We start from the raw sequence: 144,179 nt of genomic DNA on the forward strand, positions 1-144,179 counted from the left end.
TATTTCCACTTCTTTACCTTTCTCTGGTTTTAACATTTGCCTTTTCAGAAATTATGACATATAAGTGATGCTGTAAGTACTATCCTCTCCAGCAGCCATATTTAAGTACTGTAACACTTGAGAGTTGAGATGCTGAGGAGATGCTATTATTCCTGCCACCAAAGCTAAATTTTGTCTTTCAATGAAGAAAAATTGTGATTTCTATGCCTAGCCACACTCCTAAAAATGTATTAGTGCCATTAAATCCTTCCTTGCAAGTATGATCATGAAACCAGTATCTTAACCACACTCAAGATAATTCCGTAATTTAAAAAAAAAATTGTAAGACTCAGAAAATATTAGTAGTGTTTTACTTACAGGCTCAGTGACTTTCACATTCTCGGACAGAATCATAGATTTGCTTTGGCTCAGTCTATCATGGTGACTGTTGGCATTTTTGATCCTCATTTGAACAGCCCCCGTACTGTGGTGGGAAGGATTTGGCTTTTCAGAGGCCATATCAGTGGCTGTAGACCTCTCCATGGTTACTGGGTTGACCTGAAGAACATAAAATAAAAGTGTTAATCTAGGGACCCTTCATACAAACTGGTATTAATGCCAGTTATATGTCACTGTAGTCAGGAGAAGAAGCTGAGTTATCTTGCTGGCAAGATCTTGATCATCTTTGAACACGAGGATAACTATCAGCTGTGTCAGCCTGTAGTTTTATTATTGTCCTTATCACTCACTCATCCATACTGCCTTGGAAGAGTTAGTTTGTGTAGAAGATTATCCTTATCTCAAAAGCCATTCTCCTCTATGGTGTAATCTCCCCGCAAGCCCCTGTCATGTCCAGCTGGCAGCCACTACACTTTGTCTTTGGCCCTGCTCGCACTACACATTTTAAATCTTGCAAAGGAAAACAATGTGCTGTGAAGCCAATTAACATCTCTTACCTCCACAGTTCAATACATGCATGCTACAAGCGCATTACAGGACCATGCTGCAACCCTGCTAGTGTCCTAGATTCAAACCCAGATCTAATAAATTGTCCTTTAATTTTACCAACAACATGGATGGGATTTTCGTTTCTCAATTCATTTTTAGAATTCTGAAATGAGGAAATGGCTGAGCACATCAGCTCTTAAGCCCTTGGACGGACCAGGGGGAACTTGTACAGAATGCCCACCTTCTCTAGCGGTGCTGCAGTTAGATCTCCTGTCTTGGCCATAGTGGAAATCAACAAGCTGTTCCAGCTATTCAAATTCCCAAAACATATTCCACCAGCAAGATTTGCTTCATGTTTCCTTTACAAAGCATCAAGACAGCGATGTACAAAATATCAGGACTAAGTACACCACTCGCTCTATTTTTCTCCCCCTAGTTCATCCTGACACTACTGTACATAACTCATAGGTGAAGTAATATGGTAAGAGTCACAAGAAAATTTGCTATTTATATTGCTGTGTATGAGAAAATGCGGAAGGAAGAGATCTATATAAGCTGGAATTGCTGGTTTCCCTACTACAGAGCCAGGGAAATGGAAATCCATTTAAGTGAAATTACAATACAAACTATTGAAAATCAGCATTTTCCAAATGGGTTTAAAAAGCACAAGCTTTTCTAGCAACACCTCCCCAGCCTCTGAAGACTCTAAAAGATGAAATTCCCTGATTTCTAGACAGTCTGTTTCTATGAAGGCATCAGAGTAGAGGAAGATATAGTATGGGTGTGAAGGTGGGAGAGAGAGATAAGGAGTGCTACTGCATGTCTCTGGGCAGGACCACAGCTCTTGTGCTGGTGGAAGGACACAGCTCTCATAGCTTCACCCTCCCTGGCCCCAGTAAACCAATTCCTTACAGGAAACTGCCTTAGATATAGAGGTTGATAATGAGAGGGCATAGAATCATAGAATCTTAAGGTTGGAAGAGACCTCCAAGATCATCAAGTCCAACCGTCAACTTAACACCACCATGCCTACTAAACCATGTCCAGGTCATGCAGTCACAGAATGGCTGAGGTTGGAAGAGACCTCTGGAGGTCATTTAGTCCAACTCCCTTGCTCAAGAAGGACTACCTAGAGCTAGTTGCTTGTGACCATGTCCATAGAGCTTTTGAATATCTTCAGGGGGATTTAAACTCATACAGCCAGAGATATGGAAAAGCAAGTAAACAGGGCACTTCTGAAGAGAGAAATGAGAAGTGCTTTGAGATTAGCCATTACTCACTCAATGTTACATCCTGTGATAGAAACACTAACTTTAGTAAAAGCAACAGCAAAGCTTATACTCATTGGCTGTTTCCTGCACTGCATTAGTTACTCAAGGATTCCTACAGAAGTTGAACCCCAGAAAAAAGAGGACAAAAATATGGCTAAAGCAGTTTCCTGCTACTCTATGCATGTCTCTTTCTGCTTCGTATATGATGCTAGGGAAAACTCTTTGCTCAAATCTTTAGGAGACAGCACTGTGTGTTCTTCCTTTCTGAGACACTTCTCACCACCCTTCGGAGTAGTCACCACTCAAACCTATGTCACAGGGACACTCTGCCATTTTGGCAGTAATGTCTGCAGCAATGCTAAGTGGGAAAATACTTTTTTCCTCTTTCTAAACTTGGAGAATCAAACCATTTTGTATTTCATGTTGGTATTGGACCAAAATTGCTTCTCAACAGATTTTCAGTAGGCTCCAGGCTGGAGAGCTGATCAGACTTGAGAGACGAGAGCAACACTGGCTCTGTCACTGATCCAATGTTTGGCTGGAGCATTTCTCAGATTTTCTTCTGAAATCTCCCACCTATAAAACTCTGACATATCTCTTCTTGGGTGCATTGTGAGTTTTAATTAGGTAGTCTCTGCCTGATGTTGTCAGTACACGATGTGCTATAAAAAAGTTTAATAGTGTGACAAAATCATGCCCTGCGTCTCAAGTAGGAGAACAGTCAGTACACAACAAGTCTGCAAATACTTTTGAAATTTTTTTTCTAATCTCATTGAACATTAGTTATTTTTCACCAAAATTGGTACTACTTCACAAGTATTACAAGGAGACTTTCTGAAGCACCAAAATTACAGAAACCAACATAAAATAAAAGAAAAGAAAAAACCCAAACCATAACATTTCCTCTGTCTGATTTTTTTTGTCTTATAGCATGGTGAGATCTTGCAGAATATGAAGGAGATCTTGCAGAACATAAAGGGAAGGTACAAGTTACAAAGTTGTTTCCTTAGGATTTCCAGGTAGAAACCCCTTGCTGCCCAAACTCCATTAAGACTCCTGACAGAGCCATCAGCTCCGCGTGCCAGTAGATGGCACCCTGAATATGAGCTCCAGAAACGCAACGGTGTTGCATTCACTTTTGCAAGAATTTCGTGATATGTATGCTCTGCCCTCTTTTTTTTTTTTCTTTTCAACTTTTAAAAAATAACAGAGTGGAAACACAGTCAGGAAAGAGATAATATAGTAACAGGAAAGAGAAAAAGGATCCTATATGACTTTCTTATGATTTGGTGCTTCCAAACTGTTACTAGCAGCACCAGGGCCAAGTTTGGGTCAGTTTTGCAGGGGAATTCGTTTCACTTACTTTGGAAGGCAGAGCTGCCAAGCTCTGTGCAACTGCTTGTGAGGCACTCAGTGTTCATTATATAATTAGCTAATTTGCCTTTTGGCAAATAGTTAGCATCTGGATATAAATTTTAGTTTTGAAACCTCCTACGGTTGATTTGCTGGAGAAAGGTATTAAACCAAGACAGACTTTACCCCCCTCCCCTCCCTGTTGTTTATAGAGTTCCTGGAGCAAAGAAGGAGCACATAATTTTAAGGCATTTGCCTAAGAAAAGGGGGACTGGGTAACACCCTGAAAAACCCTCTTGGAAGTAGCTGTTTTGGGGCGCTGTGGAACAGAAATGGCAGACTGGATAAGAGTGGGGGAAAGTCAGGGAACAGTATGGGTGAAAGAAAAATCCATGAGGTTGGATGGATGATACAGGAAGAGGAAATTGATTCATAAGGTGGGGAAAAAAAAAAAAGGATTACATCGGATGTGAGACAAGAACAACATAAGAAGGACATGGACCTGTTGGAGTGAGTCCAGAGGAGGCCACGTAGATGATCAGAGGGCTGGAGCACCTCTCCTATGAGGACAGACTGAGAGAGTTGGGGCATGTTGGTGACATTTTACATATCTGGCAGATCAATGGTTAAGATCCTAAAACCCTGATTTCTAAATGTACAGTCAACTTTCAAACACGTAGTGTGGAAGTAATGAGTGTTACGGAGGTGAGAAACAGAAAGGTTATGGCAGATGCAAATCCATACACACAGTAAAGCCATCCCATTTCTGAGAATCAGGCCCAGACTAACACAGCAAATTGCAGAGATCAGATTTTGGGCTTCCTCATAAAGCACTGGGTCTTGGTAAAACTATTTTCAAGAATATTTTTAGTAACCTTCCTTTTAAAAACAGTTAAAACAGTATTTTCAGAAAAACTTTGTACTTGATAACAGTGAAAATATTTACATTAGTTCTAATTTTCCTTTGATGGAAAGAAAAAACCCAAACTTTTCTGGCCTGCCTTTTCAAAAAGAGAAAGGAGATGATAAAGGAAACAAAGTAACATTGTTAAATTTACAAAGGAAAACAAAGACAAACTTTCCTCTTTCTATTTATAATTTGCAAGAAAAAAAAAAAGGAGAAATAAACTTTTTAGCATTTTGCAAAAATTAAGAAATTGGATTGTTCATCTCACTGTCATTATTCTGTCTTTCTTAGCTTAATCATGGTTTCTGTCTCACAATGACAGTATTCATCCCTTGCAGCAGCTCATGAAGCTAGAAGAAGTTTCATATTGCATTTATCAGATTTTTAATTCATTTTGGCATGTTGCTTTGTCCAGAAGTTGATCATATAATGAGTGGACTGACTGGTATTACCTGAGAACTTTATTTCATGAGTTTTGCTGCAGTACCGGTGAAGTTAGTATATAGGTTTTCTACAAAGCAAAGCATTAGTTCTTCAAGAAATAAGAGCAGTATTTCTAAATTTTGGCTTGAGCTATGCCTATGTTTCCTAATGCTACATACTGTGACAGACAGAATCCAAATTTTAATTCATTAGTGACTGGTACTAAGTAGCAATTTTAGCAAGTACTTTTATCCAAGAAAGGAGAAAAAAGCTATCCATGATTAATATAATTTGTTGTATTTTTTCAAGATTATGAGATTTAAAACATTGTATATAATTTTCAGTATTTATCAAAATAAGCTTTTAATTTCCAACTTCACTCCTTATGGCTTATCTACCACTATCAAGCCAGAAGCACAATGAACATGAAAGTGCTCAACATAGTAACGTGAAAATACTGCAAAACTGAAGTGCATCTTGTTACATTCACTCATTCCATTCTCTTGCTGAAAGGTATACTGTACATGAAGAGGATCCATTGAAAACTAATGGAACAATATTACCAAAGAGTGAAAATCAACACTAGGTTTACCATTAAACAATACTTGTGAGCCTGAAAAACCACAAAAATAGAAGAGGAAGTCAGTTAACAAATGAAAAAAAAAACAAGCTAATGCCACACAAATGGTGAGTCAGAGCATTCTTGTAAAGGAGAAAACATACTGCTGTGTCTGTGAAAGAAGTGTTTTACATCAGCATACCTACGTAAATACTTCTACTACTGGGTTTTGCTTTTAGCCTTTGCTACGCTGTTTATCTCTGCTGAAGTACAGCTCAGGGGCATAAGTACTTAAGCACACAACTGATGGAAATAAAGGGGAACAGATGAAAAAAACCCTAGGTAAAGATAAGGGATAACAAGTAAGCTGCCACATAGCTTTTTTCAATTATTCTTATCTGCACTTTGCTCTGTCTTTATTTTTTATTCAACCATCCCCACCACGCTGCTCTCACAGCTAACACGTCACACAGCTGAGCCCGGGGCACGGACACAAACAGCAAAGGCTGCCGAGGGATACGGTGTCCTGGGCTTGTGCCCAGAAGAGACCTAAAGCCAGTTTATCTGAGTACTAGAAAAACAGAAGGATACATTGTAATGAAAATACAAAGCAGATGTAACATTCCTATGTCTTTTCCTTTGCAGAAAGATGTCATCCAGCCCAGGATAATTTCTACTTAGGAAAAAGCATTAATTAAAACCATCAGTCATATCTCTAGTCAAAGGAGGAGATCAGGAATGACACTACATCACTATTGTCAGAGTCCTTTCCAGTTTTATCCTTTTATATCAGAGAGGCAACAAAACAGAACTTCGTGCTGAGTTCAGTCTACAGTAACAGCCTAAATTCAACAGCACAGTTTCCCTTGTCAACCAAACTTGCAATCACATCAGCAGACATCAATGAGTTAGTTGATACATCCTAAATCCTACAGAAACCATGCTCATCAGTATTAATTACCATACCTCCTTTTAATTTCTTTACCTGTTGCTAGACCAGACTTTCAGTAGTGTCTCTCAGAACAGACACTGCACTGAGCAAGGATTAGGAAGGTCATCTTACCTTGTATTTCTGAAGGCTGTCTTTGTAATTACCCTTTTCTAGTCCAGTATTTGAGAACTTACTGCAAATAAAAGCAGAAATGGCACACAGAGTTCTTCAGGCAACTCAAATTTACACATGCATTTACCCCTGCCTCTCCTGTGGTCAAAGAGAAAAGTAAACAATTTTTTCTGGTTTTGTTTTTTTTTTTGTAGCAATATCTCACTGTCCGACACGTCTCTGTTACCACGTTTGGAATACACTGTTCAGGACATTATTCACAATCTTATTTATGCTCTGAGGCATATAATCCAGTCTCATGAAGGACGTATCCAAAGGCAAATTTCTTGACATAACTTGGCCCAAATCATAGCAAACTTCCTAGGTAGTAGCCCAATACAAGAAGTAAGACATTTTCAAGCATCATTGTTAAACAATTCCTAGGCTAAAAAAATCTTTAATCCTTGAGATTTTAACTTGATCCTTGATATGATGACTATTTAATCCTTTTTGATTTATTCTTCTATATTGAGAGAGGTTTATATTTCACAATAACACTTGGTTAATAACTACATAATTCTTGTGACTGAAATCTCATGTACCAGCTTAATATCGAGTAGGAACCAAGTGTGTTATAATTTAAAATAATTTATTCCTAGCTGTTGCAATACAGGACACGCAGTTCCAGACAGATCTTAAAGGCCTGATCCTAATCTCAGGTTTGCAGTGAACCCACTGAAGTTAACAGAGTTCAGCGAAGTAGAAGCAACACCAAGAACACCCAAGGAGGAAAGCCAACACACTTATTGCATTACGGAGCCAGGTATGGAAATACACTTTATAACAAACTGCAAGAGGGAAGGACACACACTTGCACCATTCTACAGCAGGAACCATGTTGTGTAATTTTGGGTCTAAGAACATACTGTTTTCATGACTGAGTTCCTAAGAATTAAAGTGTTAAAATGCAGTACTTAATTTCTTATTCCTGATAGTTACCACACGTATTGGGAATATGTGATTCTCTACTAACAGTACGTCACAGACCAGCATGGATACTGAGTCTACCTCGCACGATAACTGACAGAGTGTTAGTTTGATGCTTCAGCGTTCCTGCCCATTGAGTGCAGTGTTACAAATATGAGTGGCATATTGCTATGAAGATTGACTGTAGTTTTTCTCTATTTTTTCACCTAGTAACAGCACCTTTCATAATAAAAAAAAATGAAAAGGAGAAAATAAAATAATATCAGGCTGATGTTGAGTCCCACTTTCTAGCAGACAGCAGCAAAACATCTTAACCAAATACACACTTTCAGTAGAAATATTATTAATCTTTGCAAACTGTTGCTCTATTTCTCTCAAGGATTGGATGAAGAGAGACATGAAGACAGAAAGTTTGAATAGCAGTGCAATCAATGAGGATTTAAGCAGGGAGCTAAGGTCCTCCTTTGTGTCATTCTGAAATTTAGTAGATGATAGCTGAAAGCCCCAGGGTCTGTTCCCTGCTATACGCAGGCCTTTAGCAGGATCAGATGACAAAGAAAAACAGGGATCTGAAAAAGCTACTTATACATAGGGCAGAGGTATGTTGTCTTGGGAAATGCTTTCCTATCTGGACAGAAATAGACTGAGAATTAGAAAGAGGAGAGAATGGGAGACAGTTACTGTTCCAAAGTTGTGTACATACAATGACGAAGTCCTCACATCCATATTTAATGACTACAGATCCAACTCTAACCCTGTAATCCTCCATCAGTCACCTACTATCTGCAGGACTTCCCTGCGCAAATGGAAACAACAAAAACTCATGCTATGGGCTAAAAGAGCTTCTTCCCGTCAGCAAGTGACTGCATATGGTCGTGTCTTTTCTGGCATCACTTAGTTTCTTAATTATATTACATGTGAAGGTCTCAGAAAAGGTAACAGTTGTTTCAAAAGTTCGTCTGTCCCAATATATCATATGGGAGATAGCGTAATGGAGTCTATTTTCACCACTCCTACGTCAATTTAATATCTCAGTTTCAAGTGGAACTTGAAGCTAAAAGTATCCTTTGTGTACAGTTTGGCCTGCATATGTTCTGGGAAAAGTCGTCCATAGTAGAAATTCAGTTGAATATGTAAAAGAACATGCCTGGGAAAAAGAAAAAAAAAAAAATGCTGCTTCTAGGTCTTCCTGCTGGCAGTGTGTTTCATTTCTTTCTGGAGTGCATCTGATCCGCGACACCTGCCTCCGTTTTCCATGCTGTGCAAGCTAGACTACAATCCTTCAAATGATGAATATTGGTCATATATACACAGCATTAAAAAAGCAAACTATGAATATCATCCAATGTCTAACACCTCTAACGCATCCTACAACACTGAATAGCAGGATGAGTGTGGTTTAGTCATTAGACCAATGATAGCAAGTAGTTCCCAGCATCATAAATGTTCATAACAATTTAATTGATTTAACAGCAAATAAAATCTGAGAAGTGCTAAAGAGGCCCAGAGGAGTACTGCTTGGTTACTCCTGACCTGCACTCACCTATCAGGTAAGGAAAAGATCATTTCCTTGAACTTACTTCCTTTCTGCTGTACGTTTTTGTTTTGCAGATGAGTATGGCTTAGATTCCTGTCTTTCCAACCACCACAGGTAAGACGGACCGCCTCTAAACTTGTTTTACCCCTGTACATGATGCTCGTTGCATGGTAACATTTTCATTTAAAGCTGTCTAATTCTGAATAAGAAGAATCCAATGTTTTCTCTAGGAAGATCACATAAGAATCACAAATTTTCTCCGGTGCTTGAAAGAAATCTGTTCCTATAGCCTAAATGTTCAGAAAAGTGTTGTTACTTTTAGTGTTGCCAGATCCGATGTGATAAGATACTACGGAAAGGTTATTCTTGCAGTATTTACAGATACAAGCAGAAGCAGAAGTGACAGAAATTTCAAAGTAAGACTGTTTGAAATACTTCCAGCTCGATTTTGCAGAACTTCTCCTCACAGAGATTCAGATATTCATCCAAACTTTCCATGCTTACCTGAACTAGACATGTGGTGATGGTAATTTTGGAACAGCGGAAACTCTCTTGAGAAGTGGAAGAGTTAGTACCGTAAGACAAACTGATACATTAGAAAAATATTTTTAAATGCCTAAAAGGTTGCTGTAAATAGCCAAAGTAACAAACTTCCTATAAGTTCTAAATTTTGCAGGTTTGCTAGCAGACATTTAGGTTTCAATTTGACAGCGACTATATAAACAAGCTCTCACAAGGCCAGCTCGGGAAGTACGTTGCAGCACGTTTTTGACCTGCACGACATTTGCGTACATGCACGTGCTCCACTGGTTGATCCACAGTGGAGGAAGCACCTCATGTTCATCACTGAGTAAGACTATACAGAAGTTTAATCCCACTCTACCTCTAAATCCGTTATATGCGACTGAACTCTTGCAGCAGTGGTAAGTCATGCCTCAGCTTGCCTCTTGGTCCTTAGTTCCTGCAGCAGCAGCATCTGCTTCACTAGAAAAAAAAATACCATCTCAAACTCTGCTAAGCCCTTGGTAAAGCACTGGCAGTCGTTTTAGCCTCTTGGAGTATCTTAGAGTCCCTCAAATTAGTAGTTTAGATGCACATTTGCTATGTCTTAATCAGTTTTTCTGTTCCGTGCACCCATCATCCTACAGAAGGCTTCTCTGTCAAAGTGAGATACTGAGATTACTGAATAGGAAAGGCTTCAAAGCTTCTCAGACTTTAAAAACAAATTTGAAAATAAAGTAAACTTACAATAAAACTACTTCTTTCTGACAGTACCTGCCTCAATAGTGTCTACAACAAGAGGGTTGTCCCTTGTTCAGATAGCAAGACCCCCTCCCTCCCACTTCCCAGGATAATGTTTGATTCCCCATGCTGTGCACATGAAACAGTCCCTCCTACCCTCTCTCAATCTTCCTCCATACATATCTGCAGCAGTTTTTGTGCTGTGATCCTGCAGCTGCACCCTTACTTCTTCTCACTGCTCCCACTTCCCATCTGAGGGAGGAAAAAAAAAAATCTCCAGACACTTTTAATCTGCTCCCACACTCCATCTCCACTTTCCTTTGCAGAGCTCCCCGTGCCGCTCTTCTAGGAGACGCTGCTGTGAAAGGCAGCAGAAACAGCACCTACAACTTTAGGGGAAAACTTTTAAGCTACAGCAGGAACTAGAAGGGGAAATTCTTTGTGGCTTGCGTCGAGCAAGCCCCTCTTCTGCATTTCGTGGGGCCCCGATTTGCTTTCTTCACCAGCCGCCTCTGCCGTGGCCCAGAGCAGGAGGCAGCAGGCTCTTCAGCGCCAGGCAGCAAACCGGGCAGAAGACAAAGGCATTTCTTTTATGTGCCTGATCTCATATTGTGTAGCTAAGATGTCTGCTTTCAGAAAAGGGGAAGTACCAAGGGTATGGTGGTGTCGAAAATACAATTTCTTTGATTATGCAAGAAGCTTGAGCATAGGCTCTCTTAATTATATCTAAAATTTTTATTGCAAATGTACCTTGTTTTGTGAGGGACCAATAACTAAGACGATTCAATATGACTCCAGAAACCCTTTATGCAGGTTTTCTTCAGGCCAGGGGACCAGAGCCCACCTGCACCACCCGTCCCACCACAGGCATGCTGCTCTTGGCAGAAGTGACGGAGCCGGACCCACATGCAAACACCAACAGTCATAGTGAGAAGTGGCAGCCATTCATCTGCCCCCAACATTGTCAGGAGCAAAAATACTTAACAGGTATTGCATCTGCTGTTGGCTGTGGGTTTATTACCTAGCATGGTAATATGCGGAGCTGATGGACTCCTCAAATCCCTTGTTGGCTGAAATTGCTGCACTCAGCCCAGGTGAGCCCTTGCAGTCCTGCATACCTGAGTGAGAATGTCCTCCAGTGCACCAACATTATTCCCTAAACATCTGTATCTCGGTGCATGATACAAGTCTGATAAGAAATTTCTGCATTTAACGTTTTTCATTCTTTTATTTTATACAACTTTTACTCCACATTTTAATAAATTCCCTCTCTTCACTTATTCTCACTCTAGGAAAGACTTTATAAAAAGACCCAAACTTTAGGTGAACATTAAAACTAGAAAATAAGTTTTCCAATTAAAATCTCTTTGTAGCAGCTCTGAATGTCTCAGGTCTGTATGACTGCATACTATTCAATACAGAGCCAGGGCTAAACTGTCCGAAGGAAATTCAAGAATAGGTTGAAGAGATCAGTTTCTCCAAGCCTCTGCTTTTGCCAGGGCTTAGGATTAAAGAATGAGGAGAAACTAAGATGCTTTTTCTCAGGCTGTTTCCTTTGCCACTCCAAGAAGAGTGGATGGATTAATGACGCGGCCAAGTCCAAAAACCATCACAATAATTTGATTACTCATTATTACTGGTTACTATATTTTGGGGGGTTTTTTTTGCTAATAAAGTAAGAAAGCATGCAAGGTACTGCTTATCTTTCCAGATCAAGCCTCAGCCCTACTCAGCCCAAAGCACAAAAGGCAGCAACTGTCAGAGCAGGTTGGCCGGTTGGAAAGTCTGATGTAACACCTTCCTGGTGGAAAATGTTGATTCACTTGTAGCAAAGCCATTCACCAGGATTGTATTTTGTTTAGGAGAGCCCAGGGAGGCTTCTGTTGGTGTTTGCTGTGGATGTCCACAGTGTTATCATCAGTCTCTCCTGCAATGTGTGTAGGGGTTTAGCTCTGGCCAGCATCACCATGCGGTCATGCTGCCAGTGTTGGGTCCATTGCCCCATCGTGGACTGCCCAGTTCCTCCGAATCCACTGTCCTAAGCAGACACCTGGCCAGCCAGACAGCAGGTACCTCCTGAGCCACAGCTGCAGCAGAAACAACAGAAAAACTGAGAGCATCCTGACACCCAGCAGGTTGGTGACAGACCCAGCGGCCATGAAGGTGACACTTTTGGAGACAGAACTCCAGAGCTTCAACAACTTTCACAAAATAAATGTCATTTCCTCCTCACTCAGAAAACAAGAGGGTTTAGTAACATCCTGAGCAGCACACAAACAAGTACAGGTACTAAGCGCTGAGCCCTGTGCCTTGCCTAGGAGCAGCTTTGCTATCTGGCTCGAATAGGTGCTTTGGTATCTGATTCACCACCAAATACAGTGGTGGCTTTGCTCAGGGTGTGGCTGGGAAAGAAATAAGAAACAGAGAGGCAGCACATACTTAAGGCACGTCTCTCCAGCTCTCGGCCACATTCGCTTCTGTTTTTTCTTCCCCTCTCCTCTTATCATTTTGCAGTTGTACTGAAAACTGGTGGATGTCATGGAGAAGGACTCAGAAGTCACTTTAATTTCATTTGTTCAAGCACTGCACCTGTTTAATACATCAGGAACAGGCTTTGGAAGAAATATTCATGCAAAAACACAGTATAAACCCACAATAACTGGCTTAACTACAAGTGAATGATTTAATACCTGTCAATCTCAAATGGCAGGAAGTGTTATATTGTGTCTTAAATAACCTTAAACCACTAACTACAGCAATAGCAAACTTGCCTAGTTAACTTACTGAAGAAATGCTTCAGTAGGCATCTGTGCACTGTCTGAGTTAGTATTTTACTCCATAACTCACACATATCTCCAGAAGTTTAGAAGATAATTTGGAGAATACCAGTATCTGTTAAATAACCCTCTGATATCTTTCCTACTTAATTCCCAAAACAATTTTTTCTCATGCTAAGTAAGGCAAATGAAAATACAGAGAAATGAAAAGAAAAAGGCCAAAATTTTCAAGCCTGTATGAATTTTGGGTTCTCAGTTTCTGGCAAACAGGACTCACTTTTACATATGCCAGACCTTAATGCTTCCAGGTGACCTCAGCATGAGCCAATAATGCACTGAAGTTCTGCTCCAGCATGAGCCAGCTGCATCTGCAGACTGAGCTCTAGCATAAGTCAGATTTGCCCCATGGTCAGTTTGCAACATCTAAATGTCCACGCCCAGAAAAATAATGCCTGCTTTTCTTATTCAGACAGTCATCTTAATAAAAATCCAATAGCATGTATTTTATTCCTATTTCAGCCAGCCTCCAAGTTTGCACTCCAGTGTGTGTCAAGTTGTAATAAAGACGATGGGAGTACACAGACTCCATGATAAGAGGCGTAACTCTTAAAATGAAAATAGACCTCAATTGAGGAAGTCCCTGTGCAAATGAGGTGCTGGCAGTGTTTGTTTTGTGGTGAGTCTCCAAAACAACGTTTTTATAGTATTTTTCAAGGCAGGGAAGATGAACAGAGACATGTTGAGTGCATGAAGGCACAAACTTAGCACCCAGCACAGCAAAAGAGCAACCACCTCTGCTATTCAGATGTCCATAAGAGACTTGTCAGCAAAGCTAAGATTCATTGAGAACTCTGGTGGAAGCAGATCAATACATGAGAAGGTTTCAGAAGCAGGTAACATCAATGCCTCCTGACCTAGACCAAACCTGCATGTTCCCAAATGCACATCCAACAGGGAAGAGTGCCGTTGTGAACAAGCTGAAGGCAGCAGGGCCTTCATACTGCTTTGAGATTAAGAGGACATTACAAAAATTAGTTTGATGGTGACAAAAGCTGTCAGAAGTCACCACAGGATGGAAAAAAGGACAGTTTTCTGCAGGTTGTGCAGTCAGGTAAAGAAATCTACTGCTGTGCTCTAAACGGTGCTTGAATTATCATGGAAGATATACTGTCAAAAGCTGGGCCAAAGTTTTATCCCATCTATTGTCTTCAGGACTACTGCTATCAACAGATGAAAACAGGAGAACGATCACAGCATCTTTATATAGATGGTATCTACCAGTACCAGCTTCTGTCTTTGTAGCACTAAGAAATAGTTTGATGCATCCGTGTGGATGCATCCGTGTGGAAGTCTTCCTCAGGAGAAAAGTGAAACATAGAGACTTTAACTAAAGCTCAAGTGATGCTTTGTTTTGTCCTTAAAAGAGGTCAGCCAAAACAATAGCTACACGTAAATGATTAGGATACATTCTGTACAACTGCCATGTTTCAGGTGTCTACTTAAGAAAATACCTAAACACTATCTGACTTCCTCAACATCAAGAGCAGTTTTCAGAGCACGTAGGCTTTAACAACTCATTAAACAGTTAGAAACTCATGCTGTTTGAGCTGACACAGCACAGAGGTATCTAAAAAAAAAAAAAAAGTCAAGAATAATAGGCAAGTATCAGAATTACACATTGTGAGGCTCAAAAAATTCAGAAGATGCTGCTTATAACCCATTAAGCCCGATGTCCCTCAGTAGAAACAGGCCACAATACAGCAGTTCCCACTGCTAAAAGTCTGTGGGATTGCTTAGCAAATAACCAAGCTGAAGTCTCTGAGAGCATAGCAAAAGCCATCCTCACTACAGGACTAGAGATCACTGTGGGTGCTCCATCCCAGTTTCACAGGATTCTACTTTTTGGAGCCTGGCCTGAAGCTCGTCACTGCAAAGCAGTAATAACTTCTGGGGCCAGGAGTAGCTAGACAAATCCAAACCAGAGCTCTGAACATGTTTCTGTTAAGTTAGCACCACACTGGAGGTTGTGCCACCCAAACATCAGGAGAAGAACTGAAATATGCCTCTGTTACCATTTTAGCTTCTGGTTCCTGCCTCACTTCAGGTGGGGAGGAACATGCCGGAGACCATGGTCTGAAGCAGATCTCTCCTTTGTTACCCTGGCAATTCCAGCTGTAATGAAAGGGCTACCAAGAGGGTCACACACCCACGCTTGGTGAGAAAAAGATGGAGTATCTCTTCCAAGTTAGGGTATCTGTTGTATCAAAGCAAAGGAAGTTTCTACAACTACAACAAATGCTGCCAAAAAAGGCAAAGATTTTTTTTTTTGGTATCTCGATGTTAATGTACAGCAGGAGCTCTGAAATACAGAAAGTGCTTCTGCTGTTCACCCTATTTGGAAAAGAAAATGAACAAATGTATGTTACAGATGTAATTGGATTGAGAGGTAAAGTGAACAAGAGAGGCTGCTTTTAAATGAGTTTCCTTTGGACACAAAGAGGTAAGTTGCAGGAAAGGGAGAAAATAAAGAAAAAAAAATTCTGAGAATTCAAACTATGTTACTAAATCTCACAGCTCTCCGGAAAATGCATTTCAAATGACTCTAAGACGTTGCAGCAGAAACATAAAAACCACTACAAACACAGCCCAGGAAGAGAACATGTTCTTCTTATACAATTTCCCTGCCTGTGCTGATTTGTGTATGCAGGCGGGACAGGTTTTTTTCCTCCAAAAAGTACAGAAAATTCGAAATGTAATCTTACAACACTGCGCTAAAATCTGTCTCCAATTAGTATGCACAATCTGAAAATGAGCTTCAAGCCACATGTGATATCTTTCAACTCTGACCGATATTTACAAAAGAAAAACAAGTTGCTTCTTAAAATAAGGCTATCAGTTACAAACACAAGTACATGTCACAAAGTTTGCAGCAAACTACACGTTACCAGGAAAACGAATCTTCACCATACAACAAATCTTGCTAAGTCCAACTCTCCTTTACGTGGCCCATAATCAAAGCATTATACTCTGTTATTTGAACATCTTCCTAAGTTCCTGTTCCTTGTAAGTATCTGAAGGCCAGAAAGCAGCGTTTGCCCACTGACGGCTACGCAAAGCTCTCTTTTCTGATAGAAAGCTTTGAGTGAGATGGGGACTTAGGACACACAAGGTTTTTCTGGCCAACTCCGAAGCACAGGAGAAATTAGTCTGGATCTAAACAGCCTCATGCAGGAAAAGTGCTACCATGACATCTCCACTGAACAGCTTCATGAGAAACAGCATTCAGAGCATCCATAGACAAACCAGGGACAGTTTTTGTACAATGCCCTTTATGCCACCCTGTGTCCTATTCCTATGAGCACCACTGATGAATAAGAGAGCGGTAAGAAACTTCTGATACTGAGCAGAGCAAAAGATCCCTCTGTCGATTTCTTCAGTCTCTAGTGGTGCCGTATCAACGAGATACCTATCTTTACCACTCGCTAACTCTTAACAGTATCCACTGCTGCTAATCACCTCCCTCATGGTCACCAGCAGGGAAGCCAATCAATCAAACGGTGCTAAACTGCACCCAGCAAAGACAAATGCTGGGAAATGTGATCTAATCTCACTTCCCAGCCAGTGCTACCAGCCTTTTCTACCTTTTGGGGACAACTACTTAGTATTGGCAAGGATACAAGAAGTGATTAGTGTCCGTACCCTCTATGTTGTTGCCCATTGCTTTCAAATTCGCAAACGCCAATAGAGATAAAATAATTGTGTAACTTACAAAATCCGCACTGACCGCATACAAAATCAATGCAGTTATGATTATTGTAAAAACCTTTAGCAACAGATTTTCTAAACTGCGTTAAGACAAGTTTAGGGCTCCTTACCTACAGCCTCGCAGGTGTCGTCATCTCATCTCAAACTGCCATCAACTCAAACCAGTTTTAACTATTTCAAAAAAAAACGGAAAACATCCAGGTCACATGTCTATAGAGAGCATTTGAGTTAGTCTCCCCCAGCTCATAAAGACAGAAAGAAAGTAGGGAAAAAAAAGTAAAATAAAACCACTTCCTGCAATAGCAGAATCTAACCATCTCACCAGTGAATGACTCACGCCCAGGTTTAGTGCAAAACTCTTCCGGATTGGATAAAAAGTCAAGTTTTAAATTATAAAAGCAGCTCCTCTGTTAAAATTGCAACAAACAGGGAGGGTTGGTTTTTGCAGAAGGTAAACATGAGGTTTAAAAGGAAATACTGAAAGGAATTACGATTCTGAGCCTCAAGACAACTTCCCTTTTCTTACCTTCAATGAAACCCTTTGAGTACTGAAGTAAATAGCTTGCAACAAATCCGCTCTGCTATTTTGAAATGTAGCTTTAGTAAACGTGACACTTACCATCCTGTTACTTTAGATTTATAAAATAGCAAATTCTAGCCAATCAGAGAGTTTGATACTAAAAAAGAAGTTGCACTATTGCCTGGTGAAGGTCACCCAGATAAACACTTCTGTTTCTTTGATTTTCTGTTTTAGCACTTCTCCGTGAAGCAGCCCCTGGAGAAGCACAGGCACACCCAGCTGCTGCCCTGCTTCACTTCCTGCAGCGTTTCACACCGTAACAGTCCCTCTCAGGCAGGGGAAACCCAGAAAACCAGAAGATTCAGACACATATCTGTACCTTTACGGCTCCAGAAAAGCCCCTTTCTTGTGTATGCCTTCACCAATGTCTTCCCCTGCGACCTTTTTTTTTTCAGTCAGAATTGATGGTATCTTTCCGGTGTTTCTAGCTCAACTTACAAAATGAGGGCTCAGCTTCCTGGTGCAGCGGGTGTTCCCTTGCAGGGCAGAGTGGCCGTGCTGTGTGTGCAAGGACCGCCACGGTGCTGGTCGGGCTGCAGAGCCCTCTGTTGATGCTTTGGAAGAGTAGGGGCATTTTTCTTTCGGTTGTCAAAAACAGCCGCCATATGAGCTGAGAAAGTTAAGACCATCCTGAAGCTTAAGGATTTGTCCCAGCCTTGCAGTAAAATGAACCCTATTGACAGAGGTCAACAGCAGAGCTCCTCAAGAAGATGTGCAGATGTCCAACAAGCAATTCATTGGGTGCCCTACAGGAGGATCCTGCAGAACATCCCATCAAGAAAGGGCAGAGATAGTTAGGAAACAAGGGCTGGGCTGGAGGCTGGAGAGGAGCTTAGGAAGAACTGGAAAGAGATTATGACAAATTTTACGAGGCTGCAAAGAAAATGCTGATTTGCAGGCAGATAATTTCCTATTGCAGCAAAAAAAAAACAGATGCAAGGAAGTTCCTGTAGAGAACAGCTTTAGTACATCGTGCACTTTCTGAAGCAAGACCTTCAGGGACTTCAGGGGTGATTATGTCCCATCCCTGGAAACATTCCAGGCCAGGTTGGATGAGGCTCTGAGCAACTTGATCTGGTTGGAGATGTCCCTGCTCCTTGCAGGGGGGGTTGGACTGGATGGCCTTTAAAGGTCCCTTCCAATACTAATCATTCTATGGTTCTATGATTTAAGAAGAATGCCAGAAAGAAAATGGGGAACATAGTACTGCTGAAGGCATGGCAGGGTTGTTAGACTACAAAGTGACCCTTACATTGTTATTGATTTTGTAATAACTTCTACAACCCCCATTTAATGGCCAAATTATGCTGAAGGCCGTACAAAGCCAGAACCAAGACCATTCCTGTTCCCAAACACTTACTGTGTATGCCAAGTGGCAACACACACTTACAGACAGGAGAGGGAGTTGAACAACACAGCAGTTGGTCTTCATCATTCTAAACTGAAATACCATTTCTTTGTAGGCACTGCATTTTAGGGATACTTTTTGAAGATGGACTTTTGGAAAAAAAAAAAAGTAGATATTGAATATGAATGGTGATGAGTGGTTTTTCTCAGATGTGAGGAAGTGAAAAAGCAATGCCATACTTTTCTGTAAACTAACAACTGCTAGTGCTTAAAGAACCTACAGCAGCACTATTTAACTGCTAGCTCTTTTAAAAACAGTATATGTTTCAACTAATCTTGACATATGGAATAAATTTTAGAGAACCACTAATTGAAAAATCTATTGTCACCTTGTAGTTCTTAAGATTTTCCTCAACTTAGAAGCATTTTTACAACTACAAAATATTAGTGAAGAGTGTGGACAACAGAACTTCATCCCTAAAATGTAAAGAAACCATCAGCAAGCCTGTAAAATACTGTAGTGGAACTCGTCTATGTTACCTTGTTCAAACCTAGATTACTGGGGACATGACATTTTTCATGAAAATGTCTTTCATTGTACACCTAACATTTCAAGTCAAGTTGCATACTCTGTCTGATTTCCTTCGCATCCACTTGACAGTATGTCAGCAGTGACAGAATTCTATAAAAGGATGGCAGCTTTGCATACGGCTTAAACGTATGCAGCACAAGCTTCCTGTGTGATCTCTGGAAGGCTGAAAATACTTTAGATGTGCAAAAAAAAAAAAAAACATCTTAGCAAAATCTAAGACCTCGTTTAATCTAAGTAAAACTAAACAGGAAACAGAAACTGCACAGGCATCACCTGGAGCAGATTGCTGCTCAATAGATCGGTCTTTGCCCATTTGCTGTGCAAGTTAAAGATGGAGCATCGTTTCTGAAGCTCAGATTTCTTGTCCCTGTTTCAGTGACTCATGGCATCACTGCTTATGAGATATGTCATCAAGCTGGTGAAAATCCAGATTTCCACATCTCATATCTGAGAGCACTGAGCATTAAGGTTAAAACAGGAGTTTTAAAAATCACTATCATTTGAGGATGCTGAATGCCCAGCAGCTGTTAACCAACTCAGTTCCAATAAATTGAAAAAGTATCATAAGTTTCATCAGGTGCTTGAACAGCTATTCCAAGACTTGTTCTGAATCAGCAGTCTCCTGAGGGGGAAAGAAAACTTGACTTTTTGTCTTTAGTCCAGCTTTTACTCTCTGTTGGGATGACTGACAGGCAGCCCATAGCCTGGCTTGTAGAGCAGACACCCAGTGGCAAATCTAATTCAGTGGGTAAATCAAGCCGTAATAGACAACACAAACCTGGACGGCATGCAGGCACAAGCCTGGAAGAACAACTGTGCATGCAATGTCTGTTTCCAGAAGAAAATAATTGTTTATTAATGAATATGGATAAAGTTCCAAAATGATGCAATTCGCTAGGAAAAATCCAAGGAAAATAGCAGAGTATGTGATAATGAAGAAATAATGTATTATTTCCCACGTTCTTCACCAGAATTTTTAATATTTGTAGTAGGTTTTTAATTATTTAAATTAAAAAGGAGAATAAATAATTATGTCTGTATGGACAGTAATTCATATTCTTGCTCACAGCAATTATTTGCTTAGAGAGTTGATGTCCATTCAGTAGCCATTATTTTTTTGCCACAAGGGCTTTGAATATTTAATCCCAGTAAAAACATTTCTAGGAGCACATCCTTACATATCAAGAAGACCATGTGGTGGCCATATAACAGCTCTAATCATTTGTAGTCCAAGTCAACAGCAGTCTCCAACATTACCTGCTTGGGAAATAAATGCTTATTGTGTAGGAGCTTGTACGTAAATGTCAATGTAAATATACAGCAGTGGTTAAATTCACACAACCCTCTCAACCGTAGCATGCATTATAAACACTCTGGTATCATCTTCCAAAACCTTTTACTTTTTCCCTAAACAATCCCTTTTACTTACCGCAGTCTTAAAAGTGCAAAAGATATTTTTAAAGAATTGTCACAGGTGGTAGAAAACAGATCTTTAGAGATTCTCCAGCAGTGTAACGTTGGCTATATGGAAGGAACACATGCACTGTGACATGAGGTCTAAAACCCACAACATCCAAATTTTAGGAGACAAATGATCTTGCATTAACACATCTCCTATTAGCTGAGCTGCTAAAGTTTTGATAATAGATACACTTTAAGAAGCGGCAGAGAAGTTTAGGATAGAATTCTCTGGACATTTACTTCCTAATAAAGATCATTATGCCTTGTATTGAAGTTTTAATTTAGAAATATTAGCAACTAAGAAAATAACATATTTCTTTATTTTTACACTTACTATTTTTCAAGTCTACCTAATGTAATTTTTCCACTGTTAAAAAAAAAAAAAAAAAAGACACTGAAGTTAATGAAAAGTACTAGGTAAGAAAGTTCTGCGTAAATCCAGGCTGTTCCTTTTCTCTCTCTTTCCCAGGTGTCTTAGGGATCTTGACACTTACTTTAAAGGCCAGCCTTGCCAGGACTATTTTTATTAACTTAGCAAAGCCACTCCAACCCATTGTATAGCTATGCTGCACTAAAAAGGAGATGAAAACTCAGCATATGTTGATGCATTATGTAAAGACTTTCCTTGACAGGATTTAGTTACATGCAAGCTTTAAATGCAGTGTAAATGCATTTTCTGGAGTGTTAGGCCTCTGAGTGCTGAAAGTGCTACCATACCAAACTGCCAAAAAGGTGGTTTTACGTTACACGATAACGGACCTTAAAAAGACAAATGAGTCATGTGTTTTGGGTGACAATATCTCAATCCATGCACTCGTGATCCAGTCAGAGTTACAAAGTGGTGCTAGCAAAATCCTCTTCAAAGCATTTCTCTTCTCCCTGGTGTTCACCAGTGGCTTCAGGTGTGACCCAAACTCTCCATGCCAATAGCTTGTTGACTGGAGATGTTCCAAAAATTGTCAATGTTTTCACAGTATAAGAAGTATGAAGTGGCTGTGCGTGATATAAAACTGATATTGCAGCCAGTGTTGTTTCTACCTCTATTAAAAAATCTTCAACTACATGGTGAATAACAGCGAGGAGAGCACCAAGTCCTGTGAAATCCCATGATGAAGAAGAATACAGAAGAAAGCTGAGATGTTCTGGGATTTTCTTTTCTTTTCCTTCAGCCTTTGAGGAAGAAGAGGCTCATCTCTACACTATCAAATTCCACATTCACAATAAGATAAAACTAAGCATGCAGCAACACAAGGCATTCACAAAAATAATGCACCTCCGTCAAATCCAGTGGAAAGAAGAAATGATGAAGTCATTGCTCGTCTCTTCCCTATCCAACTTTTATCAGAGTGGTAGGTTCTACTCTTGCTCTGTTCCCTCCTGTGCTGCCACGGCAGGGTCAGTCAGAACGTGCCAGAAGAAATAAGTCAATAAAAGCAAGAGACAGTCAGATGCAGGAAGCAAAACTCCTCTGCACACAGATGATGGTCCTCTCTCATGTTCAGAATCTTTCAGGGGAGAATGTGCTGCCTGAAACAGACTGGGAAACAAAAGAGTGAATCAGTTTATCAAAGACTTGAAGCAGTTAGTAGAATTAAATAATTCAATATGTCTGTTTCAATCCCTTCCTATTATTTTATTTGCAAGTGTAATATAAGGATACTTGTAGTTTTTCTACATGGCTGTACTCCATTGCCTTTTTCCCCATCTCCCTCCTTCTGACAGGCAATTGCTATTGTACATTCTCACATGATCTGGGAGATGTTGGGAAATCTTACTGGTTATTGGTGAATGGCAGTATCCAGATTTGGAGAAGGAGGAAAAAAAAAAAAAAAGGAAGAAAAAAAAAAGACATGAACAACCAGCACAACTATTAGGCTGAGTATTAGATATGTTGTCTGCTTACACTTCTTGGAAGACTTCTTCACAGCAGCCACCTAGAGAAAATAAGAAGGTTTTTACTCAGACCACTCCAACATGTCGGCATGCATACATTTAATTTCAGCTTGTTTCAATTGGGCAAAAACCCAAATTGATAGCCCTCATTCTATAGCTTTTGAGATTGTTCCAGTTTTTCAGTTCCTTCTCATGTCTATAGTCTGTGGTCTCTGAAGTCATATACTTCCTTTTCCTTTGTTTCTCAAGACCACTCTGTCCTCCCTTTTCCTTTGGTTCATGCTTGTAATTTTGCTTTTATGAGCCTCTTTTTATTCTGTACCTGCCAAACTTAATAAGGACTGTCCCAAAGCAGGTACACAGTACTGTGATAGTCTGATGCTGTAGTTACTTATGTAAGTTATAAAAAAAAAAAACCAAAACCAAAAAACAAAACAAACAAACAAACAAAAAAAACCCAGGTGCTTAGTGCCATGGTTTACAACATATCCACTCTTGTCTGATGTTAGGGTGGTGGTGTGTTTAGCAAAATTATTACAATGCTGATTTCTCATGAGCCAGAATTATACTTTCTGAGCTGTGAAAAGCTTTCACTCGGATCCTTTTTTTTTTTAATTAGTCCGGACAAGCTCTGCAATAGGACAAAGTGTATTGTTAGTAGTTCAAAAGGCAAGTGGTATTCAGGGTCAGGGAATATTTTTTAGGTTTTTAGGAGTATTTTTGGTTTGACCCTTCTAGTTCTTCTGAGCAAAAAAAAAAAAACCAACAAAACATTAAACAGTAGGCCCGTTGGAAAAAAATTTCTTCATGAGACTATTCAGTCCTGGTTTCTTCTTCTCTTGGAACAGCATCTGCAAGACCAACTTGCACTCATTACTCATTTCTCCACAGAGTCAAGAGTTCTTTTCAATAACTTTTAACAGCGACAGGGCGATGGAGGCACCAGCTCTTCTGCCCTCATGCACAAGCTTGCAAGTCTAAAATAGGACCTTAAAGAGAAAAAAATTATAACTCCACAGTGTATGTCATTATGATATACTGAATGCAAAGCAGCTGTTCCTAACAGATTTGGCATATAACAAGGGTAATGTAGTTTTACACAAATCATTATGTTCATTATATTAAATTAATGGATTAAAATTAGTCAGTGATTTTTTTTAAGGCCATCTTACCCATAGATCCCCTTTATCCTTACATTCTAAGGTGTTTTTTTTCTTTATTCTTCAATATTCTGTGCAGAGGTGACGTAATTGACCAGATCACTGGGAGCATAAGCCCCTAAATTCATGGCTGTTGAGCATCTTCCAATATAAGCACCTGAAGGAAAGGTATTTAAGGGAAATAGAAAATTATATAATTTTTTTTCCCTGATCTTTTGAAGAGTAAATTATTTTTTTCCCATCCTCCAGGAACCGATTCTGGACTAATTTTTCCTACTAAGGGCTTTAAAGTCTAAAATTCATCAAACGTCTTTTCCTCAGAGACAATGTCATCCAAGTTCAAAGGATCTGTAGCCCTGCAAAACTGATGTCTTATTTCAGAGCTAATGCCTTTGTTTTCATTTAATGTTTGATTTCATAAAATTAAATCACTACTTACACTTTCTCTAAATGTGAAAAACATAGAAGACAGAACCAGATCTCTTGATTCTCTGAAGAAAAGCACACATACACACACATAGATGTACAGATGTATCCTATACATTCAATCGCTATGTTTTTCTGTCTAAGATTTTTTCAGGATAGATTTATTGTAGATTATGGGGTTTTTTTTCAGATGTTTTTTGAAGAACATTTGAACTGAAAATAGTAGTCTTTCAAGGCATTTGTTTTAATGAACATCATTCTAATTAAGAGCATGATCTTCACAACTAAATATAAAAAGGATTTTTTTTTTCAAGTGAAGTCTGGGTCTGATTACTGACGGAAGAACTTCAAGATCTTTTTTTTTTTGCTAAGCATTTCAATATTCATTCAGAAAAATGTCAAGATAACAGACTTTAGCATGTAATTTTGGTGATTCATACTTTTTCTGGTATTTTATAAGTTCAATTTTAGTATCCAGTTAAAGCAAGAAAGTTTGAATAAAATAAGAATAGTGATGAAAATGAAGCAGTCATATGCTGTGTCCATACTTCCACAGAATTTAGGATCCTCCAAAAATTCACCCATAGCATTATTCTTCATCCATATCTGATACAGAGCAATCATCTTTGATTTATTAGTTAAATTTGAGAAGTTGTGAGTGATTTCTTTCCAAAATTCAGTGTACTTCTCACTCTTGCTTTGGTCCAGGATGAGTTTACCTTATCTAACTCAAGTTCATTCAACAACAGATTAAATTTGGATGCTATAAAGAGGCTTATAAATTTGTTAAATTAATCTACCACTGAACTATGTTAAAACTGGAAGTCATAAACAATGATAATGAAGGTGATTTTCACTTCAGTTTAAGGGTCAAGTTCCACTATTTTTTAGGATGCCACTATACATGAATTATGCTGTTGTCTTAATAAGCTGTTTTTGCACAACTATATATTAAAGAGGATATGATCTAGGGAAGCAGGAAGCATAATCACCCCTTAGATTCTAGAAACCAAGTGTGAGGTCTCAAAATGCACTTCAGCATGACTTCATAATCAGTAAATCTGAAATACCTGACACCAGGATGGTGAACCGTAGAAAGCAAGTTGTGTCCTGAGGTTCCCTGCTGGGTGAAGGGGAGGTGAGGTACCCCAAAGGCAGGCCACCCCACCAGCGAATGGGACTAGGCTTCAGCAGGAGTTTCCACAACCCCTGCTCTGAGAAGAGTTACTCTAAATTCAGCAGTGAAAAATGTCTCTAAACTAAACGTCTCTAAACTCCTGCTAGCCTCGATGGCTCTGGCACACTAGGCAGCACACCTCTACAGGTTGAAGTTCATGCATTAACCTGCCCTTTCTCCCTCACCACAGCTCTATACAACTGCAGCTGTTGGTTAGCATTTATTTATAAAAATGGAAAATCATGGTCTTCCCTTATGCTGACAAAGGTGTAATATGCAGGGGGCATCCTCCCACCAGTGAGCTCTTCTCCACACATACTTTTCTACTAGTATAACTATCGTTGCTTTACTTACTGATGGGATTTATCCAGTTGGGGTGTGGTAGGGATGTTTTCTCAATATTTGCTGACTTGGCTGCTCAGGAGACCAAAATACATCTTTGGTCCTGGATCATCAAGGATCAACCCTTCAGGCTCCCATTCTAGTGAGTGTAACCTTTTCCAAGTTGGTGTGCTGAAGAACTTTCAAGATAGTCTATCGTAAAGAAATGTATGTTATTAACAACAGTATTTACCCCGCACTGATAGATTCTACATTTTATAGCTGGCAGTTCAAAATCACTTTTACATTCCCAGTACTACAGAAACTTAGCTGTGGAATCAGAAAAAATAACTCTTTCAGAAGCAATTAAGATAATTTAGAGACAGGTGAATCTGGATTTTCACTCACAGACAATTTCTCCAAAAGACCTTCACCATATTTTTCCCTGCAGGAAGTAGCAGTACAGGAAAGTCTAGGCGCATCCTTAAAAAGAGACGGCCACACGTTCGCAAGTTACCCACTTGCAAGGTGTTGTTCTTTCTAAGAAGGTAGGACTTGGCAGAATCAGTTGCATCTCTTGACTACACTGGTTTAAATTAGATATCACACACAAGAACATCCGAACAGTTTGCATAAAGTTTCAGCTAAGGCATTAAAACCATTTCTATGTCCTATCTGAAGGATGAATATTTATGAAAATTTCCTGTCACTTCCCAGGTGGAAATTCAAATAAAACACTTGTTAAAAAGAAACACAGTGTCAATATGCATGAGGTATGTCAGACATACCTCACTACTAAAATAGAAAATGTATTACAGATCTCTTTCTGTTGTGATTCATACATTACATTTTCATAGCTCCCAGTTCTTAATATCTTGTGTTCAAGTGTCAACGTGAACTTTGCAGGAGTCTGCTCCCAGTTAGCCTTGCAACAACCACCCAGCGCCATGCTCTCTCCCAGACAGTAAACTGGGTACTGGGAAAATATGCAAAGGAGCGAAGTTGGAAGTTGGACCCATGAGGCTCGATTTGCACTCTACTACAACAAAAGTACAGTAACGCCTATCCCACTAACAACAGTCTCTCCAGTAGCAAGGAACTTTCTCTGTGTTCCAATGGGTGAGACCATGAACTACGCTCCAATCTATATAGGTATCTACACAATCTATACTCCACTAGAAAGGGGGCATCGCAGAAGGCGTAATTCCTTTCAAGCTGCAGTGCTACCTCTAGTGCTCGGATGCTTTTTTTTCATTATGAATGTGCTTTGTTATAAAGAAAGAATTGGAAAAGTTTTCATATGTATCTTCGTATTTATGGCTGGCACTGTGACGGTAAGACTGCCATTTGCTTTTATCCCAAATGAAGGGTTTTCAGCATTACTCGCCCCCATGCTTATTTCAGAAGCCTGTCTAAATTTTGCCACACATAAGAGTCATTTTGAAAGTATTAAATAATGATTTTTCTATGACTCTCATACTTTGATGTAGCCTCCTAGGAGAAAGAACTATCCTGGACATACAAATTTCTCATATTTTAACAAGTTGACAATATCTTCAAAATTCTTCAATAAAATGTAAGTTTTATAAAAAAAAATACCTCTGCACTTGGCTCAGTTGATGAAAGGCCATGTCCCCTAGAAATTATAATGTAGCAACTTTTTGAACATATGCTTTAAATTCACAATTCGTTTCTTATTTTTAAAGCTATATTTTATCATTTGATTAATTGCTTAAAACTGTACACAAAGATAAAGGGAACTTTGAAATTCATACCTTGGAGTATTAACGCGTACTCAGGACTAGATGTAAATGTCAGGAAGAAAAAAGATCTAATGAACTCTTTATTGGTGAAATACTGTATTGTAGCTGCCTAGAATTTTAAATGGCTTGTAGCTAGCTCCAAAGCAAAATAACGGTAGAAGTTTACTTACAGCATGAACTCCCATTCAGCATTTCTAATGTCTTCTTCCAGTGTAGATGGAAGCCATTTGTTGTGCTAGAAGTTGCAGCTGCTTCATTTTGTTGAAGTTTAGTGGATCCTCTTAACACTAGCAAAAGCAAAATGTCCAGGAAAAAAAAAAAAAAAAAAAAAAAAGCAATGGCAAAAGTATTTTTCTGGCTAGAAAATTACACCGCCATAAGTTTCCTTTTCCCTGATGTCTTCTCTGCCATAATAATGGCTTCAGGATTTAAATCCTTTGCTGCTATTGTGACTTCAAAGCCTTAAAACTGCAATTGAATGAAGCAGTTCATCTGTCATTATTCAAATATGAAGCAATTATGATGAAATAAAGATAGAATTCCATTGAGAAATACTCCAATCAATTCTCCCTTATATTTAACTAGAAACATAAAACGATGCTTAGAAGAGTAAGTTTAGGTAATAAAAACTTGGAATATAAAAAGTATGAATTACTGATCTATAACTTATTCATTTCTGAATAAGCTTTCTAAATATATTTCACAAATATTGACAAAAGTTTAAGCTTACAATGCAAAATTGTCTCTCAACTCGTTGTAGAGAGTAACTAGCTTTTCAGAAACGTATTTTCATCAGCTTGAGTGCTCAGAAGTTCCAATGGGAACTGCTGAGATTTTTAAGGGTCTCTGAGCAGGTCAGCTCCCTCCGAAATATCTCGGATCATGACACATTAATTGCATCTGGAATAAGTGGGTTTTATAAGTCAGTATTTGAAGTAACGCACCTACCTCAGCCGTGTCTTCATTATATTTGCTGCTACTGCTTTAATGTCTACATATCCTGCAAGATGCGTCTGCGGATTTAGCCCTTAGATGATTATTTTCACCTTTCTGAACGCAATCAAGGGCCATTCATTCCCACCTGTACTCAGTTTTATTTGGGAACCTGACCATAATATAGAATAACATAGCTTAAAAAGCTAATTATTTTGTTGCATTATCTTCCATTCTTTCTTTTTCTAGACCTTAACATATCACAGGGACAGATTAGTTTGGGATTTTTTCTCCCTTTCTTTCTCTTTTCATCTTTCTCTTTTTGTCTACCCATGTATAATACTCTTCTGATAAAATGAAAACAAGCTTCTTTCTGCAGTAGTCAGACCAAGGGCTACCAAAGTTTTGTGTGTTAAGCTCTTCAAATGGCTCATGCCTTTCCCATTCTCAAGTCATGCATCCAACTCAGATAAGATAATAAGTATATGTCATACCTTTCTCTTCACTCATAGCATACTGTTCTTTTGGAGAACAGAACCATCCTTTTCTGCTTATGGAAAAAAAAAACCAAACAACTTTGCCTTCTCTCTAGTTTTCCCATGGCAAAATAGGGGAAAAAAATTGCACAAATGGACCCTGTAGTAATTTTCCTCTCATGTTTTCAACAGTTACAGTGAGTTTAAGAGATCTGTACAGTATTTAAACTGTATTGTGCTGAGAAAGATCACATTCAACCAGGGATCTACATATTGACATTTATCTTCCTTCATTTTACAGGCATTTTGTCACTCTACCTAGGTATCAACTTTCTGTCACCTACAAAAATCCTGTCTTGCAGTTTAATTTGAAAATTGTAATTCCTTCAGACAATCCAAAAACTAAATGTTATCACAGTTAGAAAGCAGTGGTACTTAATCCTGAATTTTAAATCAGAAATGTAACTAGCAAGAAGCATTCGGGGTATATACAATTAATTATTTCACACATAATTGTTCCTGATATTACTCTAACCATGATAACTTGGAGCATGTGAAAAAGCAGACTAATTTTTTTTTTTTTTTTTTTTTGCACAGAAGCTCTTTCACTTGATATTCTCTCACTAAATAATATGTAAAATACTGACACCTAATGTTAACTTTCAGTATTATTCATTTTGCAAAACTTTAACAAGTAGGAAAATACCACGTGAAACTGGTTCTACAAGTTTGTTCCAGTATAATGCAGTATAGCCTTCCCTCACTTTTTGGAAATAATTTTCTTAATTTATAAAGCAAGGAGCTTTTATGTTTATTTTCAGAGCTTATAGGTGAAAGAGAGAGTAATTTGGACAGGTTGAAATAAGGGAGTTTTGATTCACAGAATTTAATCAAATCCATGAAATGGAACACAAACAATTATTTATAAAGTCAGTATTTGTACCTGTAGCCTGAAGTGTTACTAAAAGACAAAATAGTAGTAAACATTTATTAATAATCTGGTATCTTTCAAAACCTGGACTGTGTAGATTCAGTAAGTACTTTACCTACCCTACTTGTTTCACTTTTCTCAGAGACACAAGGAATTGTTTTCACAGGTCATGAATTCAATGCAGATGCCAAACTGCAACGTCAAAATTCACCATCTATCTCCCTGTAGCTTCCAAGATAGCTTGTTCAAACCTAACGTCTAGGTGCTATTTAGAGATTTTGAGGTTCTTAACTCTACCTCTGTCTGTCGTACAAGCAAGGTTTAGCCAATATCAAAATAAGCTATATTATACTATCACCTAGTGTCATACCTGGATTTACATTAAGCTTGCCTGACTTTATAGGGAAGATATAAGTGATTGTTACCAGAGCTGTAAGCAGCACAAGTGCTTCCAAGGCACTGTCAATGAATAAAAACCCTTTTCAACACTGTGGACAGTCACAGTTTTATATTCAGAGCTTTTTTCATCAGCAGTTTCTTTACGGAAAATGGTCCTTTCCTAAGATCATGTCACTTGAGAGAAGAAAGTAGCCGTGCTGCAGATGCAAGTGTAAAAATAAAACCATAGCCACTGAAATACAGATACCTGGTCTGCAATGTAATTATACAAGTTCAGCTGAAAGCTGAATTAAAAAGTGATGACGTCAATGTAATCAAAACCTCTTGAGTGAGGCAGAGCTCTCCAACCGATTAAGACTCCTGTGCTATTCTTTACAACAATATTCTAGTTTAACAAGCCATTCTTACTCTTCACAGGTGTGAGAAATACCAACAAACAAATCCCTTATTTGGAGTTCTTTCAGCTTTTCCCTACACATTACAACCAATGAAGTAGGTATTGCTGCAGCAAGGATTTAATACTACTCATCTTTGGGAAATTTCAGAGCATAGGTAGACACTGTGAAGGTCTTTGAATTACTCTGTGCAGCAGGAGATGCTCAAAGAGTATGAAAATTTCAACCAGCAAAAATGCCCTTGAGCCAAACTGGAGTAAATCCTCACTTCTTCCCCCAAATACTTTCTTAGACTTGAAGCAGAGTAAAAATAAGTACTATGAAAAGTAACTTTCTAAGTGTTTCTTATAAAAAAAAAAACAGACACATTGAGTATTATTAGAGAGGATTGCTCAACCTGGAGAAGAGACGGCTGCAAGGAGACCTTAGAGTGGCCTTCCAGTACCTAAACAGGGCCTTCAGGAAAGATGGGGAGAAACTCTTTAGTGGGGCCTGTTGTGATAGGATGAGGGGTAATGGTTTTAAAACAGAAGGAGGTAGATTCAGACTGGACATAAGGAAGAATTTTTTTACACTGAGGGTGGTGGAACACTGGCACAGGTTGCCCAGAGAAGTGGTGGATGCCCCATCCCTGGAAACATTCAAGGCCAGGTTGGACAGGGCTCTGAGCAACCTGATCTGGTTGGAGATGTCCCTGCTTCTTTGGAGGGATTGGACTGGATGGTCTTTAAAGGTCCCTTCCAACCCTAATGATTCTATGATTCTATGAAAGTTTTAGTTGATTCTTGAAGAAGAGTACATGCTGAATAGCTACAGGTTTAAGATCTTAGTTGCCTTTTATGCCAAGGTGTTATTTACATCTTAAAACAACTCAAAGTGTTGGTTAAATGTAAACAGTTTTTCTTCTTTGTTTTAGCTGCCCAGTGCAAATCTCTGTAAAAATCTGGGCCACGTTGTAAGTTAACAATGAGATATTTTGCTGCTGCTTAAACAGTTCAGAGTTCATTTTTCCTAATCTGAAATAAGCCTTGTTAAACCTGCAATAAGCACTCCTACAGCCCTTCACACTGGCTTACCCAAATTTAAAATTGTTCTCAGCTTTCTCGAGCATATAATCTCCAAGATGACTACCTAGAAGGACAAAGAGTAAATGTTTTGTTCTAGCCAGCTGTATCACACCAAAGAAGGTATCTGCAATGTAAATTCATTCTTCAATTAAAGCGTTTATTAAACTAGAATTTGAAAATGCTGGGCCCTTTGAAAAATTCACTATGCAGCAGTTAACAGTTTTTAAACAACTAATTGTTCAACTTTTACTTTTCAACTATACCATGTTCTTTAAATAGAATTGGTAAATTAAAAATGTAAATTGGACTGTATCCTTTAACTGTTGGTGATTTGTCTAGTCTCTACTTTTTATTATGCATCATTTTTATAATAAAGAAGGGATTTTTTTTTCCTTTCCTCTTCTAGTTGATAGCAATTCTTCCATGCTTCTCAAAGCTAATGTAATAAAACCACATACAATGTTTAAGAAAAGTCCCATTAAAATATACAAAGCATACTAATTCATGAAGTCAAAGTCAAAGCAGAGTGGAAATATGAGCTTTAATAAAACTATGTCTGTTGTAAATAACTATTCAAGCACAGTCATTTTTTTGCAAATTGCATGCGATATAGCTCAGTCTACTCAAAGCAAAGAATCGCTCAGTGGGATAAATGCATCTTAGTCAGAAATAGATTAAAAGATACAGCTGAGCCATCAATAAGAACCAGATAGCGCAGTATTGTTTGCTGTTTGTTTTGAAGATGTAATTGCGGATCCCAGGATTTCAATAAATCTGTGCACATCATGGAAAGAATTGTAGAGAGGAACTGGGGCAATGCGGAGAGCATTTGGTTCTCGCATGTCACACTGCAAAACAGAAAGGGAACGCTTAGTAAATTCAGGTCACTTCATATTTATCTGTCACACTATGTTTTTAAATGTCATCCTTGTCTTCCAGGAAGAATGAGTGGACCAAGAAGGAGACACATGTGAAAACTTTGGGACCTCTAAGAAACTATTACGACGAGTATTATTGCAAAGAACATAGCAAGAAGAGTTAGTGTGTTGCCTAAAAAAGGATGCAAGACTCGGGGTGGCAGGACTCTAGCAGTACCATCGAAACCTGCTATGTATCTCCATAATTTACATTAGTGCCCATAGCAACCCATAGTTGAAGAGGCACATAGGTGGCAAAAAAGCTACCACAAAACCGAGACATGCCAGTATGACAGTGTCTTGTACTACAGGTACAAGTAACGTCACAGGGCTTGCAGTATTTTTCTTTTGAACATTTTGCTGAATAGAATAATCTCTCATATTTGAAGAATATTACTGCATCACAAAGACAAGCCAACAGGGTAGGGCCCCGTGCTCTCTTAAAAGCAGCAGTTCCTGGAATTCCCTGGCAGAACCAAAACAGCAGCACATTTAGCCCAGAAGAGTCGTCCTTTGGGGACACAGGTTACCAGTTGAAATAAAATTCATATAGCATTGATATAGCATTACGTTATCAGCGTCACCTCCCAGCACTTCTAAATCACCAGATGTATAGCCTTAAATTTATCTTTTTGAGCAGTGCCGGTAATGATGCCATTACATGGCACTACCGTTCAGTAGCCTCCTCCTGAGTGCTAAAACACATTTCTAAGGAAATTACACCTTTTTAATTTTTCCACCTCAATGCCTTGCAAAAAGTAAGGGTTTGGCCATTTGCAGATCAGGAAAGGGACTGGTGGAGGTTCAGAGCGCCTTGTCATCGTCACGCTGTAGGTGCACAAGTTGTGGCCTTGAGGATGGTGAGCGCCACCTGAGCACTGCTGACTGCCAGCACCTCGGGGTGACACAGACCTCCTCTTTGTGGTCTCTGGCCTCGTGCCTGGACCCACGGCAGGGGCCCTGGACGAGCACACTGAACGGGAAAGGCCTGTACAGGCAGTACATTACATTGGACAGCTCTGACATATTCATATTTGTGTTTTTCCAGGGTGTGCCTTCCACCATAACGCATCCATAAAGCAGGTCTAACCTTAGTATTGACTCCCTGCTGCTATATACAGAACCTTTAAAAATAAAAAAAAAATAGAAAAAGGACAGACTAACAAATAATTTAGAAAATAACTCTACTCATTAAACTTAAAAAATAACTCTACTTATTAGATTCAAGATGCTATGTAAGCAATTTTAATCACTCCCAGGATTCTTGGGCCGTATACAATACTATATTTGAATAAAAGCAAAAATGGTATAGGTACACAAAATGGTATAGTACAGGTTCACAAAAAAGTGCATGAGAAGATGAAGTTTGATTTACTCACAGCTACTCCTCTCTTCTCCAGCTCTTTAAACACAGATTTGATTGGAAGGGAAAAAGATAATGTGAGTTGGCATCCTCTTTCCTCAATCTGAGATGGCGTGATGATTTTTACAAAGGGCTTCTCTGGATTTGTTTTGTCCTCATTGTAGTAATGCTTTATCAGGTATTCCAAGTAACCAGTGAGTAGAATGGATTTCCTTCTCAATGCTTTCATTGTAGTTTGACTAAAAACCTACAATGATTTTAAGTCATTAGAATGATAATGCACTGCTATAGAAGAGAAAAAAGAAGTAAAGACTAAGACTATTTCTGAGCTTTTTAATAACTTAAATAATTTTGGTAATACAAAGGCCAAGCTCTGTCATTCTTTGCTAGGTAGCAGATTTCTCTGTACATATTATCATTGGAATCCAGTGGTAATATCAGATAGACATTATAGATAATGTCTTTAGATAATGAAAGACATTTCTGTCTACTGTTGAAGTTTTACACACATCCATATGTGCATAAATTAATTTGCGCACAAAACCAGTTTGCTGAGAGAGCATTCTTTTGCACATCTGAAGAGGATCCATACATTCTCTATACGTTCAACAGGGTTGCATGAAAATCACATACAAGTTTTTCCCTGTGTATACCTCGAGTAACAAAAGCCAAGGGTCAAGACTGAAACATCATGACTGATCTACAAACTCTTGCCTTTAAAAACACAAAATTTCTATTAATGTCTTGACTTTAACATTTTAAGCCCTGTACAGGCAGGGTTGCTGTCTCTGCTTATCTACAAGAACAAAAAAAATATTTGCTTGATTCTGATTTAATAGCTCTAACAGGTTGGCCAGAAAGGTGATTGATGCTCCATCCCTGGAAGAGTGTATAAAGAGTTAACTAAGATATCCTACTCAAAATATAACAAAGTCTAATTTCTGGCAACACCTGGAAATCGCTCTTTTGTAGACTATTCCAAGTATTACTCCATGTTGGTATCACAACCACTAGATGCTGCACAAAACCAAAAGCACCTACATGTTTTTTTTTTCTGTGAAACAAAACACAGCTGGCTGTAAGACAGACTTTCCATGGAGGCAGTGCAGTCACAGCAATGAACGTGACAGGGACCAGAGCCACCAGCAATCAGCACTTGTACAGGTCAACCAAAATCTAGAGGTGCTTCCCTCACCGCACAGGCAGGCAGGGCGTACACACGAGTATTCAGCCCGTTACTGGAGGTATGATGGAGACCTGTCTCCTGTTCCTCTGGGCTTTGCAGCCGTGTGAGGGATGGATCTCCTCAGGCTGCACGCAAAAAATCTGTTTGCTCAGGTTTTGTGCAAGGAATATTTGGCCTCCTGGGGGCGATTTTTGAAAAAGATCTTTTAAATGTGGCTGTAGAGCGCTCCCCTTTTTTCCATAAAAGGGAGCAGCTACCGCTATAACAGTCACTTTAAGCATTATTGAGGAATAACATGCATTAGCACTTGCAGTTTCCATTGTTTCCATTGGAAACGCTGCCTTCTGCTTAATGTGTCCCAGTGAAGGTGGCATGCAATTTCACTAGCCATCTCTTGCCAGACACGACAACTATTTTGTTTCCCACTGTATTACAGCAATTAGCACTGGGAAATCCTGGCTGTGCCAAAAGGTAATGCAAACACGGGAAGGGGAGGCAATGGAAACTGCTCAGCCCGCGTTGTTTGAGGCTCCCCGCAGCGGGCTAAACGACATCAACCCACGCAAACCCGAGCAGTGACAATCTGGGTCAGAGCAGAATAGCTTTCAGCTTATCTCGAAGGTCGCATAAAGTTTAAAAAAAAATATATTGGATGTTTAAGGGCTAACAAAATAAATTGTCAGGCAGAGCAAGAAGCATCACTGTGCCCTTTGCAGTCCTTCAGCATTGCATGTAAGCTGGAGAGAGCGCAACTGGCAATTTTTCTCACTTTGTTTGCTTAAAATACTGGTTTTTTCAGTAAATAAAGAAGGACATACAGTATATGGACATTGCTCTTTGTTCCAGCATCAGCTTTGCCATTACACTAGCATTAATGGAATGCCAGCAGAAAGAAATTTCTCCCGTTTATGCTGGTGGCAAAACCTTGCTAACCAAGGCTGGTTGGAAAAGCAGCTTAGGAAAAAAAAAATAATATAGTAGCATATGTAGCATATAGTAGGGAAATGTATGTAAAACCATCCTTTTCACCCACAAAGAGCTAGAGTTCTGCATTTCAGAGGTGAACCATCCATAAGAGAAATGCTGCTACATCTTGATATGAAACATAGTGTGATACAAGGTGTTTGGAGAATAGCTCGTGCCTTCAGACAGGGCTGAATTATGCTCTCTAAGGTGGACCGGAGGGCTTTCAGCACACGGGTCACACCTTCCTAGCAGGGAAGGGATTAGCTCTGTGTGGCAAGATGGCCCTTTCCACAGCCACCGTCTCAGCGATTCAGATACAGATAGGTCAGAGATGGTCTCTGCTCCTTTGGTCACCAGAAAACTTATGAAGAGATGAAAGCAAGAACAGTCTAGAACTCCATCGTGTTTGTGAATTCCCCTTTTAGGAAGCATTCACAGGCAGCTTCTGTCTTTTCTGTTTGTAATCAAAGGGACTACAGCAGATGACAGCTTCCCTGAGCTGCTGGTTCAATCTAGACGCCAGTACACCCACTGACCATATCCATTTTCTTTCATAAAGAAGCAAAATCTGTTTTGCTCAGGGAAATATACGTAGAAGCAACTCCAGATGCAACTTTTAAGAGTTACGTGGTTCCTCCGTAAGAAGACCTTGAACAGCACCCTTCATATGTGTCGCACTAAGGCTGAATATCTCTATGGGAAAAGCCACTGTTTGCGCTGAGCCCCTGAACATCAGGACAAACACAATGTTAGCGGTCAGGCTTGGAGGTACAAACCTCAAGCACACTGTATCCAGCAGCAAAGATTGTGAGAACAGTGAAGGGATGAGTATATTTACTAAAGGCCTTGATCCCTCAGGGTTGTGGGGTTATTTTTTTTGTTTTTCATTCCCCCTTCTCCCTTCACTCTTTAACTATTCTGCATTTTTTTTTTTTTTGCAAGGGAGACAGCAATAAGACACGTAACATTCATTTAACATTTTTATACTCTTAAATTCAGGCTCAAAGTAAAGCCATTACTTACCTCTAAACTAGCTTGCAGAGCACAGACCAGTAAAATTGGAGGATTTGATAACCGAAATCCATTAATTCCTTCACTTAGTTGCAGTACTAGAAAATGAATAACTTATATTAGTGTTTTTGATTTCTTCCTTTTAATGGATTGGACCTTATCTTGAAGTCCGTCCTCACGCAATAAGATATTTCGCTAATGCGGCCTGTAGGAATCGGTCATTAGAAGGAAACAGCAATCTATTCACAGCTAATACTTTTAACTTCGAGAGAAACCCGATTTTATCCAGCGGAAGACCTCATTAGTGGCTTCATGGGAACTAGAGAACTGCAATTAATTTGTTTAAATGGTGTGTGTTAAAACCACCTTTACACTTGAATCCCTTTTAACACTGGCACAAACCAGAGAAATTCCCAGTCAGCAGAGTCATGCTCGCGCGGCGCTGCCACGAGTAGGGACTCACGTTCCTTAAACCGACGAGACGCATGGGAGATGGCATATGCAGCTAAGTGTAGCTTCAGGCCATGTAGAGAAGCTGCGTAGACTTAAGGCTGTGAAATTTCACAAAAATCTATTTAATAAATCTATAAAGCCTCGCTGTAAGTTCTGTGTCACCATTTATATTTCATGCTCCAGCACCAGAGCAAGAGGATGCTGCGGAGGAAACGCTTTTCATGCACAGCAGACTGGCTAATTTCGTAATGATCGTTGCCCAACTTCTCCCCTCTAAACTGCCCATGGAAATGAATAAACAACATTTTTCTTCTTCTAACAGTGTTTCAAGGCAATTTGTGTCTCCTGCTGGCTTTCCATAGTGCCACTTTCTTGCATTTGGTCAGGAAACAAAGAGCAGACTGAGGCTATTAGAGAAGTGTTCTCCAGCCAAAGTTGCATCAATAGGCACTCTTCCACAGAAAATTAAAAATACATTAAAAACAAAACAAGCAATCAAATAAAAAAGCTCCTTTCTCCTCCTAATCCCTCAGGATATTCTCTCTGCCATACTGTAAAGTAGAGCTGGATAGTCTAGCTGTCAGATTTGGAAAGGAGGCCTCATTTCATATTGGGACAATAAGTATTTAGCTATTTCAGAGCAGGTTTAGTTTTGTGTTATAACCCACCCTTCACTAGTGCAAGAGATTGGGAGATCCTGAAACATTAGTGGTGTTTCATGACTTATGTCAGGTTGTCTTACCTTTATTTATGTAATTTCTCATGAATTCCAGTGAAACTAATCCTAAAGTAAGATATTACCCAAGTGACTGACAGCAGATCCTCGCTCCTCAGAGGCTTACGTATTTAATTCACTGAGATACTTTGAAACTTTCATCCATATTCTATATCTGCATTTTGAAGGTATTTCAGCAAAATATTTAGAAGCAGACAGTCAGATCCATATGCCCAGAGACCAAATTTATTCTCACGTTTAGTTTGCCAACTCTATTGCATTACATAGTTGGGACGAGTTTAGCTAAATGATAGGTAAGTGAGGACATGCAAAGTTCTATACTTTCTACTCAAATTACTATGAAAGTGAAGCCGATTATATGTAAATACATCAAATAAGGTAAAATTGAAAGTGTAGGAGTACATACCATTTTCCATGAGGAATCGTGTTTTGAAGTCATGACCCCACCAGCCGGTTAGCCTAAGATTTTAGTAAAGAAAGTAAATTAATAGCAATCTTGGTATAATATCTTTTAATTTAAATTTGAGAGTTAAGAAATATGTAAGTAAGATTAAGAATTATACACATTTCTAATAATACATTGTATTTCTAACAATGACATAAAAATGCAATAAATTATATAAATCGCTAGCACTGAAAACTTAATATTACTATTTGGGAATTTTGCTTTAACTAGTAACAATAAAATGTGCCACATCTTTCAATTAGCTATTGATTTCAGACAATATCCCTTTTGTCTGAATTCATTTCACAAAATGAAAAATATAATAGAAATATTTCCACTGTTTTGTTCCAAGGCATTAAATTCACCCTAAATTTAGTTTAATGAATATTGAAAGCTAAAAGATGTTGTAAAATCTGACTTAGTTTCACTAAGCAAATGAGTTGGTGATGAACAGCAGAGAACAAGACCTCAGAAGAAGAATTGTGTGGGCATTGCATTTTCCTTACTACAAGACAGCAGTGGGAATTCTGAGTAAACTTTTTTTTCCTCTTGAACTGAGTTTACTATTAAAAAAAAATTTCTTTAAAGTAAAAACCAAACCAGTTGAATACAAAAATCAAGTTTTTTAGATCATGTCCAAGGGAAAAAAAAATAAATAATTAAATATCAATTCCTTTGAAAATCATTTATCCAAGCTTTTAAATTAGAATGATATTACATTATTAACATTTTCATACTTGCTGAAAAATATACTCAAGGACCTAGCTGTAAACAGTTTTCCAAAGCAGCTGGAGGCACTGGATCACCTAGTGCCCAAAGCACTGCAGATAAAGTCAATATCACAAAATCAAGGAGTCTCTCCTCACCTCCCTTGGGTTCTGTACTTCTTAACTCAGTATATGAGTAATATTGGCAACTAATAACAGCAGTACTGCTTGAAATTTCCTATGTTTCAATGCTATGACAATAGTAGAAAGTCACCAGCTTAGAAGGTCAGGAAGGAGTTTGTGGTCTCCAGGACTGGACAAAACGGACACCATTTCTTCCACGGCTTTGCTCAGTTTTTTTTCTGTGCCAGGTAGCAGAGTTGTTAGAAGTGAAGCCTGGCAAATGTTTAGAATTTGTGACAGTAAAAAAAAATAAATAAAGAAATAAATCAATAAATATAAGTAAAACTCATGGTAGACCAGCCTTTCTGGAAGTAAAGAAGGACAAAGACAGACACTGTCCCTCTCTAAAGCAGGAGCACATCTTCACAATGTGTTTAAAAGAGCTTAGCTCTGCAGAATTAAGACCACGTTTGAGTTAAAGACTTGTTATATGAATACCATTACACCTCATAAAATAAAGTACTTTTTCTTTCTGTATAACAACATAGGTTTTATGTTTACTCCTGTGAAAGGCTCTGAGTTGCGTTCAAATACAATATATAGAGAAAAAGCATGCTTTTTTCTTTATTGCTGTGTGATGTTTTTATTATTCTAAGACCCATGAAAATCAATAGTGCAATATACATTCATTTCAAATGAGATATTACATTGCCAAAATGAATGTATCCCAAATAAAGTATAATGTATCTTCTGCCCAAATGACTGTTTCTGATGCTTTGAATGATAAAAAATGTTCCAGCTATTTAATATGAACTATATAATATACATAGAATGTTTTACCATAAACTTTGAATATTGTATGTTACTACAACATACTACTAATGTCAATGGCACACACGTTCCATGAACTACAAAAGTCTTAAACAGAACAAAAAAATCTATGAGAAATATAATATTTGGACTATTCCTCTGCAGCAAGGAGAAAACAATACTATGCTCTATTTGGACCACATGCTAAAGTAAAAGACAAAATAAACATGAACCAGAATATTGCCCAGATAAAGTCTGATCAAAAGCACTCTGGTTGCATTTTGAATTCTCAGAACTTGCTAACTCTGAAGCTGGCTTAAAGTCAAGACCTCTGCTGCAGTGCCACATTTGCAACTTGGAAGCTGAAATTTCAGAAGTTTTCCAAAATGACAGAATGAAGGATTTTTTTAAAGACAGTTTTAGCTATCTCACCCTTTCCTACCATAACTTTGACAATTTGTTTTTGCCTTTTTTTTCCTTTTCTTTTTTTTTTTTTTTTTTTCTTTTTGGCTGTTCTAGAACTTCAGAGGTGTCACTACAGGATGTGCACTTTGAGGCAGCTCTGGTCCTACTCTCTCATTGATCTAATGGTCCATATGGATGTCACATTATTTGACATTTAAGTTGACAGGCTTCAAAGCGTGGAAATTAACAAAATCTTTACAAATTAGCAATTTGCTGTTTACAATTTTCTGTGAAAATTTTGAAACGAAGGTTGCCACTGCTATGCCAAATTTCAACCTGTTATGGTGGGAAATAGCTAAGGTGTTAAACCCTAAACATAAGGCTTCATAAATGCTCGCTAAAAATAATAGGCAATAAAACTGCACATTAAGATACTGCTGTAAAATTTCTTTTTAAAGAGTCGTTACTCTGCATGCAAAATGAGTATTTTGAAATGCAGTCACCATTTAGACTATTCCTGCTTCAAAAACAAAGGCACCAAGATCTAAATTGATTTTTGAAATCCAAACCATAATCTTTGCGAAATACATAATGTGGAAGGATCTGAGCAGTCTTATATGATGCACTCGTGTTTAAAATCACCTTAGACTTGTTTTTAACTGGACCTTAAAATACAACATTTTAATTAGACAAAATCAATTTTGTGAAATGTTTTAAAAATCAGCGAGTTTGGGGAGAAAAGGGTCTAATTTTCCAAATGTTCCACCATAAGCCTCTGAGAATAATGTTTTACTGGTCGTTGTCCTTTACATGTAAATGTATCCAAACTGAGCACTTAATTTGTTTTAAGATAATTGTTTTAAGATAAATTGAAATGGTTACCCTGGCAATGGCCGGCTTGCTGTCTGTGCCCAGAGAGCATCCTCCCACCAGTCCCAGGTACCCGCAGCCTCCCAGGGCTGCTTGGTGATGATGCTCCTGGAGAACATCTACAGTTGACCTCTCTTCATCCAGCAGCAAAAGTGAACATGAAACCCACTGATCTCATGTGAAATAGAAGAGTCATTTAGTGCCAGATCAGCTGTGAGTTTTTCTGCAAGGTGTGCATGTTCTCACAAACCCTAAACATTTGCAGATTCCATAAGAAAACAACTTTTTAAATAGGTAACACATTGTTCTGTTTTATGCCTCAAATAAATTCAGTCCTCATGGTTTAATAATACCAAGACTTTCCCAGGGAATTCTGCAGCTTTTCAGTCTAGGCACAGAAGTAGCTTTTAAATGTGACACATAAAATTTAAAGCAAACTGTTACTAGCTCAGTTTCATGGAACAAGTAGGCATATAATGAAATATTGCTGAAAGGTTTTCAAATTCCTTATTTTTACCCCAAAATGTTCTCTTATTTTACAAATCAATGAACAAAGATTTGCTGGGTTGGAAAATGACTCCAGACAGGAACAGTATCTTCTCATTTAGTTATACTCTTTTTAAGTGCATTTACACCAGGGAGCAATCCCTTCAATAAGTATTTTTATTTAGCTCATTTTCCTCCCTCATATCTGTCTGCATTAGACTCGTTCGTTGTTCATAACTTGAGTAATCTCGTTTGTAGTTGTATTAATGATGCAAGAGTGCAGGATATAATGACCATGATGTATGTGCAGTGTAAACATCAAAGAACATCCAGTTAAAGAACACAGAAAAAAACCCCAAAAATTTCCTTTGACCTTTGCATCGAAGTTACAGATGATCATGCTATTCATTTATAATTTATAGCCTGAGGCAACATGGGTCTCATTTCCCTTCTTGGCAAGAAAAAAAAAAAAAAAAAAAGAACCTCTTGAGTTGTGATAGCAGGGAAATACCATTAATGTGGCCCAACTTTTATAATCCAGGGCAATGTACTGGAAGTACCCTGTCATTATATGGTGTGAGAAATAATTTCATATCCGTGAGAAAGCATGTTGAAAAGCTACAATAGCAATGCAGTGTGGAATTAGTAATACTTTACATTTACACTTGCCAGCTTCACTGGGCATGGAACAGTTTGTCCTCTCTCCACTATCAGGTCACAATGCTCTCTGGAATTTTCATATTCATTACTTATATTATGTCGATATTAGGAGCATATACCAGCAAAGCATGCTACGTTTATGAAACTGTGGATTAAACTTAATCACAAACTGTCACGCCTCACTTTATTTTTGTAAAAGATTTCTGGATGTTGGCAAAGATTTGTTTGTGTTTTCATGCTACTGTTCTAGCTCTCAGTAAGAAACAGCACAGAGTTAATGAGAATCTCCCTGCTCCCAAAGTTCGTTACACAAAACTGAGGCAGATATTATGCTATGCCTGCAAAAGCAACTTCATGCAGAAAAAGAAAGGAAAGGGCCAACAATAATCGTTAAGTTCATTTTCTTGCAGTCCATGGCAGAACTGGCTAGTTGAAGAGCACATCCATAGCACATCCAGTCCCTGTGCTTATTCCTCCTGACACCCTTAGGACCTACAACAGACAATCAAGAGGCACAGCACAGTGTGATACAAGTTTGGAGAACAGAGGTTAACTGTGTCTCCAATACCACTTCATTAGCAGGAAATGTGTTAAATAAACAACCCGTGAGGCCTTAGGAATTAGACTACAAAAGAGTACAGAAAGTCTTGAGGCTGGAGCCATCCTGAAGCTAGGAACCAACTGCATCTGACCTCAGTTATGGGAGATTTGACCATGTTTGATCATCGTACTGCTGCTCAGAACAACGTGATGGTACCATGCCACTGCTGCCACATCCAGAGTCCAGCTCTGTCCAGCTTTCATGTTTCAAAAGGCAAGTTAAAGAACAATAACGGTACAGCCAGCTCCCAAAGACCAAAGGTATTCCTTAACACGCCTTACATCCATCTACGAATCTCCAGCTCAACTGAAAGTTTAGTTCCAGATCTTGAAGTAGGTTCCACCAGTATCCTGCACTCCATGTAGCATAATACAGATGGAAAAAGTAGCCAGGACTCAGGTCCCAAGCAGAAGCATCTCCTAATGCTGCTGCACTCACACAAAAGTCAATCCCAGAAGGCAAACACATATAAACAGTCGTATCACCCTCTCAAAGTCACCTTACTCTCACCCAGATTTACAAACAGCTCTCCACAAACTCTCAGCACAGACATGATCCCCAGGCTCAACAGCTGGGGCACAGTCTGCATTCTACTCTACGTTAATTTGATTGCAGCTTTGTAATTGCAATTTTTTGATGTTTTGATTTCATTTTTATTGCATTAATTTTATTGCAAGTACATGAACATGATTGTGCTTCTTTGGATTCAATGCCAACATTCAGAATAAATGGCAAGAATGACAAGCCCCCCACAAAGAAAGCAGAAAAAAAACCCTCTGTTTATTGCTTTACATAAAAAATTTTTGGCTCATTGACTAGAGTTTGAGAAGGAGTTTCAATTTTCTTTGTTATCACAGACTGATCTTGGATGAGTCATTTAGTCTTTCCATGCCTCAAGCCCTCATGTCTAGAAACGCTGCCCAGTACTGCCCTGGCTCCCTGGTGAGTGGTGAGAATGTATTTGTTGAAATGTTTTCACATATTTAATAATGAGGACCATGTTAGAATAAATAAAAATATTTCCTTGGAGTATCTTATACTGGATTTTTTATAATATAGACAGAGAAAAGGGATTTGGAGGTAATGGCTGATGCCACTGGGGTTTTTTTCCCCTCCTTTCAGCCTTTCCCCAAATTATCTTGTCAGGCTCAAAAGTTGTTTCTAGTGTTAGGTTTTTGTTGAGCTCAGAGTTTAATATTTTTCTTGATCCATGTCACCTAACTGGCTCTTACATTAAGAAAAAAAAATAAATATATATGTATATATATGTTTATATTGCTTAACTCCACATGGTGTTTTACAGCTCTGCTGAACCAAAACTGAAGCCCAAGTGGATGGATAGTGTCATTTCTCTGCAACTCCATCCTCTCTGTACTGGGTACCACAGCAAGGTTCTGCTCAGACCCAGGGTTCCGCTGCTGACAGCTTGCTGGAAGGGAGAAAAATACTTCAAATAATATTCGGTGCGGTGGTAAGGGGTCTGTTTAATCAAAACAAAGAGTAATTGAAAAGTGACTCCCAGTTTCATCACCAAAATGTAGAATTTGAAGATTTTAACCCTCCTGTGTAGGTGAAATTCTTCATAAAGAAGAATGAAGCTGTCAGTTATGGAATGTACTTCATAGTATACATACACAGGCTAGGATTTGTATGGGGAATTAAGGGACTTAGCAGCTACCCCCTGTTAGTCCCTAGCAATATGTGGAAACCTAACTCTCAGTCTCCTTCAGGAAACCTTGTCAAGACTGCCAGAAGCTATACTCAAAGCCTTTTTTTTTTCCCCCATTTTCCTCCCGTATATCTATTTAGATATATAATATATATATATATATGATATATATAAATACATCATATTTAGGTATCCTTTATCCAAAAGATTGGACTTCTTTTATTATTCTATTCTGTGCAATGTCTATTGTTAATTTTAAGTAGGATCTGTTGTTAGAATTTTTAAAGCTTCTGAAGCCCAGGTAATTATTAGCTTCAGACTTCTGTAGTTTTGGACTTGCACATACTCTGATGCTTTCCTTACCCTTTTCAACTCATTACAAATGTTTCCTAATTATTAAGCATATGACACTTGTGAGCAATGCCATACATTATTAATGGACCAGTCTCTTAGAACTCAGTGGAAAAAAAAAAAAAATCAGAACTCCTTATGAAAAGTTGCTACTGGGAAAGTAGCAACTTTTTATATTTAATATCAATGAGGTTTTACTTTGTCAAAAGACCAAAGTAATACGATTGTATTAGAGGCTAATAGCATGACATTTTTCTTCTGTTAAGTAGCTTGCATTTTCAGTACCATCTAAAGGCAGACAATTTTTCTCCTCTATTTTGAGGCTTGTCTTGGTTTAAAAAATAGCTAAATTCACGTTTTGCCTAGCAGCAAATTTTAACAGCAAAGACTAAAATCCTGAAAAACAGTTTCATAATCTAAACAACAACACTTACTTAACTATGCAGCTGCGATGGGTGAAATAAAGAAAACTTTAGATTTGAGTAATCATCTTTTTCCCAAAAGTAGCTGGGCAGCTCTTGGCTCCCTCAGCTTTGCTGCTCTTCAAGGTGGAGAATTTAATGCAACTGTTGCCACAATTAGAGAGACTCTTGGGTGAAAAACCTAGTATGTTTGGGCAATCAAGTGCAAGGTGATTTACAGCTGATAGGTATTTGAAGATAGAGGGTACACACACTCTTCTTGAATTGATTTTTTCCTTGTTAGTCTTTTAGACCCAACACAAGTGGGAATACACCAATTTCAACATGTCCTTCCATATTATCCCTCCAGGTCAAAACAAAAGGAGATTGAGTTCACTTTTGTAACAGGAAACATGTTGTCATGATCAGGGCATGAGAAAGAGAAATGGCTGCAATGCTGCGAATCCAATCAAAGTCCCTCGGAGTCGCACAGAGCTCTCGGTCAAACCTCTAAGGTGCTTGTGATGAGGGATGATAATTTCATTCGCCATGATCAGGCAAAATAAAGGTATGATCAAGCGGCAGACAAAATTGGAGCTTAAATTAAATCCCGGTAAAAGATCTCAGAAAAAAACAACCCCTCTAAGGCTAATGAAGTTGAATTAAAAACTGTTAAATCAGCTTAGGAACAACTATTATCACAAAGTGCTCATATATCACTTCCACTAGCCAAATATCAAAGATATGAAAAGAGGGAATACAGCCAACAGTATGTTAGCACATTTAGTGAAGGGAAATCGAATCTTCTGCCTAACACCAGGAATTAAAAATCAAGCAGGGAGCCAATTTACTCATAGAGATATTAATAAAGTTCTCAGTGATTTTTATAAAGCATTGAATAGTTCCCAATTATATTATGGTGATAAAAAACCATATTACATCCTTTAAGAATTCAGTAATTTTTTTCTAGGCTGTTTCAAATAGATTAAATTAAACAAGAAGCAAAAGCAACAGTCCCTCCTAAAGTTACTTTTAAATGTGAATTCTGACTTAAAGGAGACTTGGATAGTTTTGATTACTATGATGCATATACTGAACTGCACAGTCTCATTAATCCCTTGGATGAATCTTTGAGGGGATGATATCTGGATCAATTTCTAAATAATACATGTATCTGACTGAACTATAACATAAAAAATTTAAGATCTGGGAAGTTGCACCTTCCTTGGGTCTTTGTTGTTTTTGAATACAGTAATCACAATATTAATGCAAGACCTTTATCATACTAGAATCCTTATTAGCTAAAATGTAAGAGTTACCACCTTTGCTTTTTGCCTGAAACAAGAAGCAATTCATATTAGATGAGATTTTTTTTTGTTACTGTCAGGGTCTAGAACTAATTGAATTCAAAGTTTTAAGTGTCAGCAGCATTGCCACAAAATCCAGTAGCTGTGTTACGAAACATTTACTAACGCTAAGTGACATCCAAGGAGAAAATAACTCAAACTGAGTTTGTTCAGCTGAAGCCTAAGACATGAAATCACTAAGGGAGAACAGAAATGGGCATCTTTCAGAGTTATTTTAAAGAGTTCCTCCTCAAAAAAAAAAAAAAGAAATTTGATCCATCATTAATGAACATGAGAGAAATGTGGCTAAGAGACCTTTGTTTATAAGGCAGTAGTTGCCCTAATTTTCAGTAGCACATAAATCACCAATATTTTGGGTTCTCAGACACAAGCTCCAACACTGGTCTCAAGAGCAAACAAGCTTTTCCCACTGCAGAAGCAGGTGAGAAGCCGTAAGAAGATGACACTCAAATTGTCTAATTCTTGTGTCACAAACGAACTGTAACTGCAGCAACGACTGCCAACACACACTGATCAAATCTCTCCACACTTCTTACGATGGGTTGCTAGAAAGTCAAGTCAGAAAACTGCCAAAAAAAAAAAAAAAAAAAAAAAGGAGTAGGATGCTGAAAAACTAGATTAGGTTAGGAAATTATTAGATTTTTGCTCAGTAAACTGTACATAGCTAAAGAAATTAATAAATATTTCTTCACTTTGACAAACTGTTTCTCATGCCATGGGACAGAAAGAACCTACCCGTTTCCCAAAACAGCTGGACTGGTGTGATTGAAGACATCATGCTATGTCACATCTACAGAGAAACTAGAAGGAAGGGGAAGAGAGAGGGATTCAGTGACCCTCCCAGCATCTCGCAGGAAACTGCTCTTCAGACACTTGAGTGAGCATCAATTTCTGTGTGGAGGCTCATAGCCCATATTGAAATTGTTGCTGTAGCTGCCCTATAGTTTTTCCATACAGTCAAAGGCAGCAAGAGATACCAGACAGCAAGCACTGCCAACAATTTCAACAGCAAATGAGGAGTAGCAACTGTAATAACAAGAACTTTCCATCATCAAACAGCTGTTGAAAAAAAATATGTCACAAATGGAAAGAATGGCTTAAAGCAAGTGGGCAAGAAGAAACAATGTATGTCAAGAAAATCTCTGAGAAGTTCCTGACAAAGATGTGTGGAGTTGGGAAAGAAGCAATGGTCTTGTTTTGCTGGACTTATGAAAGGAGCTGGGGTGGGAGCAAAAGATCTAACTTGCCCAGAGCAACGGTGAAGATAAAATAGATTTGACTAAGGGAGCCCAAGGAAAAAGAAAAATATGAAGTTGTATGCTCTGGTGAGACCATCTTCTCCTGGCTGAGTGCTGGAGAGATGAAGGTTTAGCCAGGAGAAAGAGGTGGTATGAGGACCAGAAACTCCATGAACAAGTGGAAAGAAACAAGCAAAAGTGCTAAAGCAAGGATAAAAATAAGACCTCCACACAATCCCCCTGGTGCACACACACAGAATACCAACTTTGTGAGAAATAATGAGGCTGAATTATTTCCTTAACCTGGGCAATGACCTTCCAATTACCTTTAAAAATGCTTATGCTTTGAATCAGGTGCCGGCTGTGATATGAATCACAATATGAGCTGTACTCATGATCCCAGAGCTGCAGCTAAAGCCAGAGAGGTATTCAGCCAGGACAGGGACACAAATAGCTCTGGGGGACGTGTCATGCAGGAGAGCCCATCTGAACCAGTAACTGCCAATTCCAGGAATATACTCCAGAGGACATTAATGGGGAAAAAAAAAGGTAACTGTATTAATGACACAAAAGCATAATGGCTACTGCTGGTACTTTCAGCTGAAAGCAATTTCGAGGCATACCATGATCTGAAGCACATTCAAGTAAGAAAGAATTAGAAACACATCCCCACTGTGGACTAATGAACTAACACAAAAGCATGAGCAAATATCGTTTTTAAAGGACATGTGTAGACCACAGCTTTAAATTAGAATCTTAGGAGGAAAGCTCCATAGTAAGCACCAAAAGTGGGAATACGAAGTAGAAAAAAGTGAAAAATGACCAATTACTGAAAGTGAGTCAATGTCTAGTAGAAAATCCCAAATGCAAAACTGCATTAGTACCAGCACATTTCTGCACAGAGGTAAGCGAGCTCTTAGTGGAAATGGCAGGAGATTTACTTGATGCTTTTTGTTGAAAATCAACATTTTTCTCCCTAAAAAAAAGTTCTGTGAGGTGGATATAGAAACATACAGATGAAGAGATAAGTGTAAGAGGGGAGGATAATGTCTCTCTTTATGACTCATGAAAAAGGCAAAGAATATTTTATTTCCATTTTGTTAGTGGTGGGTGATACCAGCTTGACTGCTGTATCTCTGGAAGTTCATTCAGCAGGAAGAAAACTAAGTCACTGCCTTCTCTTGTTGGGAAAAATCAAGACCCTTTCAAAACTATCTGTCTCAAAGTGGAGAACTGAGGCACAAAGAGCAGGCAACTAACAACACACGACCTTTGAAGTGGAGGAAAGAAAATCACAGCAGCCATACAGACTCTGAGGAGAGCCCCAGGATCTCTTCCTTGCTAGTTAATGGAGATGCAAGAGTTGCCCTCGGGTTATGTTCACCTTTCCATCAGGATAAACCTATTGGGTTCCTTTCACGTGTTGAAGCAGTTGTGTCCTATGCCATCTGATGAGAAAAAGCTAGAGGCAGTAAATGAGAAACCACATCCACAAGCAACCCAGCCACCTCCCTCTCCTTTTCAAGGCCAGGCACGGGAAAGGTCCATGGCAGAGCAGACAAAGTGGTGTATGTCTCATTAGCGTGGTTCAAAAGGAGAAATTTGCATCTGCTCAGATCTAACATGCAAACATGCTAGTTTAGTGAGTGACTACTGAAGAATTAATACCATTAAAAACTTTTTGCAAGAATTCGACCAGCCTCAGCCTTAAAATAAAAAGGCTGTGACAAGCATCATGCTTTAAATGACATTTCTTCATATTGTTGGTGGAGTTTTGGACAAAAGAAATAATAAGTTGTCAGGCAAAGACTTAAATATACATAAAATCTCCAAATCTGGATCCAAGACATCTGCAGATGTCTGCAGCCAAATGTATCTGTGCTATAAATACTATTTTGGAGAAGATATGACTCACAGAAGCTAAGTACTTTTGTTTACTTGTTTATCTCCACTTATCCCAGCATTTTGATGCCTTGATAATAGGCATGAAAAGCAGGAATCAGTCCAGCACTATGTTTTTAAAAGATACTACTGTATATATTTGAGAAATTTGACAGGAACCATGTCTCTGATTTTCCACATGCTCCATTTTAAGGTCTGAGTTTTCAAAATAAAGAGTAAGTGTCTAGGTAGCATGGGAGTACACACAGTGAATGAAAATAGCGCATTACTTTCACACTCGCTCTAACTCTCCTATAGGTGATGTACAGCACATTTACTTGTACATAGTCCCATGAGTTTACACGCAGCTCCTCTCTCAAAGACCTTAAAATCTAACCAGAGCAAAGATGACAAAACAAAGAGGAAGATCTTCAGGGAGGAAAGAATGAGAAGATTATTTATAATGAGAAAAGAATCAAGATTGCTTGAACATACAACTTAATTACGAGGGAGGATTTGAAGGAAGATAGAGAGAAAATGCTTGACAGAACAAGGAGACAATCATGGGAGCAACATAAAAGAATGTACAGAGCTGAAGAAATGAGAATGGGAATAGATGATTTGAGTGCACATTAACCTCTTTTTTTTTTTTTTTTTTTCCTCCCGGAGACGCACTCCGAAGTTAAAAAATGCTCTTGGATATTTGCCGTTCATTTGGTCGAATCCGAGAGCACACCCCTGCAGGCCCATCATGAGCCTAGATTGGCCTCATAAATCACTTGTCCCAAGACAATGCAATTAAGCCTAATTAGCCGATGCCTTTATTCCTAAACAGCCTCTTCCCAAGGGAGGTTTTAACTTTTGGTTTCTAAATTAGCTCAAGGAGCTAAATTGTTCTCATCTCCTTGGCAAAGAAACAGTTCATTTCTACCTTAGTACGGGATACTTTATGCACTCCGGGGGACATGTGTTGTGCTCCACAGATAGTTTATCCAGACATTATTCCACAATTTGAGTCCACTAGGACCAGTGACACACCCTTCTGCAAGCAGCAGTGCCTACACTTCCATCTGTGACCACGGACTTGCTGCATTCAACACAGCTCCCTGGAAGTCTCTACATTGCTTCTCCAGATCCTCTCCTTGGCCAGCCTCGGGTGCTCTGTTCCACTAAAACTTTCAGTTGTGTTGAGATAGGCAGAGCTGTAAGACTCCAAAGATCAGTGAGAATTGGACCATCTTGGTCTATTATTCTTAGAAGCATTTCAAAGAGTAGCTTTAGTTCATTCCAATACAGTAAATATAAAACAACCTTCCCAATCTTTTAATGGCTCTCCTCTGCTCCCAGCTCGCACTTCTCCAAAGCTACAATTTTTTTCTAGCGGTTTCACAGAACCTTCAGCTATTTAGTTTAGGAATTTTATGTGGCTTTAATTCAAAAAGGAATAATGTGGTATCTCCTCATAGATCGAGAAAATAACTAAAGAAAAGCTCAGCTGGAGCTACCAACCCTAGAAGGGATTGAGCAACCTCTTGTAAAACAAAGTTACTGGGCAGAGAGGGTTTGCACTGGAACAGGATAGGGACCCAAAGCACCTGGGAAAAGTGGAAAGGGAGAGATGTATGGAGCTGGAGTAACATATTTTTGTTTATCTCATGACAGGATGAAAATTCACATATGAAAAAGCTGTGCAGGTCTCTATAACAAAGTAGCAAGAAGCCATTTACGTTCTGGCATTTTCACGAGAATCAGGATGCCAAAATGGAAGGTGATCTAAGAGAAATGGTTGGTGTGTCATCTCTATGAAAAAATTGTCTGAAGATACCTTGTGTTTCTCAAAGCTAGTATGAAATATTTATCTTTTTGTTTCTTGTTCTTTGATAATTTTTTTCTCATACAGTAAAAGCTGACACGCTCTTTGGACATCAGCTGCTTCTTGCACATATAGCATTTCCTCACATCACACAAGCTTTTTATTTTTAAATGCTACCTGCTACTAGTCCATGCTAAAGTTAAGTCTTGATAAATCCTTTCATTTCAAACACTAAACTGTGTACAATTTTCATTTAATCCTCTGCCAAGGCTTATCTATTATTCTCCTGGCTGCTTTACATACATTTACTTCCCTTTCATCTTTTTAAATTGTGCCTTACTTTTTCTTACAGAGATTTGACTAGGACTTTTTTTCTCCTGTGTCAGGACTCTGAGTTTGTCCCCTTCCATCCCTTATGCCAGCTGACAGCAGAGCTGAACCTACTGCACATTTACAGCTACAGATACTCTGCTACAAGCATCTGACTTCCCCTTACCTTCTATCCCAGGTGCTCACAAACATTCACATTTTGTTACAGCTAACTTGCTTGGTAGATTTTAGTTGTCTTTCTTTTCATAAATGGAGAAATTGAGAAACAGGGGAAGGAAAAAGCCCTCCCCCAAAAAAAAAAACAAAAACCCAAACCAACAAATCTTCTCCAGAGTCCAAGAAGCTAGTCAAGCAGAATTTCACTATTAGTAAGTCACCTTGGTGCTCCCTGTGCCTTGGAAACCTCCTCTCCACAACATAACTGCATTTATGTGGAAACTCGGTGGCACACGATCAGCCTGCACTGACCAAATAGTGTCAGTAGTGTTTCATAGCTCTGCTCTGTCCAGGTCTTTTTTTTTTTATTTGAAACCTTCCCACAGAGAAATCACTCCGGCACAACTGGCCAAGAATATATTGCACTGTGATATATAGAGCAGGTACTAAAAAAGCTATTCAAGTATTAAAAGAAACTTCGAAGGAGGTGAGATCATGAGAGAACAGGGATATATTGGACCCATATATGTCAGATTGATTGAGTTTTACTGCTCTAGGAAGAGAGATAGAGGACTAGCAAAGGACTACCCAACATACTTGGGTCCAGGTGTTAATTAGGACAGTTACAACATGTAACTTTCAGACCCATGGCCCTCGCAGTGAATTAGAGAACCATCCCTAGCTAAGCCAGGAAGTGCGGAACGGTGTTTGCAGTGGCACAAAACAAGGGGACATAAGAGTCTGTATTTTCCGTATCCTCCATCTTCCAACTGTCAGACCTAAGGATCAGGCTTTGCTCTTGGGCACACATCCTTTTCGAAGTTGGTGAACTACCAATTTTTAAAACTCTTTTGGGAAGCTTACACATCCGTAAGGAAGAGAAGCGGGGTTGGTGTTGCCTTTTGCCTGCTGGATGTAACATGGTATTCCTGAGTAACTCCAGTTTGGGGTTGGGTAGGTTTGCAGGTAGGCTGCAACAACCTTGATCTGCAGACTCAAAGCAGAAAGAAGTTTCGGCATGGTCCTAGCTGCTGGTGGTGAGGCTATAAAATAAATTAATAACTTTTTCTGAAGTTGCATTTTAAAAGAAAGCGGCAGCACATAAGTGCTTTGTTATCCAGGGAGCAAGCGCTGGATGGAGCGGCACCCACGCGGAGCTGCTGGAGGGAAACTCAGTTTCTGAAACTGTGTGTAGCTACAACGCAAGCGCCTGCTTGCTTACACTGCCTCTTATTAGCAAGTTTAATTTTCATTAAGTACCCAAGTCCTTTTTGCCCCAGCCCTCAGTCAATAACAGGCAAAGGCACTTGGCAAACATTCTGCATCTGCCTCTCTGAATTGTGGTCAGAACATACATTTTTATATTAAAATACAATACATTATGTTGATATAAATCTAACTACTTGGTCAATAGCTTGCAGAAAATAGGAAGAATGAGACAAATTCCAATCTATCTAGGTGAGTAAAGTGACTTGCATAATATTGGCCATGAGTTATAAACAGTATTTCAGACAGTTTAACCATTGAAAGGATATCAGATGGATTGGAATTTAATTACCCACTTACGTGTGGGCTGAGATGCAAAGAAACAAAAGTGTTTGGTGCTTCTGATTTTGAATGAAGTTGTCTGGCCACTGGGTGTCATCCTTGTTTCAGATGACAGCCGAAGACTTTTTAGCTACAACATAAAACCTGCAACTTCCAGAGCAGTTAAATTCCACTCTATTTGATTGTACAACATACAGCAAATTGCTCTGCATTTAAATCAGCTATAAAATGGAATACTTTGACATAGACAAATTCTCCTTTGTCTCACTGCCTTATTTGGAGTCCTGAAATGGCTGGTTGATGTGGAAAAGAAAGAAAATTCATGCAACCCGGGCATATTAACTGCAAACCATTTGATGAGTGATTATCAAATCTCAGGAAATATGAAATAAGTATGATTAAATAATGCAACAGGTCTATGCAGGAAGGTTGGAATTATATCCTTAATTGGGCCCCAGCCTGAAAAAGCCTATTTCATATAGGTAATTGTATTTAAGACATTCAGTATCCAGATTCAGTACACAAGTTCATGACTATGCATGAAGAAGCTTGTTCGGGAAAAACTGATCTAAGCTTTTACCTACAACACTAAGCTAGTACCCTCACGGAAGTTTCAACATTTCAAAGAGGAAAAAAGGCTCAAAGTCCTTGAGATTTTATTCATTCTTCCTACTGCTATTCTGTGATTTCTAGGTGGCCCACATTTTTTCACCACTTTGCATCTTCCCAGCTCCCCACAACCAGGGTCCAGAGGTTTGGCCTTGAGAGCAACGTCTCAAAAACAACTTTCTAGAAGAAATACCCAGATATTCAGAATATTTTGCCTGTGTTCACATGTGAGGATCAAATCAGCTCACAACAGGTCATATGTCATCCTAATGAGTTTTCTGTTATGGGTGGCTGAGAAGAACTTATCAGCGTTATTTTGTTATCTCCAGGGAGTCTAGACAGTCTGAAACGAGCACATAGTGCAGCGAAGCTGCTTATTATAATATTATTTCTCTCTGAAAACTGATTTAGTTTGCCTTCTTCATGCTAAAATAAAAGTAAGTGCCAGCATTTTCTCCAAGCATTATAGCCAGAAAGAAATGTTTACATCTGTCAGTGCATTAGAAGTATTAATCCTACTGTTCTTAATATACATACATGGAGTAAAATCATATAGCATTTTAAATAACAGGTTTTTTTTTTTTTTTTTTAATGCAGCTAACCTCAGTTGATAGCACAGCTTTTCATGGATTATACAGTCTTTGAGAACGCAGATCTCCATGTAATGCTTCCTAGCTTTAGCAGTGGATATAATTTTAATGAAAATATGCCAGTATTAAACAGCTATTAGACACAGAGTTGAAATTGTCTTTGATTTTGTTCACCGACCAAAGACTTCAATGATTTTTTTAAAATCCATTTTTAAAGGAAGATGTTAAATATTCTCTTTACATTAAACAGTCTCATAGGCATGATTTAGGTTACTTGTTTTTAATATTATAAACATTCTCTTTTACGATTATATTTAGTTTAGAACTGGTAGTAGACTTCAAGGAGGAAATGGATTTAAGAGGTGAACATGTATATTAACAATTTCAAAATTTACTAAAAATTAACAAAAAACAGCCTGAGATAACAAAGTCAGATAACCAAATTATCTAAACTTTTACTATCCTTTTCATTGATGCAGTAAGTTGGTAACAAATATTAGCCCAATAAGGGTTTTTTTTAAGGAGGGAATTTCTTCTGCATCTGTACATATATACGTAGAGACACATGCCCATAGTATATGACTAGGAATCAATACCCTTTCTCAGCTTCAGATCTCAACTGAAAGGGAAGATATTTTCCCATTTAAACTTCAGAGCACCTTTTATTCAGATGTAGAAGTATACTTACGCTGGTTTAATACTCTGAGAATGCTTCTCATGAATATAGGCAGCAGCAAGGCCTCCTGCTCCAGAATTCAAATACTGCAAAGAATAAATCAACATGTACACATTGTGCTTACTGTCTGTAAAGTATAGCTTTCCTTCCCTTACTCTGCTCTATAAAACAGACCAATGTTAACAATTCTAGTGTTTTCTAACTGGAGTTCTTAGCATTTGTCTCAAAGTGCTGATATAAGTAAAAGCAGATAGACTTTTTCAGATTAGTTCTAAAAATATCTTTATTTCCTTAGATATGATATTTGAAGTCTAACAGACAAAAGGCTAGAAAATTGAAGTGCAGCTGAAACAGTCCCATGTCATATATACGTATATTGCAAAGTCAAACAATTACTCCGACTATATCTGTCGATTCTTAACCTCAAGAGAAGTTGAAGGAACTAAAGTATCTTGGTCTGTAATCTAAATTACTTAAGTTTAGACAAGAATATTCTCTTATTTAGGGACCACCTGAGAAAATCCTGTAGCTGCAAGACCTCTATGTGGGAAATATGAAAAGGGCCTCTGATACTGCGATCTCAGAGCAGAGTGTGCTTCAAAGCAGATGTTTAACCACCACTAGCAGCCACCTCACATCCACAAGACTTTGCAGGTCATTGCGACTATTATCTTTTGAAACTTCTCATTACAAAGCCACCACTAAAGTCAGTGTCCATTTCCTCATTGTGGCTGGTCCAAAGATTCAGCCAAGTCTTGATCAACAGTTCAGATGCAGCTCTTATTCATCTGACCTGTTTGCTGATCCATTGTATCAGTGATATCATGGAAAATAGACTCAAACAATGAATCTATCTTACCTTGTAGGAGCACCAGCAGGCAAAATCTACTCCCCAGTCATGCAAATGAAGCTCTACATTCCCAACAGCATGAGCCAGGTCAAATCCAACAAAACAACCCTGCAGGAAAGAGATAATTAATGTACTACTTATCAAGGTAATGATCACTTGTCCTGGTTCTGGCTAGGATAGAGTTAATATTCACCTGAGTTTTTCTCATGCAGTAAAGAGGAGTCACTTGAACTTAACGTTCAGAACAAATGCATGATTTCAAATTGTTGCATGGCATTACAAGCTCTAGGTGAAGACAAAATAGTAATGTACATAATGATGCCCATCACTCATGAACAACTACATTCCACTATGTACTTATATTTAAGGTCTCCCTGATATTTGAGCTACGAGGGTCTTGCTCTTTGGGAATCCGGATGGGTGAGAGGGCAGCCTAACCAACACATTGGTCGTTAGAACTTTTGTACTCATCTCTAAAAAGTTACAGAAGCATTCTGTCATTTCTCTGTGAAAAGTGTTATATTTGTCATAACCCCAATCTCTATGGCACACTGGGGAGGAAAAAAATAAATTTTAAAAAAGCATGTAAGGACCATGGACGTATAGATCAAAAAATAGCAGTTTTACACACAAAATAACCACTGGATGGCAGCATTTTTAAACTAAAAAGTTCTTCCAAGCTTTGCTATCTATTTAAGTGGAGAGAAATAAAACTGCCTTTTGTGCCTGGACTACAAATTAAATGCTATTTTGCATTTTGCTTTTAAAACACAAATAGCCTGCTTGCAATTGGCATGGTAGGAATAAGAGTGAGAGCACAGGCTTCAGAAAAATCAACGTCCAATAATAAAATAAAGGCTTTTTTTAAAGAATCTCTTGCTGTTTCTTGCACGAAGGGAGCCTTAGCTAAATTATTTAAATGGTACTTTGGTATATTTAATCTTCTGTATAAGCTAGATAACAATTTGAATGAAGCAGCATTTTAAGAAGATGCGACACACTAATTTTAATGGAGGCGTTAGTAAGTTATCAGCTTGAGAATTCACTCCAAAAGGATGGGAAGAAAGCTCATTGCCTTAGCATTTACAAGATCTGAACATTTACTCTTAAACAGAACCAAAGTTCCAGTAAATAGTCTAGCCTTCACACCCTTCATGGCTTGTCTTCACAGGAACACTCAGAAGGGAGTGAAGACAAATCAACTGAAATGGTGAAGATAATGCAGAGAAGCTGAAGCATGCTGCATACCCATGGGAATACACTCATTCAGAAATAAAATGGCCTTGGTTCGAAAAATAAGCTACAGCAAACTAAAGCCAATACCTCAAGGGGGACTACAAGGAAGATGGGGAGAAACTCTTCAGTAGGGCCTATTGTGACAAGACTAGGGGTAATGGTTTCAAAATAGAGGGAGGTAGATTTAGATTAGATATTAGGAAAAATTTGTTTACACTGAGGGTTGTAGAACACTGTCTCAGGTTGCCCGGAGAGGTGGTGGATGCCCCATCCCTGGAAACATTCAAGGCCAGATTGGATAGGGCTCTGAGCAACCTGATCTGGTTGGAGATGTCCCTGCTCCTTGCAGGGGGGTTGGACTGGATGGCCTGTAAAGGTCCCTTCCCACCCTAACCATTCTATGGTTCTATGATTCTAAATCTACTGTTGAACAAGAAGGCTTTCATAGGATTTTAAGGCATTAACTTCAAAACTTCAGTTGACTGGCTTGAAACATTTACAGGTATCCCTTCGTACATAGGTGCTGCACAAACTTTTTTGAAGAACTACTATGAGAGATTCATTGGTTACAGTGGAAACCAGGAATAACATGATAAGCTGAGAGTCTTAAACAAGGGTCTGGCAGTACATGACCAAAAATAAAACAAATAAACAAAACAGTAGTTCCTCATTAAAAAAAAAAACAACAAAACAAAACAAAATCCTGTAAGAAATGTAATTCTATGGTAAGTCTTGTGTAAAAAGCAGTTGTTCTTCTTTCCCTGTAGACAAGTGAAACTATATTTAAAAAAAAATGTTTAAGCACAAGAGGACAAGTTGTGAAAAGATAGTAGATGGCAGGTAGGACAAGACTCCTTAGGACACCAGCAGGTTGGATGCCCTCACAGTCACGGTAGTGTAACAAGGCTCCATAGCCATTTCTATATCTGTAACCTCAACATGTACAACCTTCCTTGGGCACTGACGTTGGCTGGAATTTATCAACTTGCACCCACACCTCGGGCTCATAGACTGCAAACAGGACAGCCACCAACATGCCACCCATGGGTCATCTTCCTGAGCTGCTTTAACTGCTTCCCAACAGTTTGAAAATGGTTGGTAAATCCCACTGTGCACTATTTAACTTACTAATGAGGCATAGCCCAAAAATCTGGGCTCAGCGCTGGCAGATTTCCTGCATCTTCTTGGGAACACCCACTCGTGCCATTTCGTTCAAGTTATCATCTGCAAGATGGGTGGCGCTGGTTTGCTCTCCCGGGGGAGGCGTCTGGCACTCCAGTTGCAAAAACAGCAAATGTTTAGTCACACAGATTGCATGGGAAAAAGTAAAACAAACTGAAACAGCTCTCCCCGCACAAGCCACGCAGAGCAAGGACTGCTTCCCCAGATGAGGGGGAAAAACAGAGCTCTCCATCTGCTCTGGGCAAAGAGGAGGACATGTGCTCTCCCTTGCCTCTTCCGTTTTATTCTAACATCTAAAAGTCATTTCTGCAAAGTGTCTGGGTAGCTGCTGATAACCAGCAGGTAACAACTCAGCATGGACCATGACATTTGGAGAGAGGGAGAGAAATGACAGCTTCACACCAGCAAACCTGGGACTTTTAGGAAGAGAGACAGGAAAAGAAATTAAGATGAAGGATCTTAAAGCTCTTCCTACTGGGACTCAAGAGATTAAAATACTTTACATACAGTACAGAGTCAGTGGAAAATACAATATAACTTACGAAAAGAAAATTGTATTTGAAAGCTAGTGTCCTAGAAGTCAGCCATTTCTTTGCTTCTAGATGAATAAAACAACTCAATCCCTTCCCCATCCTCTAGAGCAAGCCCAAAAGCATGAAACAAGGAAAACTGTTACATCCCCTTCAGCCTGCTGATGAGTCTCTTTCACAATATGTAGTAATTTTGATTTATCTGAGAGACCTAAGATGGAAAAATAGCCTGAGGTAATTTTTCAAGCTTAATTTAGTTAATTTAATATTTAATGACTTAATGAAGCAGTCTATGCGCAGAGCTTTCACTCTGGGAGGAATCTTAACATACGCAGAGAACTTAGGAAATTGGCTTAAAAAATGTAAAAGGAAATCAGTAACTTAATTCATAAATGATTGACCTCAAGAATCCTAGGACATTTTCCAGACCTCCTGAGCTCACAGCTCAAATCTCTAGCCAAGCCCCGATAGGATACAACACTGCAGGATTTTATTTCAATTGTACATTAAAAGAATTATTAAGACCATCTGTGTAGGACTTTCCTCTCTGCTATACAAGTGATTTTTTTTTTTTTTCCCCTCCTCTTCTCAAATGACATTTCCACCTTGTATTTTCCCCTTCTGACTTTCTTGTTTGTCAGCTCTTCCCAATCTGTTTTCTGTTCAGGAGCATGGGGTCATTCACCACCCTTCATCACCCGGAAGAAGAGCCTCGCATTTTTGCTATGAACATGACTTCTCAGGCTAATCCTCTTCTAACACACATTTTAAAGGACTTCCAGCTTTCCTGTGACAAAGTTATGTATAAGATAATCCTGATTTCATTAGGCCCAGAAGCTCTTGAAGGAGAGATGGTCTTGAAGGAGTCCACACATTTACGGTCCTGAAAGCTTGACAGCCTGGGGACAGGGGCTGGTTGGATGCCACTAAACAGAAATTAAGCCCATCTACATGAAATAGATACTAATAACTCCAGTTCAGCAGTTGTTTTCTTGTTCTCCTCTAACCCAATGGCAGCTCCTAACATCAGCTCTGACCTGAACTACGACACCTGGGAACACAGGAGAGGAGCCAATTGCTCTTGAAGATCCAACATTTCGGGGTTTTTTTCGGTAACCAGAAGCGCTGAGATTAATTGAAGCAGCAGGATACAGGACTACCTCTTACCAATATTAAGACAGCAAACTCTTCACGAATCACTGATTTCATAGCTGTTCAAGTAAATATTTGCCATATGCAGACATTTAAGTGTGGTGTAACGGTATCTTACATAGTGCTTTTGTGTAAACATATAAACATCACTTAACCCCCTGAGCAGAATCTGTAAGGACATTGAGCTAAGTGTATCTGACGGCAGGAAAATAAAAACAGGGCTGGCTCCTGCCTTTCAAGCCTTACGGATACTCAAGCTAATTCTGGCTAATTAATTATTTTTTTTTAAATACACTAATGAAATTTTAGGTCATGAATCTACCTGGATCCCAGTCCTACACATGCTCTAACCATGAAAAGGATAGTAATTTTTATTTTTTAATTTTTTTTTCCCCCTTTTGGAAAATTTTCGGAAGAAGAGATTCAATTCTACATGATGGCATTTCTAACAGGCATGTGGTAGAAACAGGGCATTGACATCTATCTGTGCCTGCTGGAGTACTGAGCTGCTGTCAGAAATTCTTCTCCTCTTCAGTAATGTGATGTACAGTCTCTGTAAAAGCATGCAGTGTTTTTGTGTATATCCACCATGCGGAAGCACACACACTCGAGTTAATATTATTATTTGCACTGCCTTACAGAGATTTTAAGCTCTCTCCACCAAGTCCTGGTTATCTCCTCAGATAATACAAATCTCAAATCCATTTTCACTCCGTATAATGAGCTATCAGTGACTATGTTTTCCCCAGAATATAGGTTGTCAGCCACTTTCGGGTAGTTTATAGCTTTCAGTAAAACTGCATCACTTCCACTCATCCAAGCATGCGTCCCACAGTCCAGAGAGCATCTTTAGAGAGGCAGTAAAGTGATAGGTTTTTCTCAGATTGTTCGTATTTACAGTAGAAAGGAAAGTTTCGTCTCTCAGACACCTTTCAGACACATCACAGAGCAGATTTCGGGGAAGCAGTACTGTAGGCACGTAGGCATTGGCAGCTGAACAAAAGCTTTGCCACCACCAGGAGCGAGAGTGAGCAGAGCAGCTGGTGGCATCACCCCACTCCTAACCCATCTTCCCTTTCAAATATTTCAGCAGAGCCTTTTCATTATTGGTGGTCAGCAAAGTACTGGAAGACTCTCGAGGAAGGCACCATGAAGGCATTGCTTTTGGAGCTACACAGAGCTAACACACAAACCCATTTCCTATTTCTTTCTTCTTTGGCTTTCTGCATCCATGTCAGAAGTCGTTCTTGTTTTGCACTGTGTTCAGGACCAGTTGTGTCACCAGGTGCTGCTCTGTAAGAACATTCCTCTTTTATATCCCACGGGCCCTGCACTAGGCTCTCACACCTGCTGTGCTCTCCCAGGGGAGACTTTACCATCACTTTCCAGCAGCATAACTTACTCCCTGACCTCCAGAATAATTTCCACTGCCAAATCCCCAGCAACAGGAGATGGATAGCCTGATCTGAGCCAGGGACCTTTCCAGAGAGTTAAAACATCAAATATAAATAGTTAGCTGGTTTGCCAAAATCCAGTGATACTAAGTTTATCCTTGAGTGGTTTAATCTTATATGAGATAAGGTACGTCCAGGAAAAGACTACCCCTACAGAAAGTCTGGTGACCTCATGTTGATAAGACTTAATTAAAAACTATTTTCTCCTGGATTTCTGAGGCAATTGAGATGGTTAAAGAAGTTTTACAGTTATGTCCACAGAGTACACTGCCGGCAAGCTTCTGCACTAAAATACAGTCCTCTTGCGACATCGATGTGCTCCATCTCATACTTGTTTTCAGAAAACTGATCGGCCAAGTTGGAACGCTGCGGGCTCCACGGGGAGCTCACCTCCGTGCTCACCGGGGGCCAAAACTGCCACAACGTGGCTGTAGGAAAGGAGGGAAATCGTGAAAGTCTGCCAAAAAAGCAGAAATCTAATGCAAACTAACTTTTAAAGAGAGATTAGAGCTGTGATTATCTCCTCCCCCTTCTCCACTGAACCTCTTTAAATTCTACCCTTCACAAAAAGCCCTGCAGAAGTTAATAGTCATGAATTATGTCTCCATATAGTTTAAGTCACACCTGCACGATTACTCTCTCAGGGCTATTTATTCACGCAGCGCACAGCCCCCAAAGGATCTGGGCACAGGATGCTTTTACTTTTTATCCGAGTCCCACAGGTTTCCACATGTGCTCTGTTTTGTTCCACAAAGAGTAGAAATTAAAAATTTTTCACAAGGAAAATGGATCTAAAATTGGTGTTACAATGATGGGTTTGGAGCGTTCCTACCTTTTTTTGGCCAGCCTTTGTTATTCTAGGGATGTCAAACAGCTGTCCTGTGTAGTACTGCAACCCACTGAACAGAACAACTGCAATAGAGTCCCCTTCCTTCTCAATTACAGCAAGGATATCTTCAATCCTCAAGGTCTCCTCCCCCTAAAACAAAGTTAAAGCACACATTTTACATCAACTCTGGCAGTAATGAAACTGTCATTTCTTATTTCATAATCTATATTTTACCGTGAGCTGTGCTGCTTGCATAAGGAGATCAAAAGCAAATCCTTAGCAGGGTAATGATATACAAAGGTAGTGCTATGAAGTAGCCTATAAGTAAGTTACCTCAAAAAAAAAAAAAAAAAAAAATCATTAGCAAACTTATCTTGAAGGTGCCAGTTATAAAAAGTCTATTCGCTTCGTATTCTAGCATGTTTCATACTCTTTAATATTTCAGACAGTTTTAATTTAGAGTAAAAACATCCTGGTGCAAACAGCGTATATGATTTGTATGTATCCCGCAGGAAGCTATTATAAACCTGCCATATTTATATTTCAAAAACAATAAGTCTCACATCATCAAAAGTAGAAAAATCCCCAAACCTAGAGTCATTAAATATTGAGGAATTTCAACTGGGGAAAAAAAAAAAAAACAAACCCACAAAAAACAACAACAACAAAAAAACCAAAACAACCTAAAAACCTCATTCTTTATTCTTTGTAGGAAAATGACTGCCCATTCCTCCTCCTGTCTTCCTAGCAGGGGATCATGTGAAACATACCACCACCTAGGGATCAATTAGGCAGTGAAAACCTAGAATTAAATTAGACTTGTTACTGAGAAGAGCTTGGGCAAGATTGTTGAATTGCGAGTAACTGTTATTATCTCAACAATCTCTGCAAATCCATCAAACGTCAGGCGTGGTCTCTCTATTCACAAGATGACTCAGATTTCAGAAGCAAAAGGTCACCACCGGTTTGTAGTTAGGTGGCAAAGTTCTTAATACGGCAAAAGTGAAGCAAGGCAGTCTTTCAAATTAATCTGACTTGCAGATTACTCAAGGCAGACCTTTCCCTTAGTCCGTGCTGATACAGACACAGTGTTGTTCATCTCATACCAATCTTTTGCCTTAGCATGTTAAAAGGACATTGGGGTTTCTCAGTTAGCTACTATATTTTGCAGTCGTCTCAGGATGCTGTCAATTTTTGCAAATAGGAAAAAGAAGGAAAAGTAACATATTTTTGTTCTTCAAGGAAAATCAAGTAGTTGAATCAGACAATTATAAAACGGGTTCTAAAAGCAAAAATTATACACAGAAGCAGAATACACAATTAATAAGTTTTACCTAAAAATATTAGTACAAATAGATTATAACTTCTGCAGGCAGACGCTAGAATATTTGAGAATATATGACTACTCTCATATGATATATTCTTCTGCCCTTCGCGACAGCAAGCAGGACTGACATATTTCTCACCAACCTCCCGAGGCTGCATCATGAGCATGCATTTCTCCACATCAAGTCCGTGAAATCGAAGTTGGGACTCAACAGCATACTGGAAGAGATTTCCATCCAGAGTGTGTTAGCACAACTATATTATAAAACAACTACCCACTGATTTTATCAATAATGGTTCTAGAGATGCATAAAAATATTCAAATAATAGCATAAAATAGTTTAAAATTACATGACAGGAACTGAAGTGATGGCAGTTGCATGAGTTATTACTGAAGTGCCATAGAAATTTAAGAAGATGGAATCCAAATGTACAAGTGTGCTTGGAACAAACGTGGGATTAATGTGAACATTACTTAGAATAAAGGCAATTTGAGGTTTATACATCTGTGCCGCCATCTTCATTACAAATATACCTGTTCGTAGCTTGACTCATTTTTATCACACCTTAGAGATCAAATTTGTTATCAATTTCCACGAGTTTACAGTGTTGATTATAAAGCAGCAGTGGGCCACAAACTCAAAGATTAATTTGCTCTAAGCTGTGATGCATGGGCTATTGTCTCCTATTTTATAGCAGACAAATTATGTTTGAACTAGTAATCCAAAGTACTAAGAACAAACATTTCCATCTCTGTCTGGGGATATATAAGTGTTAATGTTGTGAGTTTGTATTGATTTGGTTTCATAAAGTAAAACAGCAACAAGAATTAATAAAACATTTACAACTTCAGTTGATTTAGGCCAGTAGTTTGCTCAATGTCTTTTAAAAGACTAATAAATCAATGTACCCATTCAATCTTTTCTTCCTGTAACATTTTTTATTTGAACAAAAGGAATAAAGCTACAATCTGTAAAATATGCTGAGCTCAAAATCTTCTGACAGATTTTTTTATTGTAATGTTACTTGGACAAGATGAGCTAATAAATATTCAAATCAGGCTACTGATATTCTTTGGAAAAATATGATTAATAATACAAATATGGTGAAATATTAATTTCTTACATGGTCAGAGGGAAAAGCTTTGGCTTCTAGAAGAATTTTACAGCGTCTTGGAGTAGGCTTAAAGAAAGATAGCTGTTAAGAAAAAAAAAAAAGTCAAAATGTATCTAAGTAGATATGAGAGAGGTGCTCCCAGCATATAACTTAATAAAGACTGTTTTACTTTCATGCAGACTACAGAGAATCCCCCAGAAATTACAAATGTTTCTTTGTCCATGTAACATTCATCAAAGTAGGAAACTGTTACAATACAGTATTTCATTTATCCATAACAAAGGCCACAAAAAATCCAGCAATGAAAACTTGCACTTACAGGAATCAATGGCAAAGCTTTGACTGCAGCCAGCAAAGCTGGGATTTCACCTGGCTCCATCCCACAAGTAAAAAGTAGCAGCTGAAGAGTGCAAATGAATTGAATTTCCATTCCTGCCCTAAAACATTAGTTATTAAATCATCCTCTCCTCTGAAACAAGCCTGGCCAAAGGACCAAGCCTTCTGCAAAGACCTCATCTCAGCACCTTTGGGTGAATGGTCTTTCCTTCTCAGCTCCTTGCATGGAGGCAAGTTGGGCTTGCCATGATGCTGAGAGGATTGAGAGAAGACTTACAAGCCTTCATGTTCATGATAACAGAGGTTACAAAGAGCTCAGCACGGGCTGTGCACCCAAGCAGTTTGGCACAAGTGTGGCTGCATTGCACCTAATTGTCTTGTACTTAGCCCCATCCTTCCATGCTTCAGATTTCTCAATTTAAACAAGAGTCAGACATGTTACAGAGGAGCAGATCTGAGCGATACATCTTTTTGTGTGAACCACACAAAATGAAGCTTCACATCTTCATTCAATTGAACCAAATCTTTGGAAATACTAGAGAATCAGAGGCAGGCTGTATGTAACCACAGAGAGATCTGTGCATAAGGTAACCATATTTATGGCCACTATGTCATAGAAATCTAAAATCAGATGCTTTACCACTTTTTAGATATATATAAAACACCATAACTCAAAATACCGTCCCTTGTATGCAACCACATTTTTTAAGCTTGACTGAAATTACAGATCTGTCTTGTTCACAGTTCAGCTCTTGTTTCTTAAACTTCAAAATTTGGTTTGAAATTCCAATTTGAGAAGTTACTTGCAAATGTTTCTTAAATAGTAAGGTCTCCTCGGTGAGGAACGACATGCAGCACATGCGAGAACAGCTCAAACTTCCCCTACAGAGTCCTTGGAAATATTTCTCTGTCCAGATTTTCTGCTTAATATTGAGTGAAGCCAGATCACAGAATCATAGTTTGGGTTGAAAGGGACCTTTAGAGACCATTCTGTCCAACCCCTCTGCAAGGAACAGGGACATGTCCAACAAGATCAGGTTGCTCACAGCCTCATCCAACCTGGTCTTGAATGTTTCCAGGGATGGGGCATCCACCACCTCTCTGGGCAACCTGGGCCAGTGTTCCACCACCCTCAGCATAAAAAATTTCTTCCTTATGTCCAATCTGAATCTGCCTCCCTCTCTTTTAAAACCATTACCTCTCGTCCTATCACAACATGCCCTGCTAAAGAGTTTCTCCCCATCTTCCCTGTAAGTCCACCTTTAGGTACTGGAAGGCTGCTATCAGGTCTCCCCAGAGCCTTCTCTTCTCCAGGCTGAACAGCCCCAGCTCTCTCAGCCTGTCCTCATAAGAGAGGTGCTCCAGCCCTCTTATCTCCGTGGCCCTCCTCTGGACCCTTTCCAACAGTTCCATGTTCTTCTTCTGTTGGAGGCTCCAGAGGTGGACTCAGTACTGCAGGTGGGGTCTCACCAGAGAGGAGTAGAGGGGAAGAATCACCTCCCTCGACCTGCTGGCTACACTCCTCTTGATGTGGCTCAGGATGCAGTTACATCAGGTCTTGCACAAGCCAAAGCATCACTCAAGATACAACTTCCAAGGCTTAAGAAATGTTAGGCTATCATTCAGTGCTGTCTTTGTGAGGTTCTCAGAAAACACTTTGTTTACATTCACAAAGAAAAGGAAAAAATATTTATGAACACAACATCAAATAACTATTGCAAAGACATACCATCTGCAGGTGCAAGTTAACAGTTAGCCCATTCATTAGGGCTACTTCATGTCTTCGGGCCCCTGAAACAGTAATAATAAAAAAACTAGTTAGGAATTTTCTTTGCAATTTTATAGAAATCTAGTACAGTGTTGAGAAGGCAAAAGTATATTTTCAGTCAATGTCTCTAAAAACTGGAAAGTAAACAAACATTTGAGCCGTCATCACAGTAAAGGAAAAAAGATTTCTTGTCTGACTCACTACACCACACTGTCAGGGAAATATTTATTTTTTCAGGTCAGCCACAGAAAACAAAAAAAAAAAAACAATGAAGTATTTCTATTTCCCAGCAAAATACTGGTGGATTTATTATCATTAACACCTCAGACAAAAATCAGGTCAGACAACTATATATAAAGCAAGACTTGCAGGCCTATTTTTGGCATAAGTTTATATGTAAAACAAGTCAGAAAACATATTGAGACCACCATCTATTGTGAGTGATTACTGTAAAGTCAAGCTAAATCTCATCCCTAATAAAAAATATCTAGCAAAAGTGGACTATTTAATATAACAGACTATTATTAATGTAGCAACTTAGCAAAAAGAAGTCATACCCAAATTGCTCCAAGGAGGCTAATAACAGATGCCTTTTGACTACAGCTAATAACTGGCAGAGCTAGCAGAGTGACAACTAATTTTTATTACAAATTATTTAGTAATAAATTCTTGAATCCTTATCAACCACTGGTGAAAGGTTTTAGGCAGGACGAAGGACTGTGCGTTGGGCAGGGTGCCACTGAGATATGAAGAAAATCGATTCGTGTTTCTTTCCCTTTTGCTTGATGTCTGTTGTTGAGAAGCAGTAATTCACCCTTGACACAAGTCACTGCTTTGAGAGCCTTCTTCAGATGGAAGACAGGCTCGTGCACCTCACCCTAGTCATTGCCCCAGTGGTGGAGTTTGCCAAAGGTGGGAAGAGGTTGCAGACAAGGAAGGATGAAGACAAGTGTAAGCAGGCAGGTAAGGCAACAGCCACTCTTGAGATCAATAAAGAGGACAAGAAAATACGATGTTAGGTTAACAAAGGTAAGGGGAGCCACAAGAAATGGAGAGGCAAATTCTGGGTTTCTTCTGTCCCTGCCTTGGAGGGTACACAAGGTCCCAACCAACACGGGGTGAAGTAATCAAAAACACCAAGACACTCCCACCATATCCCATGGAGTCTAGGTTCATGGAGTTATTACCTTGCCAGCCTAGGAAAGAGACATAACCATGGGTTGTGCTCAATACAAGCAAATACATCCAAAGAACATGGAAATCTATAAATGAGAAGGGTTTATGAATAAATCCTTGTCAAGCAGGTCTCCGCTTTTGCCACCACAGGAAAAGCCAAGAACCATTCTGATTGAGGTATTCAAGGCCCTTTCTTTGTGTTCCTGAAACCTCCAAGTATTGGACAGAAATATCTGTCCATAGCTGTCAGTGACTCTGGAGGACCTGTCCAGGGGATGAGCCATGAAGAAAAAGAGGTAAGTTCCCTCCTTCAGACACCAGGAACATCATCAAGCTTCTGGGAACAAATATAAGTAGACCTAGTTTTTCAAAGGGAAAAAATAAGCTCTTTTCATCACTTAAACTCTTCTCCTTTGCTTTCTTTTCTTCCCTCTGATAGCACAGTATCTGCAGGCTCCATGCTGCTGGAAGAGGTCACCTTGTGGCTGTTCTATTGCAGATACAGAAGACAGCTAGAGAGAGTGATTGCAGCTCAAAACAGTATTATTTGCAGTCTTAATATTTCTATGGAACTCTTGAGGCTGAAAAAAAGGATAGCATCAAGAAACGGTATTATTCTTATTCCTCCCTCTGCTCCTTTCATGAAATCTGTGGCTTTCACAGCAAATTCTGCACCAGCAATCCCCTGCCTGCTGTACCGTTGCCATATAAAACAAATGGTTAATCTGTAGATCACTTTTAGCTGCATGCTAGCATCCCAAATTAAATATGACACTACATTTGTCATGTAAGTCTTGGTCTTCCGTAAATTATATATTTATTAAAAGCTTTCCATTATTGAATTTCATGCCCACAAAACAAACCTCATCCGTGTCATTGGAAAACTGTTATCCTTTATAACCTGCACTGTGTTTCAGAAAACAACCTCTCTATGATCCAATTAACCTATTACAATATTCAAAGACCCAGCACACAGGAGACAAAATTATGTTTGCTTTCCTTATTTCCTAACTTTATACCATATCTCCAAGACAGGCTAAAACCTGTATGTTCTGCTTGATGAATCTCCTCTTTAATAAAAGGAAGCAGCATTTGCAAAGTACAACTTCAGAGACAATTATGATTGCGTTAGGCAGACACTGCCATCCTTCTTCTCTTTGACTGCAGTGGGAGCCTGATCCTCGCCAGAGTAAGTAAAAAGCATTTTGTAAAATGAATGAAAAAAAGGCCAAGGGCCCCAATTCTGAAAACAGTTTGGTTATTTCAAATAATCCTTATCACTCAAAGTCACTCCAAATCTGCTCAGCATTCAGTCTTCCCTCAACAGAGACCTGCCCGAGCACATCGTGCAGCAGCAGCCATACAGTTAATCTTGTTCCATCAGAAGGTGATCCTGCCAAGGTTGTAATGTTTTAATAAAGCCTGGTAGGAGAAGCTGAGATTACCGTCACCGTGTTATGCCACTTGGCGTGAGCGTAGGAGAAAAAAAATAAAAAAGCTGTGGCCTCCATTGACCTTGACTCTGCATTTCACAATGTATTTACCACTGTAATTTTCATTGAACAAGAAAATATGGCTGCATTTAATAAACAAGGTGTTATAGCACTATAAACCATTAAACAGACAAAGATATTTTACAGTCTTTAGTCCATTCCTGAATAAATCTCTCCAATTATTTTTTTACTTACTACTGCTACTTAGAGTGAGAAATGACAATTCCTCCTCCATAACATATTAAATATTGAATAAAAAACAGGGTAAAATTCCGTTTATATTCTTACATTAAATTCACAAAAAAAAAAAAAAAAAAAAAAAGAAATTCAAAACTCACTCAGCTCATACTTACCCATTATTAAACCTTACTGGAAAACAGTACTTAACCATAAATATCACATTGGAAGAGAGCATTTTAATGTAGCATTTCTCCTGCATTTATTCTCTTAGCCTTTTCCCTATAATCTACCATTTTAAAAATCAGGTTTTATTATGATACATCCATTATTTGGGAAATATTAATCCATTTGCATTCTAAGAATTGCTCACCTAGATCCTTAAAAAAGCTATGAGGTTATTACAGAAATAAAACCCTGTTGGGGTGAATTTGACAGCCATATTTGAACCCAAACCACATTTTATAATTCAATTAAACAAAGTCCAAAAAAAATCCAAAGAACAAAATCCAAACTGATAATGTTGACATGCCCTTTGCTACTGAGGAAAATAACAGGACTATGAAATATTTCCCAACACAGAATTTAAAAAAAACAAAATAGATTAATGATAGGGTGACCTCAGTCATCTTTTTTTTTTATATATAGAAATTTTAAACATATATTTTAAAGTTTAACAAATTTATAATAAGTTCAGTGTAGTCTGGCCATTGTGATAAAAAAAACCATCAGTGTCATATAGAACTTGGAAAAGAAAAGAAAATAGGGAGACGAATAAGAAATTAGATGAAGTTTAAGCAAAGCTCTCATTCCCCTCTTCTAACACCCAGAATACTGTTAGTTAAACAAATATTATAATACACTCTCAGCTGGCAGCCTCTACAAGATAGATGGTTATGGGAAAAAAAAAAAAAAAAAAGTCGCAGCCTGACTCCCTACTTTCTGCAGTGACTCTTAACCTAAAGCTGAGGCTAAATCGATCCTGGCACTAGCAGGTGGTCAGTGCTCAGCCCACACCGACACCCTGCGGGGAGTTCACGGGGGCCCATGTTTTGCACACAGAGCAGAGGCAAACGTTCACAGAAGGCGATGTAGAGAAGGATGGTAATTTGCGTGCTTTGAGCTGCCCTTTGGGTGATCTTGGCTCTCTCCTGGTTCCGTGAAGAGCACTGATGGCCTACCTGTTACTTTACTAATTTAAGTGCCTGAAAGTAGGTAGTGTGACTACTCTTCCACTCTCATAAGATATAAGATAAATTTTCCACCCTTCAGGTAATTCAGTTCAAGGTTTCCAATTTAAAAGCCCTTACTATGCATTGGGCTAGTTGTGTGACAGGTCACATTTCCCCACCTGCCCACAGCTTCCCAGTGATGCCCTACCAGAATGAGAAAACATCTCCTTGCCAGGACAGATCAGTCAAGCTAGAGGAATCCCTAAATCAGCCGTGTTCAGCATTTCACCACCCTCCAACCCTTTTACTTTCTCACATTTTTATGTTCTATGATAGTTAACAGATGACTGTGCTGAGCTTGCCCCTGAACATAGTGAAAGCAAGAAAAGTAGTTTCTTAACCTCCTGAGCAATACCAAGTATTAAGGTAGCAACTTCCAAGATCAGAACAACCAATTTACATTTTGGTTTTTACTTCATTCTGCAGATCAAATCGCTCTGCATAGCCCAGTGATGCCTGGCGTAGTCACTCAGATATTTACATCGTCTTAGTCCCTGCATCATGGATAGACCAGCTATAACAATTTCTTATATTTGCTCTGCTCCAATAATAATATCCAGTATTTCAGCTGTTCGGAAACTACATGAAGAAGTCAGGAAGTGACCTTACTTATAAATATGTAAATAAACCTGTCATGAAACATTCCTTAAAGTCTCTGTTTCCAGTTGTTGAGACCCCATTTGCTTCTCTTGAAGGAGAAAAAACATAACTTTCTCATTGAGCACTTGTCTATAGCTGGAGGAGAAATTACGAGACAAAATCTACCGTACAGTAGATCAACTTAACCGTAATGTTTTTCCTTAGTGAAAGCACGAATGAACACATGATAATTCAGTTCAGACAGTCAGTATTGACAGTTGCCTTCAATAGTTAAATTGAAATACCAGCCAAATCTCACTAAAATCTACTAACCTAGCCTTGACAGTGGCTGTTGGGGAGGCTGGGGAGACTCTGCCAAGATCATTTCTCTTCCCTCTTCTGACAGCAACAACTCTGAAGGAAACCCCAGTGAAAGATTATTTCAGCAACTTCACGTAGGTTAGAGTAAGAGGTTTGCAGACTCAGACAACTGCTTTCATGGCTGGCAAACTCACCAGGAGAAGTCTCAGGGGCTCCTTCTCAGTCTTTAGAATAACTAGGTGCATTTGCTGCCAAGGTCCTGCAGCACTGCAGGCTCCTCAAAGGGTACTGCAGGGTAATGGGAACTGACAAATAGCAGGTCCTGCCCCAATTATCCGCTTCATTGACATAAGCAGTTCTCAAATATGAGGCTAGATTTAGTGGCAGAAAAAGGATAAAAAGCAGAAAATGTCTAGATAGAAATCATTTTTCAAAGGGGAAAGTTCATTGGTTTACTTCTAGGAGAGAGACTGAGAATCTGTAATGCCAAGTGCCCTCTAAAAGAGCTTCACGTGTTTGACCAAGTGGTTTATGATGCTCCAAGAAATCCTTTGACACAATTAGTTTCACGATATGCATATGCTCATATATTATCACATATATTAATCTCTTAATTCTCTTGCAGCCTTAAAATAAAGTGCCAGTCTGTGCACAGGGCAGTCAGAAAAACTACTTTAAAGCAAAAGAATGCAAGAAATTCTGGTTGCAGAGTTTAAGGAATTCCAGTCTTAAAAGAAACCAAACTTGTTTTCATTTCTAGAGAAATATTTTCCCTGCAGTCCACACCTACCAACTAGCTCGGTCATCAGGTCCAGGATGCACTCGTCTGCCAAAGCCCACGGGCGCTGACCATTAAAATGTCCATGAACACCTCTGAAAAGGAAGAGGCAAATGATGAAGACATACACTGTTTCCTTTGGATCAATCCTAAGAAACGTACCTGATTTGGAGATCCCACTTTTGGAGGAGTAGACTCACCTAAGCTGAGCACAACACTTTAATCGTGCCGTTCAAGCTCTTAGCAAATTCAATTCATTTGTTGGTTTCTGACAGGTTTTCCATTGCTTGAAAACTATTTTGGCCTCCAAAATTCTTCTAGAAATCCCGCAAAATTAGAGGACAGCTTTTTCACAAGCCCTCTGGAAGCGGCTGCATGGGTGCAGGGAGGCTCTGGGAGCAGCGTGCCGGGAAAGGGCACGGTGGTACCCAGTGCAGGATGGCATCCCGCTAACCCCGCTTGCGTCAACTGCGCAGAGAGCAGAGATCACCCTGCAGAGTTACTCCATCTGCATTTCTAGCTGAACATTGTAAGGCACAGAGGATGGCAGGCTCAAATACTGCCTTGCTCCCAGACAGAAATATTTCTTGTCAGAAACAATTTCTGTGCTCCTGGATCTCCTGTCTGAACTCACCCTTCTGCGTAAACCAGCAGATAGTTCACATATATGCACAGAAGCACCTGCCCAAACAGTGCTGCTTGCTGATTTTTATTGCTTCTCTTCTCCCTGCCAAATTTTTCTAGATCTAAGTGAATACAAAGCTTTTTGGTTTGACAGAGAGCATTTAAAAACTTTACTTTGCACACTGTTCCTCTTTACGGTGGATCATACGGGCACCTTAAACCCAAATGCATCACTACTCTGAAATGATGGATATGTACCTTCAGTTCTGGGTTAAGTGCTCTGAACTAACTTTTGCTTCCAATGTGACAGAGAAGCAAACTTCTGAGGTAGCCACCATGCATATATAAATAAATATTTTCAAAGTTTCTTAAACATGCAGGATGTAGCATACAGATTTAAATGCAAATGAAGGCAGATTGAGAAAAGTAATAATGGTGCTAATCCAGGGGAACATTGCTCTGGGCTTTCATCTCACACTGGATGATTTTCATATTTGCTGAGCACCACGGGGTACTTGCCGAGTCAGAAATGCCAGGCTGCATGTGGCTGAGGCAAACCAAGTATAAAGCTTTCAAAACAGGGATAAAGCTGGTAGGAAACTCAGCAGAGAGGGAAAAAAAAAAAAAAAAAAAACAACAACAAAAAAACCCCCACACATAAAAGTTGTGATGGAGGGAAAAAAAAAAAAAAAAGGAAAAAAAAAAGAATTAAGAAGCCTTTAAAGAAGAGCAGGCCCACAATGTTCACTCAAAATCACAAGAAGATGTCTGGGAGTTTACAACATGAGAAAGGAGGGCATATGAGACACTACTAATTAGTCCCCATCTTAAGGCTATTTAAAAGATTGGTTTTCCCCATCCACCTCCTACTTTCCCTTCTCAGGGAGAATTTTGTTCTGTCTCCCACAAAAACTACCTGGATGTTTTACAGTCGGACCCTTTCTGATTGACTTTGGTCTAATTCACGCCTCCTAGGGATATTTCCAAAAGAACCATGGTCCTAAAGGAAAGAGGATCTGCTGCATAAAGCACAACTTGTATTAACTATTTCAAGCCTCTTATCTTTATGTAATACCATTTCTTTTTGGACTAGTTTAGGTCAACAGCTGAAGGAGGGGCACACTCAACATCTCCAATAAAATATCTTCCCTATATTCAACAAGTCAAACTCTACGCAGATGACAAGGACGCCGCCGATCCCTAGTCTGGGTAAGGTTGCGGTAGATTAGCTGACCGCTTTTCTCCATTTTAGAATTGCTCTCTGATGAGACCTTGATAGCAGAAAGCGGACAGTGTGAAACAGCACTCATTTGCAGGAACATTTCATAGATGAGGAATAAAGGCAGTAGGTGGGTAGGGGAGAAAATGCAATAAGGAGCAGGATTAGTGCTAGAAGTTCCTCCCTTCTATCAGACCGTAACGCAGCTGCTTTCCCTGAAGACAGTGGAGTATGTTTCACAAACAGCAAGACATTTATTGCTAATTTCCCTTCTTATTCTTAACTGTAATATAGTGATCAAGAGACTTTGGGGTAATATAGACTGTTAATAAAAAATAAATAAATAAATAAATAAATAACCCACCACAAAGTTTTTCAGTGGCTTCCAGCCCAAGGGGATCTGTATTTCTGAAACAGCATAACAAACATAATAAGATAGGAAAAAGAAGCCCTAACTACCTGTGGGATTCTCTTTCATTACTTTCTCTGATTTTATAGCCATTAGTGTCCTTCTAATGAGAATTTACAGATGAAAGCTCTCTCTACCAGCACACAAGACCAACAAAATTTCAGAATAGATTTCTACATTATCATGAAAACAAATACAAGATTTTGGGCATAAGAATATTTTATTTTGAGTTGAAAACATGGAAATTTAGTATATTGAAAGAGGGGAGAGCTAGCATTAATTATTATTCATATTATTATTATTACAGCACAGCTTACAGCTTGCCTCCCGCTTGATGGCCAATATAAATGCCAAGAGATAAAAATTATTGCAGCTAAAATGGTAGTTAAAGGCATATTCTTGGACCTTTTTTTTATTTTAATCACATGAAACTCAGTAGCCTTTGCTGATGGCACAATACATCCTATTACACTTAGGTTGTAAAATTCTATGCTCTGCCTCAGAGAATTTATATCTCTGTATATTACGCCACCCCTCTCTCAGCTCTGGTAGGCACTCGGGGTAATAATCTTTAAGGACACAACTGCAGTGGTTCTGACATTCCCCTCAGACACAAAGAGCCTAAGTCTCGTTTTGCTTCCACTGCACCCTAGGTAGCAAGAGAGATTTAAATCGAGGCACCAAAATTAATGAATGCAAAATGTGGCCAACCAAATCATAAAGCATCACACAAACAGAACTATTTCTTAAACTACTGTGAGAGCTTCTCATTGCGCAAATTAATTTTTAGTTGGTTACCATTTTATTTTCAATTTGGCAAGAAATCGCAATGCCACATTTTATTCGCTGAGGTCTGGTTGATTTAAAGCTCGCTAGGGAAGTTGGAAACACATTTTCTGATATGATCCCAGGGTTGCAAAGGAGGTAACAAAAAGGATTTAAATTAATTGCCAGCTTCAGGAATCTTCTGCACTCATCCAAATCTTGTTCAAGTGGAAATTTCCTTCTTGCTTCTTTGCCAAAAATGATGCAAGGTATTTAATGAGCCAATACAGACTCTTAAGTTTGACGATGGTTTCAAGCAAAGAAATAGCCAAAAGAAAGGAAGACATATCCAAAGAAAGAGAACTGTAAGCAGCAGTAGATCGAAGGAAAAGCTAAAAAACCCAAGGCATTAAACCAGGCATTTACAGCTCTAACATACAACCTGCTGAAAGGCACAAAGCAGAGATGACTCCTGCCGAACGGCAGAAGTGGGTCTGTCAAACAGAACATGACCAAGCCCTGCCAAGTCGCACTCCTGCTTGCAGGACTGTTACATCTTGCAGGATTAGTTCAGCACATAGAACCAAGGAGACCTTTTCACTCACTGAAAAGAGTCTTTGGCTACCACAGGTGCTATATTATAAAGCTTTCCGCAGACTTGGATTTTTTTGGTAGACAGTATTCATGTCAAAAGCACGTTGTCAGACTGCTTCAAACACTTAGAAGTATATATACGTATTTAGTTTCTAGCCTCAATTTATTAATTCCTAGCTTATATTTACTGTGCCAGCATGTTATTTCACATAAGTGGCTCCTTTTTTCCCTGATGTTTACCCCTTGATACAGTCACAGAGAACAATATTTTTTCCTCTCAGTCTTCATTTTGCTCAACTAAACAACTCTAATCCTCAAGACCTCCATTCAGCAGGTTCTCCACTCCCCAGTCACCCTACCAGCCCCGCACAAGAGCATAACAACCGGCTACGGCAGGCTCCCTTCTGTTTTAATAGTTCCTCTTTAATGAGTTAAGCAGACTTGAGAGACATTGCCCGCTGCAGCGAGTATGTGTGCATGCAATAATGATTCTATAAAATACATTAGTTGTTTAAACAGTTGTGGTGGGAGAAAGGGAAAACAAGACACTGCAAAGCACCTATTGGCCTTCATCCAACCAAATAAGTCACCTCAACCTTGGTCTTTTAGATTCAAAAAACTGAATTATTGGCTACTCAAGGCTAAGCACAGAAGAGACATCCCTTTTCATCCCTTTTTGCCCCTCATTCAATAAATCTTGGATTTAGTGGAAATCAAAAGAGAAAGAAAGATGAAGTCTAAAAGGCTCTTTTTTTTTTTTTTTAATCCATACTAAAAATGCCAGTGGCTTGAATTTGTAGTCTTTATATATTAGTATAAAAAAAAAAAAAAAAAAAAGAAAGAGGACTAAGGGAAGTGGAAAAAAAGAATACAAAAACAGAACGGGTATGTGGGAGTCAGATGTAAGAGCAGAAAGCTATAACTCACCATTTAAAGGTGGGGTTTAAAAAAAGGGACAGTGACACACTATAACAGGGAACATAACAAGAAAGAATTGCATGAAAAAGCCTCTTTCTCTCCAGGCCTTACTCTAATAAGTTGCCAACACCACACAAAGCTAAAGCTACGAGCTTCCCTACCCTTGACAACAGCTACTGGGTAATCTTCCTTTTCACTCCTGCCATCAGCTATAAACAGTGAAAATCATTTAAACAGACAAGTATAGAGATGAGTCCCAAGACACAACAAACAGAAAATGCAATAAACCAATTTATAAGAGAGTCAGAATCTATGTCATTGCTGACTTGAAGGATGTACCCAATTTGCATGTCATTTCTTAGGTTCTCGCTACTTATTTATTTAAGACACAGCCACCAAATTCCACACTGCCAACACACAAGCCATTGAACAGGCTTCAGCTGGTAACAGCTGCTACTACGTTAGACTGGATTTTGCTAAGCTGTCTTCAGTGACTAGAATAAAAGCACCTATTCCTCTGGAGCCCCAGGCACCCTACCCCACCCATCAGGTTCTTGAAGCATACATTGCTCTTCTCAAGTTTAGCTTGACCTTACCTTGACTCTTTCACTTGCCTTAGGGTTCTGGGTTTTTTCTGGGTTTAGTTTGGATTTGGTTTTTGGTTTTTTTGGGGGACTATGGGCTTTTTTTTTGGTTTGGTTTTTTTTTGGTTTTGTTTTGTTTTTTTAACTTTCTGATTTATTTTTGGCAAGGTGTTTGGGGCCAAGCTGTACTTTCGCCAAACAGCCTTTCTAGATTTGCTCCCTCTTAAAATCATGCTCAGCCATATTTCCCCCTTAGATACAGCTACTGAAGGCACTTTTCATCTTCTGGAGAAACATGCTGCCTATCCTTTTCTTTGGGGTTTTTACAATCATAAAAAAAAAAAAATCCTTCACTGTAGCAAAGACAAATACAAAAATGGAAGTGAACCACTGAAAAGGTACAGCCAAAGAGCTGAAATATGTTTCTGCTCCCAGCGCATCACTCTAACAGATAAGAGTGCTATCTGACTTTTACCTTTTGAAAGAGCTCAGCTGTTTCCCTGATAAAGTATGATTATCATATAGAAATGGACAGGGTTGCAATTTTTTCAAATGACTGGAGAAACTGCAGTGCTGTGCTGAATGAATAACCAGGAGGAGTGAGTGCTTCTTAAGGTTCACATTCATTCCCAACCTTATTCCCACTTATAAGAATACAAATAATAAATAGGAATCAGCAAACCGTTTTTATTAACCCACAGCATTCACATACTAGCAAGTGGAACGGCAGCTACAGGGTTTTCACATCCACATTGTGAAGCCTCCATCTAGACTGTTTCTACTGAAACAAAGCCGTCCAGTTTGCAGAATTATTTCCTCTTCTGCCTCCCCATATCTCCTCTGCTCTCTCACCATGAAATTACAGCTGTTCCCCTCACTTGCCGCACCCTTCAGAAGTGTTCATCTCTCTCAGCTCACTCACTCACGTGGATGTTATTTTCCTCTCCTGCCTTCAGCAACCTGGTTTCCCTTATTCATCCCTGCTCCAGCTGCTCAGGGAGGTGCTGGACACCTCAAAGCACAGATTCCCCATGGAAACAAAATATAATAAATTTTTTAAAAATCTTTTTTTCCACTATATATCTGAAAGTTTCCCATTGGCTGTGATGACAATGCCCCTTTCCTGCAATGCTACAGCATGTCCCTCTTTTGTCCTCCTGTCTCTCCCACATCAGCTCCAATCAGCAGAGCTCACTGTGATCCACCCTCAGCTGAGATGCTCTTGAGAAGACAGGAACGCTTCTTTCTAAATAAAATGAACTTGTCAGGCAGAGACCTGGTTCAAGAGGAGCCAAAAGGCAGCAGCACAACCTGCGCTCGATGCTATTTCAAGGGGAACCGGCCCTCGCAAGGCCTGTGGGCTGAATCACAGGCAGTTAGAAACACTAATTGAAAAATCGCAGGGTCTGCAACTGATTCATGCTTACCAGCATGAGTTTGTGCGTCTTGTGTATAAACATGCAGAGCAATCGGATGGGGATGGTTAAACCGTGCGGGTCCTCCAGATGGGCCAAAGCAAGCACAGGTTATCACAGCTGGAGGTTTCTCTGCCTGTTTTACTGCTCATACCTTTAAAGGAGATATAAATAGTGCTAGGGAAACACTGAACATGTTTTACTCGGGGGCTGTAGTGGTTTTAACACACTGTTATTCAAGTATTTCCAAGGCAAATCCCAAAATAAAACAAATGCTCATCTGAAGCATGAGTTAGTATCTCGCATACCCAGTGGTGTACTCACGTTCGAGCCCACTTGTCCAGTTCTTCATCCAAGTACATTTTAACTTTTCTTGGCTGGAGCCCGAGAGAATTCCCAGCAAAGTACAGGCAGCTCTCCTCTCCGTTCACCAGGCTCAGATCAGCTGCGGGAGGGACACCACAGAAAAAAACACACTCGTGGGGTACACACAGGATGGACACCACACATGTGTGCACACACACATGTGCCACCACCCAGAGCTCTACCTGCTCTGGACATCCCTGGGACACGGTGGTCCCCACGTACAACTGGAGGTGCCACATCCTGACCGTCTTCCCAGGACACCATGCAAGTGACCTTGTAAAGGGGTCTAACGAGGAAAACAGTGGAGTAATCCACAAGCATTTATTCCTCTTTCCCTCCTGCAATGTTAGGCTGAGTCTATCTATACCTTCTCTGGAGTTAGTGTGAGTTCAGGCAGCATTAAATCCCCAGGTCTCCAGGGCTGCACGGGAAGAAGGCACTGGTACCAATTTTGTCAGATCTCTAACCAATGGTGAGTGAATAGGGAGCATTTTCCTCACCAGGCTATCCACTTTTTTCCATTATCAATATATTCCTACTCCAAATTATGGAACTACTTGAATCGTGCATTTAATAAAAGTTAAGACTAGATAAAGCTGTGTCTTTCACGTAAGTTCTTCCTGCATGATTAAATCTCTATTTAGGAAAATGTAGTCTTTGCACAAAATATTTTAAGGCAGTCTCAAAAGTTCTTGTCTTGTCAGCATATATTGTGGGCTGCACTTCACGTCATCATCATCATCTGAGGAGGAAATCTATGTTGACAAATCCTTTCAATGATTAGGAGAAAAGCAAGGCGGTAGAAATTTATAAATAATTGCTTTAGTGAGGTTCTGAACAATCTAATTATCCCGTGCCATCATCTATCAATCCAAACATTGCCTTTTCCTATTATTTCTCATGTTAGAGATTATTGGAGGGACGAGTGATGGTGACCTTCTAGAAGCAGTAAGGAATTTGCATTCACCTGTACATATACTTACAACGCCCCAAAAGCGAACATTACACATATTTCATAAATACAGTTGATATACCTCAGAAAAAATATCAAATGAATGAATGTATTAAGATACATGCTAGAAACAAATGATAAGAGTGCATTTCTGTCTGTGGAAATTTTATGTTAGGGCTGTAGAAAAATAGATTAGATGCCTGGAAAAGGTCTCAAACTGCCTTTTGCACTAACAAGTACAAACTTCATTGAACTTCACCAGAAACACATTTTTCAAAAGTATAGACAACTTGGGTAATTTCTTAATTAAAGTCTTAGAAGCCTTTAAAAAGCATAAGTCAGAGAGCAATTTCAGCCTAATCTGTTCTACAGATACTAAGTCTGTTTTTCATCTCTATTCTAATATGAATGAAAACAGAGAGGCATAAATATTATCCATGCTCCTAGATTGGTTCTATTAACAGTTCTTTTCCTATCAAGAAACACAATACTGTCTTACTGGGAACAGAGAGAAGGATCTTTGCTCAAGAATTTGGAGCTCTAAATCTCACTAATACTCTTCATGCTCCAGTAAAGCATTCAAACAGGTAAGGAATCACAAACAAGTTTGCTTTTCCTGCACCTCAGTCCTCTCTAAACAAAAATGCCTCTTGGGTCACTGTTGGAGAACAACGGCATTACCTCTTCAACAAGATATATTTGTCTACTTTTACATCTGTTACTTTGGATTTTTTTTTTAATATAGAGTTATAGAATCATTAGGGTTGGAAAGGCCCTTTAACAGCAATCTAGTTCAACCCTCTTTCAAGAAGCAGGGACATCTCCAACCAGATCAGGTTGCTCAGAACCTCATCCAGCCTGGCCTTGAACGTTTCCAGGTATGGGGCATCCACCACCTCTCCGAGCAACCTGTTGCAGTGTTCTACTGCCCTCATTGTAATTTTTTTTTTCCCTAATGTCTCATCTAATCTACCTCCCTCTATTTTAAAACCATTACCTCTTGTCCTGTCACAAAAGGCCCTGCTAAAGAGTTTCTCCCCATCTTTCCTGTAGGCCCCCTTACTTACTGGAAAGCCTCTATAAGGTCTCCCTGGAGCCTTCTCTTCTCCAGGCTGAACAGCCCCAACTCTCTCAGCCTGTCCTCATAGGAGAGGTGCTCCAGCTTTGTGGCCCTCCTCTGGACCCTCTCCAACTTCTTATGTTGGGGGCTCCAGAGCTGGACACAGGTGAGATATCATGAGAGCAGAGCAGAGGGGCAGAATCACCTCCCTCAATCTGCTGGCCACAGTCCTCTTGATGCAGCCCAGGATGCGGTTGGCTTTCTGGGCTGCAAGAGGGCATTGCCTGCTCATGTTGAGCTTCTCATCCACCAGCACTCCCAAGTCTTTCTCCTCAGGGCTACTCTCAATCCATTCTCTGCCCAGTCTATATTTGTGCCTGGAATTGCCACGACCCAGGTGCAGGACCTTGCACTTGGCCTGGCTGAACTTCATGAGGTTGGCACGGGCTCACCTCTCCAGCCTGTCAAGGTCCCTCTGGATGGCATCCCTCTCCTCCAGCGTTTCGATGGCACCACACAGCTTGGTGTTGTCAGCAAACTTGCTGCGGGTGCACTCTATCCCACTGTCCAAGTCACCAGCAAAGATGTTAAACATGGCCAGGCCCAACACAGACGCCTAAGGATCACCACTCGTGACCAGTCTCCACTTGGACATTGAGCCACTGACCACCACCCTTTGAGTGCAGCCATCCAGTCAATTCCTTATCCACGAGTGGTCCATCAATCAGACCCATGTCTCTCCAGTTTACAGAGAAGGATGTCATGCAGGACAGCGTCAAATGCCTTGCACAAGTCCAGGTATATTTTATCAGCTTTGCATTGAGCTGTACTCTTCTCCTATTCACAAAAAGCTGCTTGATTCCACCTCTCTGACAGAACTAAAAGACTCTTTTTGGACCACTGCTACTTCCCAAACTAGGCTTGTTTTTTGAAGCATCTTTGCCATTTCACGGCTTCTCCTGACCAGTGCACCATTGTGCTCCAGCATTTTCTCAACCACTGTGATACTCCTGACAGTAATGCTTTTGTTTTCTTAAGACTAGCGCTTGTCTTTCCCCAAATTACTCTACTAATTTCTCACAGTGTTGGCCCTTTTTATTTCTGGAGGATCTGTGGTTCACATGTAATATATATCAAAATATTAAAATAGGAAATAAGCACAATTGATTAAATAAAGGCTGGTGAAAAACAAACAGGAGATAATTTTTGAACTGTGTCCTTAGTCCTTAGAGTAGCCTGAATAAAAAAAATAAAATAAAAAACCCATGAACAATAATTTACATTAAGATTAATTAGATACGTTATAAATTACTCACACATACTCAGATTCGTGCAAACTAGTCAGAATTAATAACGTACATTATTTTGCATACTAAATCTACCCATTTGTCTACATTAAAGACGTGTTTCTATACCTTTTAAACCTCAAAGAAAAAGCAGGTTTATTTTCAGAAATACTCAGTCCAAAAAAAAAAAAAAAAAAAAGGGAAAAATACAATGTCTTTATTAACCAGAAAGGAAAGGCTACATCTGTTTATAAGATCACCTCTTTCACACCTTCCTATACTCCCCTCACAAGCCCTCCAAACAAAGAGCCAGATTTATATGATTAACCACTACCTTTAAGCATCTCTTCATGGAAATATAGCTCAACGCTTTCACTCTGCGACATCTTTCTATTCCCAAGAAACCCAAATGATGCTCTATTCCTTTACAAGATGACAAAGAACAAGCCATAGTCTTAATCAGATTGGTGATTTGGCACCCAGCTGCCAACCGCAATCCAGCCATTCCTACCTCCCCTCAGCGCACGAAAAAGCATTAAAGAGACTTTGTTGTCAGCTTGGAGAAGAGCAAGGAGATCCAAACACTTCTTTAAATCTTCCGCTGTCATCTTTTCCTATTTGCTTACCTGAGCCTCATCCCTCATGCTTCAACATAAAAACGCAAAGATTTGCCAGGGAATTAGTCTGCTAGCGGTTTCCACTTGATCGATATAACAAACAAACAGCTGTGACAGTTTACAAGTTGATAACGAAATTAAGCTATTATAATGACTTTCTAAATGTTTTTTATGTGCGTCATCTTACAGTTGTCTCCTATGGATGTTCTCATCTGCTTCTTTTAAGGCTTCATTTTAAAACCTCATTGTAATGTTTTATGTAAATATATAAAGAATATTTGATGGCTAATATCTGTAATGACATTTATCTTCAGAAGCATGTTATCTAGGATCCGCTCCTATACTCAGATAAATGTCAAGGGAGAGCTGCCTCTATCATATAGACACACAATGTAGATATATATATATTTACACCCCTGCTGTTTTTCAGCAGCGAATCTGTTCCTGATGAAAGCTGAAAAAAAATGGAAAAGAGAGACAGGGGAAAAAGAGGAGGGGAAAACCCCTCAATTTGGGAACAGACGAATGATGGGTTCTCTGTGCTGTTCAACTGGTACTACTTTGCAGGCTGCTTAGCTTCACTAAAACATATATATATACACACACACACATAGTGTCAGCACTAAACATTATAGTAATTCAGAAAAATACACGTTAGCAGACTTTGGACTAAATACTATGGTAATTGAAAACCAAAAAATAGTGGAAGCTGGAAGGGAAGCAACAAAAAGTGTCACAGGGGTATTGAAACCTCTACGTACTTCTCAGAAGAAAGATTCTTCAATCTGAAGCTGCTCAGCCACTGAACAGTGACTTTTCGTATTCTTGAGAGATATTGGACACACTGGAGTTGAAGACATGGCTGCAGCTCGGGTTCAGCTGGATTGCAATGGGATACCTATATTAATGGCAGGAGTGTAATGCCCACACGAGCTGCCTTCCAGCATCTTCTCAGCTTCGGAGGAATGCTTCACATCTCCTGTGTCTACAGCGTGCTGGAGGTTCTGCACTAGCAGCACGGTGACAGCTAAAGTGGCTTTGAGTACAGAACAGTCATACCCAAACAAACAGATGGGGTGTAGGAAACTGTCTTAAGCGACCAGGGGGGAAAAAAAAAAAAAAAAAAAAAAAAAAGAAGAAAACGACTTCTTGGCAGACAGGCTGAGAACACCTCCTCCGTGCGGAGGAAGCACGCAGTTTAAATATTTGTAAAGTGTCCAGTTCTGCTCTGAATAATATAAATAGCAAAACTCAAGGATTTATATGTGAGGAAAGATAAGCCAATACCATCACTACGCAGAGAACTAAGATTTATCATCCCCATGTCCTAAGGACACAAGCATACTACATTCCTAACATTCATCATTGCTAGGCAAAAAGATACTGAAGACAACTACCGTTTCAAAAGATGTCCAGAAATTCAGACAATTGATACCATTTCCTATCACAGGTCTTTACTGGACATAATTTGGTGAATGTATCCGTAATGTCTCATATGCCATCAGTACTGCACTTTTCAGAAAAAAAAACAACATCTGCAGAAAGTTGAATCTGCATTTACTAGAAAATGAAAACATTTTGCAAGGAATTTCTAGGACGTATTTTCCTTTAATTTTCAATAGATGCTTTCTGCCTGGGCAGAAAAGGAGGAGAATGACTATGCCTACATATGTTCATCATCTAAGGAAGTAACATACTAATTTCTTCAGCTTCCACTGTGCTATGACCAGGACCTGCAGAGCAGGCACAGTTTTGCTCCCCATGTATTTGAGATGAGAGCTGAAAATAAACCCAGATAGGACTTGTGACGCAGGAGAAGAGCCCAGGACCATGCTGCCTCTATAGCTGGGTGCTTCCACCAGGTTTCCCAACATTATTTTGGCCAGACACAGCAGCAGTGGTTGGTATAATAATTTTTGGTTGGTTGGTTGGTTATTTTGGGTTTTTTTTGGTTTTTTTTTTTGGTTTTTTTTTTTTTTTCTTAAAAAAAAAGGACATTTTGTAGTTTCCCTGATTTGGGACTGCTAACCCAAAGCAAATATTTCCTTCTCAGCCTGCCAGCCCTTGCGCATACCCCTCCTGCCTCCTTGCCTGCACATCAGGTCCTCTCTCACTACATCACCCACAGGTACCCCTGCTCCCAGGCCCAGGCATGCCACAGGCTCCTCAAAACAACCAAAAGACCAGGAATGAATCAGAAAAATATTAAGAACCGTTTTGCATGGCTACTTTGAAGCCATGTACAGATACCTATTTATAGGCAATTCATGAGGAAAGTAGGAAAGATCTTCAAATAAAAGGTTTCATTATGAACTATTTGCTCAGATCAATTATTTCTGCTAAGGCATAGCCTTCCATTCGGTCTCAGGAAGAAAATAGTCTCTACTACGAGCAATAAGGCATAACTGTTAATATAATATATGTACCATCTCTCTCATTAACTAAAATAATTGTAACTGGATAGATAATACCAAACTGTATTATACCAAGGAATAACTGCTCTGAACTATTGTGAGCTGCATTGCCGTTTCAAACCATTAGATAGAAATGCTTCTGCCTATAATTTTCAATCAGTCACTATATTGTTCAAAGCAGCTGACTGACAGCATAAGCACTACATAAGTACGGTATCTTCGCATTTTATTCGGGATGGGAATGAGAGCATAAAGCTTTCGGTGCTAGAATAAGTTGCTAGATTGATTTAGCAACATCAGGGACATAGTGTGCCCAGATATGACTGCAATTGCTCAATTATCTCATAAGCGACAATGATTTCCAAAGATTTGTGATAAACACATGCAGAAGCTGTGAAGCCCCACCCTTCCCCATTCCAGCCCGCTCCCCCACTGTAATTATAATTCTCACTTGGAGGCAGATCCTTGACTTTTGGGATATAGAAACATTCACGAAGATGCTTTAACTCATCTTCTTCGTCTAAGTGAAAGGCAAGTTTTTCATCTGTGGGACTGCATCCTAGCCGCAAGGCAGTTTGCTCTAAAATGGTTGCTGGTGGCACAGGAGATGACTGATCCATTTTCAGGTCATTCAATTTCACCTGAAAATGAAAAAAAAAAAAAAAGCTACAATTTAGCTTCTGCAGTATTCATATTCACGAGTGGCTGACAAGCAGTCACGAAAGTAAGTTTGAGTCTTGAATGACGCAGCTTTAAGCTTTTCAAAAGTTAAGTATTTTAATAGAACAGTAAAACTGATCAATTCAAGTATTTCCACGGCAACACACTGCCATAACCCCCAAAGGCTTTTTTTTTTTCTCTCCCTCTATAGATATGATGCTGTTCCCATTTTAAGCTCTGTCAGCAGCCTCTAAGTTCTCCCAGCAGACCAAGCGCAGTTCCCAACGCTGAAGTGCCATTGACAATTTTGAGATCTCAAAGCCAGAGGCAGCATTATTGTTTCTTCAGTCTGTGCTCCTGAAAATAGCAGGTACACAGCTACACTGAAGTTGTTTCCAGATTGTGCAACGCTCAGCCTCTTTCAGCTTTTCTTTCTCAAAAACAGGAGGGGGTGTTTGTGTACGGCCGTGCTGACGCGCGAGGACAGAACAGGCAGGATACAGATGGCAGAAAAAGCCATTGTTAGAAATGTAGCTCTCAAGACGAGGACTTTGAATTAATATTTCCTTCTAGCTACCACAAATATCCTGGTGGTTTAGCTCCATTTGTCCTGGGAAAGGGAGAAGCCCAAGCCAAGCTGCAAACACGACAGATCATCGCTTCTAACAGAATATCCAAAACTATCTGCAAAATTTACAAGCTCATTGATCCTTGTAAGAAGAATCGTTCTGCAACTATAATGCCCAGAGATATCATTGTGTTCAAGCTGACATTTGTGCACTTGACTTTACAGATCTATTGGCAAAGAAAATTCATGACATGTACTCTGTACTTCAAGGCAAAACTTCGCCAGTGCTGCCTACTGCGTTCCATTGCAGAAGGCAGCCCAGAGGCTCACTGAGGTGCTTGGTGGTTTCCCCGGTTTAGGGAACTCTGTAGTTGAACCACACAATATTCTCTGCCTTTTCAACACCCCAAAGAATTCTGGTGCAAGAGAAGAACCTAGGGCACAGGTAGGAACAGGACAGATTAGCACACAATATGCAGCACACAGCCACCGGAGAAGATAGCTTTTTTCCCCCTCTGTTTGAGAAAGAAAACTATTTAAGTATGTATCCTCCATAGGTACCAGCTCTCTTTTCTTAAAACCAGTAATATATTATAGATAGTTACACAGAAACAAGCTGTGGAGAGAACCAGAGATGATTATATGTGTTGTAGCCAGCTGAGCATTACATTCATTGTCACTTAACCTAGCTTGGGTTTTTGTGGAAGGGGGCTTCTGAGAGTCAGTGTGATGGTATATTCCAAGTTATTGTTGGTTTGTTCTGGATTTTTTTTTTTTAATTAAATACCTTATGGCACATTTGTCTTTATTCTTTCTGGTACAAATACAAAAATGTAGATCAGTATTTTTTTTTATGCCAATCGCTGAAGACCATCCAGAAGAGCTTCATCAACACATGCGGGAAGGAAAATAGTTGGTATTTAAATATAAACCCCTAAATAGCACAGCCTCATTAGTGCCAATTAATCCAAACCTGTTTATACTCTAGCCAAATGGCCATCATCACACTAGTTACCTGGTTTAATTTGCTATCATTTAGTTTATGATAAGAACATTTCCTTTTTCCCCTCCAGACTTGGTATCTTATGCAGTAGCAATTTTTGCCTCTTGCATCAGTACAGAGTAAAAAAAATAAAATATGCCAGTAGAGCTCTAAGACAGCAGTTTTCTTTAGCTGATGTTCACCTTCTCCTGGGAGTTACTGGAGATAACTTTTTCCCCCCCCCCCCCACATAGGTTGTTCACACCTCATCACCAAATTTATCCTTCCCACTCATTCATCCTAATCATCCCTTAGTCAGTAAAAAGGAAAAGAAAATGGTTGGAGGTGGGGGAACTTGAACGTCTTGGTTCTCAGAGTGTTTTTCAAGGCTTCTAGGTGGCAGAGGGCTACACCTAGACAGGTAATTGGGTGTGATGCTGAAGTGGCTGAACTGACTGGAATCAATGTATACCCAACCAGCCACCTCCTGCGGAGTTCCCAACCTGCTGAAGGTTGGCAACCTCCCATGGAAGAGGTGACCAGGCTCCCTATTCCCCAGGGAACCCCTTCTTATTTCCTCTACAGCTGAACAGCTGTATGGGTAAACATCCGTGCTCTTCTGCAGATCGGAAGAGTATTGACCTTCCGGACCCATTTGGTAGTCATCAGGGAAGATGGTTTAGAGATCTTTATTATGTCCTCCAGTAGATGATGTGAAACATCTAGTAAAGCAAGCTAAGTTCACAGACACTGTAGCCATCACTAATTCTGGCACCTCATTATAATTAAAGACACTGTAAGGTAACTTAGCTTTCAATTCATGTTACAAATTTTAAGAACCCATAGGCTTATTCAATAAATTAGGGTTTATTTTCAAGCAATATTTGGACCAGCACCTGGAAACTGAAACTACTTTTCTTTTTTTCTTTTATTTACACTAGCATGCAAGTCCTGATCCCATATGGATTATCAAAGCATGTCCAGTAGATACGCACATAATCAAGATGTAGTCCTCTCTTTATAATAAGAAGTATCTAATGCAAATTATGGAAACAATCCTTGGAGAAGGGGTTGGAAATCAAATCTCTCTGATTATCTCCTTCCAGATAAAAGGACCACAATAATCTGTGTAGTCTTTTCTACACAATCTCCTTCTCATTCAAGTTAATGCCTGATTTATTTTTTTTTTCTCTCCCTGGTGACAGAGCTCCTGAAGTAAGGGAAGAAGCCTTTTAGTCTCTCTAAATAGATGACTCACTTGGTTTAGGGATATTTATTCTGTGATATTCAGTGACCAGGAGATGGATTATAAAGATGCTTGAAGGACAGTTTGGTTTTATACACCAGATCCCTCTCATCTGCTCTGTAAATTCTCTGCTTTACACCATATGAACACAGAGCAGCATCCTACCATTTGTCTTAATAGTCACCATTTTTCAGTAAGGACACACAGTTATTACAGTGGATTAATGGCTATCATATTCCAGGTCATCTGCTGACCTGTCTGGCAAGCACAGGTGGTTTTGGTTTTTTTTTTTTTTTCCATTTGAGGCCTGACTCAAAACCCACTGAAGTCAATAGGTGTCTCTATTACAGCCAAAGATTTCTGGACCAGGCTTCTGGTTCCCTGTCAGTGCTGTAGTTTGCTGCATCTGATCAATGACTTACGTTTATTGTGACTCTTATTTATATTAAATTTTGACAGCAAGTATAATATTAAATACAAAGATCTCGAAGCTAAAAATGATTAAGTGCTCAGAGGTATCTGATTTAATGCAAACATTATGAAATAAGATAAAACTATAAAATAAAATCAATCAAAATCCCATTGAGGAATGAAATGCCAGAGATCCAGCTCTGAGACCAGAACAAGAAAGTACTTTTGTCCTTTGAGTGGGAATTAGGCTTCATGAAGAGGGAACCCCAGAATCGCTTGAGAGGTGTTTTTTTGGTGGTTTTTTTTTTGTTTTGGGCTTTTTTTTTTTTTACATCTCTGACTTGTGTAATATTTCCCAAGTCATTTATTTTCTACACACAAAGAAAATATATTTGTGTAAGAATAGTGCACTCTTATTCTGTCCAACTATCTTAATTTAACTGAAAAATACATCTGTATCCTCTTCTAATTAAAATTCGGACCCATCAGTGCAAAATGTAATTCCCACCACGATGCATGTAGTTCCTTAACCAGGAATTTTTTTTTGCCCCCACACAACTTAGAATAAGAATAACATTTTAAGAGAAACAAATTGCCTCCATAATCTAATCTGAAAAAACACTCAGATGTTTTCTTCTTCCTTTCTTTGAATCTTCCATACACTTTTTGATGTAATAGATACAGATGACACAAAGTCTGCACTTTTTTTTTTTCACTGTTTTGACTCTTCCACAGAATTTGCCTTTACTGCATACTGATTCAATGTAAAGCACTCGCCAATGACTGTTGGCAGTCTTTCATTTTCAAAAAGAGCATATGCAACTTAAATTAAGAAAACAATCATTATTACATCTTTTATCAGCACAGACACCAGCCCAGCTACTTCAAATCCCATTTTAAAACCATAAAAGACAATGGATAAGAATTAGTCAGCCACAAGTGATACAAATGATACAAATGTCTCGGTGATTATTTCTGTTTTGTCCTTCATGCATAATTTACTGACTAAACAGAAAAAAAAAATTGTGAATTGTGTGAGTATTAGCAAGCCATCTTATCTAACTTACACAGGAAGGTCCATTAAGCTTAATTGTAAGAATGATAATTTGTCCTATTTTAGACCCACTTATGATATTTTTATAGATTTACCCTCTGTCTGTAATTATATCTTGATGTCATTATTAAAAAAAAAAACAAAAAAAACAACAAGAACAAAAAAAAAACCCAATCCTGTAAAGTCCCCTCATCTCCTTCAAACCTTTTCTTAAAATATTCCAAGATGTTACTCACAGTCTTTCTACCCGGCACAGTGCTGACAGGCACACAATGAATCCCTACTTTAAAAGCTGCATCAACATCCCCAGAGAAAAAAAAAAAAAAGGGGGTTTATAATGGAAATAGCATGTCCTGCACTTTCTGCTCTCCAATAGCTGTTTACCAGGTTGCTAAATGCAGCTCAGCCCAGAGACCTTTGACATTCCCAGGTTAGCGTCCAAACGAACTCTTTGGAAGGAAAACCGGGGGCGTGCACAGGTGTAAGTGCGCAAGTTCGCGGCATAGGTCCGCGCTGTCAAAGTACACCCACTGAAAGCACCAATAGCCTGTGAATCGAAATTCTTTGAAAAACAAACAGAGAAAAACTACAGAAATGCACAGCGTGTAAGGGCTGATTCTCCTCCGCCCAGTATTTACACAAACAAAATTGCTTTTGTGAATACAATTTTGCAGAGGGAAGTTCCTAAAAAAGCACAGCCCAAAGCAGCGTACGTGCCAGTTTACTTCAGGTTAAATACACTTCAGTGAATTTGTTTAAATTGCAGAACTGCAGATAAAGAAAAATCTAAATATTCATAGTGTACTCAACAACAGACACACAGTGGCTAACACAACTGTATAATTAAATAAGTTACACAGCACAGTGTCACACCTGCAGCAGGGGAATATGACAGAGAAGAATTATAATAAACTCCGTTACTCAGAGTAATTTAGGCACATATTGACCTTCATGTCAAGAAGTGTTTCGGTGTTAAAAGTAATTTTACATGTAAAACTCATCTTTTTCCCCTCCACAGTGAAGCCACGTTACCCTGCGGTTGGCAGCCGTTCCTGAGAGGATGACGAAATTCTTCTGCAAATACTCGGTGTTGCATGAAGAAACAGCCACGGTCACGTGCCTGCTCTTCCAGACTCTGACCCGCACAGCAACCAAACACATGACCTCCAAGAGTTAACCAAAAACCAGGTGTATATATATATATACAACTTTTTAATTTATGGTTGGTTGTTTTTTTTTCTTTTGTCACAGTGGAAAAATTTAAAGCTCTGATTAAATTAAGAAGGTGCCTTTCCTACAGGCACAAGAACGCACATATAATTATGATGAAAATGGTTTTAAACCAAACTTTTTAAGTGAAGGAGCAGATCGATAGAGTACATAGTCATCTGGAAGCAACAAAAAATAGTTTATTTCTATTCAGCCTCTGAAGTTTCAAGGGAAAAAAAAATCCCAATTAAAAAAAAAAAGCACACACACAACTGCCACAAAATAAAAAAAAAAAATTAAAAAAAAAAGATTTTGAGGAGTTATATAAGGGCAAAGGGTCTGAATTGTGGACTAACAATGTAATTTAGAGATGTAACTCCATTCTGGTGTTCTGCATGCACAGACCCCTACAGTAATGCTTGCTTATTATCTAGATTTCCATTTTCAGTAAACACCGATATCTTTGACACTCCTGAACTGTAACTAGCAAAGCACTTCATATCGACCAAGAATAAAGCTAACTTCTACCCACCAGTTCTTGCAGTAGCCTTACCCTGTTTTGCAGTCAGATGACTTTTTGGACTTCCCACTAACCTGTCTTGCCTACCGCACTAGCAAGATAACTGTACCCCTCCTCAAGAAAGTTTGTACCACCAAGAATTTGGACCAATAAAAAGAAGCAGGAGGTTGAAGCACTTCAGCTACCAAGGCAAGAGGGATCCAACGTCAAGCTCACTCTAAAAGTTATTTATTTCTTGTTTGGTTGGCCATTTAGGTCAAATCAAGCTGAAATACACTGTAAGTTTTCATTTTGCCCTTGGAAATAAAACTACACAAACAGCATAGTGAAAATTTTCCCACTGCATTTTCCTTTGAAAAAAGCATCTGGAGTTTTACCCTTGATTGTAAATGGTGGCAGGAAAGCAGCTGTGCTGGCAGAGGCCAGATGTTTGTAGACTTTCATGAGAGTAGGAATATTGACCCCTTCTTCCCAGCTATTCTTCTCAATTCTTTAGATGGAATAAAAGAAAAACAAAGACAAAAACCTTTGCCCTTAAATTCAAGGCTCAAAAATCAGCAAACATATCTCCTTGGCATCACTTTTAGCTCCAGAACTAATCTAATGCTCTGGGGTTTGTTGGTTTTTTTTTTGTTGGTTTTTTTTTTTTTTGTTTTGTTTTTTTCCTGTGATGCTGTGAAGAAACCAGAGGGCTGAAAGAGAAGAAGGAGCCACTGCAAGCCACGGTGAGACCAACATGCAAGGGAGCGAGGCCACAGGAGATGGCCGCAGTCCCAGCAGGTGCTGGCTGATGTGGCAGAAAAATGCAACAGAGTGCAGCCCTCTCAAAAGAGCTGTTAGGAGAGCGACAGCAAGGCAGTGACATCTGACAGGCAGTTTAGAGAAGGAACAAGGAAAAAAAAAAAAGTAAAGAGGTATTTGCAGCTTTGTGGGAAGATGAGCTCTGCATATCTGTAACTGGGAAGGGTTGGATGGGGCAGCACATGGGGCAGAGGAGGAATTAAGAGGTGGACAGGCAAACACATTTCTCATACCTACAGCTTCTCCAGCTCATTCGGAGGTGCTTAACCACATTAAGCCACATGCTGCCAGACACATCCACAAGCATGCTGCTACTGCTTCATCTCATCTTTCACCCTAACCGGTTGCCATACCCATCAGCCACTCGTCACGGCCAGCCCCAGGCTTGCCAGAGCATGTTTCAGCCCTTGTCATGGGAGCCTTGTCCCTTGACTGAAAGAAACCGTGTGAGCCTTTCCACAGGAACATCGATAAAACTTGTAATAAAATTGTTTGACAAAACCTATGCCACCTTCTCAAGACACATGAAAACAATAAATAACCAGAGGTGCCCTGAAGCACACCCACCCCATGTAAGATGGGATGCCACGATGCCTGGTCCATTAGGTACCAAAGACTTGCCTTGGCACTGCTAGCCCAGAGCACTCTTGCTGCCAAGAGGGTAAAGTGATCCCATAAACAAAGAAGGATTGTCTTTAACGGAAAAAGGCAGGTCTTACCCAGGATGAGATGGCCTGGAAGACCCCCAGGCAGAAAACTATGGTGGTTTCTGCAGTCAGAAGAGGAGCAGCAAGGCAATGATGTGTCCTAGAAGCACACACTGCACCCACAGCACAGGGTGCACAGCTCAGTGCACCGCTGCTTTGGAAAATGGAGATTGTCTGTTTCTAAAGCAAGCCCCACAGCTATTTTTTAAAGCACGCCATCTGTACCTGATGATGGCAAGATGCACTTCACCTCAGGCATAACAGCAGTGACTTGGTAAACAACGGCACAAAACCTTTGGTCTTCTTTCTGCTGAGCTTGCTGCACCAACTTTCTTACCACTTTTGGTTTCTCTTTGCCCCATCAGCACTTCTGCTCTGCCTAGAAAGCTCACCTTTTACCTCAGGTCTCATTTAAACCCTGCTTGATCAGGATGCCCTACACCTGCTCTCACTTACCTTGTTCTCCTCCCTCCCTCCCAGACCCTAGAGAGTGAGGTTTTGCTTCTGAAGTGATTTGAGGGGAATGTGCATATTTGGCCTGTTTGCAGCAGTGGGTCTCTCTGGTTGTATGGTTCTGATTTTCGGTCTTCTGGTTAGGACTGAAAAACCTCACTCCATCCATTTAGCTTTATCTTAGAGTTAACTCTCTATAACAATGATCCAGGTTTTCTGGGTTTTGGCTTTTTTTTTTTTTTTAATTTATGGAGCAGTTATTAGTAGTTCCTGCTAAATTAATGGCTGCCTTTTGGGTGGACAAAGTGAGCTCCTGAAATCTTTCTACCTATGTGAAGCACTTTTCCCCTGTTTTCTTTTCAGTGCTAGGCACATATCCTTAAATACACATGGATTTTTCCCTGTTATGTTACCTGCTCTCAATATTGTTTTTCTTCAGGCTCTCTACCAGTTATAATTTTCACTTCTTTCTGAGTCTTCAAACATAGAATTTGTCCTTTAAAATCTATTCTTAAAGTAGAGTCTCTATGAAAAAAATAAGAATAGAAATAAGAAATTATTTACTTTTTGGCAGTAATATTTAGGGAGAAATATTCCACCACTGCGCTAATAATAGTAATACGCAGAGAGGGATAATCAGGGAATCAGGGTCAAGTGATTTCCACTTGATGAAAAACAAGAACAGTAACTCCCCTCAGCTGTGATAACTCTGTGGTAGCTGCAACAGCGAGAGAACTTATTTTGAGTAGATGAAACTTTCATGTATCTCTCCGAGTTGGCTGCTGGTAATAAAGAACTGTTTTGTTTAACCTTCTTAAAAATAAATGTGAGTGCTTTGGGGATGGATTTATGGCAAATCTCCAACTTTTTTATCTCCAAGATCCTCTCAGGGACAGGTAAAGGTGTCTGTGTATCAGATATGGCCCTTTTCCATATACCCACTGCTTCATCTGCAGGTCCTCACCCACCAAATGACTGGCTCTGTTCCCAGACTCTCACAGTACAGGACAATTGCCGACTTCTGCATCTACTTGCAGCACATTTCCTGCCTGTGGTCAAAGAGCCTCTGAGAAAGAGGAAATCAGAAATCAGCTACAAGCCAGATGCAATGGGATAATAACATGACCTTGCTGAGAGGCTTCTCATAACACCACAGCTTGCTTTTAAAAAATAAATACTTGTGTACTGTGTCTTTTTATGATGCACTTCGTATCATTCTAGGTTGGCTGATAGCTGAGGACTTTAAATGAACCAAGGCAGACAAACGATACCGGTGTATTTTCCCTCCTTCACCTGCCCTCTCTTTGCAGCTCCATAAAAGCAAATGCACTTCGCACTTTCATTTTTGTTTTTAAGCTCTTGCAGCGGTTACCATCGGGAACAAAACTCAGAGAGGGAAGAATGAAGAAAAGATAGGTCAGAAAATAACAAGCTGAGCTTGTACTACATGTGTGTTGTATAAAAAAAAAAAAAAAAAGAAAAAAAAATGCCACACACAGCGTAGTACTGATTAATGAGAAGCATCATGTGGATCCGGACCCTCCAAGAGCTGAAATTGCAAAGATAGACCGTACTTGATTTAAATAGCACAGTACTGTTCTGGATGGCCTTGAAGCAGAAGTACATAAAGGATGATGACAGGCAGCAAAGTGGTGTGTGAGACCTGGGGGAGGCCACTGTAAAAACCCTAAGCAGTGGCTTAGGAAAGGGATGTATATACGTTCTGTGATAAGAAACTCATCCTGCAGCTCTCTACTCAAGGGCCTTTAACAGCATGCATTCCAACAGCAGTAGATCATTTGGGCAAAGCTGAAATTCCTGAAAGATACTTTAATGCCAAATAACAGCAGAAAACCAACGAGCTCCCGCGTTAAGGCCAGTGGGGCATGGCATCACTCTTGCAAGAGGACAGAGTGAGGAGAAGGCCTTGCCCTTTATTCATAAACCCAGCAGGTTCATTGGGAATGATGGATAAGTACCAAACTCTTTCTAGAAGAATAAACATCGATTCTCGTGGCGGTCAGAGCAGCCTTTTGATATCTACAGATGCACTTCTTCCCTCCCCATCCCCACATCTGAACCTCTCAGCCCATCCTAACTGAAGATTTTATCTTTGTTTGATTCACTAATAAACTGATTATGCAGCAAATCAGACTGCAAACCGGCCAAGGTCTAAATGAAGCTTTGCCAACACCCAACTTCCTACTGATATTTACAGTCCTCAAATAACCCTTTACTTGAACCCTCCGTTGCAGGCGGTGACTCAGCAGTCGCAAGGCTCCTATTAGTATTCTGGGAGCATTTCCAGAGCATTTTAAACCAACTGTCTCACTCGTGCTGTGATCAGACCCATCATTTTGCGGTAAATTGCTCTGAGGAAGGTTACAGGTCTCCATAGGGACTGCACATGATCTTTGAAAAGTGCATTTCCCTCTAGCAAGTCATAAATGCTCAGGAGAGTTGCTAAAGATCACTTAAAATATATTATTGAATATCTGATGCCATACTTTCATTCTGTGTTATTATATACTTAAAATATATTAAAAGGTTCCCTAAATACCACGTGCGTTTGCGCGAAATAGATTTGTGTTTTCCCAAAGCCAGAAGAAAACAGCTTTATGTCCTTACAGGATATGTAACACTTTTTCTGCAATTCTGCAGATTATAAGTGTTTGACAGTGCTTTTTTTTTTGTGCTTTTTTTTTTCCCAATGCCAATGACTGTTGTGATAGACTTTAGTTAACTTCTTCGAATTATTTTTTTTTTTTTCCCTTGCTAACAGTCCACAGTCAAAATGAAAAATAAGAACCTTCTGGATCCTGTCTTGATAAGGTCAGACTGTAGAATTTTTCTTTCCAGCAATTTAGCCAGGCTCTCTCCTTCCAGAATACATTTACTCAGTAATAAACATCTCCAGACAGCCAGGCTGCACAGACTGGAAACAATTAAGCCAAAATTGGGGAAAGAAGCACATGAATAAGTATTCCACTTTAATGAAATTAGACTAAAAAATTCAGGAGCAAAGGAAGTAAAAGCATTTTCAAATTGTATTAAGTAGACATATTTGTAAAAATCTGTGCTTGTGAAAGTACCTTATGCATTTTTTAATATCAAAATGCACAGAAAATTTGCTAGGTAATTACAAGCCTTTGGTGCTGTAACGCTGTGGTCGAGCACCAGGCACAAACCGACATTTGGGGTACATAATTTAACATCTAGGAGAAAAAACGAAGAAGTTTAGCCCATTTTCTTTAAGTTCTATAAAAGAAAGCCTGCCAAGCAATAAGTTAAAAGAGTTTGTCTTACAAAAGCAGAAAAGGGTTAAAAACTATCTTATTCTAGAAATGAGTTAACAACTTGTGCTATGAAGAAGCCTCATCTCTCACTTAGGTAAGCAATTAAGTAAATATGTTCAACTGTCCCAGCTTGTTAGAGATCCAAGTAAAGTCCCTCTGGAATAAGCCGAAGCTTTTCTATCGTCGTGAACATTTCACCAGCTCCTAAATTCTATAATTTTCCAATTTTTGCATAAATGCATTTACCACTTAGACATCACATGCTTAATTGGAAATCCATCACCTGTTTACTTGCAGTAAAAGAACAAAAAGCACCTGTGCCATTATTTTTAATTAAGTTTTCCTCCTACACCTCCCCTGTCCAACATCCTCAAATAGCTTATAAATTCTAAACCAATTTAGAATTGAATAATTCTAAACACTTCATGTATGTGACATCTCTTGGTGTGGTTTTCCCAAGAGACTCAAAACTAGTACAAAACTAAACTTGGTTTTATAAAGCACTATTTCAATTTGGAAAGTTCACAGCATTTTCAGGAGGAATTAATGAACGTTGCTAATAGCTGGATCTGAGTTATAAGGCATTAGGAGGACACAATCATGAGGAAAGGCAATATATAACCTTTAGATGGGACAATTAGAGATCAATTATTAGAGCCAGAGAAGAGCATTCAAAAGCCACTTCTTCATTAATCAAAGATTATCTCAAATTAGAATGTTTAATTATTTGCCAAGGTTCTTTGTATATTCTTCTGCATCAGAAAAAAAAAAAAGCCAAGGGCTTTTGGAAAACTGCTAGCTTTTTGAACATTTCATTTTAACATGGTTAAAAATCACACATATTTTAAAGAACACGCAACTCAGAAAATTACATCAAAGATGCCACAGCTGCTGATTTTTAATATACTAAGTCTGGCAGGCATGGTTAATTATTTGGATGTCCAGCTACATTGAAAAAAAAATATTTTAATAGAAATGGCAAGAAACAAAAAGTTGTGAATATGTGATGCACTGTAACGATTTTGGGCAGAATCTGGGATCTGATGTTAGATTTAGATCAAACTTTTAGGCATATGAGTTTTAGGTTCCCATACAGCTGAGTATATCCAAAATTTAAACTGGGAGGCAGCATCATGAACAGGCACAGACAGGGTGATGAGAGCAGCTGGTGGGTAGAAAACACTGGGCACCAGCATCTGATCTCCTGCCATCTCATTGAGAGAACCTTCTCCCGTGTTAGCGGCAGTCCTCGCAACGCAAGCTGCAAAACATGCTGGAGGTTTGTTCGTCATCACCTTTTCTGGACTAGTAGCCATCACTGACCAAATCACCATGTATATTTGTATATTCTGACAGTTTAGATGATAGTTGGAAGGAGATACACCTGGACTGCAGGAAATGCCTTTAGCAAACAGGAATTTTTGAGAAATACAAAGGGAGGAGAGCTTCACTGAGACCTGTTTGCAGTTTAGGCAGGTGCAAAGTACATAGATCAGGAGGAATGACAACTCCTACTCAACCTTATAAGAGCTGAAGTGCTTGGGCAGGTTCCCTCTGAAATGGCCCTAAAAGCTACTAGCTTTAAGGAGCGCATCTTCGGCTCTGACAGCATGAAGAGGAGCAGGAGCAGCCAAGCCATCCCAGAGCACAGTTCTCATGCTCTTAGGGAAATGCCATCAGCTGGTTGTTCAGGACGTAAAGTCTGTTCAACCTATGCTGGGCAGGCTTGTCATTTATCTCGTACGAGGGAGACAAATGCTTGGGGGGCACAACGCAAGCTGTCCACAGGGCTGTGGGCACCTGAGTACCTGCTCATGGATCTTCTTGGGAAGCGTGTCCTAGTACAGAGCCTGGGCAGTATTTCTTCAGTGACAGCCAGACACAGATACAAATGAAGTCTGGGAAGCCAAGCTGTTCCCATTATGAGACACCTTTCTTACACAATTATGTTTTTTCTCCTGGCCAAACTTATATTCAAGCCACAGTGAAACTCTTTCACATCTTTATTCTTCAGTAAGGTGCATGCTGAAAGCAGATACAGACTTTCTTCTTCTCATAGACGATCTTGCCAGGCCTCATCCTTTGTGGGCTAGGTCAGGATGACCCCAGACATATTCAGAGTCATTTGAACTAAATTTTTTCACATTCATGTAGAATAACAACCCTGAGATATTCTGACTAAAACCTGATGCTGTTTGTGAGAAAGTACACTAGCAACGCAAGACAAATGCCTCTCAGTCTCTGTCTTTCACTAGGTTTCTCCCCTACCATTTATTATTTTTCCTGCTTTAATAATTCATCAAGCATGCACACTTTGATGCAGTGATCTACTTAGTCACCGCTGAAGAACCCAGCAGTGATACCTGTGAGAGATGATAACTGCCACTGCTGTAGTATACCTCGTGTAGTGTACTCATGGTGAGGTGTGAATTCAGGCGATGCCGAAGGGCTTCCATCCCACAGAGTCATAGAATCATAGAATCATAGAATGGTTAGAGTTGGAAGGAACCTTCAAAGGTCATCTAGTCCAACCCCCCTGCAAGGAGCAGGGACATCCCCGACTAGATCAGGTTGCTCAGAGCCTCATCCGGCCTGGCCTTGAACGTTTCCAGGGATGGGGCATCCGCCACCTCTCTGGGCAACCTGTTCCAGTGTTCTACAACCCTCATTGTAAAAAATTTTTTCCTAATATCCAATGTAAATCTACCTCCCTCTATTTTAAAACCATTGCCCCTCGTCCTATCACAACAGGCCCTACTGAACAGCCTTTCCCCATCTTTCCTGTAGGCCCCCTTGAGGTACTGGAAGACCGCTATTAGGTCTCCCCGGAGCCTCCTCTTCTCCAGGCTGAACAGCCCCAACTCTCTCAGCCTGTCCTCATAGGAAAGGTGCTCCAGCCCTCTCATCATCTTCGTGGCCCGCCTCTGGCCCTTCTCCAACTGGTCCATGTCCTTCTTATATTGGGGGCTCCAGAACTGGACACAGTACTCCAGGTAGGGTCTCACCAGGGCAGAATAGAGGGGGAAGAGTACTTAGCACAAGTTCAGAGAGGAGTTCATCCACAGATGGCCATATGAAAAGGCCATATAGCGGACATTGGGTTGATCCTTGCTGACAAAAGAAGGTGAGATGAATTCCAAAAATGTAAGAAAATTGATGCAATCATCTAGAACAGTCTAGAACCTTTCTTTGTGGACACCAGAGCGTAGAGTCCTGCAACATCTGTTGGCACAATCACCAAGACAAAGCAAAATGTTTGACCCCTTCCACACCAAATTGTGATGGGGAAGGGGTGCCAAGTGTGCCATCACCCTTTTATTTAATCGTTACCTTTTTTTCACACTTTGAATTCTTGATATTCTGCTAAATACAAGGCAAAATGATGGATAGCTAGTTACGCTGGGTGCTGTTTGCTGCAATTAATGTTAATTCTTGAAACCACTTGGTCTGGTTTTTTTTAGACTCCAGGGAAAAAAAGTTATTTTCACACTTCCCACAATTTTCTTAAATGCTTTAATTCTTACTGGTGTAAGAACGTAACAAAAAGTGGTGCTATTTAGAATTAATCAAATGTTCAGCTAATAATAGTGTATGATATAATTATTATATAGACTTTATCAGAGAGGCTGTAGCCGAAATATCTGTCTATGGAATATCATGCAAACAGATATGAACATTCAATAGAGTAAGTAGAGTATAATACAGTTATTCCTATTTTCTGCAGCAGGAAAAGCATCCAGGTCTGAGGAAACAGGACTGTGACCATGGCATGTCTCACACTTTATCGATTCCTGGCTGCTTTCTCTGCCCTTTGAATCAGGCACTAATTGCCTTGGTGAGAGCAGATTTCAGGATGCTCAAGGTCAGTGCCACTCAACCCAACCATGCCAGACTCTACTCCATTTGTTAATTATTTATGCCTCTTCGCAGCATTTCACTCGCCGTTCCATAAAGCTTTGTAGGCAAGATGCACCTTTCACATTGAGGAGAGCAGCTAAAAAGTTGCAGTTCCACAGTCTCTCTAAGCCGGTGCAAGGCTTTGCTGCTGCTGACAGGTTTGATGTCTCCCTAAATTGTGTGTTAATGCTCATCCCCTTTTTTGCTAGCACTAGCACTTCTATAACCAAATCATGAGCTGCAGCTGTATATATTGAGTTACTGGATTAATTTTCAGCCATATATCTGCAGGGGTGCTAAAGCTCACATGGGCAAAATAGCAAGAATGAATAGCTACTCCAATGCGTGGTCATCCAGACTTCAGTTGTCCATGGCCTCGCAGCCTAAATCAACCACTACACTGCCAAAGCGGGTGGGTACTGCGTTACGCATCTCCGTTTCTTAAATGCACAGAGTTCAGTAATGCAACATGAAGGCGTACAGAAATATCTGGCCCAATAAAGAGCAAGTCAATCACAGTAGAATGTCCAAATATTTAAAAACTGTTAAACAAACAACTTCATTTTTTCAAGCAGTAAATTCACTTTTACACTAGGCAAGCAAAAGCCCAGGCTCCTTCATGGGTCGGTTCAGGGCTGTGACGGCAACTCAACAGAAGTCCCAAGTGATGGGCCAAATTTAAGGCACGCACTGTCCAGATAGATCTTAATTAAAAAAAAAAAAAAATAACTCTCATATAGAACAGAGGAAGAACTTAAAATTATTCTATAGACTAAATACTTACAGATTAAACACTTGATGGGTTAAATATATCCTTAACGGGAAAAAAAAATGTTAGTATAAATTGAATTATGCAGCAATCTTTCTGAAACCTGAAAGAGTTTCTGGTAGTAGATATCACTTCGTTCCCTGATACAGACTTAATAATTTGTGGCAGAAGAGACACCCCTTAGAGATGCCCATTGACTTCAGCCAGAATTTGAGCAAAACAGTAAGCTCCAGTTGCAAGTTTTTTGTTATTATATCAGTGTAGGAAAAATGACTTGTCCCACGTTTTAAGAAGGCACACAATTTACTAGTAAATTACAAAAAAGTACACCAATTCTACCACTATTGGCATGAAAATTGCTTGTTGATTCAAAGAAAATGCTAGAAATATTTTACATAAAATTACTATGCTAAAAATAAAGTTTATAACACTGAAAACTTTTATGAAGAGTCATTAAAGGAATAACATAGGATTTACACAAAAGGATGAAATAGGTTTTTAAAAAATTAAATGCAGAAGTTTTGGGGTTTTTAAAATAAAGCTATTTCTATTTAAGAAAGATATACAAATATTTTAAAAATAAATATATTGTTTCTTCTAGCTCTTTTTAATTCATACCAAACCAATGCTATCCATATAGAAATGCAGGATTTTTTTCTTCAGAAAGCAGAATCATTTTCATCAATGTAATATAACAAATAAAAGTATTACAACAAACTATTCAGAGTGAAGTCTTAATGCAAGCATTGTGGCTATGCTGCTGCACCACAGAGGTAGCTCTCGACCTGTTGAATCATTTCCATTCTCTGCACCACAGAAATTCATGAGAGAGGGCGAGAGAGCCAGAGAGCCAGGTCCTCGTGCACCAGCACCGGCATCCCCTTATCAGCACTGAATGGAAGTGAGCACCCTGCCTTGACTTCACAAAGTTATTCTTTAGGATTATTCATGCATCTAAGATGAAACATCCGCTTAAGTGTGGCTAGATCAAAGCCAGCGGTCCTACCCAGTATGAACCCTTCCCTTTTCTGCTGGTGGAAAATATGTATTTCTGATTCAGTAAAGCACTTAAGCATGCAGATTGATTTGTCCAAGTCCCTATAAATCAACATAAATATACGCACGCTTACAGTCAAGTACATGCACAATCGCTTTGCTGGAACAAGACCAAAAGCGAATGTCCAAGGCAGAGAGCAGGAAGGGAATTTGCAGATGTTTGAGATTCTAAGGACAACCTGTGTCCCCACGCCAGCTCAGGTCCTCGTGTCTCCTCACCCTGATCTAAAGATGCTGAATTACCAGGGATTGTGTTTGCCTTTAAAAAGGAATCCAAGGAATAATCACTTTTGGAGGGAATTATTGTCTCAGGTGCCACTTTTTCACCCAATCTAGCTAAGACAAGGACACTGCTCTTCATGCAGTTAAATCCTCTTTTGCACAAGAGGTGGTGAACAGGGGCTGGAGAGTCTTCTTTGAAAAAGTATAAGAATACACAAACTGCCTTCACTACCCCCACAGTTTTTTTTTTTTTTGCCTCAGAAACATTATTCTATAATCTTATTTTAATGAAGTAAATGTATCATGTGCTTCCTACAGCCAGAGATTTTGAGAGACAGAGTCCATAAAAATTATGTTTCCTGACAGTGGCACAGGCTACACATTTCTGGCAGAAAGCAAATTTCACTTGACCTCGGAGGAAAAAGTTCTCAACAATTTAGAGCCAAGGCCTCACCTGCTTATGTGTTTCCACCAGCTTTATCTCTGAGCTCTCCAGCATCCTCCTCCTATATAATGTTGAAGAAATGAGGCCATGACTTCAGTCAGTTGCAAAACTAAGTTTAATATAAACTTTTTGCAGCAAGGTACATCTTTTCATTATGGATGTTTAGAGTGCAATATAAAAGGATACCAATACCTCACCACGACCACTATACCACTATGAGCTTTTGGAAAAAAAAAAAAAAAAAGGAAAAAAAAAGAAAAAAATATAATGATTGCATTAATACAGGTGGTGGAGGTCTGGTCAGCATTTCAGAGCATTTCAAATTGCCCCAGTCTGTTAAACATATTAACCTACCTTTGAAAAATAAAATACCTGCCTGGAGCAATTCTCAATGCATTTCACATTTAAAAAAAAAAAAAAAAAAAAAAAAAGATCCCGGTTCAGCTACTTGAAAATTGGTTGCATACGTGATGAGGTATTTCTACAGCGTGCCAGGCTTAACCCCCAGTTATTCCTCTACGCTCTATTACAAAAGCCTGAAAACAGGATTTATTATAGAAACGCTTTATCACAGCTTTACAAAAGACAACATGGTAATTTTGGTGTCTCAGGAGTTGATTGGAAAAGCACCTCACTGCAGGTTATCAAAAATTTTTGTTAATCAATACCCAATTTTGTTCTGTTTCACACACACAAAAAAATTACTGTTTTCAAGTTGCTCAGAGCAGTGCTGAGATGCAGAATCCACCAGGTAAGGGCCAGTCCTCCCAGCCAAGCTCTCAGCTTCACTGCAGGCATTTTCTGCAGTTCTCGTAGTGCAAAAGGTCTATGAATACCACCAATAAAACCTCTTACACATCTTCCTGGTACAAGTCTTAGGGATTTCACTGCTGGAGTAGTACTCTTCCTCCTCTAGAAGGTTATCTTTATTGAAAGGGAAAAAAAAAAAAAATATGTACAGTTAAAAAACCTCAGTGCCACAGCAAGCACTACTCATGAAATCAGTCAGAAGTTACCGAGAGCTACGACAATGTCGTTCGTGATTGTGCCGGGGGTGGAGTGGCTGCTCCACACACAGCAAAGCAGAGATATGAAGCCATGTTTCCTTCTCCCACAGAAAAAACTGCCCTTAAGACGGAGTGGTTCCCATCAGGAATCAGCAGCGATCCCGTGCAGAAAGTAATTGCAACACGCAGCCCATTAGAAAATGAGTCCTGTACAAAAATTTCCAAGGAAATGGAAAAATTCTGGGAGAATGTTCATGGTGGGAACAGCCACATATCTGTGCAGAAAAATGGAACTTTTAATTTCAAAATCAGTACTTTAACACTGAGTTTCAGTAATAAGGGGTGTTCAGTTTTAAAAGTCTAATATCAGATGATGGACTAATTAACACTGTGTTGTGAAAAATAACATTCGCTACTCCGCTTCTTCCTATGACTTTAGAAGGACAAATGTGATTAGCAAAGAACACATCCACCTGCGTAAGAACACTTTCTAATTATTCATGTGGCTATAAATGACCTCTGGCAGCTCATAACATGATGAAAACTGAAGATGAATAGTACATGACATTGGGAAAATAGTGCAAATCCTTCCCCATTTCCCCTGAAATGAAATTTTTGGCCTTGCTATGGCAAAGAAATAAAATTGAACATACAGTTTTATAACTGGTTTAAGAGCCTCTCTTGTCTTGGACATATGCTTCCAGCATCTCTCGTCTGCCAGCACCGATAATCATGTAGTTGAGAAATTATTTTGTTTCTTACCCTTTTGTTGTTGTTGTTGTTCTTGTTTTTTATTTTGTCTTAATTATCAGCTATGTCATCTCCTGATCCAGCTCACTATATGGTGACTCAAAAGTAGGACTGCTGGCTTACATGGGAGATGCCTAGATGTTTGGCACAGACGGACGAGGGGATGGAGGGATGATATATTCAATGCTAACGTGTACTTGGACCTGTTCAAACGAGTTGCAAACTTGCAACCTGATTCATCCTCACCTGAGGTAGCATAGCTATCCATATTACACAAAGACCTGTGCAATCTTTCGTGTTGCGTTTGTAACTATTAACTGCAGTGCAAACTATAACTTGCAGTGCAAACATCATGCAATACCATAAAAAAAAAAAAAATGGTTCTCCCTGGAAAGGGGAGAGGCAAACTGGTTAGATAAGATGAAAGTCTCTGCATTTCACTCAGAAACAAGCTTTACAGCTTCGTCATAAATACCTATAAATCTAATAGAAATGTGATACAAGTTAATATATTTCATTTCTAGGTGGCACATAGAGCATGAGAAAATCCAGTGTGTCCCCATGGCAAACACCTGAGTGGAAGATGCAATGTTGATTTTTCGATACAGCTTACCTACAGGAACCAAGTTCAATTTAGCCCCAGCTGAGAGTTAACTCAGTCACAGTGCTTATTACAGCAGCTCACAAAATAAATTATATCATACTAGTATTGCCATTAAATTATGGTAGATAGTTTCAAGGTTTCAATGCTAAATATTTATTAACTTCTTAGTGTACTGATCTTGAATAGTCGTTATTTCACAATTTGCTCTGTCCACTAAGCATATTAATTTGTAAATGGAAATATTAAACTTTTTTTCCTGTTATTTCTGTTTTCATAGAAGAATATCCTTATTGTGTTATTCTATTTCACATAGCTTTAACAATTCGGTAGCCATTTAGGAAAAAAAAATTCCTAAAATGTATGCAGTATTAAAGCAACATTAAGTGCTGTAATAATAATTTTTGGTCGGGGCACACACATTATAAATAAATTCAAATGCCATATTAACCTTAAATTACAATATAGAAAAATTGCAGTCAGCAAGAAAATTAGATGTCTTACCAAACTTTGTATTGCAACTTTTAAATTCCCTGAGAAGGTTTTACTGGAAGTGATACTTAACCTTTATATGTCATGATCTTGGAATGGCAAGGTCTACACTTCTACGGCCAGGCCAATTATCTTCAATTAAGCAATAAAAGTGCAAGGCTTGCTCAGTGCCAGTATAAATTCCCTAGCTTTATACTACACCTTCAGAAATACACCAAGAGTTAAAAAGCAGAATCACCTTCCAGTAACATTTTAATGCAACACACCTTTATGTAACTTTACCATGTAATACCTTTCATTTAGATAAGGTTTTACAGCAGTCTTAAAGAATAAAACTACTTGGCTACCCTGATTTGAAATAGAAAGCATATTGCCCTAGTGCCTTACAGGGGTGTCTTAACTGTCCACCATATGTATTTCTTCTGGACAATGACCATATAAAAGATTAACATGTTGAGAGTGTCCATTGTAAAACATGAAATTTATTGGAGTAGTTCATTTTTTTTAAATTTACTATAAAAGATTACAGTTGCCTACCTTGCAGGAACAATGGTAATATATCTGCAACATAGCCTACTTGCGTGGTTCTTTTCGTTTTGGTATTGAAAAGGTATATGAAATACCTCTAACTGAGACACATGCTGAGAGTTTTTTCAAGATGCATCACAAACATTATTTAATTTTCCTCAGAAGTTACATATTCTAATGAAGCACTTTTATTAGACAAGAGACTTTAATAAAAAGGTATAGAATAGGGGCTATATGGGCTATTCTAGCATTACCAGGGCACCGTAGAAAAGATCCAAAGGGTAGGAAGAAAGTGAGATATAGTGTTCTCCCTAATTTTCATTGAGTGTGTATGGGCTACTTACACCACATTTTGCTTTATAACACAATCCCAGCCTGTACAGAAGTTTTAGGATTCACAGAAAGGCTGTTATGCTTTCCCTGACCCCTAAAAATATCAGAGAATTTTTATTGTGTAGAGAGAGAAAGCAATACAGAAAGAAAAAAAAAACCACAAATGATTTTACAAAGTGCAGCACGGCATTTACTAACATCTGATGTATCTTTCAAGCACACATATTTGCTTATTCCTCCAATGTGTCTTTCCCAAAGTGAGTCTTGCAAATAATAGTGGAATAAAAGATCATGGTGATCATGTCCTCTCCTTACTAACTGGTGAGATCAGATCAGTCCTGCTATATTAATATCACATCCACCAGAGATCTCTGGGGTCATGCTTTCCAGCCCAAAGAGGCCAAGCTAAATTACAAAATGGTTTGAGAGGAGAAGGCTCTAAGACAGGACAAAGCACGACAGCACAGAGAAGGACACCAAGGACCCTCAGAGAAGCACTAAGAAGGTATTTGCTAGTAAATGGCAAATATCCCCAACAAGGATGCTAAGAATATCCTTCTAGATACAAAGAGAGAAAGAGGAGAAGCAAAGCCCTGGGGAGGTCCAGCCTCCAAGAAACTTCATCAGCTGTTGACAGGAGGTAGAGAAGAAAACCATGATGCAACGAACAACCCACGGCTGCAGCTCACGCCTGCGATTCACTCGGCCATGCTCAGAGCAAACTCCTCAGCTTTCTGATTCACAGGGCCAACGCAACAGGCAAATCTTACCAAAAGTGTGCCAAACTCTGGTTTGCCAAATTTGCAGGAACCAAGGTTAAAATATCCAAAATATTTAAAGCTACTTCTGTACATAAGTCCTCTGCTGTTTCATGCTGTCGTTTGTGTTGCTATTTGTGCGTGAAATCAGTGCACATTGACCGACACCGAGAAATCTGGATTTAATCACTCAAAACAGGCAGAAAGGAGTCCAAAGCACCAGACAGCTGGGCAACAGAAAACAGATTGCTGGATGGAGCTGCTAGCCACGTTTCCGTGCCCTCCAACTTACTGGCACAAGAGAATTCACTGGGCTTAACATTAACCAAAAAACCAAAAACAATAGTACCAGCTGCCAGGCAGCCTCAGAGAAAGCACCTCTTTATTTACTGCAGCGAAAAAATATTCAATTTGTCCTTAAATATTTTCAAATGTTTTAGGATTTATTCTTTAAAATTTGTTAAAGCTACCAGGTTGTAAATCTTTGCTGTTCTCTATTAAAATAAAAACCTTTGCTGACATCACATACATTTTGCTGCAAGGTTCCAAAGAATATATGAAAATTTTACAACTAATGTGTTCGTGTAGATATATTATGATAATTTCACAAAATCAGATTTTAACACGACCTTAAAAGAGCCTGTGTTTGCTAATTGGATTCTCCAGAGCCTGTAAACTCTTGTGTTTCCTCTCAGTCAGAATCCCATAATATTCAAAAGATGCTGTTGTCAGACCCCTCACCTTCAGTTCTCTCCCTGGTTTCTACAAGGAGAGGTGCTGTAGTTCATGCTCAAAGATACGCAGAGATAACCAGAGAGATGCAGATATTATGATGCAGCCTTCCCAGGAGACACTTTTCATGGCAGATAATTGAAGAAGGAAGGGCTAACATCTGTGCAACAGCTTCAATACCGGTACTGTAAGTTCCCTCCCACCTCCGCTTCTCGCTGGCTCAGATGATGAACCTGCCAGACTGCTCTCCTTAGTGGAAACTTTTTGTAGAGTTTCAAAAGCAACTATTGAACACGTCTAATAGCCATACTCCTCTCAGTGTCTTTGAATCCTTCCAACAAATTGCTTTGCCTGGCTCTCAGTAGAGATAAAAAGGATTCAACTAAAAACCTTTGATGTCTCATGCCTTCTCTTTCCTGTTGCCGTCTCTGTCTGTGGACTTTAAAAATTAAGTCAACGCTGTAGCACAGGGGTGATTCTGTGATAGAAATGCGGTGCTTTACTTCCGAACGAAGGACATGAAGGCGCTTCCTTTAGCATAGTTTAAAAGATCAATCACAAGAGCTAAAAAAGGAATCTGCTTCTCAGGTTTGCCCTTGTTTGGCTCTAGCCAAATGAATTTGATGGTGATTTTTCTTTAACTTTATAATGAGACTAAACAAACAAAAGTGATATCCATACATTTAATCAGAGCACCATATATATTCTAACTGTAACATACTCTAACTGTAACATACTCTATCTGGCACATCAGTTGGACACACAGGAGTAGCTATACCACTAATGCAGCTCTTATTTTGTAGATGGTGTTTCTTGATGATGAGTTGTTTTATAATACAGTACTTTATTGCTATGGCACTGCTAATTATAGTCAAATTTCTTATTAACTAAATACAATATCAGAAATATATCTTTTGGATGTCTTTGTTGAAACACCAGTCATAACGTCAGCATGTCCATCAGGAAGCGGCTTCCATACCACCTTTTTATCTGAAAAATTATCATCTGTGGAGTGGGCATTTCTGCACAGCACATGTTACATAGAGCATGTTTTCCTTGTACTTGGCCACCACATCCAACACAGCCTACAGCTGATTCGCATCCACAAGTCACAGCGGCGGCACTGCTCCATCAGTGTGTCATGAGAACTTAAAGCATTGTGAGCCAACACCTTACGCGCTTCTGCTCCCTTTCTTAAACCACCATAAAGGCTCCTCTGCTTCCAAGATGAGCTGATGTGAGGAATTATAAAACAACTCACCAAGTGAGAAGAGTGGCCGGCTCAGCTTGCGGCAGCCGCAGGCCTGGAGCAAATAAAATGCCTTGAGCCTGCACCCTCTTATGTACCTCTCACACAGACAGCAGCTTTGCTGGGTATACAACTTTTCAAGAAAACAGTGGTAAAAAAAGATAAGAAACCTTGTAATTCTGTCTAACTTAACATTCTTCCCAGAGCTGAACCTGAGCATCTGCAGAAGAGCGATAGATCTCAGCATCACTGCGGGGTAAAGCACATCGCTACCTCCCTCCCAAGACTGAGCACATCCTGAACATAAGGAATACAAAAGCAGAAACCTGAAAAATCAGACAAAAGAGTACTTCCAAGGAAATATTATCACCACCACTAGAGACGTCGGAATTAAGAAAAATTCTCAGATTTGGAATTTTATCAAGTATGCCTCTCTGTCTTAATCTGAATAAGCTCTGAAACACTATCTGGTTTTGTAATGGAGGCTGCACTTCAAAGCAGAAAATAAACCAGTGTCTGCGCTTAAAGGAGTCTTTGTGAAAATGTAAAACCATTTCTGTGAAGGGCGACAAAAAGAACTGTTGAGAGACTGAGCAGAACCAGCACTGGCTTTATGCTGTGCCCATGACAAGAAGGGGATGGTCACAACCCATATAAACACTCTGGCCACTGCAGCAACATTTAGGTGAGGTATTATGGGACAAATACGCAAAAGAACAAAAATAAAACTGCAGAGACAATTACACACTTGGCATGTCTTAATTCTGAAGTGTTTAACTTCACAATTAAAATACTGCTTAGCCAATAGAGTTATTTTGTATGTAATACATCCTTTGTGGATATATATGGAGCTGCTCTACTAAAATCAATGCAAATATCTCAAAAATATTTAATTTTATTTTATTAAATGAAGCCAGTGGATCTGCTAATCTCTATATGTAAATCTATTCATTTCAATTTAGTGTCCCACCTTGGTTATTTTTTATTTCTTTGTCCTGCTTTGATCAGGCTCATGACTGATCCCAAATTGTGAAGACACTCTTTGCGAAGCGCCTGTGATGTGATGTACAGAGTCTATGTGTTTGAGAACATTAACATTAATAAGGATTTGAAGGTTTTTTTGCACATATCCAAGGCAATCAAATTAGGATTATTTTCAGCAACTTGAGAACTAATTTTTATTTCTGTGATGAGGATCTATTTCTCTTTCAAGATTTCTTATAGAATGCCTCCAAGTGTAGCAGTTTTCATAGGAATTTGCCATTGATAATATTTATAAATTTCAAGGACATTTTAGAATTGCCAGCGTGAGGCAGCCAGTATTATGTCACTCAAACTGAAGTCCTTTTTGACAGCACATTCTTCCTCCAATATTACTGACAGATGTCTCAAGAGCAAGTCGCCTGTTACATTCAGGAGTCTGTAGTTGACACTTCCTTTATTTTATATGTTAGAACATTACTCCACAATAATTTAAAATTATTTTTCTCTTCAATGGCTTTGAAAAAGATAAAGCCATTTGTAACACAAGCCAGACAATTTTTACACTGCGGCGGCACATTATACATCCCACATTTTTCTCTTCTGCAAGGGTTTTGCTCACAGTGGGAACAAGACACCTATTTAATATTATCCAGGGTAAAACTCACAAATTTTTGTGTTCAATTTAGCACAACATGCAATGAGGTTCTAAACATTTAAAGTCAAGGCACCCCACGTGGCTCTGTATCTTGCTGAATAATTTGCCAACTCAAAAGGATGTCAGGAAGAAGCAACACTTAACGAGCTGCAATATGCATTGATTTTATGAAAGATTAAGTTTTGCCAAATTGCAAGAAGAAAAAATTAGCCTGCAGAACTTTGCTTGATGTAAGGGAATGAACGGTGGATGTTCATTAATCAAAGTCTATAAGGACTTTATTAATGACCTTACCTGATAGTTATAAAGAAAAACAATGAAATTTAAAAACATTTAGAACATTTAGGGTACCTGAAGGAATTTGTTAGAAACTATGTTCAAACTTAAGCTCCACTAATAAGAAGAAAATTGCTGATATCAGTCTGAGGAAAATATAAAAGAGTAATTTGAGCAAAGATGCGTTTGCAAAAATACATAGTTAATGAAAACATCTGAGAGCAGTTATTTGGAGTTTTCCCTGGGCTGTATCTATAGACACAACAGCATCTCAACATACCGGACCACATTCAAAAGTTGTAAAATTAAAAAATTAAAAGAGCTGATGTTCATCTTGTTTGCTGTCTTCAGTGACTTGACATAGATGACTGATTGGGTTTTAATACATGGGGTGTAAACCAATTATTTAGATTTTGCATAGCAAACCTATTAATTGTTGAAATTAGCCAATGAAATACATGCAGTTAAGCCTATCTATCTGATCTGAACTAGTCTTGAAAATGAACTCAATATTTTTCAGACAATGTCAGGTATTGTGGTTAAAGATTAATTCTAGTGTAACTCCTAAGGTACCAAAATGCTACTTGGAAAGCATCTGAAAAAGGTCATTCTCAGCTTTAAAAGGATTCAGGGAGAAAAAATTCCAAAAGTAAATATACAACATTGGTAATTAAGTTGTTGGAGAATAGAATGAACCAAAGTTTCTGTAGTGGGAGCCTTATCCTGAACTTTGCTGCATACTACCTATTTTTTTTTTTTTTTTTTTTTTCACATCAAATAAATAAATATATAAATGAACAGACACTTTTTATGAATGTTCAACTGAATAGAAAATAAATGCTTTTCCAGTTTACATAATCCTTATTTCTCAGCTGCACAGTCCTATTGCTTTTAGATGTTACTTTAAATCTTTCTCTGCAAGATTATTCTGCACAGCATTAGGTAAGGACCTCCACAATCATACTAATTAAAAATAATACTCTCTATTTCAATGCTTTTGTTCTGGTGAATTTTTGTAGGTACCATTAAGAAAATTATGACTTTTTTTTAAAGACCTTGATGTAGAACTACTAAATTATCTTTACTGTACTGTAACACACCTCTACAAGAGCATTCAGTAAAAGCTATCAGGCCATATTTTCCACTCATGCTTATGTAAATCAAAAATAAATCATTTGAAGCCGGCAGGCATGACCCAGTGAGAACAGGTTCCCAGCTGTTAACTATGGGCTTAGTCAGGAAAGATTTGTTGGATTCTGTGGTTTACGCTAAATGCAAGAAAAAAGCAGATTTCTCTTTGCCCCTGGTTTAAAGAACATGCCCGGAATTTGGACTTTCGTAACACGCATTATCATTTTGTCCTTCCCTGACTGTATACAGTGTGTTAATTACTGCAAGGAGGAGTTCTGATGCCATTCAAGCTCTGTTTCAGACCCAGATACTCACTGGCATACTACTGTCACCTGAACATCCTCTTCTTTACACTTATTGCACACAATAGAGTCAATTTTCTGACAAACCACAGAGCTGGAGAGAGAAATAATGTCTCCTCATCTTACTATTCTTTCAGATTCATTTCTTCTAAAATTCCCAACCCTGAGCAGCTTCAAATACCTGACCCTTTTTTTCCACAGCATTTATCCCACCGCCTGTCTCAGAGCTGCCCTTTGCAGGCTTCCCAGTGAATCAGCAGGGCTCAGAGAAGAGCCGCAAGACATCGTGCCACAGGGTTGAAGGGCAGCATCGAAAAGCGTTTTACATTTCTTGATGTCTTATTTATCTGTTTGTAAAATATGCTAACCGCATTCTATCTGATCTAACCTGGCTCGCCTTCTGGCTGTTCTGAAGATAATATTTCATATGTCTGAGAAGAGATAAATAAGACTGTCTGGGCTGGATAAGGGTAGAGTTTATAGAGTTTCCCCACAGGGTGACAGACAAATATACATTCATCCTTGTACAGACCGAGTGCACGCAAACATCAAAATCAAATTTAATTTCTTCTCTATCAAATAAGACAGAGCATACTGTATTCTTCAAGCAATCAGTATTATCTACTCAGGCACTGATGTTTCTGATCTCTTAAACTCTGTTAGCTTGGCTTTTGGAAGATCTTTCTCTGTGATTAGATAGTGAATATAATGTGGTCAGACGAACAGTTGTATCAGTTCGCATAGACAACTGCCGATGTCTAGGCAATGATACAGGGAAAACCAAATCCCTTCTGGTCTGTATCTCAAAATCTGGGGAAAAGGTCTGTTAAATAAAGTAACATCATATTAGAGGGAACACGCTCTGCTTTTTCAGCTCTAAATTTACTAAAATTTATCTAAAATTACTCACTACAAAAATACATGCAGTATTGAATCTCGCATGTAAAATAAAAGATTCTCCCCAGAATCTGCTGAATCACAGGCTGACAGACTAAATTCAACTAAGGCATGATTTTTTTTCCTTAGTATGGAACTTTCTGGGGAATAAAACACAATAGTTGTTTCAAAAACATATCTTCCAAAACTAATATTTCCTTTTCATAAAACAGACGCATTAAAAGACCAAGGTCTTACCCAATCTAAGCATTTAAATTACTTAACAGTATGTAAAACAGAAGCAAAAAGTTAAACTGATGGCTAGCAGCAGTCCTGAGCTGCCACAGGCTTAATCAGCTACTTTCTGGACGACATTCATCAGTCAAACCCAGCTTCCAGGACTCCGCACCTGAACTGCTGATGGCAAAGTCAATGGCTGGTGCAGCACCAAGGTTCCAATCTAATGGTCCCACATAGCCTTCAGAGCTCAGTCCCTGTATGTCTAAGGGCTTCTTATAATCCTCCCAGTGTAACTACACCTGCTATAACTCAGCCTGTCTTTGTGCTCCCTGTGCTGGATGCCAGTCTCTACAGATCACCCTTAAGCGTGCAGGACCATTTCACCAGAGCCAGGGCTTGGCTCTCATTCCCAATACGATCAGTCTTTTTCTTTTACAAGTCTGGCTTAGTTTAAAAGCCACTTAATTAGGGTCTAGGGTCTGCCTTTACGAACAGATATTAGCATATGTTTGCTTTTTATTATTAAAGAGTTATATTTTCCAGTAAAAAATAATAACTTTTACAAGTTTCTTTACATAATTAATTCTATTTTGAAACAGGCATAGCAGCAGCAAGCAATAGCGAGAGTTTAGATCTTGAGTCCTGGAATCAGGAATCATTCAAGCAAGTAAACTCAAAACAGCTGCAGTAATTGGCTGAAATTGCCACTTTTAATGACACAAATTATACCAGAGTGATATTTAATGAAAGCTACAATTCCCAGTTACTATACGCAAAATTTAAAACATTCTCCTAAATTGTGTTGACCTCTCTTGTTTAATACCCTGCTAATCTTTGAAAATTGGAAACAAATGCTTCAATTAAGAGACAATTAATTGACAATTAATTCAACAATAAGCAGATGGCCAGAAAGAGCATCCTGCTATTAAATGAATCAAATGTGAGAGGGAGCATTTGACCTTTCTTACGTAAAGCCCTCCCTCTGAAAAAAAAAACAATTTTCTTGAAAAAAAAAAGGTTGTGGATTTTTTTATGTCATACTGTGCAGAGCTATAACTTTGAAAAATGAAAATAAAAAGCTTATTTACATCAGTATTTTGGTCTAGAGGATAGGAATTGTGAATTAGGATAGGAATAAAGAGAAACAGCGTGCGCAAGTGCCAGAGGATTTACAATAGCTTCTGCACCCCAAGGCCTAATAGAAGAAAATAAAGCCGCCATTATCATCAAAACTGCAGATGATCTCATAAAGGGCTTGTCTACATGAGGAGGTCAGCACAGAAAAAGCTCTGTTACGAATTTAAAGTGCAGTTGCAACTTTGCTGAGCTCCCTGCGCAGGCACAACGGTGGCTGCTTTCCCATGGTTACGATGGATGAGGCGCATGGGCAGGCTCGGGGTGGAAGTGCCTGCTCTGATCCCTGTGCATTAACCAAAACCGGAGTAAGACACCGAAAGCACAAAGCAGAGGTCAAGCACATACCTTCCGCAGGGTGTAGCCAGGGAGGTTGCTGATTTGCATCGTGTCAGCCCCTTCTCAGCTGTTCTGCAGATGGGAAAGGGGCGGTTGGGCATCTCAGGAGGGAAAATGGTCTTTACATTCATCTTTCCACTCCTTCCCCAACAACATCCCCATGCAGACTAGCCCAAGGTTTATTATTCTTATTATATCTTTATACACATATAATCATTTTGCAGGGAGGTGTGAAGAGAAGACTTAATTCTATGGCAAAACTCCCTCAGCCAAGCATATCCCAAAAAACCACAGACAGATTCTCAGTGATGTTCGGATATTTTCAGATAACTTTAGAAAATGGTCCTTCTTCAGCTCCCCGCTGCTTTGAGAAGATAGGTAAAATTTTAATTTTTCTCAGAGGACTGACATACGTGTAAATATAAATTTGTGCTGAATTGGTAATGCATAGAATAGAGACGACACTCATCCCATGCAAAAAGAATTATGTTTATGGGACACAAATAAATTAATTTTATTAGAAAAAAAAATCATTTTGTCTGAAATAAATTACAAAAGATAACTCTATTTAAAAGATAGACTTGGCCAAGGTGAGGGCTCCTGGCAAAGAACTTGACCTACAGATAAAATAATGTTGCTGTTCTCAAAATTTTTATTTAGCCTATATGAAAAAATTAACAGAATTAATGATTGAGACATATAAGTGCGGGAGCTCTCACTATTTTTCATTTGTTAGTGTATTTTATGTAGTCTGGCTATGATTTCATTGGTAATTTATCCTGCATAAACCTTGACACCTTGTGTGGCAGAAGCAGTAAGCCCAGCTTTCTAGGGCTTTGGCACAGGAGAAGCAAGCAGGGTAATCATCACTTACACCTGCAGCTGTCTGAGTTTTTTTAATATTCAGCAGATACTCCTGCCCTTTATTTCAATGTATGTCTCTTAATCCCACCTAATCCCAAAGCTGGAGCAGCAAGACCATTAAGCAAATTCCTGAATACTTTCCTCGTAATACTCATCTTTCCTATGTCAACATAATAGTCATGTTTTTTCCTTTAGTATTAATAATACATTTGTACTTGAAAAAAAAAGGTTTTCTTAAGTATTCCAGAAGTTTAACAACCAAGTCAAAGTTGCTGGATCAAATCAGGTGTGTTCTGTGACTTGTGCACGGACACAATGCTGTCTCCTGGAAAGTACCTCCTGAACTTATGAGACTCTAGATAAATGTTTGCATGGTTTAGACAAGAAATGTGTAGACAGAATTAATTAAGCTGGGTTTGCATCACAACACCAGTACAGTATAGGACAGGTCAGTCAGAAGCTGTATTAGCTATGATCATAGCGAGAGAACATTTGGGCAGCATCTCCCCCTGCGCTGCCCTGGTCTCTCCCAAGTGCTTGCAGAGATCCAGCATATATATTTTTTCAGGAAAAAAAAAAAAAAAAGAAAGAAAGAGGAGAAGAAAAACAATTATTTCAATGTTAACAAAGACTCCTTAAGTTGCTTGCTAACTGCAACATATCTAAGAAGGAACCAGACAGTAAATAATGTGACAATACAGAGAGAGGGCTCTTGGTGGAGCCTACAGGAGTGGCACAGCCAGTATTACCTTAGCTCAGAATCGGGGAGTTAGAAACAATCACAGCTTTTAGTTGGAGGGAATTTTATTTTAGTTAGGATAAAACCTCTCAAATCTTAAATATTAATGACTTTATCACCACACATCTTTGATTCCTGTTCAGTTTCCTTGTGCTCAAGCTTAGGACTTGAGACTGTGAAATAATAATGACAAATTGTAAATAAATCTATGATACTAAGAGCCACAGAGGAGTATTTTTTTTCTCTTCTGAAGACTTTTTTGCACTCGAATAGTGAAGATTTGATTACTCAAGTCATTATCTCAGTTGCTTTCATGTTCAAGAGAGGTCTTGTTACTGATTATTATCTTGCCTTTTGACAAATCCAGCCATAAGTGTTTAGTCAAAATTCCTGTATCATTGATGTCTACCAACTGCTTTAAAATTGTAGTATTGGTTCCAGTTTCATTCTTTAATTAAACTTTAAGAGTCTCCCAGTAGTTTTATGCCTGTCTTTTCACTTGGAGTATCTCAATCAATTCCCAGTCAACCTGCTCCACAATACTGAGGCTGCACACTCATTAGCAGATGCCATATAGGTGGGGAAAAAAAAAAAAAAAAGAAAAGAAAAGAAGATACAGAACATTATTCAGGAAAGCTATACATAAAAATGTGCTGAGCCTGTTGTCACAGCTCACTGGAATTTTAATATATTTTTAATTGTTCTCCAATACGAAATATCTAAAAGGAAAAATATTTTTTTTGAGAAGAGTAAATTTTTAAATAATATCTTGACATAATTTATTTTTAAACTTGAAATAAGGGAAAAGGTATATTTTTACTTTTTTCATTCTCAGTTTTCTACTTCAAAATGCCTTTTCAAACTTTATGTTGACAAAGGAGACTAAAAAGTAAAAAAAAATCAACAAGCCAAAAAATGCAAAACCTCTTAAACAAATATTTCAAGAGCATGAAAGTAAAAGGTTTCGCTTAATACCAAGTAAGTTTTTTTTTGGGAAATTTGCTAATTTTAATTTTCTTCCCAATAAATTATTAGGAAAAAAGGTACAGATCAGCAAGAAAGAACAACTTCTATGCATAGTCAGGCTCTATAATGTGAATTTTAGGTAAGCATTTTTTTCAAAAAGAGAAGTCATCCCATTTTCTGAAGTCCATGAAAAGAACTTTGGTTCTGAGTGCTATTATTTTGAATAATATTGTTAAGATTAAGATGTCATTTGATTTCTGAAAATTACACATCAACGGTTTCATTCCTGTAGCAATCAAGATAATTAGAAAAAAAAAAAAAAAGAGGTGTTTATTAGTTCTATGCCAGAATTTTTAAATGTCTGGCAAAGTAGCTATCATAACCACTAATATAACTTACAGAATCATAGAATTGTAAAATAGTTAGGGTTGGAAGGGACCTTTAGAGGCCATTCTGTCCAACCCCCCTGCAAGGAACAGGGACATCTCCAGCCAGATCAGGCTGCTCAGAGCTTCATCCAACCTGGCCTTGAATGTTTCCAGGGATGGGGCATCCACCACTTCTCTGGGCAACCTGGGCCAGAGTTCCACCACTGTATTCTTTATTATATTAGTACAATGTAGTATTAGAATAACCCAGGGATATTCCAAATGACCAGAAGAAATTTGGACAAAAACCTCTTCTCAATATTTTAACAGTGCACAAGAGCATCTGTGTAATTATATTCCTCAGTCTTTGGTTCCAGGCTCAATCTACTTGTCTAACGACACCAAAATTGAGGGCTTAACAGATACAATACTTCATCACTCTATACCAACCATTACCATGATGGGTGCTCCTCAACACTACACTGAGATCAAATAGTTGAATACGTTAGACATTTAAACTGGAAAATTCGAGTATGGTTGATTTCCTTTGCCAGTGAAGGTATTTGAAATAATAAAAAACATAAATATGAGTGTGTTGACTATTCCATCATAAACTGTATCTAAAGGTGACTTATCTTATTTCACTACAACTCTTTGAAAATTCATATAAAGCCGGTACAATCCAGAGATCGGACATGGGACCAGAGAACTAAAAGGACCCATGCTCAGTGATGGGCTGTGTTCAATTTTGCAAATTAAAAAAAAAAGAAACAAATTAACAGGGTTTTTTTCTAGTCTTTTGCCCTCATTTTCTTTTGTTGCTGCTGGAACATAGGCTTAACTGTTCTTTTGTAGCCTTTCATCAAGTCTTGGCAGTTTATCGCTGGCTCCAAGGCAGGATATAAGTTAGCAGAGTATTAGCTCTGTGTCATCTTCACTTGAGACCAAAAAACCATTCAGTCAGCTAATGAAAGATGTAGTAGACCTGGCAGTTTATTATAAATCCTGTGCACTCATAAAGGGTCCCAACAAGCAGGTAGACTCCTGCAGCTCTCTGATCCGCAGTCAGGCATTTCAGGGATGCGTGGAGGATAATGTTCCCTTTAGATCCAGCTCTGTCCTTTGCTAATCTCCTGTCAGCCAAATTCTCCTTGCCCTTCTCCATTTTGCACTGTATTTCATTTTAGAAATCCTTAATTAAACACTGAGGCAGGTTACAAAGGCGTGACACCACTGATGAGTCAGCATTTCAGCAAACAATTGCCAAAGTTTTTTATTATTTTATTTTTAAAGTCCAGAAACCCAAGAAGTGTCTGGCTCCGCAGCTCACTTTCTGGGTCTTTGAAATGCAAATAAGCAAGTCCAGTAGACTGAAACTCAATCTGAATTACTCAGAACTGTCAGAACAAGAAAGGCTTTGCAAGTGCAATGCCGTATTTAACCAACCTTTTACAAAAGATCATGGTGGAAAGTGTGGAGTTTGTCACTTGAAAGTCTTTAAAGAGTAGTCTGTCTAATCACAGTTACCAGACCTTTCTGAGGAAGATTTTGAACTTACAGGTATGAAAGTGTCTTTAGCTAAGTACACAGTTTGCATCCAGTTCACCAAAGACCTTCTTACTGGTTTTATATGTGGTGGTGCAAAGAGTGATGAGCTCGACAAGTTAAGAATCAAATCCTCAAAACCAGCTTTATTCAGCCATTATTTCTGCAGTTCACATTATGCTTCCGTGGTGCACATGAAAAGTGACCTCAGTCCCAGCTAAGTCCCACTTCTACAGGGAGAGGTGAGCAAATGTATGAGAATCCCCTTAACTGGATGCTCCTCTGACAGACTGCTTCCTCCCATACAATAATTAGTAGTTACAGCTAATTCAATGTAAGAATTTGTTCCTACAAGAACAAATTTGTAGAAGCATAGGCCTTCAAAGCCCACACCAACCAGAAATATCCTTCGCAGTCATTAACTCTATGATTCACCAGATTTAAATGCGATACAAAAATATCCACGTGGACACTCATTCCCAGATACATGACATCTGGTCTCCTCCTTTTCCTGAGTCTTCAAATACACATGTGGAATACCCTTATTTGCCATGCTGTTACCTTGTTCCCTCGCAAATATGGGGCCACGTCCCCTTTTTCTGGCTGCTCCTGCTCATTCTCCATCTCCGACTCCCATACTCAGCACAGTGCTTTAAGCCTTCATACAAGTCATCAGCTACATTGGTCTACAAATAAAACACATCACAAGACAGACATCTTTCCTTAGGTGAGCAGAATAAAGGTGTAGAAAAGTTGCACTGGCAACTGCTTATAATTTACTCGCCTTTTACAAGGCAAATAGCCCAGATTGTGCTATGAAGGGTTTTCAGAACAGAAATTAAGGTTCATCTCAAGGTGAATGCCTTGTAATATGACTGTAAAAGTCTGTTAAATTTCTAACCCATTGAATACTCCTGGAGAATTTGGCTGTACAATGTGGTGGCCACTGCCTCCAGGACTGGGAAGTTTCTTGGCAGAGCACTGGGTGACAGACACCTATATGCCCTCCTGCTCCACCCAAGGAATGCTGCCTGGGCAAAGAGCAGTTTACCTTTCTAACACAGCCCTCTTTACTTCCACGTGGATTCTCTCAAGAGCTCTGTAGAAGAAATATCCAAAGGAGAATGGATGCCACCACAAGCCCTACAGCAGCTCATGACAGAGCTGAGTTGGTGTTGCCCACCAGGTTCCTCTACATTGCATCCCACAGATCAATAAAGGCTGCTGGGTACCACCTAGTTTCCTACCTAATTTTACCCACCTGGGATCTCTAAACACAAGACTTTTTCCTACTAATACAGCCAGGATGATGAGAGCAACTCACTGCTTTATGCTGAGGTGAAGTCTAAGGTCAGTGTTTTGTTGCTACAATACACAGATGAGCTCAGCAAAGGTCTTTAAGAAAACAGACCTTCTTAGACTAATTTCAACCACCAGCGAGCAGTTTGTGTCATCATTCTTTCTCACCAGTCAATGCCTGTGAGCTCAGCCATTTCGCCTCACCCAGTAAGTTACTTCAGATCAGTGCCGTAAAGAATAAAAATAACTTTTATTTCACCCCATTGCCATTCCATCTTCTCCAACTGATTCAGAGATCCAGCATCCTGCTGGAATAGCAGACAGAAATTCATCCCCTTGTTTGAGTCCGAACACCTGTACACTTGCTTGTACTCACTTGCTTGATGGTTGCTGCAGTCGTGGTGCAACCACTGCATCTTCCATGATATTTGGCAATTTATAAACATGGCTGAGAAATTAATGCACGTATGCTGTATGGCTGCCTGTATGTTTACCCCCAGCTTCTGTTTGGCATCTCTCATATATTTGAATTAAAAAAAAAAAAACAACAAAAGAAAACAAATTAGAGGTATAATGAAAGACTATACCATGAGATAGCTGCCCAGAACAGAGTGATTAATTTAAATTAGCACAGGGACTCTAGTGGGCCACAGGGACACAATGATTAATGTGAAAAAATACTTCATGCTAGAATAACAAAGTAGACTTACTCAGTTCCATATATTACTGCAATTAGAGGAGAAAAAAATAAAAGTAGACTGTGCAATATTTCCATGGAGGCTAAGCTAAACGTACATCTATATCAGCCCTTAGTGTGCACGTCTTTAGCCCAAAACCTTACACTCAGCACTTCTTAGCTCTTCCCAGCGGGGCCCCTACCACACCGAACCCTCTGTGCCTCCTCATCCCTGTGGCTGCTCCATCCCTGAAGACACAAGACAGCCTCTTCTCCCTCCAGCAAGTTTCCCTGGGCTCAGTTACACCTTCTGAAAGAAATGTAAAACAACTGTAGAGAAAATGCAGACAAACAGGAGCTGCCACATAGGTGTTCTGGAAGAGCTTATTCCTGTGTGGGAGGTGCTAGAGTGTGCTAAACCACTTTCCTATCTGTTCAAGTGTAATGCCTTGGGATGGTGCCAGCGGTGCCAAAGGAGGACAATTTCACGTCCCTGCTTAATCTGACTACGAAAACTTTGTGCAGGCCAAAGTTAGATTTCATCAGCATCATTCATTGTTTACAGAACGTGCTTGTGCACAGCACTGAAACGGGATGAAGAATATCCCACTTCCATTGCCTGAACTGATTGATAGACAACTGAAATAGCAGTCTGCCTGCCTGCATTTCCAGTTATACATGCTCAGAAGGAGACATTCATATGTCACACTGTAGTACCGTGACCAGAGGTCTGAGTCTGAAAAATGAACAAATACTTCATGAAAAAAATCTACCTGCCCTGTATCTGGAAAGACTCTGATTTGAAGCACCATGGGCAATTCGTTTTGTTTTTTTTTTAGCATGTATTTTTAATGAATGAGGAAATGTCCTGACTAAAACCTAGACATTTATATTAATAAGGATCAATCAGTAAATAAAAGCCTTCAAATGCAATGTTGTCCCCTATGGTGAAAAACAGCACCTTTTATTTGCCTTAGCGTAGAGGAGTCGTTGAGCTGATAAACAAATGATAATAGGGAGCATAGAGACTACCGTCGATGTAAGGTGCCAAAAGAAACAACAGGCTACAATTGCCAGGAACAAAGACCCAAACAATGCCTTGCATAATAGGGTTTGCAAGGTAAAATTTAGCTATCCTCTGAAGTAATTAGCAATTGCATGAAACATGGGAACAGAGAAAAAGGGCCACCTCCTGTTTCTGCGTCTCAGACTGCCAGCCACGATTCGGGAGTGTGAACCTGTGTGACAGTGACGAGGCAGAGTCGGAAAGTGTAGCACGGTGTGGTTGGCAGGATTTCATAAAACCACAGCTCTTTCAGAAGGGCAAATTAGCTGTTCTTGTTCGTCTTTCTGCCCCTCCTAAAATATGCTGTCTGCATCCAAATAGAGACAGAGGGACACAAGACAGCTGGGCTGTCCGGGATCCTGCTAACCTAGATCTGTCAAGGTGAACGCGTGAAAGACTTCCATTTTCCATAGACTGGCTGGAGGAGGAAAATGATGTGCTGTCTGTACCAAACTGCTACCGTTGGAGAGTCAGAAAGCTTTTGGCAACACTCAGTGGTGTTTGAATATGTAACACACTCCAAATTTTTTATGTGCGGCATGAGGATGCAGCCATTGGGTGTCCACATGAAGGGGCTGCTGCTAAGACAAGACATGGGAAAAAAAATCACGGCTTGGTTGGTTGTGTTGAGGAAAGAGCCAGGGTTGGTTTGTACTTCACAGGTTTTCTTTACATGTGGCCCAGGTACCCACCCTGACAGCATCAGACTCTCTGAACTGCAAAGTTAGCAATCCCAGCAGCATTGAGTCCATTTTAAATCTTTCTGCAGCAGAGATTACCTTAAGGGTGAGTACTATAAGTGCTGGTATCCTTTGGGGTGAAACATTAAAATGGGAAATCATGTCTGTTCCATCTGGGCATTTAAGAGCTGGTGGCATTTTGGTTACAAGTTGGAGTTTACCATAGTCCTGACTTCTCCCAGAGACATTACTTCAAATTCTGACAGTATTTTCTAAGGGATATAATTAAAGGAGGCTTATAAAAAAAAATGGGGAGAAACTTTTTTAGCAAGGCCTGTTGTGATAGGACAAGTGGTAACGGTTTTAAAATAGGAGGAGGTAGATTTAGACTAGATATAAGGAAGGCATTTTTTATTATGAGGGTAGTGGAACACTGGCCCAGGTTGCCCAGAGAGGTGGTGGATGCCCCATCCCTGGAAACATTCAAGGCCAGGTTGGACGGGGCTCTGAGCAACCTCCCTGATCCTTGCAGGGAGATTGGACTAGATGACATTCAAAGGTCCCTTCCAACCCTAATTATTCTATGGTTCTATGATTCTATATCATTGAAGTTAAAGTTTTGCACATTTTTTTAACATTAATGTACAGAGAGAAGCATAGCAGTACATGCATCATTGTAGAAAATAGAAGAATTTTACTAAAATAAGAATTAGAGAATTAGAGAACATCAAATGAAGAAAAGGTGACACTGGTAAGTGGTATCAGATAAACCTAGTCAATAGCAGCATGAGTTAAGAGAATTCTTAGAGAAAGTAATAGGTATTTTCAAAATGGATGGGCCATTAACAGCAGATAATTGAATCCTTGTGGTTAAGCAGGGCCATTGAATTCAATAGGAGCTGCACATGGATCTGAAGAGAACACGTGCTTTTGACAGACACCAGATAAGGTGACAGAGAGCAACACAATTCTGAACAGCCAAAAAAAAGCATTAGTTTACAATAAAAACTGAAAATACAAATTTATGTTTAGCATGGCCAAAATTTCCCAAAGTAATTAAAAGCTTGGGTGGAAATATGTGATTCACCCCTTTTGGTGCTAGTTCATAAATACATAAAGTGTCTGTACCCTCAGGTCTGGTCTTGGGAAAAACAAAACATTAGGCTGGTTCACCAGAGATCTGAGATGGGGGAATTGTAGTTATGTGGGCCTGCCATAAATTTTCCTTTGCCGTTTACCACTTATGTTGGGGAATATATATCTATATACATGTAAAGAGTTTGGTTTCAAATTCAGTATCCTTTGGGTCACTTAACTTCGCTCCCATACAAGGAGCGAGAAAACTGCTCCTACCTGAAGGTATTCTTGCTTGTTCAAGAGTATTGACATCCTCCAGACCTGTAAATGAGGTGTATCAGTGGTTTTAAACAACTTAATAATCTCCCATAGGAAAACTCCCATAGGAAAATTAGATAATTCACATAATAACCTGCCTAAAGTGGTGGCTGGACAACACACACCTCAGGCACACGTTGCAAATAGATGGAGAAGATTACCTTCCAGCTGTATTCAAATCCAGACAGTGTTTTACGTCTTTTTTTTTTTTTTTTTACGCCTTGACAGCACCTTATTGCCTGTGAGCAACCTCCAGATAATGTCTTGATGGTATCTAAAGACAGTAATTATCCATCTGGCTGTAATGAAAGAGTAAGGTGATGCATCACAGTCAATGCAGAGCTTATACCAGCTTCTCATTGATTTACAGGAAAACATTCAATCTGGCGGGTGCATGTTTGTGCCTGTAAGATCATAGCAGTAGATAAAGTCAAAACCAAGACTTCATGAACTTCCTTCGTGTTGTGAGCCTTGATTTCCCTAGTAAAGATGTCCCTGAGCTCTTTGACGACTTCTCTTGGACCTTACCCCATCTGTTAGCTCTTTGCTACATTGCTATACACACATTAGCGTCTTCTTATTCTAGATTTTTTTTCCTTTGACTTCAGTTGCCATATATTTGACTATCTCCCTACTTAACTAAAATTGTCACTCCAAATATTCCTGTGGCTTCTGCTTTCCCTTTGGAATTATTTATGCCCTGTTTTCATCTTTGATTTGGGTTATGGCTGTACATTTGCAAAAATGCTTTGCTGGGAATGCATGCAGCACATATTGCCAGCAACTGTTTTCAAAATATGCCTACTGAAAAAGCTTCTACGCCAGAAAAAAAAAAAAAAATCGCAAATTTTGAAAGACTTGCAAAGAACTTACTCCTAAGTAAAACTTTATTATTTGTATTAAGCATTTGAAATACGAGGTGAATTTATGCAGCCTCAGAATATTATTTTCCTGTCAATCTGATAAGGTATTTCTTTGCTGTGTCCCAATATTTCTCCAGTATTTCTACATATCTTTGTAGGCCTCTGTTGGTTATAGTTGTAAAATACCAAATGGCTCACAATTCTCTTGACGACAGTGTTAGGACTAAATCTATAGTGCTCTTCCCAATACATTTGAAAAAGACAGAAGTGAGGATTTCAGAGACATCATGCATACCGATGTCTGTGCTATGTGATACTTCACAGACATTTTTCTCAAAATAAAAATGATTAATTTAGTCAAACCTTGGATTTTGAATCTGTAATCACTGATAGGCAGATGTTCCCCTGATATAAAATGACATTGTTACACTGACGTTGATGTAGGAAAAAAAAACGCTTTCTACCTCTTATCTTTGGTTGTTCTTGAATCATTTTTTTTTAAATAACTGCTTTCAAGAGCTAAAATAATCATAGATTGAAGCTGATTTTCAGTACATATTTTACATGAATTAGAAACCTGACATTTTTTCTGCTTCCACTGGTTATGCAAATGAGCCAGAAGAGGAGGAGTCTCCAGTGTGCAAACTACCCCAGTAATCTTAAAACTAAATATTTTGAGGCAATGCCAGAATGATGTATCAGTCTCCCAAAGGTGACTTATGGTCACACTTTGGTTTACAGATTATTCCTCTATGATCTCTAGATATTGTTTTGTTACTGGTACTGTTCTCTAAAATTGAAGATGTTATATTTTATCACTTGAGATACATCGAATATAAAATTGCAACTTGCATGACTCTGTTTTGTGAGCAGTCTACCAGCACCAGAAACCCTCTTTAGCCTGATGAATATTGGTGGAAGGCTCCATTTGTGTTGGGAATTAAATAGACAACAAGGAACATGACCACTTGAAAATAGCTTGTGGCTCCCCTCCCCAACTTCCACTTGGTCTTAGTCCTTTCCTAAGAAATATTTAGCTATTATGAAAAACGCTCACAGAAATTCTGCACATTAAAAAATAAACAATCACAGATTTTTTTTTTTTATCATTGAGGCAGACATGGAAGAAATTAATGTGAGCCATTATGTTTTGGAGAACTGGGAATACATTGCGGAAGGGCAATGGTGCCAGTGATGCCGCTGATCCTTCTGGGAGCAGTGACCTTTATGAAGAGCAGCAGGATACAGCACTTTCCTTCCCCACCCAAAAGCACTAATCTGCGAAGGCAGAGGAGGGATGCACAGAGTCCATAAGCACCTGGGACCAGTTGCTAAGAAGGTAGCCCATAAATATGAAAATCCAGAGTACAGAGCACCGGGCAGATTTCTGGCAGGCAATGTCACCAAAACCTATGTCCTTCCTGTACAGAATACATATATATATGTATTTTTTTTTCTTTTTTTTCGGTCTATCAGAATTTGTCCTTGTGCTCTGAGAATTCACCAGCCAGCTATAAAGGCACAACAACAGCCGGTCAAGGACAGAGCATACAACGCCTTTTCACATGGGGCAAAGGCAATCAAGAGATTTCACACATATTTGTGCTGCCTGAGAAACATCCTTAATGTGTGGGGACACAGACAAGGGTAAGAGCAAGAAAGATAAATTATCTTGCTCCTAGCTACAGTCAGCCTGTGGATAGAAGCAGATTGACACAGTTGAGTACAAGCACCACGAGCCAGAGACTGTAAATACCTGTTAGAGCGCAAGCTGGGCTGAGCAAGGAAAAATGCCTCTCCTTCTTCCTAACCCTTCTGCTCATCTTTATCTGTCCCTCCTGGTAATTTTATCATCCTTCTCGGAGAGCAGAGAGGGGATGGAAAGGGTAAGTGGCATTTCTAACCCCGACCCTGGATAATAAGGGTGAGGTATTTAAATCTGTAAAATAGATTTAAGAGTCATCAACCCCCAGAGACGAGCTCTTAGATTAGCAGCTCTAAAAACTCTTCGGGAATTACAGCTAAAGCAACTCATACAAAGCCTCCCAGTAATCCCATTTTTGCACATTTGCAAAAACGGATTGAGGAGGCTGAGAAACATTCAGTCCTTCTGAAACCTGGTAGCTTAAGTGGCTACTGCTGCAGACTTCGGCTAATTACACTACCAGGTGCAGATCCTACAGAAAGATTTAGACAAGAGAAAAAAATACATAAGAAAATGTTGAAAATTTCTTTGAAATGTTCCTAGCTACCCTCTTCCTAAATCCTCCCGTATTCCGCATTATGTTGTAAAACTACTTGTGCTTTGTGATAGCTGAGACTTTTATATAGAAATTTGTATTTAATATTTTAGTGCCACTGTGCCCTGGTATATCTGAGGATCTGCCTTTCCTTGTGATTTAAAGCACAGAACGAGGTATCCTTTCACTGCCTTCCATACTGTGCATGCAGTTTTCCCTTCATGGAAACTGAGTCAGGGGAAGGCAGGCTGCTGAGTCTCCTAAACCTTGTCCTACCATTTGCGGACACAACTAGGGCATGGAAACCTGCAAGAATTTCCACTCATTTATATGTGACTAGAGGTAGGTACAGATATACATAACCCAGTTATAGATTGCAGCTGGGAATATCCCAGGGGATCATTCCTCAGCTCCCCAAGCAGATGTGGTCCAGAGCTTGCTATAAATGTGTGTAATGGACAGGAAAAGTGGAAGTCTTCCTGTAAGAGCTGCCGGTCACTTTGTCTTCTTACATATTCCCGCACTGGAAAAGACATAGGAGAGCTCTTTGTACTGGGAAACTGATATCCTGAAATTCTGACTGCGTCCAAAAACAGCAGTGATCATCTGGACACATGACCATATGGCAGGTCATACGTGCCAGGTGAAGGTCCCAGGAGAGGAGCTTCCACCTTCAGAATATTACTGCTAATCACTCTCCTCCAGATTGCGACAGGATAGGACCCCATCAGACTCATACAGCTGTCTATAAAAGTACTAACATGTTCTGTCTGTACGAGGCAAATTTAGTACAATATTGAAATATGAATAAAAATATAATACATTTGAATAATTTTATCAATATATTTTGAAATACAGCAGTAATACTGTTTGATGGCTTGGTTTGTTTCACTTCAACGTTTGCGTTTTGTTTTTTTCACTTTGATTTGGAACGTATTTAATCTACAAAGAAGTTACCACAAAACAGAAAATAAAAAATGTTGCTCATCAGTCAAAAGCAAACACTTTGCATTTACAAACACAACTCCTTAGAACAGCTGATCAAAAAAGAAAACTCATTGTTTTTCAAAATTGAATAGTGATTACTGTAAGGGTCTCTGTAAACACCACCTACACAAGTGCTTGAGGAGCCCATTGAACTCCGGATCTATTAACAAAAGCAGCTACGCTAATAACCATAAATTAGTCTAAAGTTTACTGAACGTTAAGATTGCTGAATATTAACCAAGAAACTTGTAAATTCCATACAGCTGATCATCCTCTAGACGAGCCAGTGAATAAAATAATCCCTGAAGTGTTCAAATTCATGTACTGTTGGATCACATTTTTCATCTCTGATTGAAAAGCAGAATGACTTCATGTTATCTTAGTTTTATCTCCATGGAGAGCTAAAGACAGCTACTGTCATCTTGTGTGCTAGGTCTGTCGCACTTGGGACGTCTTGCCTTGGAAGCTTAAGAGCATTGCAGGTTTTAAATACAGTCTTCTCAAAAGCAAGGTACAAGCTCTGAAAAATTCTTACCGAAAGAAGAAACGAGAAAATCATTCCTTAAGTTGCAAGTCAGATGGAAGGGCACACTTCTTTGCCATTTCATTTCCAGAGAGAAGAAAAATAAAAATCATAATCAAATGCAACAGTTTATGATTAAAAACACAATTCAACCAAAATATCACAAAGAATGTCTGCTTGCTGTAATTAAAACTTAAGGCACAGAACTGCCTGCCTTCTAGGCAGTGCTGATAACTGCTTAAGAAATGCTGATAGAGGTATATGGTTGAAATATTATTGGCCAACTGTAAAATAGCAGCAAAAACATTTTACTTATAAAACCAGATAAGTTAATGACAATACTTTAAAAAATAAATACATAGTTTTCATTATTACAATGAAGTGTGACCTGGAGTGAAGGCCCATAAATGAGATAAAATAGAAATTGTGTGGTATCTGAAAAGTGACTGCCCTACCATTCCTCTTCTTTTGTTGTTCTCTGCGAAGAGAAGAGCCCCAACAATCACGTTAAGGCTTCCAGTGAACAATTGCATGAGCTTGGGTGTAATTCCCCAATAATCAGTCTTCAGGAGTTTCCCCAGACCCCAGGAAGAGGGCTCACCATAGCTGGAGAAGGGTTGCAAGGTGGCTTTTGATGCCCTGAAATACCTGTCCATTATAGCTAGCAGTCTAACACAGCGCAGACTCTGTGATACTGAACAAGCCCATAAACAAAAGTATGGGACCAGTGAGATCATTTTTACGCTGGAGAAAGTGTGTCAAAAACAATGCTTTTGCTATTAAAAATTAATTGTCTTAAACATTGTATGACATTAAAATGTAAATTTACAGCTTAGTCTTTTAAGGTGCTGAACCGCGTGGCTTTAATCCACGCAGGCGTTAATGCCTGTACTTAAACTTTGTACGTGTGCGGTTTTATTGATGTAAGCACTTTGCTAAAAGGGGCCAGATTACAAAGCCTCTTTGAGGATCTAGCCCTCGACAGTGAAGAGTAGTTGTTTAGGCCAAAGACATCAGAGTGGGCTGGAGCCCATCCGTGTTATTTGCATTTCGAATGAAAGCATTTTAATAATTTAATCACATTTGAAAACCATTGTGCAGAGGCGATCCTGAATCATTTTGAGGAGCTAAGTCCTCTTAAATGCTAATTCTTACCCTTCCGCTTGTTCACAAAATAGCTTTGAGAAACATCTTGCCGTGTCTAAGCTTTTCCATCTCCACAATACTTACCTCAAAGGGCTATTGTGCTTGTCATTAAATAATGCTGGTAAAGCACTCTGAAGATCTGCACTGGTATATATATCCTAAGAGAAATCATTATTCTCGTGTTAGTAGCATATGAAGTTTGATACAAATCCATGAACGATACCATTGGTTACAATTCTTTAAACACAATCTCCCGCATAAAGACATTAGGCATAAGAAATAGTTGACTACTTTAGAACATAGCTCTGTAAAACCTTCATTTTTACGGCTATATTATAGTCAAATGTCAGAATATATTCAAACCCCTATTTTTATTTTAAGCTTGGCTGATTTATTGATGGTTGTGCTTAATTTTTAAAACATTTTCTCCTTTAGAAATTAGTCTTCTGTCAACCTTTCTAAGGTACACTGTCTGGAGTCACAGCATTCATCTTAAGCAGCTTAGCATTAATGTTTAATTCTGCAGTCTTTACCCTGGCTGCGCAGAACAGTTTGATAGTTTATATCTTTTGCAATCAGCGGCTAACACGTATTCCTGTATTCTCAACTGTACTGATAGTAAGTTGCCGTTCTCTCCTGCTCTATTTTCCCTGGTTTTGTTTTTTTTTTTTTGAGAGCCAGCAACGGCAATGCTGAAGTACAGAGGCTCCCTGGCCCCCGTTTGGGATCATGAGATGCTTTTGAACCAGATTGTGCCAGCACCTCTGCACATGATCTGCTTGGGTGCTTCTGCGAGTCCTCCCGTGGCCACCTAGGGCTTTAGTCACGTTGGTCCTTATTTTTACAAGTAGCTCCCCTCCCACAGGGCAGACCTTCACAAAAGTACTGTTCTTGTTTTAAAAAGCAGAAACAGTATTTTAACCCCCTCTCACGCTTCATATAGGACAGAAGAGGGTGCCTTATGCTCCCCAGGGGAATTTAAGTTACCACTTTAAATGCACTGCTTTTTTTAATTTTTCATATGCTCTGTCTACATTTATAGAACTATAGAATAGTGAGGGTTTGAAGGGACCTTCAAAGGTCATCCAGTCCAACCCCCCTGCAAGAAGCAGAGACATCTCCAACCAGATCAGGTTGCTCAGAGCCCCGTCCAACCTGGCCTTGAATGTTTTCAGGGATGGGACATCCAGCACCTCTCTGGGCAACCTATTCCAGTGTTCTACTACCTCCATTGTAAAAAATTATAAGCAAATTATACATTAGGCACATAGATTTCTTATACACCTCAGGTTTTCCTATCTGCTAGCGTCCACAGCCCTTTTTACTCTAGAGTTTCAAGTCCGCTATTCCAAAGTATATGGAGATTGGATAGGTCCCATTTCAACACAGTATATGCTTAACATTAGCCCATGCTTATCTTCCATTAAATTTAATAGCACTAGGCACTTGTTTAATGTTAATTATACACTTATGTATTTCATGGATTGGGGCCTGGATTACTTATTTGATTACAATTAGGCCTGTGATTGCATGCTCACTGAGCCGAGACTACTCAGCAATAAGCCTGACTGCTTGCCTACTCCCCACCCACCCTCATTTTGAGTAGCAGAAGTTGCTACGTCTGCAGTGCCGAGGGGTTTCTATTAGCCTTGTGGCAATGATGGATTCTGTTCCTTGCACACAGTCAACTAAAAAAAAAAAAAAAATTAAAAATACCATTACTCCTTTTTTCAGCACCTTATGACCACGTACAGAGACAAAAGTTTCTCAATGAGAGGGCTGGCAAACCATCCTCAACACCCAAATCTTTTACATCTTTAGTACACGAATATATACATACATTACTTTTATCCAGAAAAAGCTGTAAAAAAGATGAACTCTTCTAACCTCGCTCAAAACTGTCAAACTAAAACCAAGAGAATAAATGCCCTGGGGAAAAAGAAGAAGCAAAGCAACCTTTAGCAGAGCAACAAGGAGATCTCAGCCCTTCCACGGCAAAAGGAGAAACTTCAGGGGAGAAACTCCCACCCTGTGAAACACTAACAGGCTTAGAGCTTGGTGTGACTGCAGCAATTTAACAGTTGACCTTGCAGAGTTAAAAACAACCATCAGCTGGAAACAATACTAATTATAGTGGTACAAGAACGATGCATTTTAAAATCATTTTATAGAGGGTAATGATTATAAAGTTTTTAAAATAGTTAATTTCCCTATGCAAAGTGGCTTCTCTAGACAAACACATTAGGAAAAGCCGATATCCTTGCCAGAATGGTCTTGTGGTTAAGGTAACATATTGAGAGTCGTTTCCGAGGTCTGTGTCCTTTTCGTGTCTTATCTTGGAGAGACAGATTGTGAGCCAGTTATTCTCATTGACGAGCAGTGCTCGCACTGGTTGTCCCGTACGAAATAATGATACAGCTCGTGCAGGCAGTCATCCATCACTGCAAAAAAAAGACATTCTCAATGTAACCTTTAGATTGCATGAGATGTTCAGGGAAGTTATTATCTCCTCTTGCATTTAGCAAAAAGATCTCCCTGCAGCTGGTGTGTCAAAGTATCCGCAATATAGGTAAAGACAGCCTCAATTATAGGCAAACAATATTTTTTTCTAGAATATTTAGGTAAAGTTTATAGAGGCAAAATATTAAATTCTCAATGTTTTCCACTGTAAAATCATTATATCATTACAGTCCACATACCTACATCTATTTGAGGCCTCAAAACCAAATTTGAGACTGATACCGTAAAAGATAAGGAATAGTTAAATCCTGATCCATATATAAAAGTTTGGGTTTTTTTTCATAAATGACAATCATTCAAACTATCAATCATCTAGAGAGGAAGAATCAGCAGGCAATCTAATTCAAAGAATTAGATTGTAATGCCTGATGTAGATCTACCAGTTAATTTAAATAATGAGTCACCTGGTAGGCAATCAAATCTAGGTCAGGACATTTAGCAGGCTGAAAATAATGAGTCTAACAGCAACAGGGCTAACAAAACAATCCAGATAATAATGACAGCGGAGAATGACAGTCTTAACGTAATCAGACGGCGTGCACAAACTGTAAATAGACAGAGTAAAGAGAATGAACTTGCGTAGGGAGACAAAACATCTTCTCCAATGAAACTATTATAGAAGAATTATGTTTGGTTAAAAGGAAGCACAGTGACAATCACAGTGAGGACATAAAATATTTATGTGTTCTTACTGCATCTGCGATATCTGTTGAGAGCATTCTCTCCTAGCTTTTTGTTTGTTTTGCATGTAAAGTAAATACAGTAAAATTTGATGGCTGTGGGTTTTAAGAAGTGAGGCAGAAGGGTAAAACTTTTCCTAGTGTCTTTGTCTGACTTTTGCTTACATTGATGGATGCTCTTGATTTTAGAAACGGTTTCTTGGTTCAAGAAAATGAAACTAGCGGAGGAACAGAAAGTGAATGTTCAAACGCAGCTCCCCCTGCAGTCCCCTACCTCTCTGTGCAAATGGATAGGTATGTCAGAAACACAGCTGATAACAGGTACCAGGAACGGGGAATTTCGTGCCTACATCCTCTGCTACCCCCTCCCTAAACTGATGCCAGGGAGCCTTGCACCCTGAGCAGCCCAGGGGCCGTAACCACATACAGACGCTTCCGCTCCTGAAGAGAATCAGCAGATGATTTGTTTAAGTAGAAGACACTAGATGTCAGCAGCTCTCCTCACTCTCTGAAGTGTTCTCCCAGCTGGTTTTGAGCAAATCCGTCTGTTCCTGGCCGAGGGCAGAGTCACCACTTTATAGGGTTTTTTTATCTCCATACAGTCCTACCTGCGTCCGACTGCCGCAACAGGTTTGCTTCTTGTGTTTGATTTCAGGCTTGTTCACTTGCGCAAGAGGACCGCAGCTAGTTCAGTCGGTGTGTGGGGATGCTGGGGTCTGAACGCGCTCGTACATACAGGCTGTGATACCTTCCTACCTTCCTTCCCTAGGGGTCTGATCCAGCACTTTTAAATACTTTTCTTTTTTTGGTATTAAGAACATCTTCGGCTTACCAACAGCATTACTAAGTCACTCGGCTAAAATGTGGAACGGCAACAGATTTACCTATTGAGATGCACTTTATGATCCATTACCCATAGGATGCTCCAGGCAAATAGTGCTCTGTTGGCTTGTTACTAATGCTGGTCTGTTGAGTTTATTCAGCTCAAACTAATAGGGAAGCTTATAGGAGATGACTACCAAATAAATATTCTTCAACTTTGGCATCTCATTATGACTTCAACTTGGGCTTCTCATTATGTCTAAGAATGAATGATGGCACTTCTTTTCATAACTCCAGGTAGCTAGCTAATGTTGAACAGCTCATTTTTTTTTCCTTTGTGAGCTGGGTTTTTTTTTTTAAGTTTACAATTACAATATTAGTCTTAAAAGCATTGTTGAGTTACATCCACAGATTTTAAAAAAAGGATAGGGTTTTGTAGCTCAGCATCTTGTTTCCAAAGTTGTCACTGACTTCTTTGCTCATTCAAGAGAATCTGTGGGAGCTCTGATGACGCCTTATATCGTACTTTTCTTCTCTGCAAAGTCAAAAGGGAATTATCAGACTTTATTCTTACTTACATCAGTGCAAACTCTATTTGCCTGTGGACTGGATCTACTGTGGTGATAACGCAATATCTGGTACTTCATCAGGTTTCAGTAACACAAAACGGGTGACACAGGGTCTAAACTGGATTTTATAAAGATGTAAAAACTTCATCTTCTAAGACAATCTTAATCTTTGATTTAAGAGTACGTAGCCAGTTCGTAGGATTCCTATGCACAAAGCTCACCCAGCATATGATATTTAAAAGCACAACAGTATTTATTGCTCTATTATAGCCTTGCATAAGCAGCTCCTAGCATAAGCAGTTAGCAGCAGATTGTTTTCCCTTTGTGAGAGTCTCACCACCCCAACTAAGCCAGAGACACCACTGAGCAGGAGGATGATGATCAGCGGAGTCGGAGCAGAGAAGGGAGGTAGGCGCAGCACCTTCAGGGCATCTGTTGTTCGCAGAGTGCTCTGGGTCCCTTCTCTCTCCCTCTGCTCCGAGCCACCTCTTAATACCCTCAGCAGATTCAATGGCAGAGTACCGACCAGGTGTTGATGCACGCGTGGCCAGCGCACGCAGCAAGGCCTGCCAAGTACGTGCCCTGCTAGCTAACAGCGGTTCCCGGATAGCGACAACATCCTGCTCAATAACAACCCTCCTAGTTCCCCTCTCTGAGATGACACCCCTCCTAGCTCCCCTCTCCAAGGTCGCATTCTCACAGCTGTCTGCAGCTTGTAATTTCCCACAGGCCCTACACGGACCATCACTGAAATCCCTCACACAGAGTTAGACATGCTATTTTAATTTTGTCCACTTAAATGAACGGAGCCTTGTAAATGAGAAATGATAACCAGAGAGCAGACTGAAAAGCTTAGAACATACAAGAAAGCATCAGCCTGCACGGGCAAGATAGAAATTATAACCTTATACCTGGTCCTTGTACTTAATTTGTGTGATTCTTGTTTCACAAGTATTGGAGCTTGTCACAATCGGAATGTTTTTCAGAACTTGGGAGTAGCACATGTAAGTTGTAAGTAGTAAAAACATTTAGTTAGCTGGCCTGTTAAAATGATAATCATTGAAATAGTAGTTTTCCTCTTTTTACTTATATTTTACAGTTTATAGGTGCCTGAAATAGTAATGCCATATGTAATTCACTTTCTAGCCAAGCCTACTTAAAACGCTCATTCAAAAGTAATAAGCACAATATTTTTTCTAATCAGGTTCCCTTGGAATGAAATCATGGAAAAAATATTCCTGCCAGTTCTTGCTGATTACCTGTGTGTCTCATTATTCTAAACCCTATCTGACAGCCGCACAGTCATAACCACCTTTCAACAAGAACTACCACTGAGTCTTTTAAAAATAATTTTATTTCAATTTCTAGCTAGTTCTAGCTTAAACAGCACATATAATTGCCTAATAAGCAGTCCATAAGAAGAACATGATTTCAAAGTGAAATGTTGGACCTATCCAGCATTTGACAGTAACAGAAATTAGAGATGCCTTTTAAGTTCTCCAGTGTAAGTTATTCTGCAACAGAGGAATCAGCAACCTAGAAACTCGTTAGAATACTGATTAAACTTTCAAAGTATGCACAGAATTCTTTTTTTTTTTTAAAAAAAATATTGTTAATATTAAGCAACTACTGAACTTAAAAGGTAAGTTCTACTAACAGTTTCAGAAGTAGTAGTAGGCTCTAAAATAATAAAAATCCCAACAGGTTTGATGTGTAGGTACAGAAAACTTTCCATGCCACTGGAAACTGCTGTTATTTTGTTACCACATACAATATCTGTACAAATGGACAATGTAGCATCTACAAAGTCTAATTTCATCTGATCTCAAGTGTAAAAAGGCCACAGCACTTAATCCATATATTTTTTAATTTTAGCTCAGCTATGTGTACCTGACAAACTCCCAATTTCAAAAAGCCATGTTATCCTAAGGACTCGAAGGAGATAATGGACTGGACAAAGTCGTATTAAGTCCCTGAGGTTCTTTGGGAAAGTTCCTAAGGACTTATTAAAGGTTGACTTCAGTCACCAGCGTCAGAATATCTCAACTCCATTGCTTTCTCTGAGTCTGTGCGTGTGTAATGGATCCCCTCAACTATCCGTGAGCCCAGGACTGGCAGAGGAAAGCCAGGCTGCAGGGAGGAGGACAGGAGGAGGCCCAAAGCCCTTCAACATGGAGCTGGGACGTAGCTGTAGAATATTTTGGAGTTAATCATATCCAAACAGGGCACGGCCACATATCTAAAATCCTAATTCATCATGTTACAGGCGACAGAATAACTCCCTCGCTCACCTTCTGGACTTTTGTCATGTCTTGATTCCTCAAACAATTAAATGTTAAAGTCCAAAGCCTGAAACAGAGAGGATGGCTAAGGAAGGTACTCCTTACTTTTTCTTATTTAATAGTAGAGGTGTGGAGTAATCTAGATAATTTGTTTACTGCCAATGTGAATCACTCTGGGATGAATAAAAACTTTTGTCAAGTACCAAGAGAATCAAAAGGGGCTGGCAGATCAGATAAACTACCAACCTGGGCATTTATTTAACATCCAGGAGCATTTTCTGTGTGTGGAAGAGAGTAAAGCCATTTACTACAGGAGATACACTATGGGAAGGTAGTAGACTGTTCCTATAAACTCTCTCTTAAAGAGAGAGTTCTTTTCTCTTGAAAAAATATGAAGTTCTGGAAATTGATACATTTTGTCATAATGTCTTGTCTTTGATGAAACTGTGCAAATAAAAAAGAAATAAAAGAATTAAACCCCAATGATTTTCATAAGATCAAATACACTGGAATTTCTCCATCCATTATTTTAAACATGTGAGGTTTGTTTTTTTTTTATGATACTATTACAAATTGGATGACCATGACATAAAAAATTCTAATATTTCTATATTCTGCTTTTACCTGAATCAAACGGGAGACTCTTGGCCTCATTTTAAAAGAAAATACTGTGTTATTAAAATGCTGCAAGTGTTTCATGAGGATACTTATAGTCAAAAAAAAATCAAGAAACTGTAGCTGTAGAGAAAAAATATTGTACAAAGTGAAATAATATTGCATAATCAAAAAATATAAGACATTAGTCAATACAAGGAATACTTCTGAAGAAGAAATTTCTTTCTCCCATCAGCTCAAGGTGGAATTACCTCGTAAAATGAGAAAATATTTTTATGAGCATTAAAAAAATGAATAAACTAAAATTATAAACAATAAAGTCATAAATCAAATGTAAGAACGATTTCAGAAGTGATCAAATCATAATCAATTCTCTGCCATAGATCCGTCTGTAGCTATGCCTGTGAAATACCCCTTTAATCTGCTTTTCCCCATTTTTTAAAAGTGTGGTGTATTCAGTTCCTCAACAAAATTCCTATTAGTTAAAGCATAAATCACTGGTTAATTGTAATTACTTAGCCTGTGGAAAATTTTGGAATGGAATTAGACTGTGACTACAAGTCAAATAAAGTTTGCTTTTACTATTGATTTAAACATTTTTGAGACAGATGTTCAATATGGTTTGCTTAGCATTTTTTTTTTTTTTAATGCTTGGTCAACGTGCTGAATAATAATTGAACTCAGTCTTTACACAAGTTTTTCTATCACGTATAAGTTACCTTGTAATCATCAATGTTCTTAATAATAGAGGACAGCACATATATTGTTTTTCCAATATCCCTGCACAAAATTACAAACCAAGATATTTTTGAGTTTTTTACATTTTGTTGTTCAATTACATGTACCTGACAATATTAAAAATTATTTAAAGCCTGTTATATACACTTTTAAACTTTTTTAGTGTCACAGTCCAGTGCCTTTTTCTTAGTCTCACAAAATTTTAATCATGCTCAGATAGCCAGATGCTCAACAGGCTTTCAGTGTTTCAAAGCAATAACTGAGGATGGGGCTCTGTCTCCATCTGACACGGGATTTTCTTTAGCCATTCAGGACAAGGTTGTGAAAGTTAAGATCAAGGGCTTAAATTTTCCATCACTGAAGTCAGTGTCTTTTTTTTCCTTTTTCTTTTTCTTCTTATCACCTTTAGTGTTGATGACTTCAGCTATCTTAAAAAAAAATATTGATTTTTTCACTGAATTTGTTGGAAACTGCGTAAGGTTACTTTCAGAGCTACTCAACTCCTTCCCCTCTGTGCTTCCATCTACACCACCAAGCCCCTATACAACATGGGGCTCCCAAAGCTTCCTCTGCCCCTGGTAGATCATCTATAATGCAAGAAGTTCATGAGCACCTGAAGAAACAGATTTGTCTCTTGTGAAGCAATGGCTTTTTGACTGAATTGCATCAGTGGTTCACCTCTTACTGTGCCTGAGTTTGCAAGGGGAGAGACATCAGGGCACCTTACTCACACACACAAATCAGTGCAAGTCACCAAGGAATGCAGGTGGGAAGAAATTGTGACTGAATGGTAGAGATGGTGTCTAATAAGATATCTCACAATGTCTTTCCCACTTATCCACTTGCGTATTTCACAAAACCTGTGGGAAGTATTTATTACCCTCAAAGCTCAACACCTCTGTTGGAAATGGGTTAAATTAGCCCAGTGGTCTAGAAGTCCATCCACTTGGAAAAACAAAGCAGCAAATAAGAACTTCAGAGTAACTGTTCCTATAAAAGATAGATCCCTAGATCGAGAGCCTGAGATTGGTGATTCAGATGTATATTTACTAAACATATCATTATTTGAGTTGGCATACACACTTTCCAGGGGAAACTGGAATTTCAAAAAGGTTAACTGACTTTTAAATTTAACAGAAATCTGAAATGTGCTACTGTTTAAAAGTGAGAAGTTTGATATATTGATTCTTCCATTTTCTGTTTTTTTTTTTTTTCTTTTCTTTTTCCTCCTTTTCATTTTTTTTTAAGAGGTGTATAAAAGGAGGAGGGAGAGAAATCAAAGTGAGGAAAGGGAAACCTGAAAAAGGACAGCTAAATCACAGATCAAAGTCTTCAGCCATCATAGAAAAAATTTGCCAGAAAGATTTTTTTTTTCAAAACTTTAAAATGACAGCAAAGAAAATATCTATCATAATGTAATGTAATTATATAAAAATAATTATTTTTAAAACAAATGAGTAATTCATTAGTATTTAAAGTTACTAAAGAAATTTTTCATGGACTTCTGTACCAACCACACATTATCACTTCCACTGGTAGATTATTTAACTTTCCTAAATTCTATTTTTCTAAACTTAAGTCTGAATAATAACACCATTATTTTGTCTTTTCCATTCAGGTTTCAAACACAAAGTTAATGACATTTTCTTATGACATATTGCTTCTTTATGCAGTTTGAATCTCTTGTAAAATACTTACTTCTAAAATAATATCTGAAAAAAATATTTCTTTAGAATAATTGGAGTTGTTCTATTTTAAATTCAATACTGAATTACTGCTGCTTCTTCAGTTCCCATCGTGACCAACTGTACCATGACTCATCAAAGATAGTTATGTCTATTATTATACAGCAAAAAGGTAGGAGGTATTGCTTTTCTCAAATACTTTTAGCTAACTTTTTCCCCATTTCCAGTGAAAGCTAAGGTTATAATTTATTGCTTAGCAGAAAATTACAAGACTTCCATGGTGACTCATCTATTTTGGTTGGGTTGTACATGAAAGCAGATGTATACCTCATCTTTTCCCTACTCTTTTCAACCTGTTTTTTTCTTGGGTTTAAGATTTGAGTACTTTTTGAATAATAAGTTGGGTAACAAAATGAAAAGATTTTGACATGTTAAAATTTTTAAGATATGCAGCTCTAAGTCACTACTGCAAGAGCAGGCAGACAAACCAGGCTGACTTCCTGGCTTCATCCTCAACCCCAGCTTCTCCAGAAACTTGTGCTGGCCATCCAGCTCAAGCCATATTTGTATGAACCAGCATGTACAGCAACACCACAAGATTGCATGCTTTCCCTTCTCCTTCATTTTTCTTTTATCTGAAGCAATACAATAAAACCCATTAATGAGGACGCAAAGTCCTTCTGATGCTCATGGAATTCCTTGTATTACCCCAATCCACAAGAAGGGGCTCGGATGCAAGTATTGGCCAAATTTCATCAAGCTATGTGGGTCTTTATATGGGAAGAAGCACTCTTGTAATGAATAATGTGTCAATAAACAAAAATGTATTGCCTTTCTCGGAACTCTGTCCTACAAAGGAGCATAGTAATCATGAGTCTGTTCTTACTTACAGACATTTTTACATACACAAATGAAGACAACAATTCAAAGTGAAAACTCGAAGAGAGAATGGATACAGAGCAGCAGAATTCAAGAGTTATAATAAAACTATAAAGGACAATATCAGCAAAACATTGCATTGGCCTCTCTGTGTTTGGTCATGATATAATTAATCCAGTCTAAATCCTTTTGTAAAAGAAATAACTAGTAAGATAATTTTAATGAGTTTTAAATTGCATGTTATACTTCATATTCTCTCTAAATTTAAATATTGGCAATAATTCCTCCACTGAAATATTTTCTTCTATTCTAATTTCAATAACTACAGTGTATGTAAGCCAAGATATGCCTTAGTGGAAGAAAAGAATCTTTGCATAATATATCATTAACCTTAGGCCATATTTCAGTCTTCATTTCTAAAGGTTTCCCTTTCTGTACAGTTTATTCATTACGCATTGCCCACTTGAAACAAGCAAATTCAGCAAACATTATTTATCAGAGTTCCTTTGTGG

General features: G+C 39.1%; 2 protein-coding genes across 6 annotated transcripts in view; both read right to left on the reverse strand.

Annotated features, from left to right (window-relative positions):
• ARHGAP15 (Rho GTPase activating protein 15) overlaps positions 1-17,748 on the reverse strand; it is a 327,658-nt gene extending 309,910 nt beyond the window's left edge. The window contains exons 1-3 of one of the 5 annotated variants that reach the window (XM_086750894.1): positions 17,690-17,748; positions 16,901-16,961; positions 358-537 (exon numbers count right to left, since the gene is read on the reverse strand). In XM_086750894.1, the coding sequence (XP_086607020.1) occupies positions 358-522 (165 nt within the window). In that variant the 5' untranslated portion in view covers positions 523-537; positions 16,901-16,961; positions 17,690-17,748. Of the gene's footprint in view, positions 1-357; positions 538-16,900; positions 16,972-17,112; positions 17,248-17,316; positions 17,350-17,689 lie in introns of those variants that run through there. The other 4 variants (XM_086750893.1, XM_086750896.1, XM_086750897.1 and 1 more) reach the window with 4 other exon arrangements.
• Positions 17,749-32,233: 14,485 nt separating this feature from the next.
• Positions 32,234-92,021, reverse strand: KYNU (kynureninase). Its single transcript, XM_086750978.1, has 14 exons — positions 91,995-92,021; positions 87,289-87,478; positions 80,467-80,587; positions 73,627-73,709; positions 67,820-67,881; positions 65,764-65,835; positions 64,783-64,857; positions 63,316-63,462; positions 56,939-57,037; positions 56,092-56,165; positions 38,750-38,802; positions 37,167-37,252; positions 34,008-34,238; positions 32,234-32,559 (listed from the first exon to the last, which is right to left on the reverse strand). The coding sequence occupies exons 2-14, from the start codon at positions 87,455-87,457 to the stop codon at positions 32,407-32,409; spliced, it is 1,425 nt and encodes a 474-aa protein (XP_086607104.1). The 5' UTR covers positions 87,458-87,478; positions 91,995-92,021; the 3' UTR covers positions 32,234-32,406.
• Between the last annotated feature and the right edge of the window lie 52,158 nt (positions 92,022-144,179).

The sequence above is a fragment of the Chlamydotis macqueenii genome, chromosome 6 (assembly GCF_036417535.1).
Source record: "Chlamydotis macqueenii isolate bChlMac1 chromosome 6, bChlMac1.mat, whole genome shotgun sequence".
In the NCBI taxonomy this organism is placed as follows: Eukaryota; Metazoa; Chordata; class Aves; order Otidiformes; family Otididae; genus Chlamydotis; species Chlamydotis macqueenii.

Bases quoted from the DNA above. Each gene is read 5' to 3' on its own strand.
- KYNU (XM_086750978.1), bottom strand. From the start codon at position 87,457: ATGGATCAGTCATCTCCTGTGCCACCAGCAACCATTTTAGAGCAAACT. The intron at 73,710-80,466 runs GTGAGTACACCA...CTTCCTTTTCAG, and splicing joins CTGGACAAGTGGGCTCGAAC to AGGTGTTCATGGACATTTTA. The intron at 38,803-56,091 runs GTAAGTATACTT...CTAAAATCTTAG, and splicing joins TCTCAGAGTATTAAACCAGC to GCTAACCGGCTGGTGGGGTC.